At 44.1% G+C, this 141,978-nt stretch overlaps 2 protein-coding genes, 1 long non-coding RNA gene and 23 other non-coding genes across 27 annotated transcripts in view; 15 read left to right on the forward strand and 11 right to left on the reverse strand.

Annotated features, from left to right (window-relative positions):
* The window catches only part of LY6G6C (lymphocyte antigen 6 family member G6C), a 9,666-nt gene extending 6,069 nt beyond the window's left edge, over nt 1–3,597 (forward strand). The window contains exons 2-3 of the mRNA XM_087707776.1: nt 501–611; nt 3,034–3,597. Coding sequence (XP_087563902.1) covers nt 501–611; nt 3,034–3,239 — 317 coding nt within the window. The 3' untranslated portion in view covers nt 3,240–3,597. The remainder of the gene's footprint in view (nt 1–500; nt 612–3,033) is intronic.
* A 12,243-nt stretch (nt 3,598–15,840) lies between these two features.
* On the forward strand, nt 15,841–15,913 carry TRNAA-AGC (transfer RNA alanine (anticodon AGC)). The gene has a single exon. It is a non-coding gene; the product is annotated as a tRNA-Ala (tRNA).
* A 15,187-nt stretch (nt 15,914–31,100) lies between these two features.
* Nucleotides 31,101–31,173, reverse strand: TRNAA-UGC (transfer RNA alanine (anticodon UGC)). The gene has a single exon. It is a non-coding gene; the product is annotated as a tRNA-Ala (tRNA).
* Nucleotides 31,174–31,568: 395 nt separating this feature from the next.
* Nucleotides 31,569–31,641, reverse strand: TRNAA-AGC (transfer RNA alanine (anticodon AGC)). Its single transcript has one exon. It is a non-coding gene; the product is annotated as a tRNA-Ala (tRNA).
* Nucleotides 31,642–34,111: 2,470 nt separating this feature from the next.
* On the reverse strand, nt 34,112–34,184 carry TRNAA-UGC (transfer RNA alanine (anticodon UGC)). The gene has a single exon. It is a non-coding gene; the product is annotated as a tRNA-Ala (tRNA).
* Nucleotides 34,185–34,579: 395 nt separating this feature from the next.
* On the reverse strand, nt 34,580–34,652 carry TRNAA-AGC (transfer RNA alanine (anticodon AGC)). Its single transcript has one exon. It is a non-coding gene; the product is annotated as a tRNA-Ala (tRNA).
* Nucleotides 34,653–34,947: 295 nt separating this feature from the next.
* On the forward strand, nt 34,948–35,020 carry TRNAA-AGC (transfer RNA alanine (anticodon AGC)). The gene has a single exon. It is a non-coding gene; the product is annotated as a tRNA-Ala (tRNA).
* Nucleotides 35,021–46,321: 11,301 nt separating this feature from the next.
* Nucleotides 46,322–46,394, forward strand: TRNAA-UGC (transfer RNA alanine (anticodon UGC)). Its single transcript has one exon. It is a non-coding gene; the product is annotated as a tRNA-Ala (tRNA).
* A 725-nt stretch (nt 46,395–47,119) lies between these two features.
* On the forward strand, nt 47,120–47,192 carry TRNAA-AGC (transfer RNA alanine (anticodon AGC)). Its single transcript has one exon. It is a non-coding gene; the product is annotated as a tRNA-Ala (tRNA).
* Nucleotides 47,193–52,923: 5,731 nt separating this feature from the next.
* Nucleotides 52,924–58,876, forward strand: LOC148047798 (uncharacterized). Its single transcript, XM_087708492.1, has 4 exons — nt 52,924–53,092; nt 56,290–56,403; nt 57,602–57,773; nt 58,615–58,876. Exons 1-3 carry the CDS (start codon nt 53,041–53,043, stop codon nt 57,763–57,765), a joined length of 330 nt encoding a protein of 109 aa, XP_087564618.1. The 5' UTR covers nt 52,924–53,040; the 3' UTR covers nt 57,766–57,773; nt 58,615–58,876.
* Nucleotides 58,877–63,224: 4,348 nt separating this feature from the next.
* TRNAA-AGC (transfer RNA alanine (anticodon AGC)) lies at nt 63,225–63,297 on the reverse strand. The gene has a single exon. It is a non-coding gene; the product is annotated as a tRNA-Ala (tRNA).
* A 297-nt stretch (nt 63,298–63,594) lies between these two features.
* On the forward strand, nt 63,595–63,667 carry TRNAA-AGC (transfer RNA alanine (anticodon AGC)). The gene has a single exon. It is a non-coding gene; the product is annotated as a tRNA-Ala (tRNA).
* Nucleotides 63,668–77,200: 13,533 nt separating this feature from the next.
* On the forward strand, nt 77,201–84,910 carry LOC148047801 (uncharacterized). Of its 2 annotated transcripts, XR_015695857.1 has the most exons (5): nt 77,201–77,281; nt 79,315–79,380; nt 82,488–82,601; nt 83,636–83,807; nt 84,649–84,910. It is a non-coding gene; the product is annotated as an uncharacterized LOC148047801 (long non-coding RNA). The 2 variants fall into 2 exon arrangements; XR_015695856.1 differs by lacking the exon at nt 77,201–77,281 and having other exon boundaries at nt 79,215–79,380.
* A 9,110-nt stretch (nt 84,911–94,020) lies between these two features.
* TRNAA-UGC (transfer RNA alanine (anticodon UGC)) lies at nt 94,021–94,093 on the reverse strand. The gene has a single exon. It is a non-coding gene; the product is annotated as a tRNA-Ala (tRNA).
* Nucleotides 94,094–94,488: 395 nt separating this feature from the next.
* Nucleotides 94,489–94,561, reverse strand: TRNAA-AGC (transfer RNA alanine (anticodon AGC)). The gene has a single exon. It is a non-coding gene; the product is annotated as a tRNA-Ala (tRNA).
* Nucleotides 94,562–94,858: 297 nt separating this feature from the next.
* Nucleotides 94,859–94,931, forward strand: TRNAA-AGC (transfer RNA alanine (anticodon AGC)). The gene has a single exon. It is a non-coding gene; the product is annotated as a tRNA-Ala (tRNA).
* Nucleotides 94,932–95,751: 820 nt separating this feature from the next.
* On the reverse strand, nt 95,752–95,824 carry TRNAA-AGC (transfer RNA alanine (anticodon AGC)). The gene has a single exon. It is a non-coding gene; the product is annotated as a tRNA-Ala (tRNA).
* A 286-nt stretch (nt 95,825–96,110) lies between these two features.
* Nucleotides 96,111–96,183, forward strand: TRNAA-AGC (transfer RNA alanine (anticodon AGC)). The gene has a single exon. It is a non-coding gene; the product is annotated as a tRNA-Ala (tRNA).
* Nucleotides 96,184–97,913: 1,730 nt separating this feature from the next.
* TRNAA-AGC (transfer RNA alanine (anticodon AGC)) lies at nt 97,914–97,986 on the reverse strand. Its single transcript has one exon. It is a non-coding gene; the product is annotated as a tRNA-Ala (tRNA).
* A 202-nt stretch (nt 97,987–98,188) lies between these two features.
* TRNAA-UGC (transfer RNA alanine (anticodon UGC)) lies at nt 98,189–98,261 on the reverse strand. Its single transcript has one exon. It is a non-coding gene; the product is annotated as a tRNA-Ala (tRNA).
* Nucleotides 98,262–99,866: 1,605 nt separating this feature from the next.
* TRNAA-UGC (transfer RNA alanine (anticodon UGC)) lies at nt 99,867–99,939 on the forward strand. Its single transcript has one exon. It is a non-coding gene; the product is annotated as a tRNA-Ala (tRNA).
* Nucleotides 99,940–103,094: 3,155 nt separating this feature from the next.
* Nucleotides 103,095–103,167, forward strand: TRNAA-AGC (transfer RNA alanine (anticodon AGC)). Its single transcript has one exon. It is a non-coding gene; the product is annotated as a tRNA-Ala (tRNA).
* A 1,281-nt stretch (nt 103,168–104,448) lies between these two features.
* Nucleotides 104,449–104,521, forward strand: TRNAA-UGC (transfer RNA alanine (anticodon UGC)). The gene has a single exon. It is a non-coding gene; the product is annotated as a tRNA-Ala (tRNA).
* A 202-nt stretch (nt 104,522–104,723) lies between these two features.
* Nucleotides 104,724–104,796, forward strand: TRNAA-AGC (transfer RNA alanine (anticodon AGC)). The gene has a single exon. It is a non-coding gene; the product is annotated as a tRNA-Ala (tRNA).
* A 2,096-nt stretch (nt 104,797–106,892) lies between these two features.
* Nucleotides 106,893–106,965, forward strand: TRNAA-UGC (transfer RNA alanine (anticodon UGC)). Its single transcript has one exon. It is a non-coding gene; the product is annotated as a tRNA-Ala (tRNA).
* Nucleotides 106,966–141,692: 34,727 nt separating this feature from the next.
* TRNAA-AGC (transfer RNA alanine (anticodon AGC)) lies at nt 141,693–141,765 on the reverse strand. The gene has a single exon. It is a non-coding gene; the product is annotated as a tRNA-Ala (tRNA).
* Between the last annotated feature and the right edge of the window lie 213 nt (nt 141,766–141,978).

Below are 141,978 nucleotides of genomic sequence, written 5' to 3' on the forward strand. Positions count from 1 at the left end.
GCCTGCGCAATCCTCCAGGAGCAGCTGGAGCATCGCACAGGCGCTAGTACACATGCATGCACTACGCGCGTGCACGAGGACGCCACCGGCCCCGTTCCAACCGAACCGGTTGGAACGGGGCGAGAAACCCACCCCTTTCTATAAGCTTCCTAAGGCTATTCATGCCTTTTGGGGGGGGGGGACGGGCTGTTTTTGAGCGGTTTGCAGAGTGCAAAACCTTTTTTTAAATTTGCCTCTTCAAAACCTTGGCATATAAACCTGCGTCTTATACTCCCGTGCATCTTATACTCTGAAAAATATGATAGTTCCATATTATGCTGGATAGGTGTATCCCGATGCCCAGTAACTCTATTAAGCAGTACCACTATGGACCAGTAGGTGGCAGCCAGAGCACTCTTAGATACATGGCAACTATGACAAGCTGCCTACCCAGCTGTTCCCACTCCTCTGTTCAAACTGAACTAATCTCTCTCTTTTGGTTTCTCTCTTCGCAGGTCAAGGTCTTATATGCAATGTTTGCAAGTTTAAAGTTGGCAATGTTTGTATTAGTTCTGATGATCCCTGTCGAACGAAAGAAGGCGAGCAGTGTGAGACGACCAGAGTTTATAGAGGTACAATTTGAGACACAGAGAGAGAAGGGCGAGGGAGGGAGGGGGGGAGAGAGAGAGATAGATTTTGAGCATTGGGAGCCATCAAGAAACGTCAAGACCCATCTTTTATCAAGGGCTTCTGGGGGACATTTCCAACCTCTTTGTAGCAGTCAAAGGTCTTAGTGCAGGAGTGGCAAACTCAATTTCATTGAGGGCCGCATTAGGGTTTTGTTTGACCTCGGGGGGGGGGGCATGGCCAGAGTGGTCATGGCCAGATCAACGTGACTCATGTCAGGGGCACCTCTGGTGACCTGAGCACTCCGCCAGCTAAAACAGGCCCCTGCACTCCATTTTTGGCTGCAATGGCCTCTTGCAACCCTCTGCCAGCAAAAACGGAGCTCAGGAGGCGGGGGGGGGGTACATGGGGGCCTCCCAAGCTCCATTTTCATTGGCAGAAGCTCCATGGGCTGGTCTTTTGTCGTTTCCATGGCAGCCCCGCAGACCAGATCTAAGCTCCCCGGTGGCCGAATCTGTCCCCTGGGCCTTGAGTTTGACACCCCTGTCTTAGTGGATAGGATGATATTACAAATTAAGTGGCCATATCACCCATACATAGATAGGCAAGAGGAAAATTTGTTTGTTTGTTTGTTTAAATGATGAAATCTATTGTTGGATCCCACTACTTTTATCAAGGGTTCCTTGCCTAAAAAGGCAGGAAGTTGAACTGATCACATCAAAACTGTACTGACAAGCATATTCACTGTTGTCATCCTGGTTGGAGAAGATCTGAAGAAGACTGGAGGCTGCTAATGATTTCTCATCTTTTCATTAGAAATATGACCAAGGATCAAAGATTATTTTAGAGCAGAATTCTTATGCTTTGGGCAAAGTTCGAGGGAGAACATCAATAATGTTGGAAAGACAAATCTGGGTTGAACTGGGTCAGTTGGAAGTAAAGCAGGGAGTTAACCTAAATGCATATATTTACATCTCTAGTTTTATATAAAAGAAGAGTATATTTCGATTCATTTATATAAACAGCGTTCACAATTTTGGGGGTTAAATAGGAGCTACCCGATTCTCTTTAAAAACCTCCTTGTGCTAACACCATGGTTTGGGCTTATAGTAACCTATAAGTTGTTTATTGCCCATCCCTGTTTCAGGGGAATACTTGAAATCTCTCAGTAGCCCAGTTCCTCAACTACATTGAGACTGAAGTATGGAGTGGAAATAAAATGATAGACAGATGTATAAATAAAGTAAAGGAGATTCAGTTCCTGAGGACTACCTGGGCACAAGGATGCCGTCATCTTGGCAACAATAAGAAAATGATCAATGTTTTCTTTGAGGATGTCCCAAAGATGCTTTTTCAAAAGGCAAATGAATTTTGTTTTTTAATGAAAACCAACAAACTCCAACTGCCTTTTGTAAAAGCACCCTTGGAACAACCATGACCTGGATGACTAAGGATCTCCATAGACATTCTTTAAGGATGCTTGTCACCTTCCTGGGATTGCCTACAGCCTTGAGAATCCTTGATACTATAGCACAGGGGTGTCAAACTCAAGGCTCAGGGACTGGATAAGGCCTGCTGGATGCTTAGATCTGGCCTGCAAGGCTGACCTGGAAACAGCAAACTGGACCACACTGCCTCTGCCAGCAAAAACGCAGCCTAGGGAGGCCATGCAAAGCCCACCGAAACTCTGTTTTTGCCTGCAACAGCCTCCTGCATCCCTCTGCTAGCAAAAACGGAGGCCCAGGGAGGCCATGTGCTCCATTTTTACTGGCAGAGGGCTGCAAGAGACAATCGTGGTGGAAAACGATGTTGTGCTGGCCACACCCATCCTGGTCATGCCCTTGACTACTACCCCTGGCCCCATGAGATCAAACACAACCCTGATACAGCCCTCAATGAAATCGAGTTTGACACCCCTGCTGTAGCATCTAAACCAGAGGTGGTATTCACCCAGTTCTGACAGGTTCTGGAGAACCAGTTGTGGAAATTTTGAGTAGTTTAGAGAACCGGCAAATAGGCTGGCCCCGCCCCCACTGCCTCCCAACCTCCTAGCTGATCTTCTTTTATTGTCCTGAACAGGAGGAAGGAGCTGGAAAGCAGGTTAATGGGGTGAGGAGGGAATGGGTATTTTGCAGTAACCTTCCCCTGCCACTCCCACAAAGCCATGCCCACAAAGCCACGCCCACAGAACTGGCAGTAAAACCTTTGAATCCCACTACTGATTTAAACTCTAGCCAGACTCAATCCTGCTTAGCTTTTGAATCCAGTTAAACTCACGCAAGAGGTGCCATTTGGTAAAACCACCCATAAGTAAAGCAGATCTCAAAAGCTTCAGTTTTCAAAAGGTGTCTTCTCACATAGGTTCCTCAAGATGGCGCAAAGGTCCTAGCTTTTAACATTCGCTTTCCTCGCTTCTTCTCCCACCAGGCTCTCTAAAGCTTTTCACGAAGCACGACTGCAGCAAAATGATAGAGCTCTGCAACAAGACCGAACAGAGGGATGATGTTTTTGACCTGAATTACAATCGCACTTGCTGTACGTTTGACTTATGCAATGGGGGAGTGGTCGGCCAACCTAGCTTCACCCTCTTTACTGGCCTCAGCTTGGCACTTGGTTGGTGGCTCACACGTTAACTTATAAATCAATCAAAACGACAACAACAACAACAATAGCGGAAGGCTATGCTCTTCTCATCCTGTTGCAACCCTAGAACCCCAGTCTCTCACACACTCATGCCCAAAGAGATGAATTCAGAAACCCGGCAATGGCCTTCCCTCACCATCTTAATGTTGATTCTACTGTTGTCAGGAAAATTTTGTGTGGTGCATTTTCTTGTTCATTAACAATTTGATGAACGTGTAAAATTAGCCAAGTGAGATGTGTTAAGCAAACCCATGTTTACAACAGAGTTTCCCTCCCTCCAGTAATCTTTCAGCAAGGCATCTTGGACCTGGACCTGGATTTAACTGAGTAGCTCTGAATGACGGCTTATCAAGCAGACACTATCCTTGTTGGTTTGCTTTTGGTTTTTTCCTATCTATAATGAGAAAATTTCAGATAGACATGGAGTGTTTAATGTTTTTAATGAAAAAAAAAGTACCAATAAAACATATATTTGAAAGAGAAGACTTGGCCAACTCTCAGTAGACCATAAAACCACGGGCTATGTTTCTTGTTTGTTTGTTATTTAACAAATGTTTGGTTTGGTAAGTTGAAAGGACTGACAGCCTTGGCTAGTATCAATAAAAATGAGTGTTTCATATTTGTACATGTTGTTTTAATCCGGGCAAGTTTTCAAAATCCAACCATTGCCTGAAGATCACCCCCTCTACTCAACTAGATAGTGAAAGCAAACCCAAGGGGGTTAAACGTGAATAATTATGGATTCTGTGTATTCAGCTTTAGGGCACCAGAAACCAGCTTGGTGGACTAAGGGTTGGGGATCCATGCTCTACGTCAGGGGTTTCAAACTCAATTTCATTGAGGGTCGCATCAGGATTGTGTTTGACCTTGGGGAGCTGGGGTGGGCATGGCCAGCTCGATATCACTCGTGTTGGTGGCTTGAGTGCTCTGCCAGTGAAAATGGCTTCCCAGCTTCGATTTTGGCTGCGGCAGCCTCCTGCAACCCTCTGCCAGTGAAAACAGAGCTTGGGAGGGCCATTTTTGCTGGCAGAGGCACCGTGGTCTGGCTCTTCACTGTTCAGGGCGGCCCTGTGGGTCAGATCAAAGCACGCCGTGAGCTGGATCCGGCCCCTGGGCCTTGAGTTTGACACCCCTGGTCTATGTACTTACCCTGTGCATATGTGCCACAGAAATAAATATGGATCAGTTTTCATTTAATCCTTAACTTTTCTTCCATCTACAAAGTCTCTCGTTCCCTCCATAGCGAATTGTAAATCCCTCAGAACAGGGACCTGTCATCTTGACAGAATACAATGGATCCTCAAGAAGATAAGAGCAAGGTTAAAGGTAACTAATATACTGAATACTACCTGCATTTTTTCAGGTATATTCTGAACATTCATGTACAAGGGAGGCTGTAAAGAGCATAGAGATATCTGGTCCATTTGTAGGATCGTCTCACTGCCCAAAATTGTTACAATTAGCTATGAGGGAAGGGATTATTAATTGTATGAGGGGTCCTTGGTGCTCTCTGAGCTTGTTTGTTTTCTGGCAAATGTTTCATTACCCAAACATCAGAGCACTGATTATATTACCTAGTTTGTGGAAGAAAACGTCTACAAGAAAACAACCAAGCTCAGAGTGTACCAACGTCGACCCTTTGTTTCAGCCCTGATGAAAAGGAGAATACAAATATTCTCTTTTGTTAGTATTAAGTTTATTTATTACTTTATTTATTAATCAATTTTTTAATGGCCACCTATCTCACAGAAAAGTTATGAAGACCTTTGGGTTTTTGTTTTTTTTAAAAAATAACATGTAGTTTGTGATCCCATGCAGGTTTATCAGAGGTATGTATGTGTGAGTGTGCACAAGTCTGTGTCTTCAATGTTGATTCCAACAACTTCCTGATAAATCACCCATGTTTTTAAAGTGTTTGGAATTGCCTTCTTTTTACACACAGAGAGAAATTTATCCTTAAATTTACCATTCAATCTATATAGAAACAAACTGAGTCTCACTTAAAAACTAAAATTGTCAACAATTGAGAATGAGTACATATCTTGAATCTACCCCTTAACATCAGGAAGATAATTGCTTTTTGTTATCTTGTTTATTGATTATTCTCTTTGCAGAACTCTGTGTGGTGTAGTGGCCTAGTGGTGAAGACACTCACCTCACATTCAGAAGGTTGAGAGTTCAATCCTAGGCAGCTGTTTCTCTACCAGAGTGCAGAGAATCTGCTGTGAACTCCATGTGGCATCAGGAAGGGTGTCCAGTTAGTAAACTCACCGCTCTACTCAGTTGTCCTGAACCCACCATGAAGCAAGGAATTACAGAGTCATAAGAAGAAAAAAAGATTATTTGCTGAACTCCTAGTTTGATGAAGTCAATGCTCTTCATAACATGAGAAAAATATCTAATCATATTAATGCTATCCCCCCTCTCCCATTCAGAATTATATAACAGATGCTCTAATTTAAATCAAAATCAAGCTGTGGCTGGACAAGACTATATAAAAAGAGTCCTCATATCTCCTAGAATTTGAACATTAAAAAAAACCTCATATCCATCTTTTTAAACACATTCCTGGGAAAGTCCAATAAACATCAAATAATATTTTCTGATGAATGAATTTTGTACTTACATCATAAGAAGTATATTTTACATTTCTTAAGATTTGGATCCAGTGATTTCCCAGATGGGCTATTCTAGTTCCTCATTCCATATTTCATGTATAAGATAAAGGTAAAGATTCCCCTCGCACATATGTGCTAGTCATTCCCAACTCTAGGGGGCCGTGCTCATCTCCGTTTCAAAGCTGAAGAGCCAGCACTGTCCAAAGACGTCTCCGTGGTGATGTGGCCAGCATGACTAAATGGCGAAGGTGCACGGAACGCTGTTACCTTCCCACCAAAGGTGGTTCTTATTTCTTCTACTTGCATTTTTACATGCTTTCAAAACTGCTAGATTGGCAGAAGCTGAGACAAGTAACAGGAGCTCACTCTGTTATGCAGTGCTAGGGTTTCAAACTGCTGAACTGCCAACCTTCTGATTGACAAGCTCAGCATCTTAGCCACTGAGCCACTGCATCCCCGTTTCATGTGTATAACCTTCTAATTATTTTCTTGACAAGACATATAACTTTGGATTTCAGACATCTTTCCAAACTCCCAGTTAGATGGATGAATATTAGCAAGACTATACAGGTTTAGGACAAGGATATTTGCATTTGGGATATCCATCCTGTACTTTAAAGCCAGGCAATTCTCCTTGTTCATGTTCTGAGAAAAAGCTGTTAACTAAACTGTATGTCATGTTCTTCCCAAAAATTATATCCAAAGAATCAAGCTTCCAAAAAGATTTGGAAGTCAATTTCTTGGAACCATAAACTTTTTTATGCACCTTCTTTAGCTAAGCTCTCCTTTCCTGGTTTAATTTGGAAGAGGAGAGAGGAAAATGAGGGAGCTATCATTCATTAACTTTTCTCTACTTGGAGATTGCAGTTGCTTAAAGGTAAATAGTAAATTTTGGGAATGTGATGGGTGGGTCACGTATTTTCAGCCCATCACGTATTTTCGAGTCTCAAAAGAGGCAGCATGGATGTGTATTCTTCAAACATGTCCAGTTTGGCTAAAACAGGAGAAGTGATGCTATTGAAAATTGAAAGTTTTGCCCAAATGTGTGCTCTGTGCACAACAGGAGTAGAACTGGGGGTGACCTAATGCCTTAGAGGCCACAAATTTCTCAACCCAATCTTAACTAAAGCCATTTCTCACAACTCGTGGCTATCTGAAGCTGGGGTAAAAGTTTCTATTATAGGATTAAGTCATCTGATTCTTTGTGTAACACTTTATTAGGGATTTTGAAAGTATCTAGCAGCTGCCAAACAAGCCAATGCTGTCTTAGGCTGCATCAACAGAGGGAGAGTATCAAGGTCACATGAAGAGTTGGTACTGCTTTATACTGTGTTGGTAAGATGACACTTGAAATACTGCGTCCAGGTCTGGTCACCACAATACAAAAAAAGATACTGAGGCTCTAGAAAGAGGACAGAGGACAACAACACAAATAATGAGGTATGGTTGCAGAAACTGGGTATATCTAGTCAAACAAAGAGAAGGATTATGGGTGACATGATATCAGTTTTCCAGTACTTGAGGGACTGTCACAAAGAGGAGAGGATCAACCTGTTCTGCAAAGAACCTGAGGACAGGACAAGAAGTAACAGATGGAAAGTTAACAAAGAAAAGATCCAACCTAGAACTACGAATTTTCTTGACTGTGATGACAATTAATCAGTGGAAAAGTTTAAAGTTTACCTCCAAACGTTGTGGGTGCTCTACAGTGGTGCGTTTCAAAAATTTTTAGAACCTCTTCTGTAGGTGTGGCCTGCTTTGTGGAGTGACTTGCTCGCCATGTGACTAGGTGGGCGTGGCCAATTTGTAAAATGTGGTGAAACTCACTTAACAATGCTCTTGCTTAGCAACCAAAATGTTGGCTCAGAAACTCTGGCATTTGAAGCACGCAAGTCTTAAAGCTGTCAAGTTACAAGACCCTTGCACCCCAACCCTTAGAAAAAAAGAACCCCAGGGGTGTTCAAACTTGACAGCTTTAAGACTTGTGGACTTCAACTCCCAGAATTCCTCCTCTCGCTCTTCATCTTGATGATGTTCGGACAGGCAGGGGGAGGGAGCTGGAACCGGTTCTAAACGGCACTGTAAACTTGTGGAACCTCTTCGACAGAAGAGGTTAGAACTGGCAGGAACCCACCTCTGGTGCTCTATCACTGGAGGTTTTGAAACAGAGATTGCACCGCCATTTCTCCAGAATGATATAGTGTCTCCGCCTTGAGCAGGGGGTTGGAATGGAAGACTTCCAAGATCTTTTTCAATTCTATTATTCTATATACTGGGGCAATATGGAAGGAATTTTGCTTTAATGTCTTGGATGTTTCTTCAAATTTTTTCCTGATGTGCTCCACAGCTCTAGAATATTTACTGGCAGTTCCTTTTTTTTCCATGCCAAAAGCAATTAACTAAATTAGATGCACAGCCCTATTAAATATTCCCCTGAAAGTTATATTAATATGGGTCTCATGATTTAATGGCATTCTTGGGCTCTTTCTAAACTGACAAGGATGGGTGTCAGGGACATGGACAGTTCATGTAAGGAAACTCACACAAAGGATCCATCAAGACAATTTCATCTCCTTAACTGTTTTATTCCTGCCAGAAAGGAGAGCTTCAGAGAAGGGGAGGATAAATAATATCTGGATACAACATTTACAATTTTCTAATACCATTTCTAGAAGGAACACCAGAGTTTGAAACAACCAATAGATCAAATTTGTCCTGTCCCATATTTCTGGATTGATTCTTGATCATTGTCCTTGCTTTTGACAATCACTTAATATATGTCAATCACCAATCATAGATTTTTTGTTCTTTTCTGTTCCAATGGAATATATATTCTATTTTTTTCCTTTTAATAATTCTACAATGGTTTACAAAATGAATCACATATATAAACAAATCTTCTTCTTGTGCCATATCCATCATCGGATGTTGACAATCATGTTGGCGATCCTATTTTTATCAACAGCTGCACAAAAAAGTGCCGCTGAGTTTTGTCCAAACTAGTCCCAAGGGACGCAGCGGCTCAGTGGTCAAGACATTGAGCTTGTCAATCAGACAGGTCAGCAGTTCAGTGGTTCAAATCCCTACTGCCATATAATGGAGTGAGCTCCTGTTTCTTGTCCCATCTTCTGCCAACCTATCAGTTCGAAAGTATGTAAAAATGCAAGTAGAAAAAATAGGGACCACCTATGGTGGGAAGGTTTCCGTGCACCTTCAGCATTTAGTCATGCCAGCCATCCTCTCTCCCTCCCTTTCTCCACTGTTTTTCAGGCAAGTATCTCAATAGGAGCACTCCTACAATTCCTGTGCTCACTCATACTATATTGGCTTTGGATGCATTGTGCATCTGGCTTAGGGGGAAAACATTAACAAAATACATATTTATGTATTTTAGCACAAATCACCTTCTGTTTCTCATAATCCTAGCAAAGACCACATTATAGATTGTACCGTACTTTTGCTTGAAGAACATTGCTTGAGAAAGATCTCCATGGACACATGGACACGTCACCTCCAAAGAACTTGAAACTCCACCCAGGCCATCACTGAACACGTGTTCATTTTAGTGGATAAAATGCATCCACTGAATCGTACATTTGCCCGAGACAAATTTCCTTCTCTCCAGCAAAGAAGCCATTCATTTGAAAACCAAAATGAATAAGATTCTTCTTTTGGGGATTTTTGCCCTGCTCTTCAGCACTACAGGTAAGTCATTAAGTAATGGTCTTTGATATTTAGGGAAGTTGTATTTGGAAACTCTTTAGCTGAGATTTGATTCTTTCCCTTAAAATATAGAAGCTCATTTGCATGGCGTATGACATTTGCAAGGATTTTGGCTGATCCAGAAGTAGACATGAAGTAGACATGAAGACCAGCAGGGTTGGGAAGGAAGCTCTGCTCTAGAAGGGAACATGATCCTTTGATATATTGGGGTACAACTATCTGGAGAAGAAAGTTCTGTGAAGGTTGGTCTGGGTTCAACTAGATTAAGATCAGACCACGACTTTAGTTTGATATTGTTAAACCCCATTGCAAGTGATAAGGATTAGGGTTAGGGTTGTCGTGGGCCAAGAGCTGAACGTGAGGAAGGCAAGTTAGATCAGTCGAGGCTGCCTTGGGCTACTTGAGAAGGAAAGTTTGCCTTGCTTTTCCTGTCCTAAATGTCCACATTCATGGATGTCTTCAGTCCCACATCCCAGTTTAGCTCCCTTTACACCAATGCAGCCACTCCTTTGCCCCTCCATTGGACTCCATACCAAACAAGACCAGATAGTTCAGCTTCATGGAATCAAGCTAGCAACAATCTTGTACTACGACACTATTTTTCAAGCATCACAGCTTAAACCGCTAATGCTCGGGCTCCGTTATAGCTGTAGATCGAGGACTATCTATACTCCAAAAATGGCAACTTCCGACCTGTCACGTCCTTCTCGGAATGCTGTCATTCTGAAGGGGGGGAGTGTTAGGAAGCTTTGGGGGGGGGGAGGAACATCAGCCCATCTGAACCAGCTCTTTCTCAGCCGATTCCATCCTGGTATTCAAGGTTGCAGTGCCTCAAAGACAACCTCTTCCCACTATCTCACCGTAAAATTTCCTTTTGAAATGCAAACTGCTTCAAGAGTTTCACTTTCTCAAGAAGTTAGCTGAGACCGGTCCTTACATCATCTTCTTTTAGTGACCCTGTAATCCCTTGCGAGGTGGAATCTGGGCAACTGAATGGAGCTGAGTGTTTACTGGCTGGATGCCCTTCCTGTCACCAATGAGGAACTTTGTTCGGTAGATAGATTCTCATTGTGCCCAGAGAGAGACATATCTGCCTCTACGAAGGATCGAACTCACAGCCTCCTGACTGTGAGGTGAGAGCCCCACCTCTAGGCCGCCACACCACCCAAGACAGGTCCTTACATGACCAGTAGAAAACACAGGAGCCAGCAGCCCTGGATGGAATGGCAGCATAGGAAAGTGACCTAGAGAGGAGGGACTCACCAGGCTCTGAAGGAAATTGGAATGGATGATTGTGCTTAGGTTAAGGTGACCAGATTTTCAGATTGGTAAAGTGGGACACCTTTGACCGGGGGGGGGGGGGGGGCTTCATTAAAAATTTTATAAGCAGCAACAAAAATTTTCATATAACGCAAAAATAGTATTGTAATATTTTTTTTATTTCAACATAATTACAATTTACAAATATAAATTGTAACTGTTGCCAAACATCAAAATTTTGATCGCGTGACCATGAGGATGCTGCAATGGTCGCTAAGTGTGAAAATGGTCACTAAGTGTGAAAAATGGTCATCAGTCACTTTTTTCAATGCCATTGTAACTTTGGTCACTAAGCCCATTATACCACCTTTCTTGCCACAGTTCTTAAGTGAATAACTGCAGCTGATAAGTTAGTAACATAAGTGAATCTGGTTTCCCCATTTGACTTTGTCAAAAGGTGATTATATGACCCCAGGACACTGAAACCATCATAAATACGAATCTGTTGCCAAACATCAGAATTTTGATCGCGTGACCATGATGATGCTGCAACGGTCGCTGAAAATGGTCGCTAAGTGTGAAAAATGGTCGCTAAGTGTGAAAAATGGTCATCAGTAACTTTGGTCACTAAATGAACTGTTTGAAAGCTAAAGCTAGCTTGCATTATAATGCCTTATGCTAGCTTAAATTTTCAAGAGAAGCTAAACTCCTTATTAGAATTGAAATAGAAATGAATAGAGTAGAGTGGAATAGAAATGAATAGAATAGAATAGAATAGAATAGAATAGAATAGAATAGAATAGAATAGAATAGAATAGAATAGAATAGAATAGAATAGAATAGTTTATTAGCCAAGTGTGATTGGACACACAAGGAATTTGTCTTTGGTGAATATGCTCTCAGTGTACATAAAGAAAAATAAAATAGAATACATTCATCAAAAATCAGAAGCTACAACACTTAGTGATAGTCTCTCTCTCTCTCTCACACACACACACACACACACACACTCCTCCTCTGGATTCACTGGGCCTTTAAAAATTCCCCCTCCTGTGCAAACATTTACATTTACATTTATATTATTTACATTTACATTTACATTTACATTTACATTTACATTTACATTTACATTTACATTTACATTTACATTTACATTTACATTTATATTATTTATATTTATTTATATTATACTATAAGCCATCTTGCCGTGTGTGAACAGGCAGCAATAAAAATTCCCTAAATAAATAAAATAAATAAGAAAGACAAAAAAAAATCTGGATAGGGCAGGTTATCATCCGTGGGGACATCAGAATAGATGAGGAAGAAGTGGGAGAAAAGTTGCACAATACAAAGACCTGCAAATGGAAGAACTATGGAAAAAGAGAAACAAACCTAGTACCAATGGTAGTCGGTCTCTTGTGCGCAAAACCAAAATATTTGGAGGGTTGGGAACATCATAGGCACTGATAAAACTACTATGGTTCAATTGCAAAAGGCAGCTTGTATCTTGTGACGATGCCTTTATCACCATCAAACAACCTGATCCTTGGGAACGACTCAATAGGTGGATAAAAATGCTAAATCTCTCTGACTACGTGATAAAGCATAATAATAATCTTTTGATATAAAACGTGTGAAATCCATGTTGCAGTTGACAGCTCTCAGTCATACTAACCATTTGTGTTACAGTTCATGGTCTCTGGTGCTATGATAAGTATATGACTACTATTGGAGGATGGACCCTTTGTTATGCTTGCGAGACAGAACATTGTTTCAAGATAGGCTTTTACAGAGGTATGTTACTGGGCTGGATGTAGAGTGGAACTTCAAGGGGTTCTCTTTCCTTTGGTCTTTCTCTCCCCTTTCCCCCACATCCATTTTTAAAATGATCCTTCCTTTCCCAATACAGGTAACCTCTTGTTAGACTGGGGCGCTGGTTGCACCTCTGACTATGCAGACTTAAAATGCAATGAAACAAAGATTACAAAACAGAAAAGAGGTGCCACCTATAAACATGTTGTGCGGTGCTGCAATACTACAGAGTGCAATACTATGCCTCCAATTTAGCAAGCTCCAAGAGAGGGATTTATTTGGAAGAATCTTCCATCAACAAGACGGACATCTGCTTCTCTCTCCTGATTCTCCTACACAGATGTCCTTCCCTGATCATCCTCTGAGTTTCTGCCCTGCCCCCATTCTGACATGATTCTCATTCTAGCTGATCATTTGTCATGTAATAAAGAGCTTCTGACTATAATCACAGGGCTCCTTTGCTCCTCAGTTTCATAAAGACAATACTTCAAATATTATTTTAAGTAAGCGTTATGAAACATGGACTCCTGAATAGATTTCAGGGTTTTCGTCTGTTAAATCCCGAGTAAAATACAAAGATGAACCATAGTCCAAAACTTATGTCATCTCTCAAGTATTATCCAGTTAGGGTTCAGTGATGCAAGAGCAGAATGTGACTCCAAGAAGAAATTAGAAGGAGAATCAACATGGAAACCTTTAAATGCTTTGCTTTGAATCTGAGCCCTGGTCCGACTTACATTTTTTCTTCTACAAAATACCTGTATTGCCGCTTCTTGCAAAAAAAAATATTTATGCGCTCTGTTGTCCTGTTAAACATTGATTAAGACTTCATCTTCCATGTCTTTAAAGTCCCCCGTTCAGTAAACGTTTTCCATCAAGGGGGTGGGGATGGGATGGAAACAGAGGTAGGTTCCTACCAGTTCGGCCATGCCCCCAAACTGGTTCTATCAGTGCAGAGGTGGGTTCCTACCAGTTTGCACCTATTCGGTAGAACCGGTTCGTCAAATCTACCGAACCTTATCCCTCAAAAAAGTATGAAAACTCAAAGAAAGCTACCCAATACAGTCAAGTCCAAGGATGAAATGTTGAGGAGGGGCAGCAACACCTCTGACACTTTCAACAGCTGGCAGAATCCTCCCTCCCTCAAAGGTTCATGAACCACTATTTGGACAGAGGCTTTAATCAACCCAGAAGGGAAATGATTCAGAATTCAGGTGGCAAAGCTTACCAATGTGAGGACCTTGTCCAATTCCTCACGATGTCCCAGCTCAAACTTTTTCCAGATAGAGTTCAGAAGTCAGAGGTGGGTTCCTACCAGTTCACACCTATTCGGTAGAACCGGTTCGTCAAATCTACTGAACCAGTTAGAAGGGGTTCCATCAGTGGACCTGGAAAGCAGGCCACACCTACAGAAGAGGTTCCAAAAATTTTTGAAACCCACCACTGTCATTAGTGCCTTGGTCATTTCCAGAGGACCTGGCCAGAATTGGACTAGTTTCATCTCCCCAGTTTCTTGTCCTGAGATACTGTAATATGATAGAACAAGGTGGCCAGGCAGCTGGGGAATTAGCTCAAATGGTAGAGCGCTTGCTTCGCATGCGAGAGGTAGCGGGATCAATACCTGCATTCTCCAGTTAATCTCTATTTGCTTTTGGCTTCCCTACAGAAAATCCTCTTCCAGGCAAATTGTGCATATTACCCTAAATTTCTACACTGTTGCAAAGCAGTCCAGGCAGGCAGTTGGGCATTAGGGGCAATACCAAACTCTTGCTTTGCTTGCAGGAGATGGTGAGATCGATGCCCACCTTCATCAGAAAGTTTTTGGGTGGATTCACCCCAGTCCACCCTGTATGATTCTGGCTCTTTCTTGAGAAATGATGGAGCAGAACTATTAGGATGTAGTGTGATCAGCTCAAAGGATAGAGTACCTCAGTAGTGGGTTTCGGCTCCTGTTGCAACTGGTACGCTGCAACGGGAGCCAGGCGTGCACCACGGGCACGTGCGCTGCACACGCATGCGCACCCACTGCCTGTGATGCTCCAGCTGCTCAGCGGAGTGTCATGCAGATGGTGTACACTGCACGGGCATGCGCAGATGGCCCGTTTCCTTCAAATACAGGTAAGGAGCAAGGGCGGGCGGGCCCTTCAAAATACCCTTCCGGTATGGTGGCTGCTGCTTCCAGCAGGCACCGGTACACCCGTACTGGGGCATATGGCCTGCAACCCACCATTGACTTGCTTTACATGCAAGAGATAGGAGGAGCAATGGCTGCATTCTGCTAGTCAACCTTTTGCTCCATTTTGCCAGGTTATTTGGACATTTTTTAAAAAATCTCTTTAGATTCTGCATCCTGAGTTCTTGAGGTTTCGTGGGTCTAGGATAGCTGGAGCTGGGGAATTAGCTCATATGGTAGAGTGCTTGCTTTGCATGCAAGAGGTGGTGGGATCGATGCCCACATTCTCCAGTCATGTGTTTTGTTTATTTTGGCCATAATATTTGATCATTTTTATCTCCTCCATTGCCATCCATGATCATTCTCATCAAATCTTCTTTTTAGATATACCTAGCATAGGGGTGTCAAACTCAAGGCCCGGGGCCTGGACCTGGCCCGTGGGGTGCTTAGATATGGCCCACAGAGCTGCCCTGGAAACAGTGAAGGACTAGGCCACGGTGCCTCTGCAAGCGAAAACAGAACTTGGGGGGGCTGACCTCCCAAGCTCCATTTTTGCTGGAAGAGGGTTGAAGGAGGCCGTTCCAGCCAAAAACTGAGATTGGGAGCCTGTTTTCACTGGCAGAGCACTTAGGCCACTGTAGGTGCCCCTGACACCAGTGACGTGAAGCTGGCCAAGCCCATCCTGGACCCCCAAGGTCAAACACAACCCTGATGTGGCCCTCAATGAAATCAAATGTGACACCCCTGAGTTAACCTTCATTAAACCATGATTTAATGATTATCCCCAAGTGACTGGATCCCCACTTAACCATAGCCACCTGAGGTGGAGGGGTCTCTCTTACTGCTAATTCAGGCATCCCTCTGAAGAGGTCTAGATGTATTGATTGAAAGGGCTTCCTTTGATGTAGGTAGGTTGAATTGCACTCTCAATCTTCTCCTGCTAGTTTCTGTATGTTATCTTGGCTTCTTTCTTTGGAAATTTTTCAACAGGGCTATCCAGCAGCTGGGGAATTAGCTCAAATGGTAGAGCGCTTGCTTAGCATGCAAGAGGTAGCAGGATCGATGCCTGCATTCTCCAGCCATTCTCCTTTATTTTGCCCCATCCATAGAAAGCCCTTCCAACAGTTTCTTCCCTAATGTGGAGCTTCTATGTTTCTGAGAAATGTATCATAATGCTGGTGACTGCTGAGCCTGAAGAGACAATAGGATCTTTTTCAGCTTTAGCTTTTAATCAACGTAGCTGTGTTTGCAAAAGAGAGATACAGATAAAGAGATACAGCAGTAAAGAAATGTGTCTTGTTAATGCTTGCTGTGTGTGCTGGATACAAAATGTGTGGATGGTACTTAGCAGACACAGCAAACCCAGACTCCTTTCATTTCAGAGCAAGAGAGTCTGTAAGGCAGACTTCTGAATCCTGTAACCTGGAGTCACAGAGATGGATGATGGTTCTACCCATCCGGGAAAGGATACCCATTTGCTTCTTTTGGAAGAAACGTCCATCTGGGTTCAATTTCCTGTTGGAATCCATTACCAGGTCTGTGTATAGAGCAGCTTTAGCTGCCTGAAGATACAGACACGGGGATGGAGAAACACAGTATCAGGAGATGTGCATAACATTCCTTTTAGCAATATGTAAAGCATTCCTATTAATTAACGTGCTGATCTGTACCAGCCTCTAGCATCTGGCATGTATCAATTAGCAAGGAATGCGAGCTGCTTACCTCTTCCCCCCACCTTTTCCCCCACTTTCCCCCACCTCTCATTTACCCCTCTCTCCAAGTTTCTGGACACAGGAATGCGAGCTGCTTACCTCTTCCCCCCAGTGACGTGCGGTGAAGTTCATGGCCGGTGAGGCAAGCGGGCAGGACCTCTATATTCTCCTCCCCCCACCCTCCAATCTAGGCAGGACCAAGCCGTTCCGGAAAAAAAAAACCTGCCTGCCTCTTGCCTTTGAAGGAGAGGAGGAGGAGGAGGGCACCCGCTTGGGGAGGGGAGGTAGGACAAGCTGAAGGGTTCATCTCCCCACCGCATAAGGATCAGAGGGCTTGCCTCGGAGCCCGCCTCTCCAAGCGCATGCTCGCTCGCTATAGCTGGGTAAGGGGGGCGGCAGGGGCTTTAAGGCAAGCGTCTGAACGCAAGAAATGAATATAGCAATAGCAGTAGACTTATATACCGCTTCATAGGGCTTTCAGCCCTCTCTAAGCGGTTTACAGAGAGTCAGCATATTGCCCCCAACAATCCGGGTCCTCATTTTACCCACCTCGGAAGGGTCCTCCGGGTCCTCATTTTACCCACCTCAGAAGGATGGAAGGCTGAGTCAACCCTGAGCCGGTGAGATTTGAACCGATGATCTAGCAGTAGCCTGCAGTGCTGCATTTAACCACTGTGCCACCTCGGCTCTCCCCGAGCAGCCTCACACACCAGAAGCACCGAGGACGGGCAGCAGCGGTTGGCGTTGGCAGAGCCCCCTGCCTCCGCCCACCCTCACGCGCCAGGATTTTCCTTGTGACATTTTGCCTCCACCCCCCAGAGACCGGAATATTGCGTGTGCACGCGCCATCCACCCCCCTCACCCCAGCTACAGCTGAGGAGAGGGAGGAAAGCCAAGGAGAGCCCCCCCTTCCCATGCAAAGCCCCCTTAAAGTAGAGAACAAGCTCTCTCTATGGCGGACAGGCACGCTGGCACTTTAAAGTGCATGCCAGCACTTTAGCTTGTCCCTCGGCCGCCAGCCGGAAACCCCCGGCTAAGCGTTTTGTGGCTGGCTGAAATGTGCGGACATTTCCAGCCACCCACAGGGGGACTAGGAGGGAAGGAGTCGCTCCTCGGGAGTCTATCTAGCCAGCAGCCCCAGGAGACACCCCCCCCAGAGAAGAATTGGGCCCACCAAAGCTCCCACACCCACCCACCTTTGGGATGCAAGAGACAGCAAGGCTTGCAGCGAAGGGAATCTGGATCCTGGGAAGGTTGGGGAGGGGTGAAGAGCGAGCCTCCTCCTTCTCCCCCACTCCTCTCTCCTCTGAAGCGCGCCCTCCAAAATAACCCGCCCAATGTAAGCGTGCTCAAGAAGACATGATTGGCTGCTTCCAGATCAGGAGGCGGGAGAATTAGTGCCTCTTTTCCATCTGAACTTCTTTGCCTTTTAACTCTTTCTTAACTTTTAGAAGGTGAAAAATTCCTTATGGAAAAGAGGCCCCGAGTTCTCTCGCCTCCTGTTTTGGTTAACATTACGCAGACACCAAGCCACTGTGACCTGGAATCTGGTAGCAACTATCTTGGCTTTAATTATTTAAAAAAAAAAATTTAAATTTCTTTTCTTTTCCTGAGGAGAGTGGTGAGGCTCTGCCTCCCTTGCCTCTAGTGACTGCACGTCCCTGCTTCCCCCCCCATCTTTTCCCCCACTTCCCCCCACCTCTCATCTACCCCTCTCCCCATCTAGAGATGAAGTTTCTGCTACGCTGCAACATTATTATTGGACTTAGTTAATCATGTGCCTTTTGATGTAATCGTATACACCTTCTCTTTGTTTGTACCTAATAAAAGAGGACTCCGATTTTCCTTTGAGGCTCTCATCCCGAGAAAGATTTGTCCGGTGTCTTTCTTCTCATTCGGCTAAAAGCATGAGCGGCCCATCAGGAGCGTAAAAACCACAATTTCCAAGTGGGGAGAAAGACACTGGAAATGTGGAGGCTGCTTGGAAAGTTGGTTGAATGGAGCAGAACCATTAAGCACATGGTCCTGTTGCAACTGAAGACATGGAGTGGAGAGTGAGTGTTATTTATATACCCTCTCTTGGGCTTTGAACTTTAGCTTCCTGTTCCTGTGGTAAGGGCAGGGATTCTATTGGCTGTCAGGCTCTCAGGAGGCTATGCAGGGGTCACAGCAGGGATGAGTTTTAGCTGCTGCTACTGCTGGTTCACTCGAGGACACTTTGTGCATGCTCACAGGCACAGTGCTAAAAAAAACCAAGATGCCAGTGCCTATGGTGCCACTGAAAGAACCAGTTTGGGATGCATGGCAGACCGAGTTACTACCTACTTGGCCGAACCAGGCTGAACTGATAGGAACCGACCTCTGGGTCACAGCTAACCTTCTAGGCTATCTGTGTCCCAGATTTGGTTGACTCTTGCTGGGTGATGCAATGAAGGGGCTTTGGGCAATTCCTATTATGGCTTAATGGCTTTGTCCTGGTTTGGATCTTGAGTGAGGGCTAATCCTATCACCCTGGAGCGGAAGGTCTTTCGTGTTGTAGATAACACGAAGGTGGCCCAGTGTTTCTGGGGCTAATATCAAAGGCAGGGGCTGCTTTCCAAGAGCATTTCTCCTCCAAGGTGGCGCAGTGGTTAAATGCAGCACTGCAGGCTACTGCTAGATCAGCAGTTCAGCGGTTCAAATCTCACCGGCTCAGGGTTGACTCAGCCTTCCATCCTTCCGAGGTGGGTAAAATGAGGACCCGGATTGTTGGGGGCAATATGCTGACTCTCTGTAAACCGCTTAGAGAGGCCTGAAAGGCCTATGAAGCGGTATATAAGTCTAACTGCTATTGCTATTGCTTTTCTCATCCAGGGAGGTATAATATTCTGCCTTTTTAACATTTCCTGGAATATTTCATCCTCCTAAGAGGGGTGGGTGCAAAATTTCTTCACTTCAGCTCAGTGTTTGCCATTGGAAAGGGTGTCTGTGTGTATGGAAAGATAAGCAGAAACTAAATGATCAAACTAATGATTGCAACATTCTCTTTTACACCCCTATTAAAGGAGTTGTTGCTTGGCTTTCTGCTATAAAATCCACCTGTAGAAGTTTTCTGAACCAAGTCGGACTTCTAAGGTTATACTGGACTCTTCTACATGCACCCTTGTTTAACAAAGAGGTTAGTTACAAGTGGGAAGACCTATTTGGTGGTGGCCCTTAGCCCATAACTGTGTGCTCCCTAGACAGAATCACCTTTTGTTCTTTTGTGCAAGATGAAAGGTTTGTTTTTTTAAAGGAAAAAACAGATTTCTAAAAAAATGCTTTTCTCTGTTGGTATTGTTTGATACTGCTGCTAACTTGATGTTGCTTTTTGCTGCTGTGCTCTTCTTAATATCACGGCCTTATTTTTTTTTTCAATTTAATTTTTAAAATACTTGTCACTCCAGGCAACAAAAAAAGTGGAATCTTGCATGGTGAAATTTGCTTCAGGATGCTCTATTAGCTTACTAGAGACAATATTTACAGAAATCATTTTTGTCCTGGCATCCTCCTCTCTGTGTCGTGGCACTTTTTTGTATCTTGAATAAAAGCGCTCACACGTGTCCTGGGATAATGTTGCAGGAGCCAATCTGGGTCGATCACTGGGACCAGGGTTTAGTCTTCTGAGCTTTCAGACTCATGCTGGAGCCCATCCTCAGGGAACTTCTCTCTAGCAGAGTGTGCGTGCTGTTCTGTGTGAGGTATTTATAGTACCTGTTGTAAGTGGCTTTTTAGATGTTGATTGGGATGTGTTGATGGCTGACTCTTGAGTGGTTGGCTGTTGTTTGCTTGTCCTGCCCAACCCTCGCCTTCTAAGTACTGGATAGGCTGGTGGTAAAGCAACACTCCTGTTGACTGATGAGGGCCCTGTTTCCCAGCCTTCCCCACCCCCTTTGTCTTTCCATAAAGGCCTCTGGGATCTTCTTTGTCTCAAATAAGATAGCAAAGATGGTGGAACAGCTTAAGTGTGGAAGATTTTCACCCTTGTTATAATCTGAGGGGACTCCCAAAGCAGATCTTCTCCTTTCCCGATGGAACAATGGGAGAAAGCAAACTTTCTACCGTAGCAACTTCCCAATTCTACTTTACAGGATCATTGCTAGAGAAATGCAAGTTCAAAATACATTCCCAAACCTGGATGAGTAGCAGTTCTTGCAGTGGTGGGTTTCAAAAAAAATTTGGAACCTCTTCTGTAGGTGTGGCCTGCTTTCCGGGTCCACTGGTGGAACCTGTTCTAACTGGTTCGGTAGATTTGACGATTTGGTTCTACCAAACTGGTGCGAACTGGTAGGAACCCATCTCTGAGTTCTTGGGTAAAAATACCTTGAACAGTCAATGATTGCAAGCAGAGCAGGAGGCGTGGTTGTAAGAAAGGCACATGACATTTTAGGCAGTACTATGATCAGGGGTGGGATTCTACCAGTTCGGACCGGTTTGGGCAAACCAGTAACTGCGACAATCATCTCCGGTTCTTAGAATTGGGGTGTGTGTGTAAATTTTAATCCCATCGCTGCAGATGAAGGTGTTTTGTTTGCAAATAGGCTGGCCTGGATTTCTTAAAGGGCTCAAAATATCCATCTCTAAAAACTTCAGGCATCTGCTGGAGGCTGTTTTACCATGCAGGAAGACTGGGGTTCTCCATTTCTCCTTTAGCAAATATAATATTTTACCTCTTTTAATTTCCCCCCAAATATGTCATTCTCTGGAGGGGGGGAGGCTTCCTATAGTGGGCAGCCCAACCTTGGATATGCTTTCATTTGGATTTCTCTTCTGGGTGGGCAAGACTTCCTTTCCTGCTATTTAATTGGAAGGGTGAGCAATCCTGGGGCGGGGGGGGGGTGTTTCCCCCTTTGCACAATTGCAAGCAAATGTACCACCGACCCAAGGTTTTTAGGGTTGGATCGTGTGGAAGTGACACAAAGGGCACCGTGTACAGAGTTTATTGATTTGTTTGCCAGCTCATGGGATTTTGTTTGGCTTCCCGTATCTGCCTCTTTGAAACTCCCCAAAGACAACATACGCATGTATCTGTGTCCCAGGCCTTATTGGCTGATCTTGGACGTTTGGTGAACGCACGCCAGAAACCCAACCCCAAGTTGAATTTCTGCTTTTTATTGCATTCTTTTTCCCGCTTCTTCATATTGGCTCGGGACATTTCTACTTGAGAGACCTAAAACAGGATGAATGTGATTTTCTTACTCGGGTTCCCTGCTCTGCTCCTCTACAGCACTGGTAGGTATTTATTTAGTTTTATTTTATGTATTTGGTTTGTCAAACGTGTACAAGATAACAGGTATATGTATAAACATGGACATGAGCAAAATAAATGAGTACAAATAAATGGGGAGAGTAGGAGAGGGACAGTAGGCATGCCCCCTTTATGGACTTCTTAGGAACGGGGTGAGGTCCACGGTAGACAGTTTAAGATTGAAGCTGTAGGGTTTGAGGATGTAACAATGGAGTCGGTAGAGCATTCCAGGTGTTGACCACTCTGTTGCTGAAGTCGCATTTTCTGCAATCAAGTTTGGAGTGGTTTACTTTGAGTTTGTATCGATTGTTTGCCCGTGTTTTATTGAGATTAAGCTGAAGTAGTCGTTGACAAGTAGAACGTTATAGCAAACAATTTTGTGTACTATGCTTAGGTATTTGCATGACTTTAGAGACATGCAATTTGAATCTCAAGCTGGAAGATGGGAAAACTCTTTGTAAGAGTGTGTCCACTGAGCACCTAGTTTTGAGAAGCTCTCCCATCTTCTAATAGCATCAGGGAATGGATGGATGGAAGGATGAAAACAGAAGGGATTCCGTCAATAAAATGGCCGGTTGACAGGACTTAAAATGGTGCTGAGTGGCAGGAACCTGGAAAAACTCACCATGCAGAAATGGATGAGATTAACTGGTGTCAGTGGTGGGTTTCAGATCCCGTCGCAACCTGTATGCTGCGCACGGGGCCAGGCATCCTAGTCGGGCACGCACACTCTGTATGCTTACGCACGCCACCACCCTGCAACACCCAGCTGCTCGGCGGAGGTCAAACAGGCGCCGCACACTGTGCATGGGTGCGCAATTGGCCAGTCACGTTATAAACAGCTATGGAATGCAGGCAGGCGGGTGGGCCAAACGAGTTACCGTACCGGTACAGTGGCCGCTTCCCCCAGCTACTACCAGTGCAGCGGTACCGGCCATACCGCCCAGAACCCACCACTGGCTGGTGTGTACCTAGTTCTGCAGAGCATACACAGAGAGAGATTCCAGGAAAACTCATCCATATTCAGGTGTTTTTTCCCAAATTCATCTATACATGATAAGAGGAAGGTGACTTAGATAGTCTACTCTCCACCCACCTGATTCTTCTAGATAGATTCAAAACATCTCAGGACTTGCTGTTCTCCAATCCTGTTCACGATGTTCCTTCCCTGGGATACCCCATTCCATAGTCTGCATTTCCCATAGAATGAAGTACAGCCTGGTCCTTCAGCACTTGCCCCATGCAACGCCTGAATTGCTCCAAAGAGACTTATTCCTGCTAAGCAAGTTGGAAACCTCCACTTTTCTTGATCTGCTGCCCAGCCAAATCATTTGACTGGGGTTAAAGAGAATAGAATAGAATAGAATAGAATAGAATAGAATAGAATAGAATAGAATAGAATAGAATAGAATAGAATAGAATAGAATAGAATAGAATAGAATAGAATAGAATAGAATAGAATAGAATAGAATAGAATAGAATAGAGTTGGAAGAGACCTTGGAGGTCTTCTAGTCCAACCCCCTGCCTAGGCAGGAAACCCTATACCATTCCAGACAAATGGCTATCCAACATCTTCTTAAAGACTTCCAGTGTTGGGGCATTCACAACTTCAGGAGGCAAGCTGTTCCACTGATTAATTGTTCTAACTGTCAGGACATTTCTCCTCAGTTCTAAGTTGCTTCTCTCCTTAATTAGTTTCCACCCATTGCTTCTTGTTCTACCCTCAGGTGCCTTGGAGAATAGTTTGACTCCCTCCTCTTTGTGGCAACCCCTGAGATGTTGGAACCCTTAATTTTGAGTTGTCAAACTCAATGATGTTTGTCAAATTCAAATGATGATTTGAGTTGTCAAACTTCTTCAGTTTTTGAGGGTAAAGAATGAGATTAAATACAAAAATGGCAGCTCTCTTTCTGATTGTTGTTTTCTGCGGGGCAAGGCAGGATACAACAGAATAGCAATAGCAATAGCAATAGCAGTTAGACTTATATACCACTTCATAGGGCTTTCAGCCCTCTCTAAGCGGTTTACAGAGTCAGCATATTGCCCCCAACAACAATCCGGGTCCTCATTTTACCCACCTCGGAAGGATGGAAGGCTGAGTCAACAGAAGGCTTAAGGCTTCCTCCATTTTCCAGCTATTTGCTTACTAAAATTGATTTCTCATCCTGATGCCTTTTCAAAGCTTCCTTGACTGTTTTTAAAGGGGCTCTAAAGCAGAAATCCATTATCTTCATTGCAATTAAAAAATACTCTTCGCAAAGATGAAGCTGAATTTCTCACAGCAATCTGTCAAAAGTAGAGATTAACCCTCCCTAATGCACGGGGTTTAAACTGATTGGTTTCCAACTGCTTACAGTGCAGTTAAAAATATAAGAAAAAAAAACTGATATTTTTATTTACTATCCACAGTATTTTTTGTCTGAACCATTTGGATTTTCCAGTAATACTTTGCGCTTGTTCCTTTTTGAAAATATGAAAATTGTCATTGGATTTGCTGTTATATTTTATATAGATTTTCTAATTTAGGGTTTCTATTTCATTTAAAGGCACATAATTGTGTCTGGTTTTGCAGTAGGAAAATGTTGCTGTACAATTAAACCTTTCCCTTATTTATGGCAAATCTCTGTCTTCTTGAAAAACATCTAAATAACATCTAAAGAAACAAGAATCAATGAAGGAATATAACAAAACTCAAAAAAAAAATAGTTATGAGTAAAATAAGAGGGTTAAGAATGGTGAAATCCAAATGAAATAAAAATAGAAGGGGAAGTAATATAAGGTGAGTGGTATCGATTGATAACTGCTATTAGAAAGAACAGGAAGCTCCTGTTCATATTGTATTGTGTAAATGTGGTGTACGTCTAGGTTTTATGTGTGTGTATTTTACATGTTTGTTAGTAAAACAAAATTTAAAAGAAAAACATCTAAATAAGGTTGTATCCATCCACTAGATAGGAAGCATTGATGGAAAGCAGAAATGGTCTCAAATCTGCTTGGGCAGGGGGTGGACTAGATGACCTATAAGGTCCCTTCCAACTCTTTTAATCTGTAATCTAATCGGGAAGAGAAATAGATTTCTTGCAAAGTGCATCTGCTTAGGGAAAGCTCCTCTACCTGCAAGACAATTCTTGCTTCATATTCAAACTTGAGCAAAAGCACTTCAGCTGTTCCACGCCTTTGTCTGCTGATTTTGTGTCCAATTTAATGCTCTCTTCTTCTCTGTCAGCCCAAGGCATCGTCTGTAGAGTCTGTGATTCTGGAAATGGCAAAGGTTGCTATGAGAAAGAAGAGACCTGTAAGACTTACTCTGGACTATGCTACTCATATGCAAGTTATGTCGGTAAGTTGCAAGAATGAAAACCATGCAATATAGGAAAGAAAGCCAGCCAGATATGGGAGTGTGTGAATACAATTTAGCGCAGGCTAAAGAATCTTGGTTGGTGGTTTTGATATTTTAAGAATGGTTCTGTTTAGGTTCTCTTATGGAAGGGGGCAATCATCTCCAAGCCTTACTCCCGAGTTTCCCTTTTTGTCTTAATTGTTCATGCCTTCTGCTCTGTGCACATGCGCACAGTGGGAACAGGCCTACACTGTTCTTCTGCCTCACTGATGTCAGATTCTGGAGACAGCACATAACTACCAGATGGCCCTGGGCCCCTTTCTTCCTCCGACGCAGAGCCCTGATCCAAGCCTTCCCCAGATTCCATGGACTGGCCCATGTTCCTCCCTAACCTCCTCACTGTCCAACTCTACTGCCAGCTCCACAGGCCACTTGCAGACCACAACATCCACCACCTTCACCCAACAGTCTTCATCTGTCTGTCTTCTCTCATCCCCTCCTGCCACACGGAAAGGGCAGCCCCTCCCACAGAGAAAAGCACCGCCAACAAGCCTCAGTGTTTGTTCTAAAGCAGGTTCATTGGAGAGCTTGGAAACCTTTCAGGGCAGTGTCCTCACTTGGCAAGAGTTACTCAGCCAACGAGATTGCAGGGACACTAATAAGTAACAGAGAGGCACGAGGGGATTTCATTGTGTGCGAGTCTTCAAAACACTCTCCTGTGGTGTTCTGTATATTTAAATTGTAATGGTTATTGAAGGTGTGTTTTTACTGTTTTGTTTTATGGCAATGCCTCCCAGAGTCATACTCATGAGATGGGCAGCTATATAAATTTGATCAATCCATAAATAAAGCAACTGATGTTCCCGGAGTAAGGTTCTGGGTTCACCCCCAGGCAGGATGGTATGGGCGGGGCCAGCCAGGGATGGGATTTGGAGGTTCTCCGAACCAGCCATAACGTTAGCTACGGGTTCTCCTGAACCCAGGCGAATCCGTAGCAGCCCACCTCTGCATATATATTGTTTTTTTTAAGGTACCCATTTCACATATTTTTATCTTTCCCCTTATAGATGGTGAACTCTACTTCCTAAGGTATACCTGTATCTATAGCAGCTTTGGAAGTTGGTTTTGCAACAGAACAACGAAGGCGGATCCATATGTCCGTGTTTCAAGTTGTTGCTCCACTGACAAATGTAATGGAGAAATGCCATCTTTGCCTCAGAACTGGAATTAAAGAACCTGGTAAATATTGTGGCTTATGTTCTCTGTGACTCCCCAGAGAATCTCTCTCTTTTTTTTTCATCTGAAAAACTTGCCAATTTATGATTCTCTAGAGAAAGCAATTTAAAAAAGGAAATAAGGGGAAAATACAGAACCCAGACGATACACTATTAAATGGAAAAGGGAGGGGAAGATGGGGTGAAATAGAAAAGAAAGTATTAATATACAAGTATATATTCAAGAGCAAGATATAAAGGGGAAAACATAGCTAGGATAGATTAGCAAAGGAAAGGGAATACGAAATGTTTTTAAATTATGTTTGGGTTTGCAGAAATGCCATCCCAAGAAAATAAATGAGAACTGAAAGAGATACCAACAACAACAGAAAAAGAAAAGAAGAGGGGAGGAGATGAGAGGAAGAGGAGGAAAGGAAGAAAGAGGCAAGGAGTTGAGGGTGGAAGGGGGAGAAAGAGAAGGAGAGACGGTAGGAAGGAGAAGAAGAAAGGAGTAGGGGAGAGAAGGGAAGAATTAAGGGAAAGGAGAGGAGGAAGGAAGAAAGTAGAGTAGGGAGGGAGGGCGGGAGAAAAGAAACGGAGAAATAAGGCAGTGTTAAAATAGGTGGTGGGGTGGTACGCAAAGCAACTCAAACTGTATATTGTAATATTTTAAATGGAATGACAAATGTACAAGAATGACAAATGTAAAGAAGAAGGATAACTGTGAATGTATACCTATAACTGTATGTAAGAGAATAAAAAAGTTAAAAAAACTTTTTAAAAAAAGTACTTGCCAAGAACATCTAATTTCTACAGCGTTCGTCTCTAACCTGCATCTTGTTTCTTTTTTAATCCAGGGATTAGCAATGGGGCCATTTCCAGATTTTATTGAATGTCACTTTGAAACATCCGAAGCAAGGGATGTGGGGATTTACCATCCAACAACATTTGGAGGACCACACGCTGCTCATCCTTGACTTAATGAAACTGAAGAAACCTGCGGGGGATTGCAACCTACATGGTGTAAAATACATATTTAAAATAAATTCCATTGTACATAATTTCTCTGCTTAGCTCATGTTGGTGATTTGGTGCAGTGATAAAAATTTGGAAATGGAACCCTCTCTGCGTTGTTTATATTCTTCTCGTAACTTGCATACTCAGGACACATCTAAAAAAAATCAATTTGATGTGTATTTCAGTTACCTTTTTGTCTTGTTGTCTGTTATTCCAGATGTGATTAGAACAACATACCTGAATCAACCTGAGCAACTATTCTAGAGAAGATTGATTGTTCTTGTAGCCCATCAAATAATATCTCTTTCATGCCTCTTTAAGCAGATATTTGGGGGTGGGGGAATCAATGAAGTCCTAATGTTTTAGTTTCTAAGCTAAATTTTTCATTGTAATTCCAAAGGTTATGCATGACATGGAGCTGGGGTAATATTACCATCAGCCAATGCTACCGGTTTAGACCGATTCTCCTGAACCGGCAGTAAAAAAATGCTATCGGGAGAACCGGTATTTCCGACTATCAGCTGTGACGCGTGATTTCTATTAGCTAGAAAGCCGGATTTCCTGGTTTTATGCTAATCTAAATCGCGTGGCCCGGGGATTCCCTCCCCCCACACACACACACTGTTCTACTTACCTTTGCAAGGAGCTTGATGGACATGACTAAGTTTCAAAGGGAACTTGGGGTTGTCCCTGAGACTCTGATGGTTCAACTGAAGCCTATGTCAAGGCGGCCTCCCGCAGTAACCAAGAAAGAAACCACTCAACTCCATTTTGCAGAACTAAGAGTACTTTTACTGGTCATGAGTAGATAGCAGCTAAGCAAAGCAAGATCTGAGGCAAAAGCACGCGTAATCATAGATATCAATATGTGACCGAACTCCCTCCCCCTGGTAACCCCATCCCATAGTCCAATCCGCACATCCCTCAGGTGTCATGTGGGAGACATCTTCAAAAAGCATCATCAGGTTGGTATGCCGGACAGTTGGCCTTGGCAGCAAATCCACTATCTGCAGCATGCGCAGTAGATGGTGAGAACAACTCCCTTTTTACAATCACTCCTATACTGAATACTTCCCCACCCAAATACCATGCCCCCCCCCTCCCCGTTTCAATGGCAGCCGAAAGCAAGTAGTGAAGCAGAGGTATTGGAGTAACTCATTCTTGTATTGGAGTAACTCATTCCTGACACCAAATATTTCGCCCAAAATATTTCCAGAGAGATTTTCTGAATGTTATTGATTACGTGCCATCAGGTCAGTAATGACTCTTATTAACCACATAGGCAGGATTGAGATGCTACCTGTTCAGGCCGGTTCACCCAACCGGTAGTAAAAAAAATGATACTGGTTCACAGAACCGGTAGTAAAAAATACTTTAAAAACTAAAAAAAAAAAAACAAAGTTCCAACGATCGCATGTGACACAACTGATCTTCGGAACTTTTTTAAAAAAACTTTTAAGCATTTTTTTAACTACATGTTCTCCAGAAACATGGGGGTGGAGGCCAAAAATGGGGGTGGGGCAAAAACAGGGGTTGGGGGCCAAAAATAAGCGGTGGGGGCTTCTGAGAAAGAAAGAAAGAAAGAGGGAGGGAGGGAGAGGGAGAAAGAAAGAAAAAGAAAGGGAGGGAGGGATAGAAAAAGGAGAGGAAGGAAGGACTACAAACCTGTCACTAGATGCAGCTTCAAAGGATAATCCAGGACTGGAAGGGACCTGGAGGTCATCTAGTCCAACCCTGCTCCAGCAGGACATTATTAAAATGAGTTTCTGCCTTTTGATCCCCCAGTTACATGACTACATAGTAACATGACTCCAACAAGCCATGCCCACAGAACCAGTAGTAAAAAAAAATAGATTTCACATAGGTAGACATTCTCCATGCTCATCTGCCCCTCACTTGGTCCTTCAGCTCTCCCAAGGCTTCCTCCATCACCACTGTAACAGGTCCACCCATTTGCTGCTGGAAATCCTTTTCTTTTCTTCCTTTCCACCATTTCCAGCTTTAGAGCCTTCACCAAATAGCCAGGTCGTCACATAATGTGTCCAAAGTCAGATTGAGCCTGGCCATTGTGCTGATATTTGCATGATTATATTATGATGGTGTGCTTGCTTTATGACACATAAATGTGATGTATTTCTTTAGTTTGATGACTGCATGATTATTGATGTATTTGTATGTTGCTGTTGATGAGTGTTAGAGAGCATCAACACAGCTTTCCCTCCAAAATAATATATCTAAGGAAGAAGGAGCAAGAAGCTGGCTGTTCCACCAGGAAGGAAATTGTCCAGTGATTTAGATGGACAAGGAATGACGGTTGAAGAACTAAGAGGAAAAAGCATAAGGTTCAATTTGGTTAGGTAGAGTTAACAATGTCTGGGAAGAGGGACTGAGAAGTTAAGAAGATAGTGAGAGGAACTGTAACTTAAGATACATCTATGGCTGAGGGAATTTTGGGAAAGTGGAGAGGGGTTGAGAGAAATTGAATTGTTCAAATACATTCTATGCCTTTGAAGTGTAGCACACTCTTGAGACTTCCAAGTCTGTTCTGTTCAAAATACAACCACAAAACCAGCCTTTCTATAGAACAAATGAACTTTCATCTTAAAGTGATTTTGTTTTTTTGAATCTTGCTCAGAAAGCAAACAGTGTTTGGACAATGTTGGTCTCCAGAGGGAGCTATTCCATTAATCAGATATTTACAGGAAAAAAAGATCCATTGTCTCTTCAGGCTAAACTTTGCTGCCTTGGGCTGAAGCTTTTCAATAGCTAAGGACCATCACACTGAAAGAACCTTGGAGGAGATGCAGCAATTAGATGAAGGACTCCCTATGGACGGAGCAAATAAAAGATCTGGAGAATGCAGGCATCGATCTTTCTACCTCTTGCATGCTAAGCAAGCGCTCTACCATTTGAGCTAATTCCCCAGCTGTCTGATAGCATTCTTGCACAATTTACCAAGAAAGAAACCAAGGTAACATTGAGAAACTGGAGAAGGTTGGTGCTCCATGGTGAGAATGCAGTCCAACCTACCTACATCAAATCTGGAACTTCAGAGGGATGCCTGGATTAGCACTAACCCTCACCCTCTGGCAAAGTGGGATGTGGGGATCCAGTCACTAGGGTATAATCATTACATTATGGTTAAGGAAGAGTTAGATGACACATTTCCAGGGTGTGCAACCTAAGTGCATTAATTTGTGAGTGCCTAGCTTGGAATTGTTGCACTAATTGTTACAATTAGCATAAGCTTGACTTGCTCCCAAATCCATCCATGAAGCCTTATCTGGTTGTAACCAAGGCAAGGGAAGCACTCTGGTGAGGTTCTTATAACTGGTAGACCATAAAATTTCAGATTTCATGAATGGCTCTGATTGCTTGCTTTCACAGGGTGAACGATTTCCCAATTGCTTCTCATAGATACTTCTCACAGCATGCAAAAGAAAAGGCAGATACAAAATAATGTGTACAGAGGGATTCAATGAGGTTGAATTAGTGTATGGATCAGGAAAAAAACAAACAAACAAGAGAGTTGGCTGGAGAATGCGGGCATCGATCCACAACCTCTTGCATCCAAAGCAAGCACTCTGCCACCTGAGCTAACACCCCAACTACCAAGCAACCTTGATTCACCACGTTACAAGAATTCAGGGCAAGTGACAGCAACTGAGGAGCTGAAAACAATCTCACAACGTAGCAAAATTATGGAAACATTTACTGGAGAATGTGGGCATCGATCCCACCACCTCTTGCATGCAAAGCAAGCGCTCTACCATATGAGCTAATTCCCCAGCTACAGGTAGATTTTAAGGAACCAAAATGCAAAACCTCAGGACAAGAGGCAGAAACTTAAATATATTAAAGTGATCCGATAAACTGGCAAAACGAGGTATATGTTTCTCTAGGAGAATGCTGGCACTGATCCCATTACCTCTTACACTTAAAGCAAGTGCTCTATCATTTCAGCTGATTGCACCACATCCCAGCAATGCCTGTAAATTTTATCTGGAGAAGATGGGCATCAGTTCCACCATCTCCTGCAAGCAAAACAAAAGTTTATATATTGCCACTAATGCCCAACTGACTGCCTGGATGCTTTGCAACAGTGTAGAAATTTAGGATAATATGCACAATTTGCCTGGAAGAGGATTTTCTGTATGGAAGCCAAAAGAGAATAGAGATTGACTGGAGAATGCAGGCATCGATCCTGCTACCTCTTGCATGCTAAGCAAGCGCTCTACCATTTGAGCTAATTCCCCAGACATAAGGTAAACTTCACCCACTCAACTGCAAGGATTTAGGATAAGATTCAGGAGCTGAGGACATGAAATTATAATATTATTATCTATCAGAGAAAAATCCAAATTCAAAAATGCTAGAGAATTCCTGGAAGCCTGGAACTCTGACAAATCAGCCATCCACAGGCACACACATATAAATAACATCTACATATATACCATCAAGGACCTTTCATCTTACAGTGTCTGGATAAATCCTTCCAGTTCACACAAAGAAAGGGACGAGGGCGTAAAGATCCTTCCAAGTTAAAGCCAAGTGGGGAATTAGCTCAAATGTTAGAGCGCTCGCTTAGCATGCGAGAGGTAGCAGGATCGATGCCTGCATTCTCCAGTCAGTCTCTTTACTTCTTGCTTCCATTTGGAAAATCCTCATGCACTCAAATTCTGCATATTTTCCTAAACTAGGAATTACTGGCAATGCTAAAGTAAGGACAGGCCCCGCCTGTCCACACATCATCAAGATGAAGAGCGAGAAGAGGAATTCTGGGAGTTGTAGTCCACAAGGCTTAAAGCTGTCAAGTCTGAACACCCCTGGGTTATTTTTTTCTAAAGGGTTAAGAGTGCAAGGGTCTTTTAACTTGACAGCTTTAAGACTTGCGTGCTTCAATGCCAGAGTTTCTGAGCCAACATTTTGGTTGCTGAGCAAGAGCGTTTTTAAGTGAGTTTCACCACATTTTACAAGTTGGCCATGCCCACCAAGTCACATAGCTGGCAAGCAACTCCCACCTAGTCACATGGTTGGCAAGCCACTCCCACAAAGCAGGCCACACCTACAGAAGAAGTTCTAAAAAAATTTGAAACCCACCACTGCATCACGGGTATAAATCAATGTGACATTCCTGTTTTTCTTCATTTTTTGTTACATTGCTTTTAGTGTTTCTGCTTTTGGTTATTGTTGTTAGCCACTCAGAGTCATGTGGCAAAGAATGGATGGCACCCACAAAGAAAATCGTATACAGAATCACAGGGGTGGACTCGTGGATCTTGGGGAAAGATGATAAAATCAACCAAAATCCTGCCTAGAAAAGGTGGGCATTGATCTCATTGTTTCTCACAAGACTTTAGCATTGCAAGTAATTCCTAGTTTAGGAAAATATGCAGAATTTGAGTCTATGAGGATTTTCTGAATGGAAGCAAAAAGAGACTGACTGGAGAATGCAGTTTAAGATTAATCTCAAATTAATCTTAGCTTTTCATTGTTAATCATATTTTATACATATTTAATAATACCCTTATAGAAATTCTATTTATCTGATTTACACACTATTTTTCAACCTATATAACTTTAATAATAATATACATTACATTACTACCTTACTAATATATATTCAAAAATAATTGTAATCTCTTACACCACATACAAAGCAGTTGTCCAACTTATATAGTTCTAAGATTCATAGACATTGTTAAAATACTTACATAAAATGTTTTGCTTTACATTCTTTTTCTTTCCCTTGGGCTGAAGCTTTTCAATAGCTAAGGAGCATCACGCTGAAAGAACCTCGGAGGAGATGCAGCAATTAGATGAAGGACTCCCTATGGACGGAGCAAATAAAAGAAAATATCTGGAGAATGCAGGCATCGATCTTGCTACCTCTTGCATGCTAAGCAAGCGCTCTACCATTTGAGCTAATTCCCCAGCTGTCTGATAGCATTCTTGCACAATTTACCAAGAAAGAAACCAAGGTAACATTGAGAAACTGGAAAAGGTTGGTGCTCCATGGTGAGAGTGCAGTCCAACCTACCTACATCAAATCTGGAACTTCAGAGGGATGCCTGGATTAGCACTAACCCTCACCCTCTGGCAAAGTGGATGTGGGGATCCAGTCACTGGGGTATAATCATTACATTATGGTTAAGGAAGAGTTAGATGACACATTTCCAGGGTGTGCAACCTAAGTGCATTAATTTGTGAGTGCCTAGCTTGGAATTGTTGCACTAATTGTTACAATTAGCATAAGCTTGACTTGCCCCCAAATCCATCCATGAAGCCTTATCTGGTTGTAACCAAGGCAAGGGAAGCACTCTGGTGAGGTTCTTATGACTGGTAGACCATAAAATTTCAGATTTCATGAATGGCTCTGATTGCTTGCTTTCACAGGGTGAAACGATTTCCCAATTGCTTCTCATAGATACTTCTCACGGCATACAAAAGAAAAGGCAGATACAAAATAATGTGTACAGAGGGATTCAATGAGGTTGAATTAGTGTATGGATCAGGAAAAAAAACAAACCAACAAGAGAGTTGGCTGGAGAATGTGGGCATCGATCCACAACTTCGTGCATCCAAAGCAAGCACTCTACCATCTGAGCTAACACCCCAACTACCAAGCAACCTTGATTCACCACGTTACAAGAATTCAGGGCAAGAGACACCAACTGAGGAGCTGAAAACAATCTCACAACGTAGCAAAATTATGTAAACATTTACTGGAGAATGTGGGCATCGATCCCACCACCTCTTGCATGCAAAGCAAGCGCTCTACCATATGAGCTAATTCCCCAGCTACAGGTAGATTTTAAGGAACCAAAATGCAAAACCTCAGGACAAGAGGCAGAAACTTAAATATATTAAAGTGATCCGATAAACTGGCAAAATGAGGTATATGTTCCTCTAGGAGAATGCTGGCACTGATCCCATTACCTCCTACACTTAAAGCAAGTGCTCTATCATTTCAGCTGATTGCACCACATCCCAGCAATGCCTGTAAATTTTATCTGGAGAAGATGGGCATCAGTTCCACCATCTCCTGCAAGCAAAACAAAAGTTTATATATTGCCACTAATGCCCAACTGACTGCCTGGATGCTTTGCAACAGTGTAGAAATTTAGGATAATATGCACAATTTGCCTGGAAGAGGATTTTCTGTATGGAAGCCAAAAGAGAATAGAGATTGACTGGAGAATGCAGGCATCGATCCTGCTACCTCTTGCATGCTAAGCAAGCGCTCTACCATTTGAGCTAATTCCCCAGACATAAGGTAAACTTCACCCACTCAACTGCAAGGATTTAGGATAAGATTCAGGAGCTGAGGACATGAAATTATAACATTATTATCTATCGGAGAAAAAGCCAAATCCAAAAACCCTAGAACATTCCTGGAAGCCTGGCACTCTGACAAATCAGCCATCCACAGGCACACACATATAAACAACATCTACATATATACCATCGGCACCTTTCATCTTACAGTGTCTGGATAAATCCTTCCAGTTCACAGAAAAAAGGGAGGAGGGCATAAAGATCCTTCCAAGTTATAGCCAAGTGGGGAATTAGCTCAAATGGTAGAGCGCTCGCTTAGCATGCGAGAGGTAGCAGGATCAATGCCTGCATTCTCCAGTCAGTCTCTTTACTTTTTGCTTCCATTCGGAAAATCCTCATGCACACAAATTCTGCATATTTTCCTAAACTAGCAATTACTGGCAATGCTAAAGTGAGGACAGGCCCCCGCCTGTCCGCACATCATCAAGATGAAGAGCGAGAAGAGGAATTCTGGGAGTTGTAGTCCACAAGTCTTAAAGCTGTCAAGTTTGAACACCCCTGGGTTATTTTTTTCTAAAGGGTTAAGAGTGCAAGGGTCTTTTAACTTGACAGCTTTAAGACTTGCACACTTCAATGCCAGAGTTCCTGAGCCAACATTTTGGTTGCTGAGCAAGAGCGTTGTTAAGTGAGTTTCACCACATTTTACAAGTTGGCCATGCCCACCCAGTCACATGGCTGGCAAGCCACTCCCACCTAGTCACATGGTTGGCAAGCCACTCCTACAAAGCAGGCCACACCTACAGAAGAGGTTCTAAAAAAATTTGAAACCCACCACTGCATCACGGATATAGATCAATAAGTGACATTCCTGTTTTTTCTTCATTTTTTGTTACATTGCTTTTAGTGTTTCTGCTTTTGGTTATTGTTATTAGCCACTCAGAGTCATGTGGCAAAGAATGGATGGCACCCACACAGAAAATCGTATACAGAATCACAGGAGTGGAGTCGTGGATCTTGGGAAAGATGATAAAATCAACCAAAATCCTGCCTAGAAAAGGTGGGCATTGATCTCATCGTCTCTCACAAGACTTTAGCATTGCCAGTAATTCCTAGTTAAAATAAAATATTAAAATATTTTTAGCTCAGGATTGAAGTGTGGGGTCCTTGGTGGTTTCTGAACTTGCCATTTGTTTTCTTGCAGACATTTTATTACCCAAACTAGGTAACATCATGAGCGCTATTATAACTACAGACATTATAATACACCTTGTGTTCTTTTATAGTGTACAAGCTGAGCCTTCACACTGAACAACTTCTGTTCCCCTCGTCCCCACCAACCTCGTCAGCTTAATTTTATTTACGATCAGTCTTCCCTAACTCCAATATCAGAAGAACAGGCCCTGCCCAAGCCTAGCTAGAGCCACTTATCCCTCTTTGACTGGCCTTCCTAAGAGGTTCATCCACAATAAAAGGGGAGATGAACAGGTCTGTGTGGAAAGATCCAAACTGGATCCTAGGGAGTTTCCCTCTTGTTGAGTCTCATCCTGTCTGTCAAGCAGAGAATCTGAGCAAGAATGAAAAGGGTACTTCTCTGTGGGATCATCTTACTGCTTTATTTCACTTTGGGTAAGTGGTGGGATTCAAACATTTTTACCACCAGTTCTGAGAGTGTGGCTTTGTGGGCATGGCAGGGGAAAGATACTGTAAAATCGCCATTCCCTCCCCACTCTTGGGAGAAGATTACTGCAAAATCCCCATTCTTCCCCACCCCACTTATCAGCTTTCCAACTCCGTTCTCCAGTTCAGGGCATCAAAAGAAGATCAGCTGTGAGGCAGTAGGGGCAGAGCCAGCCTCTTTGCCGGTTCTCCAAACTAATCAAAATTTCTGCTACCGGTTCTCCAGAACTTATCAGAACTAGCTGAATACCACCTCTGTAATGGATCTTACCAGCCCTTAGAAAGTACACACACAAACACATACACACACACATGGCATTATAGTAAATGCTTCCCTGTACACTTTGGAAAAGCTTTCAATTCAACCTCTTCTAGAAGGTCACTAAAAATGGAGTCAACTGGACCACTGTCAGGAGGCCATTCTAGAAAGACTGACCAATGATGGAGAAGCAGCACCTGTAGACTTTGTTCCTCCTGATCTTCTAATAACATGGGACAACCAGCTGCTTCTCCTGGTCAGGGTTTTCTTTAGTGGAGGGATGTAGTCCTACTGGTGCACATGAAAAGCTTTATAGACCAAAGCCAGCTCTTTTAATTGCACCATATAACTAACAGAAAGCTACATCAAGACACACAAAGTGGGTAGAACAATGCAAAACCCATGAGCCCTGAGGCCAGAGACTTTTAGACTTGTTGAGGTATCCAGGGGTCTTTCAAGGGAGTGCTATATGTCAGGACAAGACATTGAGAACAAGCTTACTGATGTTTCTTCAATAACATCCCACGAGGAACATTTTATCTGTTCGTAATCTCAGTTAATAATGTCTATTCCAAACAGATGTTATGGGCACTTTCTCTTGGTTCAGCGTTCCCTGCATTTTCCATTATTCTCCACCTAGTAGTAGAGCTCCAGCAAGAGGTGAAGGCCAACCTATTCTTCATTTTATTTAGTGTACGGCATTGGGCCAGTGTAAGCTCTTGATGGGCATTCGGATACAATGTGATGGATATTTTGTCAAGGAGTGGTAGAGACAAGACCCCATTTCCTGGCCTGACATCAAAGGGTTAAGGAAAACAGTCAAACACAGAGACAGTTTGATCTCAAAGCCGGAGCTGACACACCATGTTGTGTATGGATCAGGGGTGAAATCCAGCAGGATCTGACAAGTTCTGGAGAAACGGTAGCAGAAATTTTGAGTAGTTCGGAGAACCGGCAAATGTCACCTCTGGTTGGCCCAGAGTAGGGTGGGAATGGAGATTTTGCAGTATCCTTCCCCTGCCACTCCACCAAGCCACACCATGCCCACCAAGTCACCCCCACAGAACCGGTAGTAAAAAAAAATTACAACTGGTATGGACCCTGTTCTGAGTTGGCCAATGCTGGAAAGCAGACTCTTCTTCCACACAATATTGTATGCTATGGTTTTTAAGCTTCATTAGAAACTGGCCTCAATATGTCCTGTTAGAATCAGCACCTGATATCCGTTGCCATGTATTTAGAGAGCCAGGAGTTCTACAAAGATGTCTGGCTGCCAACTGTCATTAAGTGCCAATTGTTCAATGCAGTTGGGCTGCCATTTGTTGCTAGTCTTTTGGTTCACACTATCATGCTATCCAGGGTGCACCACGAGGAGGCGAACTAGTATCACACCCCATTCTCCATTGACAAGCTGTTATGGTGGTGATACACATAGTTTCTGAGAGCCAGGACACTTTGAATTCAATCTTCTAAATGCAGGTCTAAATTAACCTTGCAAACAACAGTTATTTTATCTGGCTCCCAGGGTCCTTGGCTGGGAACAGCTGGCTGGGCTCATTCAACAGGTCTTCAGTTCCCTTCCCTGAATCTTTGTGTTTCTCCTGAGATCCTCTTGGCAAAGAAAGAATTCCCTGACTCACACTTTTCTTTTTCCCTTTAAGGTGGTGTTTTTCTGGGAGTCAATGCTCGATATGCTGGAGGTTTAGACATTTGGAGATGTAACACAACTCTATTGTTGGCCACTGAAATTCAAGTTCTAAATTGTTGTGACAGTGATAGGTGTAATGGGAAGCGTGCATCTTTTCTGAGTGTGACAAGCCTGCTTTGGGGTGATGAGGAAAGTCAGCCTGCTGTTCCTTCAACTCTGCAGCTTTCTCCTACCTTGATCTTGAAGAAATCACTACTATCTTACTACCCATTTGGGGCATATTAAGATTTACCTTTCCTGTCTTATTTTGTTCCTTATACTCATGTAATCCAGGTCACTTGGAAGTAAACCCATCAGGTGCACAGTGACTGTGTGTGATGAGCTATGGTTCAACACAACTTGGAAATACCGACAGGGAAAACCTATGGTTGTCCACCTGAGAAACATTGCAAATACAACAATAAATGTGTATTTTGACCAATATTGTTCTACTACTTCTCTTCCATACTTTACTCAGTGTATCAGCAGCTTCCTTCCTTCATTCATTTGTAATCTTCAGATCTTGCTTACACTTGTAAAATACTATAGTGGAAATAGATTTTTGTGTTCAGTGCAATAAAGTTATACATTTTTGACATCCCTGACCTGTTGTGACTGAAATTCGTAGGGTTTCTCAACTCTCTTGAACCCACATCATTTGTTGCCAACATTGCCAAAGTTGTAAGTGATCTTTGGAATTCAGAGATTATCCCTACTGATCTCTCTTCCTTTTCACAGAGACAGATCAGTGGGTTGTTTCCTGGGTCAAGCCCCTCAAAGAATCAGATTGATCAAGTGAATTCTATGATTGCTTCAAACCAGAGGTGTCAAACTCAAGGCCTGGGGGCCAAATCCAGCCTGAAGGGTGCTTAGATCTGGCCCACAGAGATGCTCTGGAAACAGTGAAGGACTGGACCACAGTGCCTCTGGCAGAGAAAACAGAGCTCTGGGGGGCTGCACGCCACCCTCCAAAGCTTCATTTTTGCTGGCAGAGGATTGCAGGAGGCCATCACAGCCAAAAATGGAGCTCAGGAGCCCGTTTTGTTGGCAGAGGATTGCAGGAGGCCATGGCAGCTGAAAATGGAGCCCGGGAGACATTTTTGCTGGCAGAGGATTGTAGGAGGCCATCATAGCCAAAAATGGAATTTGGGAGTCCATTTTTGGTAGCAGAGCGCTTGGGCCCCCACAGGCACCCCAATATGAGTGATGTCGAGCTGGCCACATCCACCCTGGCCACACCCAGCCTGGCCACACCCACCCTGGCCCCCTGAGGTCAAACCCAACCCTGATGCAGCCCTCAATGAAATCGAGTTTGACACCCCTGCTCCAAACCATCAGATGCCTTGGTGATTTGAAGGGTCAAACATATCAAATATGCATAAATAAAATTCCTGCTACTTTAGCTATTTTAGCTATGATACATATTGAAATTGCAGCGAAAAGCTTGAAATCAAAGATAGAAGTAGTCCTACACATACCGGTATTGGTAGAATTTTCCTCTGAAAACATGATCATACTGTCTCTAAAATATAAGAATGCTGTGTTTTCTGTCATCCAATGTTCTCTAAAGTTGCACCAGATATTTTAAAAATGATGATGAAAAAATAAGACTCTGACATTACAAATTCAGAGTAAAACAAGCTACAAAGGAAGGAATAGGACAACACAAAAAGTATCATCAAATTAGCAGCAATACTGCTACCAAATAATGCTACTTTCATCTGGCACCAAAGACCCCTGTCTAAGGAGCATGCATTAAGGGATGGTGCCACCATCAAATATACCTCCCTACTTGTAAATAGTCTCTTTGTTAAGGAAGGGTGCATACAGGACATGCCAGAATAACCTCAGGGTCTGATTTACGGCAGAAAACTTCTATAGGCAACGATGGATATTCTCAGTCACCCAGATGATGGTCTCCCAAACTTGTCACCTAAGTTGCTATCTTGTAGCAGTCATTTTTTTCCAGTATCCTGACAGCTTCAGTAGTTGGAATGCAGGTGAAGAGGGAAGTCACATCATAGGAAACCATGGTCTCATTCAGGTCCAGTTTTCGTTTCCAAACCTTGCTGGTGAAGTCCTGTGAATTGTTGATGTCATGGGTGGTGTTGCCAACTAGAGGAGCTAAATGTCAGAGTCCCAAACAGCATCCAAAAGTAAATCAGAGTCCAAGGCAAAGTATTCCTCAAAGTTCCAATTTATTAAGAGAACCATGTTGGCACATCTGGGAAAACCCAAATCTGAAAGCTTTTCCCCACTCAGTTGAAAGTTCAAGATCTTGCCCCCACACCCACAAGTCCATCACATGGTCCAATCTCCCACTACCATGCTGGCAGTTTCACCCACCCAGTTCTGGTCATGTGCAGAGACAAAGGATGACCTTGGCTTTCTAGAAAGAATTTTGTTTTGGCTACATAGTATGTGACTCCTTACAATCCCCCCTCCCATTTTCCCACAATAGAAAAGGCATAGTAAAATAATAGAAAGTGTGGCAGGCCAAAGATCTGGCTGCAGGCCTGACACTAATAAGTTGTTTAGAGTAAAGTTAGTAAAATCTTTATTATGGTCAAAGACCAGCAATACACATTAGTTTTTACACTATAATAAAAAATACTAACATTAAAATATAATTAAAAAGTATTGACATTAAAAGTGGATAACAACATAATGGTCCAAAAATTGTTAGAGGTATGTCCAGATAATTGGTACAAAATGGTACTATACTTCTGTAGCCAATTTTTTTCTTATGGACATTGCAACAGCACAGAACTTTGCCACTGCATACGTGGTAACCGGGTTAGTGTCCTGGAGGACAAAGCCTAGATAAAAATTGTCTGCCCTCCCTGGCAATCTCTCTAATAAGGGGAGAATATGTGCAGACCTACAAGCTCTGTATAGCTCGCAGTGTAATAGAACATGTGAATTATCTTCCACTTCTCCTTTACCACATATACAAACCCGTTCTGCTATAGGTGTTCTCTTATACCTGCCCTGGAGGAGTGCTGAAGGAAGAATGTTAAATCTGGCTATGAAGAAAGCTATTCTTTGTTTTGTGGAGATCAGGTCATTTAGATATCTTGCTGATTCCCACACACCTTGTTTGATTCTGTCCCTACTGTGGAGAGGCAACCTATTTAGTTCTTCTTGGAACTCCATGTCCCTCATTCTATTAATTACTACTTGCTTTGCTTGCTCAAAGCCTGGGACATTAAGAATAATGGTGAGAGCCCATAAGAGCCCAGCTTGTGACCAATTGCTTGTTTCCAGGGGGAAGGGAAATTGTCAGTCAACACTAGTGGGGACAGTCTCTCTGGAAAGAAATGCATTTTAAGCCAATAAATGATCATCATCTTCCAGGCTCTTACTCAAATTTGAGGCATGCCTGTCTCAATTCTTAACTGGGCATTTGGAGTTCCATTGGGTGCAGCTAAGATGGCTCGCAGGAATTTTGTTTGTATGGTTTCTAACAAGTCTCTCTTTGCAAGGAATAAGGTGTTTAGATGTTTTGCAATGTTGTAGGTGGCAGAGTTGATGCTGTTGACAGTTGGTCTGAGTGGATTTTGGCGAGTCCATATATGCATGGGGTGGCTTCCCCAGGATAAAGACGGTAATATTGTGGCTTATCAATGGCATTGCCCTCCAGTAGATGTTGCAAGAAATCAGTGAACTTTTTCTTTTCTTTTTTTAAAATTATTTTATTGAATGTTTAAATCTTTACAAATAGTAAAGAAGACACAAGGAAAAAACAAAATAAAACAAAACAAAACAGAGAACATACATAACAATATACAGTAATTTTACAGCTTTCTATATCGGCTTTCCTGATTAGCTTTTATAATTCTCCCTTCTGCATTGCCTTCTTATCACTATAACCTTGTCCTATAATGTAGCAAACATAATATTGACACATAATAATATTCATTAGTTGTATTTCCATATATTTGTATTCTCTATTTTCTGTTTTGGCTTTTGATTTCTAGACACTTGTAAATTTTATTCCATAGTTTATAGAAGTCCGATTCTTCTCTTTTTTTTTTTAGTTATATTGATATTTCATCCATTTCTGCGCATTCGAGTATTTTTCTGATTGTAGTGACCCTTTTCTTGCAACTGCTGGCAGGGTCTCTCTTCAGAGTCTCATATGTAGCAGTGTCCTTCAGAAGATTGTTCACCTTGGCCTTGTGCCAGTGGTGGTTTCAATTTCTTTTAGAACCTATTCTGTAGGTGTGGCCTGTTTTATGGGAGTGGTTTGGCAGTCATGTGACTGGGTGGGAGTGGCCAACTTGATGTCACTCACCAGGAGATGTCATGGATTGAGTAAAATGTGGTGAAGCTCACTTAACAATGCTCTTTCTTAGCAACCAAAAAATTGGGCTCAATTGTAGTCATAAGTCAAGAACTATCTCTGCCTTCCTCTGCATGGCAGCCTTGTCCTAGTAAACTATTTCTCCTTTTTGGCAATTTTCCTCTCTGTTAGAGGCACCAAAATAATCCATACAATGTAAGGTTTGATGCTGCAGCAGGCAGTTGGACTAGATGACCTCCTAGTAGCCTTCTAGCCCTAAATTGCTGTGCTGTTTTTCTTTCTTTCTGCTAACAAAGAAACCTGTCTCAGGCTCATTCCACATGTCTTTCAGATAGAGATAATGAGATAATGACCCTAGAGAAAGTTTGGCTCCATTCACAAGCCTTTTAGAAACACAATGTTCATATTGCACAAACCCCAAAACTTCAAAAACATAAAACCATATAACATATAATCATATAACCAATTTGTTCTTTCCTGCACCTTTTCAATTTAAAATTATTAAGACTTGTGGATTTCAACTCCCAGAATTCCACAGCCAGGCATGCTCAGTTCCAATTTAAAGAGACAGCATTTGTTTTTCTCCTTTGCGAAAGTTTCCTTCTTTCTTTTTCTTTTTCTTCTCCTTTCCCCTCCTTCCTCCCTCTCTCCCTGTCAGGGTTCCAAGTAACACCCCCAACAGAATCAAAACTCCAAGGCAGGTATCTCCCTCAACGCATGAATTCATTATAGATGTCATATTGGCACATCTGGGAAAACCCAAATCTGAAAGTGACGGGTTTTCCCCATGCAAAGTAAAGTCAAAGTTCCTTCCCCTCCATCCACATGTGCATCACATGGTCCAATCAGGTCACTGTCCCAACTTTGGTTGACCTCCAATCATGCCTCCCCGGGTGCAGGCTGAACGTCCTTGACTCCCAAAGGAAAAGACACCCCATATTATCTTCTCCTCTCCCCGCTCTTGTTCCCACAGCTTGCCCATCCACTGCTGTGGCATCTCTGAAGACTTCCCTTAAAGATGGCTGAAGGGCTGACAGGCTTTCCTCCTCCTCAGCTGATAAGAACATCCTGAATTGAGATAGGTGATGGGGGTTAGTGTTGCTGTTCCTAAACCCCCCCCCCCGGGCACCCCTTAGGCTTGCTATGGAATTTCTCATGGAAGTGTCTTACTAATCTATCTGCTTTCACTTCCCAGCTCTTGATCCATGTAGCTTCAGACAAAGGATATTCCTTCCAGTGGACTAACTATTACAAGCGACCCCTGTGTAACCTGGGAGTCAATATCTTTTTAACCTCATAGTGGGTCTCACCCTGTACTACCATTGGCTGGCCAGTCCTGCAGTCTTATCTGTGAGCAAATTGCGGGCTTTAATAAACTGCTATGGAAAACCAGATGTAGTTTCCCTAACAGGTGTGGGAAACAAACTGTACAGCGATTGAGTTAATTATTTTCACTATTGAGATTGGCCCTAAAAACATAGGTTCTAGTTTCATGCTAGGCAATTTTAGCTTAAGGTATTTGGTTGATAGGTGTATGCCATCTCCCACCTGGAAGGGGGGCTGGAGAGATCAACTCCTATCCGCCTGCTTTTTGTATGCTTTTGCCACCTCAGCTAGTGCTTGTTTCATATTCTCCCAAACCAGCTTTAGCAATTCCATCCATTTGGCCAGGGTCATGGAGAATGGCGGCTCTCAAGGTAGCTCAGCCATGTGGACAAATACCATGCTGCTAGTAACCTGGAAAGGAGTCAGTCCAGTGCTACTGTGTACTACATTATTGTAAGCCACCTCCACAAAAGTCAGCAAATCCACCCAGTTATGTTGCTGGTAGTCCACATAGCATCTCAGGTACTGTTCCACCATGGTGTTCATGCATTCCACAGCTCCATTAGTACTCAGATGGAAAGCCAAGCTAGGTCCCTGGATCAATCCTATGGACTTTAGGAACTCCCTTCAGAATGTAGCTGTGAATTGAACCTCTCAGAGAGGTTCAATGACCCTGCAGGGCACTCCTTGCAGCCGGTATATCAGCTTTATAAATAGCCTGGCCAATTTTCTGGCAGAGGGCAACCCCAAGCAGGCTATGAAGTGGGCTTGCTTTGAGAATAAGTCAATCATGGTCCAAATGATCATATTCCCTCCACTTTGTGGGAGTTCATCTATAAAGTCCATGGCAATTTCCTCCCAGAGCCAGCAGGGGTCGGCCACTTATTAGAGAAGCCCAGGGAGTGTTCCCTGGTCTCATCTTCATGGTTGCACATGTAGCACAGCTCTTAACATAATCTTCTACATTTGCCTTCATCTTCATCTCCAAACCACCTGATGCATCGATGTCTACGATGGCTTCTATGTCCCCCTGGGCCCCACGCACACTCACAAAGAATCGCACATGAATCTCCATACTATACCTTGGCCTGAACCCAGACTGAAAAGAGTCCAGATAACCTGTATCCAGATTGCATCCAGGGACCTCTGCATCTGAAAGCCAACCACTCTCTCAACAACCTTATCCCTCAAAAAAGGATGAAAACTCAAAGAAAGCTACCCAATACAGTCAAGTCCAAGGATGAAATGATGAGGAGGGGCAGCAACACCCCTGCCACTTTCAACAGCTGGCAGAATCCTCCCTCCCTCAAAGATTCATGAACCACCATTTGGACAGAGGCTTTAATCAACCCAGAAGGGAAATGATTCAGAATTCAGGTGGCGAAGCTTACCAATGTGAGGACCTTGTCCAATTCCTCATGATGTCCCAGCTCAAACTTTTTCCAGATAGAGTTCAGAAGTGCCTTGGTCATTTCCAGAGGACCTGGCCAGAATGGGACTAGTTTCACTTCCCCAGTTTCTTGTCCTGAGATACTGTAATATGATAGAACAAGGTGGCCAGGCAGCTGGGGAATTAGCTCAAATGGTAGAGCGCTTGCTTCGCATGCGAGAGGTAGCAGGATCAATACCTGCATTCTCCAGTTAATCTCTATTTGCTTTTGGCTTCCCTACAGAAAATCCTCTTCCAGGCAAATTGTGCATATTACCCTAAATTTCTACACTGTTGCAAAGCAGTCCAGGCAGGCAGTTGGGCATTAGTGGCAATACCAAACTCTTGCTTTGCTTGCAGGAGATGGTGAGATCGATGCCCACTTTCATCAGAAAGTTTTTGGGTGGATCCATCCCAGTCCACCCTGTGTGATTCTGGCTCTTTCTTGAGAAATGATGGAGCAGAACTATTAGGATGTAGTGTGATCAGCTCAAAGGATAGAGTACCTCAGTAGTGGGTTTCAGCTCCTGTTGCAACTGATACGCTGCAACGGGAGCCAGATGTGTACCACAGGCACATGTGCTATGCATGCATGCACACCCACTGCCTGCGATGCTCCAGCTGCTCGGCGGAGTGTCACGCAGGTGCTGTACACTGTGCGGGCTTGCACAGATGGCCTGTTTCCTTCAAATACAGGTAAGGAGCAAGGGCAGGCGGGCCCTTCAAAATACCCTTCCGGTATGGTGGCTGCTGTTTCCAGCAGGCACCGGTACACCCGTACTGGGGCATATGGCCTGCAACCCACACCATTGGAGTACTTGTTTTACATGCAAGAGATAGGAGGAGCAATGGCTGCATTCTGCTAGTCAACCTTTTGCTCCATTTTGCCAGGTTATTTGGACATTTTTAAAAAATCTCTTTAGATTCTGCATCCTGAGTTCTTGAGGTTTGGTGGGTCTAGGCTAGCTGGAGCTGGAGAATTAGCTCATATGGTAGAGTGCTTGCTTTGCATGCAAGAGGTGGTGGGATCGATGCCCACATTCTCCAATCATATTTTTACTTATTTTGGCCATAATATTTGATCATTTTTATCTCCTCCATTGCCATCATGATCATTCTCATCAAATCTTCTTTTTAGATATACCTAGCATAGGGGTGTCAAACTCAAGGCCCGGGGCCTGGACCTGGCCCGTGGGGTGCTTAGATATGGCCCACAGAGCTGCCCTAGAAACAGTGAAGGACTAGGCCACGGTGCCTCTGCAAGCGAAAACAGAACTTGGGAGGGCTGACCTCCCAAGCTCCATTTTTGCTGGGAGAGGGTTGAAGGAGGCCATTCCAGCCAAAAACTGAGATTGGGAGCCTGTTTTCACTGGCAGAGCACTCAGGCCACCGTAGGTGCCCCTGACACCAGTGAGGTCAAGCTGGCCAAGCCCATCCCGGACCCCCAAGGTCAAACACAACCCTGATGTGGCCCTCAATGAAATTGAGTGTGACACCCCTGTGGAACCCTTCATTAAACCATGATTTAATGATTATCCCCAAGTGACTGGATCCCCACTTAACCATAGCCACCTGAGGTGGAGGGGTCTCTCTTACTGCTAATTCAGGCATCCCTCTGAAACGGTCTAGATGTATTGATTCAAAGGGCTTCCTTTGATGTAGGGAGGTTGAATTGCACTCTCAGTAGGGAACACCAATCTTCTCCTGCTAGTTTCTGTATGTTATCTTGGCTTCTTTCTTTGGAAATTTTTCAACAGGGCTATCCAGCAGCTGGGGAATTAGCTCAAATGGTAGAGCGCTTGCTTAGCATGCAAGAGGTAGCAGGATCGATGCCTGCATTCTCCAGCCATTCTCCTTTATTTTGCCCCATCCATAGAAAGCCCTTCCAACAGTTTCTTCCCTAATGTGGAGCTTCTATGTTTCTGAGAAATGTATCATAATGCTGGTGACTGCTGAGCCTGAAGAGACAATAGGATCTTTTTCAGCTTTAGCTTTTAATCAACGTAGCTGTGTTTGCAAAAGAGAGATACAGATAAAGAGATACAGCAGTAAAGAAATGTGTCTTGTTAATGCTTGCTGTGTGTGCTGGATCCAACATGTGTGGATGGTACTTAGCAGACACAGCAAACCCAGACTCCTTTCATTTCAGAGCAAGAGAGTCTGTAAGGCAGACTTCTGAATCCTGTAACCTGGAGTCACAGAGATGGATGATGGTTCTACCCATCCGGGAAAGGATACCCATTTGCTTCTTTTGGAAGAAACGTCCATCTGGGTTCAATTTCCTGTTGGAATCCATTACCAGGTCTGTGTATAGGGCAGCTTTAGCTGCCTGAAGACACAGACACGGGGATGGAGAAACACAGTATCAGGAGATGTGCATAACATTCCTTTTAGCAATATGTAAAGCATTCCTATTAATTAACGTGCTGATCTGTACGAGCCTCTAGCATCTGGCATGTATCAATTAGCAAGGAATGCGAGCTGCTTACCTCTTCCCCCCACCTTTTCCCCCACTTTCCCCCACCTCTCATTTACCCCTCTCTCCACCCAGAGATGAAGTTTCTGGACACAGGAATGCGAGCTGCTTACCTTTTTCCCCCCAGTGACGTGCGGTGAAGTTCACGGCCGGTGAGGCAAGCGGGCAGGACCTCTATATTCTCCTCCCCCCACCCTCCAATCTAGGCAGGACCAAGCCGTTCCGGAAAAAAAAAACCTGCCTGCCTCTTGCCTTTGAAGGAGAGGAGGAGGAGGAGGGCACCCGCTTGGGGAGGGGAGGTAGGACAAGCCGAAGGGTTCATCTCCCCACCGCATAAGGATCAGAGGGCTTGCCTCGGAGCCCGCCTCTCCAAGCGCATGCTCGCTCGCTATAGCTGGGTAAGGGGGGCAGCAGGGGCTTTAAGGCAAGCGTCTGAACGCAAGAAATGAATATAGCAATAGCAGTAGACTTATATACCGCTTCATAGGGCTTTCAGCCCTCTCTAAGCGGTTTACAGAGAGTCAGCATATTGCCCCCAACAATCCGGGTCCTCATTTTACCCACCTCGGAAGGGTCCTCCGGGTCCTCATTTTACCCACCTCAGAAGGATGGAAGGCTGAGTCAACCCTGAGCCGGTGAGATTTGAACCGATGATCTAGCAGTAGCCTGCAGTGCTGCATTTAACCACTGCGCCACCTCGGCTCTCCCCGAGCAGCCTCACACACCAGAAGCACCGAGGACGGGCAGCAGCGGCTGGCGTTGGCAGAGCCCCCTGCCTCCGCCCACCCTCACGCGCCAGGATTTTCCTTGTGACATTTCGCCTCCACCCCCCAGAGACCGGAATATTGCGTGTGCACGCACCATCCACCCCCCTCACCCCAGCTACAGCTGAGGAGAGGGAGGAACGCCAAGGAGAGCCCCCCCTTCCCATGCAAAGCCCCCTTAAAGTAGAGAACAAGCTCTCTCTATGGCGGACAGGCACGCTGGCACTTTAAAGTGCATGCCAGCACTTTAGCTTGTCCCTCGGCCGCCAGCCGGAAACCCCCGGCTAAGCGTTTTGTGGCTGGCTGAAATGTGCGGACATTTCCAGCCACCCACAGGGGGACTAGGAGGGAAGGAGTCGCTCCTTGGGAGTCTATCTAGCCAGCAGCCCCAGGAGACACCCCCCCCCAGAGAAGAATTGGGGCCACCAAAGCTCCCACACCCACCCACCTTTGGGATGCAAGAGACAGCAAGGCTTGCAGCGAAGGGAATCTGGATCCTGGGAAGGTTGGGGAGGGGTGAAGAGCGAGCCTCCTCCTTCTCCCCCACTCCTCTCTCCTCTGAAGCGCGCCCTCCGAAATAACCCGCCCAATGTAAGTGTGCTCAAGAAGACATGATTGGCTGCTTCCAGATCAGGAGGCGGGAGAATTAGTGCCTCTTTTCCATCTGAACTTCTTTGCCTTTTAACTCTTTCTTAACTTTTAGAAGGCGAAAAATTCCTTATGGAAAAGAGGCCCCGAGTTCTCTCGCCTCCTGTTTTGGTTAACATTATGCAGACACCAAGCCACTGTGACCTGGAATCTGGTAGCAACTATCTTGGCTTTAATTATTTTAAAAAAAATATTTAAATTTCTTTTCTTTTCCTGAGGAGAGTGGTGAGGCTCTGCCTCCCTTGCCTCTAGTGACTGCACGTCCCTGCTTCCCCCCCACCTTTTCCCCCACTTCCCCCCACCTCTCATCTACCCCTCTCCCCACCCAGAGATGAAGTTTCTGCTACGCTGCAACATTATTATTGGACTTAGTTAATCATGTGCCTTTTGATGTAATCGTATACACCTTCTCTTTGTTTGTACCTAATAAAAGAGGACTCCGATTTTCCTTTGAGGCTCTCATCCCGAGAAAGATTTGTCCGGTGTCTTTCTTCTCATTCGGCTAAAAGCATGAGCGGCCCATCAGGAGCGTAAAAACCACAATTTCGAAGTGGGGAGAAAGACACTGGAAATGTGGAGGCTGCTTGGAAAGTTGGTTGAATGGAGCAGAACCATTAAGCACATGGTCCTGTTGCAACTGAAGATATGGAGTGGAGAATGAGTGTTATTTATATACCCTCTCTTGGGCTTTGAACTTTAGCTTCCTGTTCCTGTGGTAAGGGCAGGGATTCTATTGGCTGTCAGGCTCTCAGGGGGCTATGCAGGGGTCACAGCAGGGATGAGTTTTAGCTGCTGCTACTGCTGGTTCACTCGAGGACACTTTGTGCATGCTCACAGGCACAGTGCTAAAAAAAACCAAGATGCCGGTGCCTATGGTGCCACTGAAAGAACCAGTTTGGGATGCATGGCAGACCGAGTTACTACCTACTTGGCCGAACCAGGCTGAACTGATAGGAACCGACCTCTGGGTCACAGCTAACCTTCTAGGCTATCTGTGTCCCAGATTTGGTTGACTCTTGCTGGGTGATGCAATGAAGGGGCTTTGGGCAATTCCTATTATGGCTTAATGGCTTTGTCCTGGTTTGGATCTTGAGTGAGGGCTAATCCTATCACCCTGGAGCGGAAGGTCTTTCGTGTTGTAGATAACACGAAGGTGGCCCAGTGTTTCTGGGGCTAATATCAAAGGCAGGGGCTGCTTTCCAAGAGCATTTCTCCTCCAAGGTGGCGCAGTGGTTAAATGCAGCACTGCAGGCTACTGCTAGATCAGCAGTTCAGCGGTTCAAATCTCACCGGCTCAGGGTTGACTCAGCCTTCCATCCTTCCGAGGTGGGTAAAATGAGGACCCGGATTGTTGGGGGCAATATGCTGACTCTCTGTAAACCGCTTAGAGAGGCCTGAAAGGCCTATGAAGCGGTATATAAGTCTAACTGCTATTGCTATTGCTTTTCTCATCCAGGGAGGTATAATATTCTGCCTTTTTAACATTTCCTGGAATATTTCATCCTCCTAAGAGGGGTGGGTGCAAAATTTCTTCACTTCAGCTCAGTGTTTGCCATTGGAAAGGGTGTCTGTGTGTATGGAAAGATAAGCAGAAAGTAAATGATCAAACTAATGATTGCAACATTCTCTTTTACACCCCTATTAAAGGAGTTGTTGCTTGGCTTTCTGCTATAAAATCCACCTGTAGAAGTTTTCTGAACCAAGTCGGACTTCTAAGGTTATACTGGACTCTTCTACATGCACCCTTGTTTAACAAAGAGGTTAGTTACAAGTGGGAAGACCTATTTGGTGGTGGCCCTTAGCCCATAACTGTGTGCTCCCTAGACAGAATCACCTTTTGTTCTTTTGTGCAAGATGAAAGGTTTGTTTTTTTAAAGGAAAAAACAGATTTCTAAAAAAATGCTTTTCTCTGTTGGTATTGTTTGATACTGCTGCTAACTTGATGTTGCTTTTTGCTGCTGTGCTCTTCTTAATATCACGGCCTTATTTTTTTTTTCAATTTAATTTTTAAAATACTTGTCACTCCAGGCAACAAAAAAAGTGGAATCTTGCATGGTGAAATTTGCTTCAGGATGCTCTATTAGCTTACTAGAGACAATATTTACAGAAATCATTTTTGTCCTGGCATCCTCCTCTCTGTGTCGTGGCACTTTTTTGTATCTTGAATAAAAGCACTCACACGTGTCCTGGGATAATGTTGCAGGAGCCAATCTGGGTCGATCACTGGGACCAGAGGTTTAGTCTTCTGAGCTTTCAGACTCATGCTGGAGCCCATCCTCAGGGAACTTCTCTCTAGCAGAGTGTGCGTGCTGTTCTGTGTGAGGTATTTATAGTACCTGTTGTAAGTGGCTTTTTAGATGTTGATTGGGATGTGTTGATGGCTGACTCTTGAGTGGTTGGCTGTTGTTTGCTTGTCCTGCCCAACCCTCGCCTTCTAAGTACTGGATAGGCTGGTGGTAAATCAACACTCCTGTTGACTGATGAGGGCCCTGTTTCCCAGCCTTCCCCACCCCCTTTGTCTTTCCATAAAGGCCTCTGGGATCTTCTTTGTCTCAAATAAGATAGCAAAGATGGTGGAACAGCTTAAGTGTGGAAGATTTTCACCCTTGTTATAATCTGAGGGGACTCCCAAAGCAGATCTTCTCCTTTCCCGATGGAACAATGGGAGAAAGCAAACTTTCTACCGTAGCAACTTCCCAATTCTACTTTACAGGATCATTGCTAGAGAAATGCAAGTTCAAAATACATTCCCAAACCTGGATGAGTAGCAGTTCTTGCAGTGGTGGGTTTCAAAAAAAATTTGGAACCTCTTCTGTAGGTGTGGCCTGCTTTCCGGGTCCACTGGTGGAACCTGTTCTAACTGGTTCGGTAGATTTGACGATTTGGTTCTACCAAACTGGTGCGAACTGGTAGGAACCCATCTCTGAGTTCTTGGGTAAAAATACCTTGAACAGTCACTGATTGCAAGCAGAGCAGGAGGCGTGGTTGTAAGAAAGGCACATGACATTTTAGGCAGTACTATGATCAGGGGTGGGATTCTACCAGTTCGGACCAGTTTGGGCAAACCAGTAACTGCGACAATCATCTCCGGTTCTTAGAATTGGGGGGGGGAGATGTAAATTTTAATCCCATCGCTGCAGATGAAGGTGTTTTGTTTGCAAATAGGCTGGCCTGGATTTCTTAAAGGGCTCAAAATATCCATCTCTAAAAACTTCAGGCATCTGCTGGAGGCTGTTTTACCATGCAGGAAGACTGGGGTTCTCCATTTCTCCTTTAGCAAATATAATATTTTACCTCTTTTAATTTCCCCCCAAATATGTCATTCTCTGGAGGGGGGGAGGCTTCCTATAGTGGGCAGCCCAACCTTGGATATGCTTTCATTTGGATTTCTCTTCTGGGTGGGCAAGACTTCCTTTCCTGCTATTTAATTGGAAGGGTGAGCAATCCTGGGGCGGGGGGGGGGGTGTTTCCCCCTTTGCACAATTGCAAGCAAATGTACCACCGACCCAAGGTTTTTAGGGTTGGATCGTGTGGAAGTGACACAAAGGGCACCGTGTACAGAGTTTATTGATTTGTTTGCCAGCTCATGGGATTTTGTTTGGCTTCCCGTATCTGCCTCTTTGAAACTCCCCAAAGACAACATACGCATGTATCTGTGTCCCAGGCCTTATTGGCTGATCTTGGACATTTGGTGAACGCACGCCAGAAACCCAACCCCAAGTTGAATTTCTGCTTTTTATTGCATTCTTTTTCCCGCTTCTTCATATTGGCTCGGGACATTTCTACTTGAGAGACCTAAAACAGGATGAATGTGATTTTCTTACTCGGGTTCCCTGCTCTGCTCCTCTACAGCACTGGTAGGTATTTATTTAGTTTTATTTTATGTATTTGGTTTGTCAAACGTGTACAAGATAACAGGTATATGTATAAACATGGACATGAGCAAAATAAATGAGTACAAATAAATGGGGAGAGTAGGAGAGGGACAGTAGGCATGCCCCCTTTATGGACTTCTTAGGAACGGGGTGAGGTCCACGGTAGACAGTTTAAGATTGAAGCTGTAGGGTTTGAGGATGTAACAATGGAGTCGGTAGAGCATTCCAGGTGTTGACCACTCTGTTGCTGAAGTCGCATTTTCTGCAATCAAGTTTGGAGTGGTTTACTTTGAGTTTGTATCGATTGTTTGCCCGTGTTTTATTGAGATTAAGCTGAAGTAGTCGTTGACAAGTAGAACGTTATAGCAAACAATTTTGTGTACTATGCTTAGGTATTTGCATGACTTTAGAGACATGCAATTTGAATCTCAAGCTGGAAGATGGGAAAACTCTTTGTAAGAGTGTGTCCACTGAGCACCTAGTTTTGAGAAGCTCTCCCATCTTCTAATAGCATCAGGGAATGGATGGATGGAAGGATGAAAACAGAAGGGATTCCGTCAATAAAATGGCCGGTTGACAGGACTTAAAATGGTGCTGAGTGGCAGGAACCTGGAAAAACTCACCATGCAGAAATGGATGAGATTAACTGGTGTCAGTGGTGGGTTTCAGATCCCGTCGCAACCTGTATGCTGCGCACGGGGCCAGGCATCCTAGTCGGGCACGCACACTCTGTATGCTTACGCACGCCACCACCCTGCAACACCCAGCTGCTCGGCGGAGGTCAAACAGGCGCCGCACACTGTGTATGTGTGCGCAATTGGCCAGTCACGTTATAAACAGCTATGGAATGCAGGCAGGCGGGTGGGCCAAACGAGTTACCGTACCGGTACAGTGGCCGCTTCCCCCGGCTACTACCAGTGCAGCGGTACCGGCCATACCGCCCAGAACCCACCACTGGCTGGTGTGTACCTAGTTCTGCAGAGCATACACAGAGAGAGATTCCAGGAAAACTCATCCATATTCAGGTGTTTTTTCCCAAATTCATCTATACATGATAAGAGGAAGGTGACTTAGATAGTCTACTCTCCACCCACCTGATTCTTCTAGATAGATTCAAAACATCTCAGGACTTGCTGTTCTCCAATCCTGTTCACGATGTTCCTTCCCTGGGATACCCCATTCCATAGTCTGCATTTCCCATAGAATGAAGTACAGCCTGGTCCTTCAGCACTTGCCCCATGCAACGCCTGAATTGCTCCAAAGAGACTTATTCCTGCTAAGCAAGTTGGAAACCTCCACTTTTCTTGACCTGCTGCCCAGCCAAATCATTTGACTGGGGTTAAAGAGAATAGAATAGAATAGAATAGAATAGAATAGAATAGAATAGAATAGAATAGAATAGAATAGAATAGAATAGAATAGAATAGAATAGAATAGAGTTGGAAGAGACCTTGGAGGTCTTCTAGTCCAACCCCCTGCCTAGGCAGGAAACCCTATACCGTTTCAGACAAATGGCTATCCAACATCTTCTTAAAGACTTCCAGTGTTGGGGCATTCACAACTTCAGGAGGCAAGCTGTTCCACTGATTAATTGTTCTAACTGTCAGGACATTTCTCCTCAGTTCTAAGTTGCTTCTCTCCTTAATTAGTTTCCACCCATTGCTTCTTGTTCTACCCTCAGGTGCCTTGGAGAATAGTTTGACTCCCTCCTCTTTGTGGCAACCCCTGAGATGTTGGAACCCTTAATTTTGAGTTGTCAAACTCAATGATGTTTGTCAAACTCAAATGATGATTTGAGTTGTCAAACTTCTTCAGTTTTTGAGGGTAAAGAATGAGATTAAATACAAAAATGGCAGCTCTCTTTCTGATTGTTGTTTTCTGCGGGGCAAGGCAGGATACAACAGAATAGCAATAGCAATAGCAATAGCAGTTAGACTTATATACCGCTTCATAGGGCTTTCAGCCCTCTCTAAGCGGTTTACAGAGTCAGCATATTGCCCCCAACAACAATCCGGGTCCTCATTTTACCCACCTCGGAAGGATGGAAGGCTGAGTCAACAGAAGGCTTAAGGCTTCCTCCATTTTCCAGCTATTTGCTTACTAAAATTGATTTCTCATCCTGATGCCTTTTCAAAGCTTCCTTGACTGTTTTTAAAGGGGCTCTAAAGCAGAAATCCATTATCTTCATTGCAATTAAAAAATACTCTTCGCAAAGATGAAGCTGAATTTCTCACAGCAATCTGTCAAAAGTAGAGATTAACCCTCCCTAATGCATGGGGTTTAAACTGATTGGTTTCCAACTGCTTACAGTGCAGTTAAAAATATAAGAAAAAAAAACTGATATTTTTATTTACTATCCACAGTATTTTTTGTCTGAACCATTTGGATTTTCCAGTAATACTTTGCGCTTGTTCCTTTTTGAAAATATGAAAATTGTCATTGGATTTGCTGTTATATTTTATATAGATTTTCTAATTTAGGGTTTCTATTTCATTTAGAGGCACATAATTGTGTCTGGTTTTGCAGTAGGAAAATGTTGCTGTACAATTAAACCTTTCCCTTATTTATGGCAAATCTCTGTCTTCTTGAAAAACATCTAAATAACATCTAAAGAAACAAGAATCAATGAAGGAATATAACAAAACTAAAAAAAAAATAGTTATGAGTAAAATAAGAGGGTTAAGAATGGTGAAATCCAAATGAAATAAAAATAGAAGGGGAAGTAATATAAGGTGAGTGGTATCGATTGATAATTGCTATTAGAAAGAACAGGAAGCTCCTGTTCATATTGTATTGTGTAAATGTGGTGTACGTCTAGGTTTTATGTGTGTGTATTTTACATGTTTGTTAGTAAAACAAAATTTAAAAGAAAAACATCTAAATAAGGTTGTATCCATCCACTAGATAGGAAGCATTGATGGAAAGCAGAAATGGTCTCAAATCTGCTTGGGCAGGGGGTGGACTAGATGACCTATAAGGTCCCTTCCAACTCTTTTAATCTGTAATCTAATCGGGAAGAGAAATAGATTTCTTGCAAAGTGCATCTGCTTAGGGAAAGCTCCTCTACCTGCAAGACAATTCTTGCTTCATATTCAAACTTGAGCAAAAGCACTTCAGCTGTTCCACGCCTTTGTCTGCTGATTTTGTGTCCAATTTAATGCTCTCTTCTTCTCTGTCAGCCCAAGGTATCATCTGTAGAGTCTGTGGTTCTGGAAATGGCAAAGGTTGCTATGAGAAAGAAGAGACCTGTAAGACTTACTCTGGACAATGCTTCTCATATGCAAGTTATGTCAGTAAGTTGCAAGAATGAAAACCATGCAATATAGGAAAGAAAGCCAGCCAGATATGGGAGTGTGTGATTACAATTTAGCGCAGGCTAAAGAATCTTGGTTGGTGGTTTTGATATTTTAAGAATGGTTCTGTTTAGGTTCTCTTATGGAAGGGGGCAATCATCTCCAAGCCTTACTCCCGTGTTGCCCTTTTTGTCTTAATTGTTCGTGCCTTCTGCTCTGCGCATGCACACAGTGGGAACAGGCCTACACTGTTCTTCTGCCTCACTGATGCCAGTGAGACAGCACATAACTACCAGATGGCCCTGGGCCCCTTTCTTCCTTCGACGCAGAGCCCTGATCCAAGCCTTCCCCAGATTCCATGGACTGGCCCATGTTCCTCCCCAACCTCCTCACTGTCCAACTCTACTGCCAACTCCACAGGCCACTTGCAGACCACAACATCCACCACCTTCACCCAACAGTCTTCATCTGTCTGTCTTCTCTCGTCCCCTCCTGTCACACAGAAAGGGCAGCCCCTCCCACAGAGAAAAGCACCGCCAACAAGCCTCAGTGTTTGTTCTAAAGCAGGTTCATTGGAGAGCTTGGAAACCTTTCAGGGCAGTGTCCTCACTTGGCAAGAGTTACTCAGCCAACGAGATTGCAGGGACACTAATAAGTAACAGAGAGGCACGAGGGGATTTCATTGTGTGCGAGTCTTCAAAACACTCTCCTGTGGTGTTCTGTATATTTAAATTGTAATGGTTATTGAAGGTGTGTTTTTACTGTTTTGTTTTATGGCAATGCCTCCCAGAGTCACACTCATGAGATGGGCAGCTATATAAATTTGATCGATCCATAAATAAAGCAACTGATGTTCCCCGAGTAAGGTTCTGGGATCACCCCCAGGCAGGATGGTATGGGCGGGGCCAGCCAGGGATGGGATTTGGAGGTTCTCCAAACCAGCCATAACGTTAGCTACGGGTTCTCCTGAACCCAGGCGAATCCGTAGCAGCCCACCTCTGCATATATATATATATATATATATATATATATATATATATATATATATATATATATATATATATATATATATATATATATATATATATATATATATATATATATATATATATATATATATATATATATATATATATATATATATATATATATATTTTTAAGGTACCCATTTCACATATTTTTATCTTTCCCCTTATAGATGGTGAACTCTACTTCCTAAGGTATACCTGTATCTATAGCAGCTTGGGAAGTTGGCTTTGCAACAGAACAACGAAGGCGGATCCATATGTCCGTGTTTCAAGTTGTTGCTCCACTGACAAATGTAATGGAGAAATACCATCTTTGCCTCAGAACTGGAATTAAAGAACCTGGTAAATATTGTGGCTTATGTTCTCTGTGACTCCCCAGAGAATCTCTCTTTTTTTTTTTCATCTGAAAAACTTGCCAATTTATGATTCGCTAGAGAAAGAAATTTAAAAAAGGAAATAAGGGGAAAATACAGAACCCAGACGATAAACTATTAAATGGAAAAGGGAGGGGAAGATGGGGTGAAATAGAAAAGAAAGTATTAATATACAAGTATATATTCAAGAGCAAGATATAAAGGGGAAAACATAGCTAGGATAGATTAGCAAAGGAAAGGGAATACGAAATGTTTTTAAATTATGTTTGGGTTTGCAGAAATGCCATCCCAAGAAAATAAATGAGAACTGAAAGAGATACCCACAACAACAGAAAAAGAAAAGAAGAGGGGAGGAGAGGAGAGGAAGAGGAGGAAAGGAAGAAAGAGGCAAGGAGTTGAGGGTGGAAGGGGGAGAAAGAGAAGGAGAGACGGTAGGAAGGAGAAGAAGAAAGGAGTAGAGGAGAGAAGGGAAGAAGGAAGGGAAAGGAGAGGAGGAAAGAAGAAAGTAGAGTAGGGAGGGAGGGCGGGCGGGAGAAAAGAAACAGAGAAATAAGGCAGTGTTAAAAATAGGTGGTGGGATGGTATGCAAAGCAACTCAAACTGTATATTGTAATATTTTAAGTGGAATGACAAATGTACAAGAATGACAGATGTAAAGAAGAAGGATAACTATGTGAATGTATACCTATAACTCTATGTAAGAGAATAAAAAAGTTAAAAAAAAACTTTTTTAAAAAAGTACTTGCCAAGAACATCTAATTTCTACAGCGTTCGTCTCTAACCCGCATCTTGTTTCTCTTTTAATCCAGGGATTAGCAATGGGGCCCTTTCCAGATTTTATTGAATGTCACTTTGAAACATCCTGAGCAAGGGATGTGGGGATTTACCATCCAACAACATTTGGAGGACCACACGCTGCTCATCCTTGACTTAATGAAACTGAAGAAACCTGCGGGGGATTGCAACCTACATGGTGTAAAATACATATTTAAAATAAATTCCATTGTACATAATTTCTCTGCTTAGCTCATGTTGGTGATTTGGTGCAGTGATAAAAATTTGGAAATGGAACCCTCTCTGCGTTGTTTATATTCTTCTCGTAACTTGCATTCTCAGGACACATCTAAAAAAAATCAATTTGATGTGTATTTCAGTTACCTTTTTGTCTTGTTGTCTGTTATTCCAGATGTGATTAGAACAACATACCTGAATCAACCTGAGCAACTATTCTAGAGAAGATTGATTGTTCTTGTAGCCCATCAAATAACATCTCTTTCATGCCTCTTTAAGCAGATATTTGGGGGTGGGGGAATCAATGAAGTCCTAATGTTTTAGTTTCTAAGCTAAATTTTTCATTGTAATTCCAAAGGTTATGCATTACATGGAGCTGGGGTAATATTACCATCAGCCTATGCTACCGTTTTAGACTGATTCGCTTGAACCGGCAGTAAAAAAATGCTATCGGGAGAACCGGTATTTCCGACTATCAGCTGTGACACGTGATTTCTATTAGCTAGAAAGCCGGATTTCCTGGTTTTATGCTAATCTAAATCGCGTGGCCCGGGGATTCCCTCCCCCCCCCCCACACACACACACTGTACTACTTACCTTTGCAAGGAGCTTGATGGGCATGACTAAGTTTCAAAGGGAACTTGGGGTTGTCCCTGAGACTCTGATGGTTCAACTGAAGCCTATGTCAAGGCGGCCTCCCTCAGTAACCAAGAAAGAAACCACTCAACTCCATTTTGCAGAATTAAGAGTACTTTTACTGGTCATGAGTAGATAGCAGCTAAGCAAAGCAAGATCTGAGGCAAAAGCGCGTGTAATCATAGATATCAATATGTGACCGAACTCCCTCCCCCTGGTAACCCCATCCCATAGTCGAATCCGCACATCCCACAGGTGTCATGTGGGAGACATCTTCAAAAAGCATCATCAGGTTGGTATGCCGGACAGTTGGCCTTGGCAGCAAATCCACTATCTGCAGCATGCGCAGTAGATGGTGAGAACAACTCCCTTTTTACAATCACTCCTATACTGAATACTTCCCCACCCAAATACCATGCCCCCCCCTCCCCGTTTCAATCGAGCCGAGGTGGCGCAGTGGTTAGGGTGCAGTACTGCAGGCCACTTCAGCTGACTGTTATCTGCAGTTCAGCGGTTCTAATCTCACCGGCTCAAGGTTGACTCAGCCTTCCATCCTTCCGAGGTGGGTGAAATGAGGACCCAGACTGTGGGGGCGATATGCTGACTCTGTAAACCGCTTAGAGAGGGCTGAAAGCCCTATGAAGCGGTATATAAGTCTAACTGCTATTGCTATTGCTATTGCTATTGCTATCAATGCCAGCCGAAAGCAAGTAGCAAAGCAGAGGTATTGGAGTAACTCATTCTTGTATTGGAGTAACTCATTCCTGACACCAAATATTTCGCCCAAAATATTTCCAGAGAGATTTTCTGAATGTTATTGATTACGTGCCATCAGGTCAGTAATGACTCTTATTAACCACATAGGCAGGATTGAGATGCTACCTGTTCAGGCCGGTTCACCCAACTGGTAGTAAAAAAAATGATACTGGTTCACAGAACCGGTAGTAAAAAATACTTTAAAAACTAAAAAAAAAAAAAAAAAAAAGTTCCAACGATCGCACGTGACACAACTGATCTTCGGAACTTTTTTAAAAAAACTTTTAAGCATTTTTTTAACTACATGTTCTCCAGAAACATGGGGGTGGAGGCCAAAAATGGGGGTGGGGCAAAAACAGGGGTTGGGGGCCAAAAATAAGCGGTGGGGGCTTCTGAGAAAGAAAGAAAGAAAGAGGGAGGGAGGGAGAGGGAGAAAGAAAGAAAAAGAAAGAGAGGGAGGGATAGAAAAAGGAGAGGAAGGAAGGACTACAAACCTGTCACTAGATGCAGCTTCAAAGGATAATCCAGGACTGGAAGGGACCTGGAGGTCATCTAGTCCAACCCTGCTCCAGCAGGACATTATTAAAATGAGTTTTTGCCTTTTGATCCCCCAGTTACATGACTACATAGTAACATGACTCCAACAAGCCATGCCCACAGAACCAGTAGTAAAAAAAGATAGATTTCACATAGGTAGACATTCTCCATGCTCATCTGCCCCTCACTTGGTCCTTCAGCTCTCCCAAGGCTTCCTCCATCACCACTGTAACAGGTCCACCCATTTGCTGCTGGAAATCCTTTTCTTTTCTTCCTTTCCACCATTTCCAGCTTTAGAGCCTTCACCAAATAGCCAGGTCGTCACATAATGTGTCCAAAGTCAGATTGAGCCTGGCCATTGTGCTGATATTTGCATGATTATATTATGATGGTGTGCTTGCTTTATGACACATAAATGTGATGTATTTCTTTAGTTTGATGACTGCATGATTATTGATGTATTTGTATGTTGCTGTTGATGAGTGTTAAGAGAGCATCAACACAGCTTTCTCTCCAAAATAATATATCTAAGGAAGAAGGAGCAAGAAGCTGGCTGTTTCACCAGGAAGGAAATTGTCCACTGATTTAGATGGACAAGGAATGATGGTTGAAGAACTAAGAGGAAAAAGCATAAGGTTCAATTTGGTTAGGTGTAGTTAACAATGTCTGGGAAGAGGGACTGAGAAGTTAAGAAGACAGTGAGAGGAACTGTAACTTAAGATACATCTACGGCTGAGGGAATTTTGGGAAAGTGGAGAGGGGTTGAGAGAAATTGAATTGTTCAAAAACATTCTATGCCTTTGAAGTGTAGCACACTCCTGAGACTTCCAAGTCTGTTCTGTTCAAAATACAACCACAAATCCAGCCTTTCTATAGAACAAATGAACTTTCATCTTAAAGTGATTTTGTTTTTTTGAATCTTGCTCAGAAAGCAAACAGTGTTTGGACAATGTTGGTCTCCAGAGGGAGCTATTCCATTAATCAGATATTTACAGGAAAAAAAGATCCATTGTCTCTTCAGGCTAAACTTTTCTGCCTTGGGCTGAAGCTTTTCAATAGCTAAGGAGCATCACGCTGAAAGAACCTCGGAGGAGATGCAGCAGTTAGATGAAGGACTCCCTATGGATGGAGCAAATAAAAGAAAATATCTGGAGAATGCAGGCATCGATCTTGCTACCTCTTGCATGCTAAGCAAGCGCTCTACCATTTGAGCTAATTCCCCAGCTGTCTGATAGCATTCTTGCACAATTTACCAAGAAAGAAACCAAGGTAACATTGAGAAACTGGAGAAGGTTGGTGCTCCATGGTGAGAATGCAGTCCAACCTACCTACATCAAATCTGGAACTTCAGAGGGATGCCTGGATTAGCACTAACCCTCACCCTCTGGCAAAGTGGGATGTGGGGATCCAGTCACTAGGGTATAATCATTACATTATGGTTAAGGAAGAGTTAGATGACACATTTCCAGGGTGTGCAACCTAAGTGCATTAATTTGTGAGTGCCTACCTTGGAATTGTTGCACTAATTGTTACAATTAGCATAAGCTTGACTTGCCCCCAAATCCATCCATGAAGCCTTATCTGGTTGTAACCAAGGCAAGGGAAGCACTCTGGTGAGGTTCTTATAACTGGTAGACAATAAAATTTCAGATTTCATGAATGGCTCTGATTGCTTGCTTTCACAGGGTGAACGATTTCCCAATTGCTTCTCATAGATACTTCTCACAGCATACAAAAGAAAAGGCAGATACAAAATAATGTGTACAGAGGGATTCAATGAGGTTGAATTAGTGTATGGATCAGGAAAAAAACAAACAAACAAGAGAGTTGGCTGGAGAATGCGGGCATCGATCCACAACCTCTTGCATCCAAAGCAAGCACTCTGCCATCTGAGCTAACACCAACTACCAAGCAACCTTGATTCACCACGTTACAAGAATTCAGGGCAAGAGACACCAACTGAGGAGCTGAAAACAATCTCACAACATAGCAAAATTATGGAAACATTTACTGGAGAATGTGGGCATCGATCCCACCACCTCTTGCATGCAAAGCAAGCACTCTACCATATGAGCTAATTCCCCAGCTACATGTAGATATTAAGGAACCAAAATGCAAAACCTCAGGACAAGAGGCAGAAACTTAAATATATTAAAGTGATCCGATAAACTGGCAAAATGAGGTATATGTTCCTCTAGGAGAATGCTGGCACTGATCCCATTACTTCTTACACTTAAAGCAAGTGCTCTATCATTTCAGCTGATTGCACCACATCCCAGCAATGCCTGTAAATTTTATCTGGAGAAGATGGGCATCAGATCCACCATCTTCTGCAAGCAAAACAAGAGTTTATATATTGCCACTAGTGCCCAAGTGACTGCCTGGATGCTTTGCAACAGTGTAGAAATTTAGGATAATATGCACAATTTGCCTGGAAGAGGATTTTCTGTATGGAAGCCAAAAGAGAATAGAGATTGACTGGAGAATGCAGGCATCGATCCTGCTACCTCTTGCATGCTAAGCAAGTGCTCTACCATTTGAGCTAATTCCCCAGACATAAGGTAACTTTCACCCACTCAACTGCAAGGATTTAGGATAAGATTCAGGAGCTGAGGACATGAAATTATAATATTATTATCTATCGGAGAAAAATCCAAATCCAAAAACACTAGAGAATTCCTGGAAGCCTGGCACTCTGACAAATCAGCCATCCACAGGCACATACACATAAACAACATCTACATATATACCATCAAGGACCTTTCATCTTCCAGTGTCTGGATAAATCCTTCCAGTTCACACAAAAAAAGGGAGGAAGGCATAAAGATCCTTCCACGTTAAAGCCAAGTGGGGAATTAGCTCAAATGGTAGAGCGCTCGCTTAGCATGCGAGAGGTAGCAGGATCAATGCCTGCATTCTCCAGTCAGTCTCTTTACTTTTGGCTTCCATTCCGAAAATCCTCAAGCACACAAATTCTGCATATTTTCCTAAACTAGGAATTATTGGCAATGCTAAAGTAAGGACAGGCCCCGTCTGTCTGCACATCATCAAGATGAAGAGCGAGAAGAGGAATTCTGGGAGTTGTAGTCCACAAGTCTTAAAGCTGTCAAGTTTGAACACCCCTGGGTTATTTTTTTCTAAAGGGTTAAGAGTGCAAGGGTCTTTTAACTTGACAGCTTTAAGACTTGCACACTTCAATGCCAGAGTTCCTGAGCCAACATTTTGGTTGCTGAGCAAGAGCGTTGTTAAGTGAGTTTTACATTTTACAAGTTGGCCATGCCCACCCAGTCACATGGCTGGCAAGCCACTCCCACCTAGTCACATGGTTGGCAAGCCACTCCTACAAAGCAGGCCACACCTACAGAAGAGGTTCTAAAAAAATTTGAAACCCACCACTGCATCACGGATATAGATCAATAAGTGACATTCCTGTTTTTTCTTCATTTTTTGTTACATTGCTTTTAGTGTTTCTGCTTTTGGTTATTGTTATTAGCCACTCAGAGTCATGTGGCAAAGAATGGATGGCACCCACACAGAAAATCGTATACAGAATCACAGGAGTGGAGTCGTGGATCTTGGGAAAGATGATAAAATCAACCAAAATCCTGCCTAGAAAAGGTGGGCATTGATCTCATCGTCTCTCACAAGACTTTAGCATTGCCAGTAATTCCTAGTTAAAATAAAATATTAAAATATTTTTAGCTCAGGATTGAAGTGTGGGGTCCTTGGTGGTTTCTGAACTTGCCATTTGTTTTCTTGCAGACATTTTATTACCCAAACTAGGTAACATCATGAGCGCTATTATAACTACAGACATTATAATACACCTTGTGTTCTTTTATAGTGTACAAGCTGAGCCTTCACACTGAACAACTTCTGTTCCCCTCGTCCCCACCAACCTCGTCAGCTTAATTTTATTTACGATCAGTCTTCCCTAACTCCAATATCAGAAGAACAGGCCCTGCCCAAGCCTAGCTAGAGCCACTTATCCCTCTTTGACTGGCCTTCCTAAGAGGTTCATCCACAATAAAAGGGGAGATGAACAGGTCTGTGTGGAAAGATCCAAACTGGATCCTAGGGAGTTTCCCTCTTGTTGAGTCTCATCCTGTCTGTCAAGCAGAGAATCTGAGCAAGAATGAAAAGGGTACTTCTCTGTGGGATCATCTTACTGCTTTATTTCACTTTGGGTAAGTGGTGGGATTCAAACATTTTTACCACCAGTTCTGAGAGTGTGGCTTTGTGGGCATGGCAGGGGAAAGATACTGTAAAATCGCCATTCCCTCCCCACTCTTGGGAGAAGATTACTGCAAAATCCTCATTCTTCCCCACCCCACTTATCAGCTTTCCAACTCCGTTCTCCAGTTCAGGGCATCAAAAGAAGATCAGCTGTGAGGCAGTAGGGGCAGAGCCAGCCTCTTTGCCGGTTCTCCAAACTAATCAAAATTTCTGCTACCGGTTCTCCAGAACTTATCAGAACTAGCTGAATACCACCTCTGTAATGGATCTTACCAGCCCTTAGAAAGTACACACACAAACACATATACACACACATGGCATTATAGTAAATGCTTCCCTGTACACTTTGGAAAAGCTTTCAATTCAACCTCTTCTAGAAGGTCACTAAAAATGGAGTCAACTGGACCTCTGTCAGGAGGCCATTCTAGAAAGACTGACCAATGATGGAGAAGCAGCACCTGTAGACTTTGTTCCTCCTGATCTTCTAATAACATGGGACAACCAGCTGCTTCTCCTGGTCAGGGTTTTCTTTAGTGGAGGGATGTAGTCCTACTGGTGCACATGAAAAGCTTTATAGACCAAAGCCAGCTCTTTTAATTGCACCATATAACTAACAGAAAGCTACATCAAGACACACAAAGTGGGTAGAACAATGCAAAACCCATGAGCCCTGGGGCCAGAGACTTTTAGACTTGTTGAGGTATCCAGGGGTCTTTCAAGGGAGTGCTATATCTCAGGACAAGACGTTGAGAACAAGCTCACTGATGTTTCTTCAATAACATCCCACGAGGAACATTTTATCTGTTCGTAATCTCAGTTAATAATGTCTATTCCAAACAGATGTTATGGGCACTTTCTCTTGGTTCAGCGTTCCCTGCATTTTCCATTATTCTCCACCTAGTAGTAGAGCTCCAGCAAGAAGTGAAGGCCAACCTATTCTTCATTTTATTTAGTGTACGGCATTGGGCCAGTGTAAGCTCTTGATGGGCATTCGGATACAATGTGATGGATATTTTGTCAAGGAGTGGTAGAGACAAGACCCCATTTCCTGGCCCGACACCAAAGGATTAAGGAAAACAGTCAAACACAGAGACAGTTTGATCTCAAAGCCGGAGCTGACACACCATGTTGAGTATGGATCAGGGGTGAAATCCAGCAGGATCTGACAAGTTCTGGAGAAATGGTAGCAGAAATTTTGAGTAGTTTGGAGAACCGGCAAATGTCACCTCTGGTTGGCCCAGAGTAGGGTGGGAATGGAGATTTTGCAGTATCCTTCCCCTGCCACTCCACCAAGCCACACCATGCCCGCCAAGTCACCCCCACAGAACCGGTAGTAAAAAAAAAAAAACAACTGGTATGGACCCTGTTCTGAGTTGGCCAATGCTGGAAAGCAGACTCTTCTTCCACACAATATTGTATGCTATGGTTTTTAAGCTTCATTAGAAACTGGCCTCAATATGTCCTGTTAGAATCAGCACCTGATATCCGTTGCCATGTATTTAGAGAGCCAGGAGTTCTACAAAGATGTCTGGCTGCCAACTGTCATTAACTGCCAATTGTTCAATGCAGTTGGGCTGCCATTTGTTGCTAGTCTTTTGGTTCACACTATCATGCTATCCAGGGTGCACCACGAGGAGGCGAACTAGTATCACACCCCATTCTCCATTGACAAGCTGTTATGGTGGTGATACACATAGTTTCTGAGAGCCAGGACACTTTGAATTCAATCTTCTAAATGCAGGTCTAAATTAACCTTGCAAACAACAGTTATTTTATCTGGCTCCCAGGGTCCTTGGCTGGGAACAGCTGGCTGGGCTCATTCAACAGGTCTTCAGTTCCCTTCCCTGAATCTTTGTGTTTCTCCTGAGATCCTCTTGGCAAAGAAAGAATTCCCTGACTCACACTTTTCTTTTTCCCTTTAAGGTGGTGTTTTTCTGGGAGTCAATGCTTGATGTGCTGGAGGTTTAGACATTTGGAAATGTAACACAACTCTATTGTTGGCCACTGAAATTCAAGTTCTAAATTGTTGTGACAGTGACAGGTGTAATGGGAAGCGTGCATCTTTTCTGAGTGTGACAAGCCTGCTTTGGGGTGATGAGGAAAGTCAGCCTGCTGTTCCTTCAACTCTGCAGCTTTCTCCTACCTTGATCTTGAAGAAATCACTACTATCTTACTACCCATTTGGGGCATATTAAGATTTACCTTTCCTGTCTTATTTTGTTCCTTATACTCATGTAATCCAGGTCACTTGGAAGTAAACCCATCAAGTGCACAGTGACTGTGTGTGATGAGCTATGGTTCAACACAACTTGGAAATACCGACAGGGAAAACCTATGGTTGTCCACCTGAGAAACATTGCAAATACAACAATAAATGTGTATTTTGACCAATATTGTTCTACTACTTCTCTTCCATACTTTACTCAGTGTATCAGCAGCTTCCTTCCTTCATTCATTTGTAATCTTCAGATCGTGCTTACACTTGTAAAATACTATAGTGGAAATAGATTTTTGTGTTCAGTGCAATAAAGTTATACATTTTTGACATCCCTGACCTGTTGTGACTGAAATTCGTAGGGTTTCTCAACTCTCTTGAACCCACATCATTTGTTGCCAACATTGCCAAAGTTGTAAGTGATCTTTGGAATTCAGAGATTATCCCTACTGATCTCTCTTCCTTTTCACAGAGACAGATCAGTGGGTTGTTTCCTGGGTCAAGCCCCTCAAAGAATCAGATTGATCAAGTGAATTCTATGATTGCTTCAAACCAGAGGTGTCAAACTCAAGGCCTGGGGGCCAAATCCAGCCTGAAGGGTGCTTAGATCTGGCCCACAGAGATGCTCTGGAAACAGTGAAGGACTGGACCACAGTGCCTCTGGCAGAGAAAACAGAGCTCTGGGGGGCTGCACGCCACCCTCCAAAGCTTCATTTTTGCTGGCAGAGGATTGCAGGAGGCCATCACAGCCAGAAATGGAGCTCAGGAGCCCGTTTTGTTGGCAGAGGATTGCAGGAGGCCATGGCAGCTGAAAATGGAGCCCGGGAGACATTTTTGCTGGCAGAGGATTGTAGGAGGCCATCATAGCCAAAAATGGAATTTGGGAGTCCATTTTTGGTAGCAGAGCGCTTGGGCCCCCACAGGCACCCCAATATGAGTGATGTCGAGCTGGCCACATCCACCCTGGCCACACCCAGCCTGGCCACACCCACCCTGGCCCCCTGAGGTCAAACCCAACCCTGATGCAGCCCTCAATGAAATCGAGTTTGACACCCCTGCTCCAAACCATCAGATGCCTTGGTGATTTGAAGGGTCAAACATATCAAATATGCATAAATAAAATTCCTGCTACTTTAGCTATTTTAGCTATGATACATATTGAAATTGCAGCGAAAAGCTTGAAATCAAAGATAGAAGTAGTCCTACACATACCGGTATTGGTAGAATTTTCCTCTGAAAACATGATCATACTGTCTCTAAAATATAAGAATGCTGTGTTTTCTGTCATCCAATGTTCTCTAAAGTTGCACCAGATATTTTAAAAATGATGATGAAAAAATAAGACTCTGACATTATAAATTCAGTGTAAAACAAGCTACAAAAGAAGGAATAGGACAACACGAAAAGTATCATCAAATTAGCAGCAATACTGCTACCAAATAATGCTACTTTCATCTGGCACCAAAGACCCCTGTCTAAGGAGCATGCATTAAGGGATGGTGCCACCATCAAATATACCTCCCCACTTGTAAATAGTCTCTTTGTTAAGGAAGGGTGCATACAGGACATGCCAGAATAACCTCAGGGTCTGATTTACGGCAGAAAACTTCTATAGGCAACGATGGATATTCTCAGTCACCCAGATGATGGTTTCCCAAACTTGTCACCTAAGTTGCTATCTTGTAGCAGTCATTTTTTTCCAGTATCCTGACAGCTTCAGTAGTTGGAATGCAGGTGAAGAGGGAAGTCACATCATAGGAAACCATGGTCTCATTCAGGTCCAGTTTTCGTTTCCAAACCTTGCTGGTGAAGTCCTGTGAATTGTTGATGTCATGGGTGGTGTTGCCAACTAGAGGAGCTAAATGTCAGAGTCCCAAACAGCATCCAAAAGTAAATCAGAGTCCAAGGCAAAGTATTCCTCAAAGTTCCAATTTATTAAGAGAACCATGTTGGCACATCTGGGAAAACCCGAATCTGAAAGCTTTTACCCACTCAGTTGAAAGTTCAAGATCTTGCCCACACACCCACAAGTCCATCACATGGTCCAATCTCCCACTACCATGCTGGCAGTTTTACCCACCCAGTTCTGGTCATGTGCAGAGACAAAGGATGACCTTGGCTTTCTAGAAAGAATTTTGTTTTGGCTACATAGTATGTGACTCCTTACAATCCCCCCTCCCATTTTCCCACAATAGAAAAGGCATAGTAAAATAATAGAAAGTGTGGCAGGCCAAAGATCTGGCTGCAGGCCTGACACTAATAAGTTGTTTAGAGTAAAGTTAGTAAAATCTTTATTATGGTCAAAGACCAGCAATACACATTAGTTTTTACACTATATTAAAAAATACTAACATTAAAATATAATTAAAAAGTATTGACATTAAAAGTGGATAACAACATAATGGTCCAAAAATTGTTAGAGGTATGTCCAGATAATTGGTACAAAATGGTACTATACTTCTGTAGCCAATTTTTTTCTTATGGACATTGCAACAGCACAGAACTTTGCCACTGCATACGTGGTAACTGGGTTAGTGTCCTGGAGGACAAAGCCTGGATAAAAATTGTCTGCCCTCCCTGGCAATCTCTCTAATAAGGGGAGAATATGTGCAGACCTACAAGCTCTGTATAGCTCGCAGTGTAATAGAACATGTGGATTATCTTCCACTTCTCCTTTACCACATATACAAACCCGTTCTGCTATAGGTGTTCTCTTATACCTGCCCTGGAGGAGTGCTGAAGGAAGAATGTTAAATCTGGCTATGAAGAAAGCTATTCTTTGTTTTGTGGAGATCAGGTCATTTAGATATCTTGCTGATTCCCACACACCTTGTTTGATTCTGTCCCTACTGTGGAGAGGCAACCTATTTAGTTCTTCTTGGAACTCCATGTCCCTCATTCTATTAATTACTACTTGCTTTGCTTGCTCAAAGCCTGGGACATTAAGAATAATGGTGAGAGCCCATAAGAGCCCAGCTTGTGATCAATTGCTTGTTTCCAGGGGGAAGGGAAATTGTCAGTCAACACTAGTGGGGACAGTCTCTCTGGAAAGAAATGCATTTTAAGCCAATAAATGATCATCATCTTCCAGGCTCTTACTCAAATTTGAGGCATGCCTGTCTCAATTCTTAACTGGGCATTTGGAGTTCCATTGGGTGCAGCTAAGATGGCTCGCAGGAATTTTGTTTGTATGGTTTCTAACAAGTCTCTCTTTGCAAGGAATAAGGTGTTTAGATGTTTTGCAATGTTGTAGGTGGCAGAGTTGATGCTGTTGACAGTTGGTCTGAGTGGATTTTGGCGAGTCCATATATGCATGGGGTGGCTTCCCCAGGATAAAGACAGTAATATTGTGGCTTATCAATGGCATTGCCCTCCAGTAGATGTTGCAAGAAATCAGTGACCTTTTTCTTTTCTTTTTTTAAAATAATTTTATTGAATGTTTAAATCTTTACAAATAGTAAAGAAGACACAAGGAAAAAACAAAATAAAACAAAACAAAACAGAGAACATACATAACAATATACAGTAATTTTACAGCTTTCTATATCGGCTTTCCTGATTAGCTTTTATAATTCTCCCTTCTGCATTGCCTTCTTATCACTGTAACCTTGTCCTATAATGTAGCAAACATAATATTGACACATAATAATATTCATTAGTTGTATTTCCATATATTTGTATTCTCTATTTTCTGTTTTGGCTTCTGATTTCTAGACACTTGTAAATTTTATTCCATACTTTATAGAAGTCCCATTCTTCTCTTTTTTTTTAGTTATATTGATATTTCATCCATTTCTGCGCATTCAAGTATTTTTCTGATTGTAGTGACCCTTTTCTTGCAACTGCTGGCAGGGTCTCTCTTCAGAGTCTCATATGTAGCAGTGTCCTTCAGAAGATTGTTCACCTTGGCCTTGTGCCAGTGGTGGTTTCAATTTCTTTTAGAACCTATTCTGTAGGTGTGGCCTGTTTTATGGGAGTGGTTTGGCAGTCATGTGACTGGGTGGGAGTGGCCAACTTGATGTCACTCACCAGGAGATGTCATGGATTGAGTAAAATGTGGTGAAGCTCACTTAACAATGCTCTTTCTTAGCAACCAAAAAATTGGGCTCAATTGTAGTCATAAGTCAAGAACTATCTCTGCCTTCCTCTGCATGGCAGCCTTGTCCTAGTAAACTATTTCTCCTTTTTGGCAATTTTCCTCTCTGTTAGAGGCACCAAAATAATCCATACAATGTAAGGTTTGATGCTGCAGCAGGCAGTTGGACTAGATGACCTCCGAGTAGCCTTCTAGCCCTAAATTGCTGTGCTGTTTTTCTTTCTTTCTGCTAACAAAGAAACCTGTCTGAGGCTCATTCCACATGTCTTTCAGATAGAGATAATGAGATAATGACCCTAGAGAAAGTTTGGCTCCATTCACAAGCCTTTTAGAAACACAATGTTCATATTGCACAAACCCCAAAACTTCAAAAACATAAAAACATATAACATATAATCATATAACCAATTTGTTCTTTCCTGCATCTTTTCAATTTAAAATTATTAAGACTTGTGGATTTCAACTCCCAGAATTCCACAGCCAGGCATGCTCAGTTCCAATTTAAAGAGACAGCATTTGTTTTTCTCCTTTGCGAAAGTTTCCTTCTTTCTTTTTCTTTTTCTTCTCCTTTCCCCTCCTTCCTCCCTCTCTCCCTGTCAGGGTTCCAAGTAACACCCCCAACAGAATCAAAACTCCAAGGCAGGTATCTCCCTCAACGCATGAATTCATTATAGATGTCATATTGGCACATCTGGGAAAACCCAAATCTGAAAGTGACGGGTTTTCCCCATGCAAAGTAAAGTCAAAGTTCCTTCCCCTCCATCCACATGTACATCACATGGTCCAATCAGGTCACTGTCCCAACTTTGGTTGACCTCCAATCATGCCTCCCCGGGTACAGGCTGAACGTCCTTGACTCCCAAAGGAAAAGACACCCCATATTATCTTCTCCTCTCCCCGCTCTTGTTCCCACAGCTTGCCCATCCACTGCTGTGGCATCCCTGAAGACTTCCCTTAAAGATGGCTGAAGGGCTGACAGGCTTTCCTCCTCCTCAGCTGATAAGAACATCCTGAAATGAGATAGGTGATGGGGGTTAGTGTTGCTGTTCCTAACCCCCCCCCCCGGGCACCCCTTAGGCTTGCTATGGAATTTCTCATGGAAGTGTCTTACTAATCTATCTGCTTTCACTTCCCAGCTCTTGATCCATGTAGCTTCAGACAAAGGATATTCCTTCCAGTGGACTAACTATTACAAGCGACCCCTGTGTAACCTGGGAGTCAATATCTTTTTAACCTCATTGTGGGTCTCACCCTGTACTACCATTGGCTGGCCAGTCCTGCAGTCTTATCTGTGAGCAAATTGCGGGCTTTAATAAACTGCTATGGAAAACCAGATGTAGTTTCCCTAACAGGTGTGGGAAACAAACTGTACAGCGATTGAGTTAATTATTTTCACTATTGAGATTGGCCCTAAAAACATAGGTTCTAGTTTCATGCTAGGCAATTTTAGCTTAAGGTATTTGGTTGATAGGTGTATGCCATCTCCCACCTGGAAGGGGGGCTGGAGAGATCAACTCCTATCCGCCTGCTTTTTGTATGCTTTTGCCACCTCAGCTAGTGCTTGTTTCATATTCTCCCAAACCAGCTTTAGCAATTCCATCCATTTGGCCAGGGTCATGGAGAATGGCGGCTCTCAAGGTAGCTCAGCCATGTGGACAAATACCATGCTGCTAGTAACCTGGAAAGGAGTCAGTCCAGTGCTACTGTGTACTACATTATTGTAAGCCACCTCCACAAAAGTCAGCAAATCCACCCAGTTATGTTGCTGGTAGTCCCCATAGCATCTCAGGTACTGTTCCACCATGGTGTTCATGCATTCCACAGCTCCATTAGTACTCAGATGGAAAGCCAAGCTAGGTCCCTGGATCAATCCTATGGACTTTAGGAACTCCCTTCAGAATGTAGCTGTGAATTGAACCTCTCGGAGAGGTTCAATGACCCTGCAGGGCACTCCTTGCAGCCAGTATATCAGCTTTATAGATAGCCTGGCCAATTTTCTGGCAGAGGGCAACCCCAAGCAGGCTATGAAGTGGGCTTGCTTTGAGAATAAGTCAATCATGGTCCAAATGATCGTATTCCCTCCACTTTGTGGGAGTTCAACTATAAAGTCCATGGCAATTTCCTCCCAGAGCCAGCAGGGGTCGGCCACTTGTTAGAGAAGCCCAGGGGGTGTTCCCTGGTCTCATCTTCATGGTTGCACATGTAGCACAGCTCTTAACATAATCTTCTACATTTGCCTTCATCTTCATCTCCAAACCACCTGATGCATCGATGTCTATGATGGCTTCTATGTCCCCCTGGGCCCCACGCACACTCACAAAGAATCGCACATGAATCTCCATACTATACCTTGGCCTGAACCCAGACTGAAAAGAGTCCAGATAACCTGTATCCAGATTGCATCCAGGGACCTCTGCATCTGAAAGCCAACCACCCTCTCAACAACCTTATCCCTCAAAAAAGGATGAAAACTCAAAGAAAGCTACCCAATACAGTCAAGTCCAAGGATGAAATGATGAGGAGGGGCAGCAACACCCCTGCCACTTTCAACAGCTGGCAGAATCCTCCCTCCCTCAAAGATTCATGAACCACCATTTGGACAGAGGCTTTAATCAACCCAGAAGGGAAATGATTCAGAATTCAGGTGGCGAAGCTTACCAATGTGAGGACCTTGTCCAATTCCTCATGATGTCCCAGCTCAAACTTTTTCCAGATAGAGTTCAGAAGTGCCTTGGTCATTTCCAGAGGACCTGGCCAGAATGGGACTAGTTTCACTTCCCCAGTTTCTTGTCCTGAGATACTGTAATATGATAGAACAAGGTGGCCAGACAGCTGGGGAATTAGCTCAAATGGTAGAGCGCTTGCTTCGCATGCGAGAGGTAGCAGGATCAATACCTGCATTCTCCAGTTAATCTCTATTTGCTTTTGGCTTCCCTACAGAAAATCCTCTTCCAGGCAAATTGTGCATATTACCCTAAATTTCTACACTGTTGCAAAGCAGTCCAGGCAGGCAGTTGGGCATTAGGGGCAATACCAAACTCTTGCTTTGCTTGCAGGAGATGGTGAGATCGATGCCCACTTTCATCAGAAAGTTTTTGGGTGGATCCATCCCAGTCCACCCTGTGTGATTCTGGCTCTTTCTTGAGAAATGATGGAGCAGAACTATTAGGATGTAGTGTGATCAGCTCAAAGGATAGAGTACCTCAGTAGTGGGTTTCAGCTCCTGTTGCAACCGGTACGCTGCAACGGGAGCCAGGCGTGCACCACGGGCACGTGCGCTATACACGCATGCGCACCCACTGCCTGTGATGCTCCAGCTGCTCAGCGGAGTGTCATGCAGATGGTGTACACTGCACGGGCATGCGCAGATGGCCCGTTTCCTTCAAATACAGGTAAGGAGTAAGGGCGGGCGGGCCCTTCAAAATACCCTTCCGGTATGGTGGCTGCTGCTTCCAGCAGGCACCGGTACACACATAGTGGGCATACGACCTGCAACCCACCATTGACTTGCTTTACATGCAAGAGATAGGAGGAGCAATGGCTGCATTCTGCTAGTCAACCTTTTGCTCCATTTTGCCTGGTTATTTGGACATTTTTAAAAAATCTCTTTAGATTCTGCATCCTGAGTTCTTGAGGTTTGGTGGGTCTAGGATAGCTGGAGCTGGGGAATTAGCTCATATGGTAGAGTGCTTGCTTTGCATGCAAGAGGTGGTGGGATCGATGCCCACATTCTCCAGTCAAATGTTTTGCTTATTTTGGCCATAATATTTGATCATTTTAATCTCCTACATTGCCATCCACGATCATTCTCATCAAATCTTCTTTTTAGATATACAGTAACCTAGCACAGGGGTGTCAAACTCAAAACCCGGGGCCTGGACCTGGCCCATGGGGTGCTTAGATATGGCCCACAGAGCTGCCCTGGAAACAGTGAAGGACTAGGCCACGGTGCCTCTGCAAGCGAAAACGGAACTCGGGAGGGCTGACCTCCCAAGCTCCATTTTTGCTGGGAGAGGGTTGAAGGAGGCCGTTCCAGCCAAAAACTGAGATTGGGAGCCTGTTTTCACTGGCAGAGCACTCAGGCCACCGTAGGTGCCCCTGACACCAGTGAGGTCAAGCTGGCCAAGCCCATCCCGGACCCCCAAGGTCAAACACAACCCTGATGTGGCCCTCAATGAAATTGAGTGTGACATCCCTGTGGTAACCCTTCATTAAACCATGGTTTAATGATTATCCCCAAGTGACTGGATCCCCACTTAACCATAGCCACCTGAGGTGGAGGGGTCTCTCTCACTGCTAATTCAGGCATCCCTCTGAAACGGTCTAGATGTATTGATTCAAAGGGCTTCCTTTGATGTAGGTAGGTTGAATTGCACTCTCAATAGGGAACACCAACCTTCTCCTGCTAGTTTCTGTATGTTATCTTGGCTTCTTTCTTTGGAAATTTTTCAACAGGGCTATCCAGCAGCTGGGGAATTAGCTCAAATGGTAGAGCGCTTGCTTAGCATGCAAGATTTAGCAGGATCGATGCCTGCATTCTCCAGCCATTCTCCTTTATTTTGCCCCATCCATAGAAAGCCCTTCCAACAGTTTCTTCCCTAATGTGGGGTTTCTATGTTTCTGAGAAATGTATCTTAATGCTGGTGACTGCTGAGCCTGAAGAGACAATAGGATCTTTTTCAGCTTTAGCTTTTAATCAACGTAGCTGTGTTTGCAGAAGAGAGATACTGATAAAGGGACAGCAGTAAAGAAATGCGTCTTGTTAATGCTTTCTGTGTGTGCTGGATCCAACATGTGTGGATGGTACTTAGCAGACACAGCAAACCCAGACTCCTTTCATTTCAGAGCAAGAGAATCTGTAAGGCAGACTTCTGAATCCTGGAGTCACAGAGATGGATGATGGTTCTACCCATCCCGGAAAGGATACCCATTTGCTTCTTTTGGAAGAAACGTCCATCTGGGTTCAATTTCCAAATGGGGAGAAAGACACTGGAAACATGGAGGCTGCTTGGAAAGTTGGTTGAATGGAGCAGAACCATTAAGCACATGGTCCTGTTGCAACTGAAGACATGGAGTGGAGAGTGAGTGTTATTTATACCCTCTCTTGGGCTTTGAACTTTAGCTTCCTGTTCCTGTGGTAAGGGCAGGGATTCTATTGGCTGTCAGGCTCTCAGGGGGCTATGCAGGGGTCACAGCAGGGATGAGTTTTAGCTGCTGCTACTGCTGGTTCACTCGAGGACACTTTGTGCACACTCACAGGCACAGTGCTAAAAAAAACCCAAGATGCCGGTGCCTATGGTGCCACTGAGAGAACCAGTTTGGGCTGCATGGCAGGCCGAGTTACTATCTACTTGGCCGAACCAGGCCGAACTGGTAGGAACCCACCTCTGGGTCACAGCTAACTTCTAGCCTGTCTGTGTCCCAGACTTGGTTGACTCTTGCTGGGTGATGTAATGAAGTGGCTTTGGGCAATTCCTATTATGGCTTAATGGCTTTGTCCTGGTTTGGATCTTGAGTGAGGTCTAATCCTATCACCCTGGAGCGGAAGGTCTTTCGTGCTGTAGATAAGGTGGCCCAGTGTTTCTGGGGCTAATATCAAAGGCGGGGGCTGCTTTCCAAGAGCATTTCTCCTTTTCTCATCCAGGGAGGTATAATATTCTGCCTTTTTAATATTTCCTGGAATATTTCATCCTCCTACGAGGGGTGGGTGCAAACTTTCTTCACTTCAGCTCAGTGTTTGCCATTGGAAAGGGTGTCTGTGTGTGTGTGTGTGTGTGTGTGTGTGTGTGTGTGTGTGTGTGTGTATGGAAAGATAAGCAGAAAGTAAATGATCAAACTAATGATTGCAACATTCTCTTTTACACCCCCTGTTAAAGGAGTTGCTGCTTGGCTTCCTGCTTTAAAACCCACCTGTAGAAGTTTTCTGAACCAAGTAGGACTTCTAAGATTATACTGGACTCTTCTACATGCACCCTTGTTTAACAAAGAGGTTAGTTACAAGTGGGAAGACCTATTTGGTGGTGGCCCTTAGCCCATAACTGTGTGTTCCCTAGACAGAATCATCTTTTGTTCTTTTGTGCAAGATGAAGGGTTTGTTTTTTTAAAGGAAAAAACAGATTTCTAAAAAAAATGCTTTTCTCTGTTGGTATTGTTTGATACTGCTGCTAACTTGATGTTGCTTTTTGCTGCTGTGCTCTTCTTAATATCACGGCCTTATTTTTTTTTTCAATTTAATTTTTAAAATACTTGTCACCCCAGGCAACAAAAAAAGTGGAATCTTGCATGGTGAAATTTGCTTCAGGATGCTCTATTAGCTTACTAGAGACAATATTTACAGAAATCATTTTTGTCCTGGCATCCTCCTCTCTGTGTCGTGGCACTTTTTTGTATCTTGAATGAAAGCGCTCACACGTGTCCTGGGATAATGTTGCAGGAGCCAATCTGGGTCGATCACTGGGACCAGAGGTTTAGTCTTCTGAGCTTTCAGACTCATGCTGGAGCCCATCCTCAGGGAACTTCTCTCTAGCAGAGTGTGCGTGCTGTTCTGTGTGAGGTATTTATAGTACCTGTTGTAAGTGGCTTTTTAGATGTTGATTGGGATGTGTTGATGGCTGACTCTTGAGTGGTTGGCTGTTGTTTGCTTGTCCTGCCCAACCCTCGCCTTCTAAGTACTGGATAGGCTGGTGGTAAATCAACACTCCTGTTGACTGATGAGGGCCCTGTTTCCCAGCCTTCCCCACCCCCTTTGTCTTTCCATAAAGGCCTCTGGGATCTTCTTTGTCTCAAATAAGATAGCAAAGATGGTGGAACAGCTTAAGTGTGGAAGATTTTCACCCTTGTTATAATCTGAGGGGACTCCCAAAGCAGATCTTCTCCTTTCCCGATGGAACAATGGGAGAAAGCAAACTTTCTACCGTAGCAACTTCCCAATTCTACTTTACAGGATCATTGCTAGAGAAATGCAAGTTCAAAATACATTCCCAAACCTGGATGAGTAGCAGTTCTTGCAGTGGTGGGTTTCAAAAAAAATTTGGAACCTCTTCTGTAGGTGTGGCCTGCTTTCCGGGTCCACTGGTGGAACCTGTTCTAACTGGTTCGGTAGATTTGACGATTTGGTTCTACCAAACTGGTGCGAACTGGTAGGAACCCATCTCTGAGTTCTTGGGTAAAAATACCTTGAACAGTCAATGATTGCAAGCAGAGCAGGAGGTGTGGTTGTAAGAAAGGCACATGACATTTTAGGCAGTACTATGATCAGGGGTGGGATTCTACCAGTTCGGACCAGTTTGGGCAAACCAGTAACTGAGACAATCATCTCCGGTTCTTAGAATTGGGGGGGGGGAGATGTAAATTTTAATCCCATCGCTGCAGATGAAGGTGTTTTGTTTGCAAATAGGCTGGCCTGGATTTCTTAAAGGGCTCAAAATATCCATCTCTAAAAACTTCAGGCATCTGCTGGAGGCTGTTTTACCATGCAGGAAGACTGGAGTTCTCCATTTCTCCTTTAGCAAATATAATATTTTACCTCTTTTAATTTCCCCCCAAATATGTCATTCTCTGGAGGGGGGGAGGCTTCCTATAGTGGGCAGCCCAACCTTGGATATGCTTTCATTTGGATTTCTCTTCTGGGTGGGCAAGACTTCCTTTCCTGCTATTTAATTGGAAGGGTGAGCAATCCTGGGGCGGGGGGGGGGGTGTTTCCCCCTTTGCACAATTGCAAGCAAATGTACCACCGACCCAAGGTTTTTAGGGTTGGATCGTGTGGAAGTGACACAAAGGGCACCGTGTACAGAGTTTATTGATTTGTTTGCCAGCTCATGGGATTTTGTTTGGCTTCCCGTATCTGCCTCTTTGAAACTCCCCAAAGACAACATACGCATGTATCTGTGTCCCAGGCCTTATTGGCTGATCTTGGACATTTGGTGAACGCACGCCAGAAACCCAACCCCAAGTTGAATTTCTGCTTTTTATTGCATTCTTTTTCCCGCTTCTTCATATTGGCTCGGGACATTTCTACTTGAGAGACCTAAAACAGGATGAATGTGATTTTCTTACTCGGGTTCCCTGCTCTGCTCCTCTACAGCACTGGTAGGTATTTATTTAGTTTTATTTTATGTATTTGGTTTGTCAAACGTGTACAAGATAACAGGTATATGTATAAACATGGACATGAGCAAAATAAATGAGTACAAATAAATGGGGAGAGTAGGAGAGGGACAGTAGGCATGCCCCCTTTATGGACTTCTTAGGAACGGGGTGAGGTCCACGGTAGACAGTTTAAGATTGAAGCTGTAGGGTTTGAGAATGTAACAATGGAGTCGGTAGAGCATTCCAGGTGTTGACCACTCTGTTGCTGAAGTCGCATTTTCTGCAATCAAGTTTGGAGTGGTTTACTTTGAGTTTGTATCGATTGTTTGCCCGTGTTTTATTGAGATTAAGCTGAAGTAGTCGTTGACAAGTAGAACGTTATAGCAAACAATTTTGTGTACTATGCTTAGGTATTTGCATGACTTTAGAGACATGCAATTTGAATCTCAAGCTGGAAGATGGGAAAACTCTTTGTAAGAGTGTGTCCACTGAGCACCTAGTTTTGAGAAGCTCTCCCATCTTCTAATAGCATCAGGGAATGGATGGATGGAAGGATGAAAACAGAAGGGATTCCGTCAATAAAATGGCCGGTTGACAGGACTTAAAATGGTGCTGAGTGGCAGGAACCTGGAAAAACTCACCATGCAGAAATGGATGAGATTAACTGGTGTCAGTGGTGGGTTTCAGATCCCGTCGCAACCTGTATGCTGCGCACGGGGCCAGGCATCCTAGTCGGGCACGCACACTCTGTATGCTTACGCACGCCACCACCCTGCAACACCCAACTGCTCGGCGGAGGTCAAACAGGCGCCGCACACTGTGCATGGGTGCGCAATTGGCCAGTCACGTTATAAACAGCTATGGAATGCAGGCAGGCGGGTGGGCCAAACGAGTTACCGTACCGGTACAGTGGCCGCTTCCCCCAGCTACTACCAGTGCAGCAGTACCGGCCATACCGCCCAGAACCCACCACTGGCTGGTGTGTACCTAGTTCTGCAGAGCATACACAGAGAGAGATTCCAGGAAAACTCATCCATATTCAGGTGTTTTTTCCCAAATTCATCTATACATGATAAGAGGAAGGTGACTTAGATAGTCTACTCTCCACCCACCTGATTCTTCTAGATAGATTCAAAACATCTCAGGACTTGCTGTTCTCCAATCCTGTTCACGATGTTCCTTCCCTGGGATACCCCATTCCATAGTCTGCATTTCCCATAGAATGAAGTACAGCCTGGTCCTTCAGCACTTGCCCCATGCAACGCCTGAATTGCTCCAAAGAGACTTATTCCTGCTAAGCAAGTTGGAAACCTCCACTTTTCTTGATCTGCTGCCCAGCCAAATCATTTGACTGGGGTTAAAGAGAATAGAATAGAATAGAATAGAATAGAATAGAATAGAATAGAATAGAATAGAATAGAATAGAGTTGGAAGAGACCTTGGAGGTCTTCTAGTCCAACCCCCTGCCTAGGCAGGAAACCCTATACCATTCCAGACAAATGGCTATCCAACATCTTCTTAAAGACTTCCAGTGTTGGGGCATTCACAACTTCAGGAGGCAAGCTGTTCCACTGATTAATTGTTCTAACTGTCAGGACATTTCTCCTCAGTTCTAAGTTGCTTCTCTCCTTAATTAGTTTCCACCCATTGCTTCTTGTTCTACCCTCAGGTGCCTTGGAGAATAGTTTGACTCCCTCCTCTTTGTGGCAACCCCTGAGATGTTGGAACCCTTAATTTTGAGTTGTCAAACTCAATGATGTTTGTCAAACTCAAATGATGATTTGAGTTGTCAAACTTCTTCAGTTTTTGAGGGTAAAGAATGAGATTAAATACAAAAATGGCAGCTCTCTTTCTGATTGTTGTTTTCTGCGGGGCAAGGCAGGATACAACAGAATAGCAATAGCAATAGCAATAGCAGTTAGACTTATATACCGCTTCATAGGGCTTTCAGCCCTCTCTAAGCGGTTTACAGAGTCAGCATATTGCCCCCAACAACAATCCGGGTCCTCATTTTACCCACCTCGGAAGGATGGAAGGCTGAGTCAACAGAAGGCTTAAGGCTTCCTCCATTTTCCAGCTATTTGCTTACTAAAATTGATTTCTCATCCTGATGCCTTTTCAAAGCTTCCTTGACTGTTTTTAAAGGGGCTCTAAAGCAGAAATCCATTATCTTCATTGCAATTAAAAAATACTCTTCGCAAAGATGAAGCTGAATTTCTCACAGCAATCTGCTTACAGTGCAGTTAAAAATATAAGAAAAAAACCTGATATTTTTATTTACTATCCACAGTATTTTTTGTCTGAACCATTTGGATTTTCCAGTAATACTTTGCACTTGTTCCTTTTTGAAAATATGAAAATTGTCATTGGATTTGCTGTTATATTTTATATAGATTTTCTAATTTAGGGTTTCTATTTCATTTAGAGGCACATAATTGTGTCTGGTTTTGCAGTAGGAAAATGTTGCTGTACAATTAAACCTTTCCCTTATTTATGGCAAATCTCTGTCTTCTTGAAAAACATCTAAATAACATCTAAAGAAACAAGAATCAATGAAGGAATATAACAAAACTCAAAAAAAAAATAGTTATGAGTAAAATAAGAGGGTTAAGAATGGTGAAATCCAAATGAAATAAAAATAGAAGGGGAAGTAATATAAGGTGAGTGGTATCGATTGATAATTGCTATTAGAAAGAACAGGAAGCTCCTGTTCATATTGTATTGTGTAAATGTGGTGTACGTCTAGGTTTTATGTGTGTGTATTTTACATGTTTGTTAGTAAAACAAAATTTAAAAGAAAAACATCTAAATAAGGTTGTATCCATCCACTAGATAGGAAGCATTGATGGAAAGCAGAAATGGTCTCAAATCTGCTTGGGCAGGGGGTGGACTAGATGACCTATAAGGTCCCTTCCAACTCTTTTAATCTGTAATCTAATCGGGAAGAGAAATAGATTTCTTGCAAAGTGCATCTGCTTAGGGAAAGCTCCTCTACCTGCAAGACAATTCTTGCTTCATATTCAAACTTGAGCAAAAGCACTTCAGCTGTTCCACGCCTTTGTCTGCTGATTTTGTGTCCAATTTAATGCTCTCTTCTTCTCTGTCAGCCCAAGGTATCATCTGTAGAGTCTGTGGTTCTGGAAATGGCAAAGGTTGCTATGAGAAAGAAGAGACCTGTAAGACTTACTCTGGACAATGCTTCTCATATGCAAGTTATGTCAGTAAGTTGCAAGAATGAAAACCATGCAATATAGGAAAGAAAGCCAGCCAGATATGGGAGTGTGTGATTACAATTTAGCGCAGGCTAAAGAATCTTGGTTGGTGGTTTTGATATTTTAAGAATGGTTCTGTTTAGGTTCTCTTATGGAAGGGGGCAATCATCTCCAAGCCTTACTCCCGTGTTGCCCTTTTTGTCTTAATTGTTCGTGCCTTCTGCTCTGCGCATGCACACAGTGGGAACAGGCCTACACTGTTCTTCTGCCTCACTGATGCCAGTGAGACAGCACATAACTACCAGATGGCCCTGGGCCCCTTTCTTCCTTCGACGCAGAGCCCTGATCCAAGCCTTCCCCAGATTCCATGGACTGGCCCATGTTCCTCCCCAACCTCCTCACTGTCCAACTCTACTGCCAACTCCACAGGCCACTTGCAGACCACAACATCCACCACCTTCACCCAACAGTCTTCATCTGTCTGTCTTCTCTCGTCCCCTCCTGTCACACAGAAAGGGCAGCCCCTCCCACAGAGAAAAGCACCGCCAACAAGCCTCAGTGTTTGTTCTAAAGCAGGTTCATTGGAGAGCTTGGAAACCTTTCAGGGCAGTGTCCTCACTTGGCAAGAGTTACTCAGCCAACGAGATTGCAGGGACACTAATAAGTAACAGAGAGGCACGAGGGGATTTCATTGTGTGCGAGTCTTCAAAACACTCTCCTGTGGTGTTCTGTATATTTAAATTGTAATGGTTATTGAAGGTGTGTTTTTACTGTTTTGTTTTATGGCAATGCCTCCCAGAGTCACACTCATGAGATGGGCAGCTATATAAATTTGATCGATCCATAAATAAAGCAACTGATGTTCCCCGAGTAAGGTTCTGGGATCACCCCCAGGCAGGATGGTATGGGCGGGGCCAGCCAGGGATGGGATTTGGAGGTTCTCCAAACCAGCCATAACGTTAGCTACGGGTTCTCCTGAACCCAGGCGAATATATATATTTTTAAGGTACCCATTTCACATATTTTTATCTTTCCCCTTATAGATGGTGAACTCTACTTCCTAAGGTATACCTGTATCTATAGCAGCTTGGGAAGTTGGCTTTGCAACAGAACAACGAAGGCGGATCCATATGTCCGTGTTTCAAGTTGTTGCTCCACTGACAAATGTAATGGAGAAATACCATCTTTGCCTCAGAACTGGAATTAAAGAACCTGGTAAATATTGTGGCTTATGTTCTCTGTGACTCCCCAGAGAATCTCTCTTTTTTTTTTTCATCTGAAAAACTTGCCAATTTATGATTCGCTAGAGAAAGAAATTTAAAAAAGGAAATAAGGGGAAAATACAGAACCCAGACGATAAACTATTAAATGGAAAAGGGAGGGGAAGATGGGGTGAAATAGAAAAGAAAGTATTAATATACAAGTATATATTCAAGAGCAAGATATAAAGGGGAAAACATAGCTAGGATAGATTAGCAAAGGAAAGGGAATACGAAATGTTTTTAAATTATGTTTGGGTTTGCAGAAATGCCATCCCAAGAAAATAAATGAGAACTGAAAGAGATACCCACAACAACAGAAAAAGAAAAGAAGAGGGGAGGAGAGGAGAGGAAGAGGAGGAAAGGAAGAAAGAGGCAAGGAGTTGAGGGTGGAAGGGGGAGAAAGAGAAGGAGAGACGGTAGGAAGGAGAAGAAGAAAGGAGTAGAGGAGAGAAGGGAAGAAGGAAGGGAAAGGAGAGGAGGAAAGAAGAAAGTAGAGTAGGGAGGGAGGGCGGGCGGGAGAAAAGAAACAGAGAAATAAGGCAGTGTTAAAAATAGGTGGTGGGATGGTATGCAAAGCAACTCAAACTGTATATTGTAATATTTTAAGTGGAATGACAAATGTACAAGAATGACAGATGTAAAGAAGAAGGATAACTATGTGAATGTATACCTATAACTCTATGTAAGAGAAAAAAAAAGTAAAAAAAAAACTTTTTTAAAAAAGTACTTGCCAAGAACATCTAATTTCTACAGCGTTCGTCTCTAACCCGCATCTTGTTTCTCTTTTAATCCAGGGATTAGCAATGGGGCCCTTTCCAGATTTTATTGAATGTCACTTTGAAACATCCTGAGCAAGGGATGTGGGGATTTACCATCCAACAACATTTGGAGGACCACACGCTGCTCATCCTTGACTTAATGAAACTGAAGAAACCTGCGGGGGATTGCAACCTACATGGTGTAAAATACATATTTAAAATAAATTCCATTGTACATAATTTCTCTGCTTAGCTCATGTTGGTGATTTGGTGCAGTGATAAAAATTTGGAAATGGAACCCTCTCTGCGTTGTTTATATTCTTCTCGTAACTTGCATGCTCAGGACACATCTAAAAAAAATCAATTTGATGTGTATTTCAGTTACCTTTTTGTCTTGTTGTCTGTTATTCCAGATGTGATTAGAACAACATACCTGAATCAACCTGAGCAACTATTCTAGAGAAGATTGATTGTTCTTGTAGCCCATCAAATAACATCTCTTTCATGCCTCTTTAAGCAGATATTTGGGGGTGGGGGAATCAATGAAGTCCTAATGTTTTAGTTTCTAAGCTAAATTTTTCATTGTAATTCCAAAGGTTATGCATTACATGGAGCTGGGGTAATATTACCATCAGCCTATGCTACCGTTTTAGACTGATTCGCTTGAACCGGCAGTAAAAAAATGCTATCGGGAGAACCGGTATTTCCGACTATCAGCTGTGACACGTGATTTCTATTAGCTAGAAAGCCGGATTTCCTGGTTTTATGCTAATCTAAATCGCGTGGCCCGGGGATTCCCTCCCCCCCACACACACACTGTACTACTTACCTTTGCAAGGAGCTTGATGGGCATGACTAAGTTTCAAAGGGAACTTGGGGTTGTCCCTGAGACTCTGATGGTTCAACTGAAGCCTATGTCAAGGCGGCCTCCCTCAGTAACCAAGAAAGAAACCACTCAACTCCATTTTGCAGAATTAAGAGTACTTTTACTGGTCATGAGTAGATAGCAGCTAAGCAAAGCAAGATCTGAGGCAAAAGCGCGTGTAATCATAGATATCAATATGTGACCGAACTCCCTCCCCCTGGTAACCCCATCCCATAGTCGAATCCGCACATCCCACAGGTGTCATGTGGGAGACATCTTCAAAAAGCATCATCAGGTTGGTATGCCGGACAGTTGGCCTTGGCAGCAAATCCACTATCTGCAGCATGCGCAGTAGATGGTGAGAACAACTCCCTTTTTACAATCACTCCTATACTGAATACTTCCCCACCCAAATACCATGCCCCCCCCTCCCCGTTTCAATCGAGCCGAGGTGGCGCAGTGGTTAGGGTGCAGTACTGCAGGCCACTTCAGCTGACTGTTATCTGCAGTTCAGCGGTTCTAATCTCACCGGCTCAAGGTTGACTCAGCCTTCCATCCTTCCGAGGTGGGTGAAATGAGGACCCAGACTGTGGGGGCGATATGCTGACTCTGTAAACCGCTTAGAGAGGGCTGAAAGCCCTATGAAGCGGTATATAAGTCTAACTGCTATTGCTATTGCTATTGCTATTGCTATCAATGCCAGCCGAAAGCAAGTAGCAAAGCAGAGGTATTGGAGTAACTCATTCTTGTATTGGAGTAACTCATTCCTGACACCAAATATTTCGCCCAAAATATTTCCAGAGAGATTTTCTGAATGTTATTGATTACGTGCCATCAGGTCAGTAATGACTCTTATTAACCACATAGGCAGGATTGAGATGCTACCTGTTCAGGCCGGTTCACCCAACTGGTAGTAAAAAAAATGATACTGGTTCACAGAACCGGTAGTAAAAAATACTTTAAAAACTAAAAAAAAAAAAAAAAAAAAGTTCCAACGATCGCACGTGACACAACTGATCTTCGGAACTTTTTTAAAAAAACTTTTAAGCATTTTTTTAACTACATGTTCTCCAGAAACATGGGGGTGGAGGCCAAAAATGGGGGTGGGGCAAAAACAGGGGTTGGGGGCCAAAAATAAGCGGTGGGGGCTTCTGAGAAAGAAAGAAAGAAAGAAAGAAAGAGGGAGGGAGGGAGAGGGAGAAAGAAAGAAAAAGAAAGAGAGGGAGGGATAGAAAAAGGAGAGGAAGGAAGGACTACAAACCTGTCACTAGATGCAGCTTCAAAGGATAATCCAGGACTGGAAGGGACCTGGAGGTCATCTAGTCCAACCCTGCTCCAGCAGGACATTATTAAAATGAGTTTTTGCCTTTTGATCCCCCAGTTACATGACTACATAGTAACATGACTCCAACAAGCCATGCCCACAGAACCAGTAGTAAAAAAAGATAGATTTCACATAGGTAGACATTCTCCATGCTCATCTGCCCCTCACTTGGTCCTTCAGCTCTCCCAAGGCTTCCTCCATCACCACTGTAACAGGTCCACCCATTTGCTGCTGGAAATCCTTTTCTTTTCTTCCTTTCCACCATTTCCAGCTTTAGAGCCTTCACCAAATAGCCAGGTCGTCACATAATGTGTCCAAAGTCAGATTGAGCCTGGCCATTGTGCTGATATTTGCATGCTTATATTATGATGGTGTGCTTGCTTTATGACACATAAATGTGATGTATTTCTTTAGTTTGATGACTGCATGATTATTGATGTATTTGTATGTTGCTGTTGATGAGTGTTAAGAGAGCATCAACACAGCTTTCTCTCCAAAATAATATATCTAAGGAAGAAGGAGCAAGAAGCTGGCTGTTTCACCAGGAAGGAAATTGTCCACTGATTTAGATGGACAAGGAATGATGGTTGAAGAACTAAGAGGAAAAAGCATAAGGTTCAATTTGGTTAGGTGTAGTTAACAATGTCTGGGAAGAGGGACTGAGAAGTTAAGAAGACAGTGAGAGGAACTGTAACTTAAGATACATCTACGGCTGAGGGAATTTTGGGAAAGTGGAGAGGGGTTGAGAGAAATTGAATTGTTCAAATACATTCTATGCCTTTGAAGTGTAGCACACTCTTGAGACTTCCAAGTCTGTTCTGTTCAAAATACAACCACAAATCCAGCCTTTCTATAGAACAAATGAACTTTCATCTTAAAGTGATTTTGTTTTTTTGAATCTTGCTCAGAAAGCAAACAGTGTTTGGACAATGTTGGTCTCCAGAGGGAGCTATTCCATTAATCAGATATTTACAGGAAAAAAAGATCCATTGTCTCTTCAGGCTAAACTTTTCTGCCTTGGGCTGAAGCTTTTCAATAGCTAAGGAGCATCACGCTGAAAGAACCTCGGAGGAGATGCAGCAGTTAGATGAAGGACTCCCTATGGATGGAGCAAATAAAAGAAAATATCTGGAGAATGCAGGCATCGATCTTGCTACCTCTTGCATGCTAAGCAAGCGCTCTACCATTTGAGCTAATTCCCCAGCTGTCTGATAGCATTCTTGCACAATTTACCAAGAAAGAAACCAAGGTAACATTGAGAAACTGGAGAAGGTTGGTGCTCCATGGTGAGAATGCAGTCCAACCTACCTACATCAAATCTGGAACTTCAGAGGGATGCCTGGATTAGCACTAACCCTCACCCTCTGGCAAAGTGGGATGTGGGGATCCAGTCACTAGGGTATAATCATTACATTATGGTTAAGGAAGAGTTAGATGACACATTTCCAGGGTGTGCAACCTAAGTGCATTAATTTGTGAGTGCCTACCTTGGAATTGTTGCACTAATTGTTACAATTAGCTTAAGCTTGACTTGCCCCCAAATCCATCCATGAAGCCTTATCTGGTTGTAACCAAGGCAAGGGAAGCACTCTGGTGAGGTTCTTATAACTGGTAGACCATAAAATTTCAGATTTCATGAATGGCTCTGATTGCTTGCTTTCACAGGGTGAACGATTTCCCAATTGCTTCTCATAGATACTTCTCACAGCATACAAAAGAAAAGGCAGATACTTGGAGCGAAGGGAAGGACGCGACAAGAGGTATGAGGAAGTGACTTTATTCAGCTCATAGTAAACTGTGATTCAACGTGGCGTGGTTCGCGCCAAACATTTATACCCCCGGGTTTGAATGAGGAGCCAATGGGGCGTCGAGTAGCTCGACCAATCAGGGCGAAGATTGACCCGGCTCCGCCCGGGAACCAATCAGGAAAGGAGTCCTTTATTCGCGCGCTTGTATTTCCCGCGCTAGTATTCAACACCCCTCCCCCCTCAGTCAAAGAGTTCCTTTAGGAAGGGCAAACATAGTCTTGTAGGTAGGCGGGACGGTGGCGTTCTCGTCCCGATCTTCGTGGCTCCCCGGCGGTCGTCGACGGGGGGGGAACCGCCGGCGGAGGCGTGTCCGTGGTGGGGCGGTGAACCTGCGGCGCGGCCCCGTGAGAGAGTGCTGGCCCCGGGTCCCGTGTCCGATGTCCATCTGTCCGGGGCGGTGTTTCCGTGGCAGCCGGAGTGTCCGGTAGCGGCCCCGTGCAGTCCGGTAGGGGTGTAGGTTCAGAGTCTCGATAAGAGCTTCGAGGAAGGGAGTAGCCGGGTGAGGCGCGCCTGTCCGGAAAGTTCGCATCGGCTTGTCTCCCGTTCCCCGGGTGGAAACGGTCCGTAGGGAAAAGGGTCAACGAGGGTGGCTCCTGCTGAGAGCGGGTGTCTGAGGGGCTTGGGCCGTCTGTTTCCGCGGGAAGGCGACGCCTTAATTGGTCCACGTGGCGCCTCCATTGTGTTCCGTCGGCCAGGCCGACCCTGAAGGAACAGGGGCCGGTCAGAGCTGTGATGGTTGCGGGAGCCCACCGTGGATCCCCAGAAAAGGAGCGGGCCCATACAGGATCCCCTAGCTTAAACGCGTGGGAAGGAAGGGCCCCCAGGTTGCTTGGCGGATCTCCTGCGTAAAGTGGATGGAGCCTGTCTAGGGGGGTTCGCAATCTCCTACCCATCAAGAGCTCCGCGGGACTTTTATTTGTCGTTGGGCAGGGTATGGAGTGCTGGCTCAAGAGGTAGGCCGCTACTCTTTCTTGCCAGTCGCCCTGGCCCATGCGGCCCAAGGCTTCTTTCGCTGAGCGAACTGCGCGCTCCGCCCGGCCATTACTAGCTGGGTGATAGGGGGCTGTGGCCGCGTGTCTGATTCCTTGCTCGGCCAGGAATTCTTGGAACGTGGTGGAGGTAAACTGGGGCCCATTATCGGAAACTATCACATCCGGTAACCCATGGGTAGCGAACATCTTACGGAGGGCCCTCACTGTACTCTCCGCTGTGGTGGAGGTCATGATTACCAGCTCCACCCACTTGGAGTAAGCATCGACTACTATCATGAAGTTCCGGCCGTGGAAGGGGCCGGCAAAGTCGATGTGTAAACGGGACCATGGGCCTCTAGGGATCTCCCACTCACGAGGGGTGGCTGTGGGGGGATTCGGCCTAGAGTTTTGGCAGATCCTGCATCGGCCTACGTAGTCTGCAATTTCCGAGTCTAACAAGGGCCACCACACGTAGCTACGGGCTAAGGCTTTCATTCGCGCTATGCCTGGGTGGTTTTTGTGGAGTGCGGGCAGGATTCGTGCCCGCAAGGCCGTGGGGATCACTACCCTATCCCCCCAGACAAGACACCCCCCGTGAAGGGCGAGTTCGGCTTGTCGCACTTTAAATGGACGGAATTCTTCCGCTACCTTTTCCGTGGGCCACCCCCTCAAAACCCATGAAGCAACCTGAGATAGGACGGGGTCAGCCTTTGTGCAGGCTGCAACGTCCGCGGCCGAGACGGGGAGGTCGGATTCGGCGATGGACAGAACAGAGAGCGCGGGCACGTGGGCTGTGTCCGTCTCTGGCAGAGGGCAACGGCTCAGAGCGTCTGCGTGCCCTAGCTGTTTGCCCGGACGGTATAACAGCGTATACGAATACGCCGTTAGGAACTCCGTCCACCGAGTCATGCGGGGGGACAAAATGGGGGGAGTTGGCTTGTCGCCCGCCAGTAGCCCCAGGAGGGGCTTGTGATCCGTGACCAGGGTGAAATTCCTACCGTAGAGGTAGTCATGGAACCGCTTAATGCCGGACACTGCAGCCAGGGCCTCTTTATCGATTTGGCTGTAGTTCCGCTCCGTGGAGGAGAGTGTCCGGGAATAGAAAGCTATGGGGGCTTCTGAGCCGTTCGGGAGGACGTGGCTCAGGACCGCCCCTACGCCATAGGGGGAGGCGTCGCAAGTCAGAATTAGAGGCATCCTATCGCTGTACTGGATTAGGACTGCCGATGAAGTTAAAATATCCTTTATAGCCGCGAACGCGTGTGCTTCACGGCTACCCCATTTCCAGGCCGCTGACCGGTCAAGTAGTCGGTGTAGCGGCTCAGCTAGTGACGCCTTGTGGGGGATAAAAGGGGCGTAGAAGTTTAAAAGCCCCAGGAACGCCTGTAATTCCGCCCTAGAGGTGGGTGCGGGTGCGTTTTTGATGGCGGCAACTTTGGAAGGAGTGGGGTGGATGCCTTGGGCATCAATGAGGAACCCCAAGAATTCAACTTTGGGAACAGCGATTTCGCATTTGCTGCGCTTTAATTTCAGTCCTGCCTCCCTAAAACGTGTGAGGACCTCCCGCAGTGTTTTCAGGAGTTCCGAGTGACTGGGGGCTGCGACCAGGACGTCGTCGAAGTAGGGAACGACGCCTGGGAGCCCATGGAGCAACCGCTCCATGAGGCTCTGGAAAATCCCAGGGGCAACCGAGACGCCGAATTGTAGGCGGCGGCAACGGAAGGCCCCGCGGTGGGTGACGATGGTCTGGGCTGTAGCCGCATCGTCGTCTACGGGAAGCTGCTGGTAGGCCTGTGCCATGTCTAGCTTGGCGAAAATGCGACCCTGTCCTAAAGAGTGGAGTAGGTGCTGCACTACGGGAACCGGATACGGGTTTGCCTGCAGGGCCAAATTGATGGTCGACTTGTAGTCGGCACATATCCTCACCGATCCGTCGGGTTTGACCGGGAGGACTATGGGGGTTTCCCAACGGGCGTGATCTACGGGCTCGAGTACCCCCTGCTCGATAAGTTTATCCAGTTCAGCGTCTACCTTTGCTCTCAATGCGAAGGGGACCCTGCGTGCCTTCAGCCTAACAGGAGCGACCTGGGGATCAAGGCAGAGGGAAATGGGGGTGCCCTTGTAACAACCCAATTTCCCATCGAACACGTCCGCGAACTCATCTAGGACGCTATCTGCGGAGAGGGGAACTACCCTGTGCACCCCTTCTATGGTGAGGCCCAAGGCAGGAAACCATTCCAACCCCAGGAGAGCGGGCAGGTCGTTCCTGACGATTAGGACTGGGAGTTTCCCCTTAAAATTCCCGTATTCCACCCGGATGTGGAATATCCCAGCTGTGGGAATCCCATTTCCCTGGTAGTCTAGGAGGGAGACCCCGACGGGGCGCAATCTGCTCTGGGGAACCCCGGGACAAAGGCGGGAAAACAAAGCCCAAGATAGGAGAGAACGGGAAGACCCGGAGTCCACCTCCATTTGACAAAGCTGACCTTCGAGTCGGACGGCGGTGCTTATCTTGCGGCTACCAGCGGGAACGTGGGATGCCTGGTAGATCACGCAGTCGGCGCTGTAGGGCTGGTAGGTTGAATGGCAGTCCTCAGCTCGCCTCGCGGAACGTGGCTGTTGGCGGCGTTGCGGTTGCGGTGCCTGGCGCTGGTCGCTGGGCTGCATAAACGATGGGGCTGGCAGGAGAGCCCGGCAGACCCTGGCGAGGTGTCCTTCTCCTCGGCAGCGGCGGCAGACGGCAGAACGGAACGGGCAGGCTGCGCGGCTGTGGCGGCTGCCGCATCCGCGGCAAGGTGCGCTTGCGGCTGGCTGAGCGGGCGTCGGTGGTTGCTGGAGTGGCCTCCGCTTCGGCTGCGTCCTCATTTGCCCGACGGTTTCCTCCTCCTCCTCCTCCTCGTCTTCGGCAGGGGAGAGGTCGTCGACGAGGTTCGTCTGGGTGGACGGCCCCGCGGCGGCTTGCGCGGGGGGGTTCAGCTGGAGGCGTTCCATGTCGGCCGTGGATTGTTCGGATAGTTCGGCTGCTCGTGCTGTCTCCACGGCTTGCAACAGGGTGATTTTGTGATTCCGGAGCATGCGGCTGCGCAATTGCACGTCGCGGACCCCGCACACAAACTGCTCCGCGAGGTTCTCCTCCAGGTCTGCAAAATCACACTGGGCGGCCACTGTGCGCAAAGCCTCCAGGAACTGGCTGATGGATTCGTTGGGCTTTTGCACTCGGCGGCGGAAAGCGAAACGGCGTGCAAATAGAGAGGGTGAGGGAGCGTAGTGGTTCCTCAGCCTGGACATCAGCTCGTCCCACCCAAGTTTGTAGGCTGGCCTCGGGGCGGCCAGGGCTCTCGCAGAGGCGAACATGGAAGGCTCACAGCAGGACAGGAAGAAGCTGCATTTCTCCTCGTCGGTCTGAGCCTGGTTCTTCGAGGCGATCAGGTAGCACTCGAAACGCTCCATGAACCCGTCCCATGATTCCCCGGTGGCTCCGCCGAATGGCGCGAAAGGAGGAAGCGACGATGCCATCGTGGTGTGGAGCCGGAGAGAGAGAGAGAAAAGGCGGAGAAAATTTCGCGTTCGCTGCCGGAGTTCTCAGTCTGAAGATAGCGTTCGAGCTGGTTCAGACGCGGTGGCAGCTGGCTGTTCTTCTCCGTGGTCGCGGGAATCGGTATCCCACCCTCGTCGCCAGTTTTGTATCTTGGAGCGAAGGGAAGGACGCGACAAGAGGTATGAGGAAGTGACTTTATTCAGCTCATAGTAAACTGCGATTCAACGTGGCGTGGTTCGCGCCAAACATTTATACCCCCGGGTTTGAACGAGGAGCCAATGGGGCGTCGAGTAGCTCGACCAATCAGGGCGAAGATTGACCCGGCTCCTCCCGGGAACCAATCAGGAAAGGAGTCCTTTATTCGCGCGCTTGTATTTCCCGCGCTAGTATTCAACACAAAATAATGTGTACAGAGGGATTCAATGAGGTTGAATTAGTGTATGGATCAGGAAAAAAACAAACAAACAAGAGAGTTGGCTGGAGAATGCGGGCATCGATCCACAACCTCTTGCATCCAAAGCAAGCACTCTGCCATCTGAGCTAACACCAACTACCAAGCAACCTTGATTCACCACGTTACAAGAATTCAGGGCAAGAGACACCAACTGAGGAGCTGAAAACAATCTCACAACATAGCAAAATTAGCAATAGCAATAGCAATAGCAGTGGACTTATATACCGCTTCATAGGCCTTTCAGGCCTCTCTAAGCGGTTTACAGAGAGTCAGCATATTGCCCCCAACAATCTGGGTCCTCATTTTACCCACCTCAGAAGGATGGAAGGCTGAGTCAACCCTGAGCCGGTGAGATTTGAACCGCTGACCTGCTGATCTAGCAGTAGCCTGCAGTGCTGCATTTAACCACTGCGCCACCTTGGCTCTTCAAAATTATGGAAACATTTACTGGAGAATGTGGGCATCGATCCCACCACCTCTTGCATGCAAAGCAAGCGCTCTACCATATGAGCTAATTCCCCAGCTACATGTAGATATTAAGGAACCAAAATGCAAAACCTCAGGACAAGAGGCAGAAACTTAAATATATTAAAGTGATCCGATAAACTGGCAAAATGAGGTATATGTTCCTCTAGGAGAATGCTGGCACTGATCCCATTACTTCTTACACTTAAAGCAAGTGCTCTATCATTTCAGCTGATTGCACCACATCCCAGCAATGCCTGTAAATTTTATCTGGAGAAGATGGGCATCAGATCCACCATCTTCTGCAAGCAAAACAAGAGTTTATATATTGCCACTAGTGCCCAAGTGACTGCCTGGATGCTTTGCAACAGTGTAGAAATTTAGGATAATATGCACAATTTGCCTGGAAGAGGATTTTCTGTATGGAAGCCAAAAGAGAATAGAGATTGACTGGAGAATGCAGGCATCGATCCTGCTACCTCTTGCATGCTAAGCAAGTGCTCTACCATTTGAGCTAATTCCCCAGACATAAGGTAACTTTCACCCACTCAACTGCAAGGATTTAGGATAAGATTCAGGAGCTGAGGACATGAAATTATAATATTATTATCTATCGGAGAAAAATCCAAATCCAAAAACACTAGAGAATTCCTGGAAGCCTGGCACTCTGACAAATCAGCCATCCACAGGCACATACACATAAACAACATCTACATATATACCATCAAGGACCTTTCATCTTCCAGTGTCTGGATAAATCCTTCCAGTTCACACAAAAAAAGGGAGGAAGGCATAAAGATCCTTCCACGTTAAAGCCAAGTGGGGAATTAGCTCAAATGGTAGAGCGCTCGCTTAGCATGCGAGAGGTAGCAGGATCAATGCCTGCATTCTCCAGTCAGTCTCTTTACTTTTGGCTTCCATTCCGAAAATCCTCAAGCACACAAATTCTGCATATTTTCCTAAACTAGGAATTATTGGCAATGCTAAAGTAAGGACAGGCCCCGTCTGTCTGCACATCATCAAGATGAAGAGCGAGAAGAGGAATTCTGGGAGTTGTAGTCCACAAGTCTTAAAGCTGTCAAGTTTGAACACCCCTGGGTTATTTTTTTCTAAAGGGTTATGAGTGCAAGGGTCTTTTAACTTGACAGCTTTAAGACTTGCACACTTCAATGCCAGAGTTTCTGAGCCAACATTTTGGTTGCTGAGCAAGAGCGTTTTTAAGTGAGTTTCACCACATTTTACAAGTTGGCCATCCCCACCCAGTCACATGGCTGGCAAGCCACTCCCACCTAGTCACATGGTTGGCAAGCCACTCTCACAAAGCAGGCCACACCTACAGAAGAAGTTCTAAAAAAAATTGAAACCCACCACTGCATCACGGGTATAAATCAATAAGTGACATTCCTGTTTTTCTTCATTTTTTGTTACATTGCTTTTAGTGTTTCTGCTTTTGGTTATTGTTGTTAGCCACTCAGAGTCATGTGGCAAAGAATGGATGGCACCCACAAAGAAAATCGTGTACAGAATCACAGGGGTGGAGTCGTGGAAAGATGATAAAATCAACCAAAATCCTGCCTAGAAAAGGTGGGCATTGATCTCATCGTCTCTCACAAGACTTTAGCAGTAATTGCCAGTAATTCCTAGTTTAGGAAAATATGCAGAATTTGAGTGCATGAGGATTTTCCGAATGGAAGCAAAAAGTAAAGAGACTGACTGGAGAATGCAGGCATTGATCCTGCTACCTCTCGCATGCTAAGCGAGCGCTCTACCATTTGAGCTAATTCCCCACTTGGAAGGATCTTTATGCCCTCCTCCCTTTCTTTGTGTGAACTGGAAGGATTTATCCAGACACTGGAAGTTGAAAGGTCCTTGATGGTATATATGTAGATGTTGTTTATGCATATGTGCCTGTGGATGGCTGATTTGTCAGAGTGCCAGGCTTCCAGGAATTCTCTAGCGTTTGGGGATTTGGCTTTTTCTCCGATAGATAATAATATTATAATTTCATGTCCTCAGCTCCTGAATCTTATCCTAAATCCTTGCAGTTGGGTGGGTGAAAGTTACTTTATGTCTGGGGAATTAGCTCAAATGGTAGAGCGCTTGCTTAGCATGCAAGAGGTAGCAGGATCGATGCCTGCATTCTCCAGTCAATCTCTATTCTCTTTTGGCTTCCATACAGAAAATCCTCTTCCAGGCGGGGTTTCAAATTTTTTTTACTAGTAGTTCCGTGGGCATGGCTATAGAGGGGGGAATGTGACTGAGTTGGTGTGGCCAACTTGACGTTGCTTATGCCCATGCCCACTCAGTCACATGCTCCCCCCCACAACTTAGTCACACCCACCAGACCGGTGAAAAATTTTGTTTTGCCAGGTAGGAAGCTGGCACACAAGCCTTGTTTTGCTTGCCGCTGCCGAACGGTCCGTGCCCTCCCCCTACGGACTGATGCTGCATGAGGGCAGGAAAGAAGCTGGTCTTGGGAGAGACCTTCCCTCTCCCTCCAGAGAGCCCGTACGAGGAGAGAGGAGGCGGGCTGGTTTGTAAGTGGGTGGGCGGTTTGTGGTCGGCACCTCCTTCACTTGTTGGGGCGAGCACAGCAAGATGCATGTCATAGCAGCCCCCCCTCCCCTGCTTGTGTGAAGACAGTGTGCGGGTGGGTGAGTTTTTCTCTCCCCCCTCTCTCTTCACCCCTCTGCTTCCTGCTGCTTTTCCTTTCGCTCCTCCTCTGTGTTGCCTGATCACAAGAGATGAAGAAATGATGGTGGAGGGTTGAGCAGAGACAAGAGGATGCCCAGAGGGGCGCTAACCTTTGCCCTTGACGGCAGGGGCTGCTTTATCGCATGCCTCCCTCCTTTATTTCTCTGGCCCCTCTCCTTCCCATCAAAATCAAATCAAATCAAATCAAATGCTCACCCTGGCGGCACCCCGGTAGTAGCAGTCAAGTGAGGCAAGGAGGCATAGGTGGGCGAGCAAGTGCTTGGTAGTTGGGGAGTTAGCTCAAATGGTACAGTGATTGCTTTGCATACAAGAGGTGGTGGGGTCGGTGCCCACATTCTCCAGCCAATTCTCTGTTATTTTTTCCCAATCCATACACTAATTCAACCTCATTGAATCCATCTGTACACATTATTTTGTATCTGCCTTTTCTTTTGTATGCTGTGGGGGTATGTCATCGACTGGCAGGGTTCAGACATCAGGCAAATACCTGTGTTGTTAAGTACTCACTCCCACTCCCGTGCAGGAGAGAATGGACAGGACTAAAAGGAAAGTTTTAAGCCATGGACCAAGAGCCCAGGGTTGGGTTACCCAGCTATTGTCTCTGATTGATTACCTGAATGTATACGATGTTTATCACACTCTCCCTATGTGTTGTTTCGCCTTACCTGCTTATTTGCCTGTATGTTGTGGAATAAAACCATCCAGCTCTTTTTTGGTGCAAATAAAAGCGGTTATTTCCCAAGTCTCTTTTTGGCATTTTGATGACTTAACTGCAGTTTTGAACCTTACAGTATCTATACAAACTGGGCCCTCTCGCTCATGACTACCTGCATTATTAAGCATGGGCATATTTGAGCAAATATATTTCTAAGCAGTTTACAAAATCAGCACATTTTCCCCAACAATCTGGGTCCTCATTTTCTCAAGATAAATCATATGTATATCATATGTAGAATCACAGGAGCAAAATGAGATGCATCTAGGGGAAGGATGATAAAATCAATCAAAAGACTGTCTAGAAAAAGTGGGCATTGATTTCACCATATGTTGCAAGCAAAGCAAGAGTTCTGCATTGCCACTAATTCCAAGTTCCGGAAAATATGCCAAATTTGCCTGCATGAGGATCTTCTGTATGGAAATCAAAACTGAAAAGAGACTGACTGGAGAATGCAGGCATCGATCCTGCTACCTCTCGCATGCTAAGCGAGCGCTCTACCATTTGAGCTAATTCCCCTGTCAATCTTGTTCAGCCATGTTACAAGAATTCAGGACAAGATGTAGAAAATGAAGAGATGAAAATGATCTAATACTTTGGAAAGTAAACTGCCTGTCACCCTTGTTCTATCACGTTAGAAGAATTCGGGATAAGATGTTGAAACTGGGTAGATCGAAAGGGTCTAAAGGTTTTGGCAAAGGAACGTTAAAAGAAAATGGACTGGAGAATGTGGGCATCGATCCCACCACCTCTTGCATGCAAAGCAAGCGCTCTACCATATGAGCTAATTCCCCAGCTGTGAGAAGCCTTGACCCACAAAACTGCAAGAATTCAGGAGGAGGAGAAACTGAGGAGGTGAAATAAGATGCCAACTAGTAAGTCTGCTAGAAATGACCGAGACATACTTGAGCTCCATTTACCTGGGAAGAGCTTGAGCAGGTGGATTCAGAAGAAGTGAACATGTTCCTCACAGCTGTGAGTTCTGGAGCTGTGCCAGACTGCAGATATGCCAGCATGTGGGCCTGTGAACCAGAGGTTTCTCTCACCAAACTAGCAGCGGGTGCAGAGGTGAGGGTAAATAAATTGGCCCATCTCCTTTTAGGTTTCTGAGGCTGTGCAAACTTTTATGGCCCTTTGGGGAAAGGGATGAGCCTCGCCTCACCTTGGGAAATTGAGTGGGTTCCTGCCAGTTCTAACCTCTTCTATAGAAGAGGTTCCACAAGTCTACCATGCCATTTAGAACCGGTTCCAGTTCCCTCCCCCCGCCCGTCCACACATCATCAAGATGAAGAGCCAGAGGAGAAATTCTGGAAGTTGAAGTCCACAAGTCTTAAAGTTGTTAAGTTTGAACACCCCTGGGGTATTTTTTTCTAAAGGGTTAGTGGTGCAAGGGTCTTGTAACTTGACAGTTTTAAGACATGCACACTACAATGCCAGAGTTCCTGAGCCAACATTTTGGTTGCTGAGCAAGAGCGTTGTTAGGTGAGTTTCACCACATTTTACAAGTTGGCCATGCCCACCCAGTCACATGGCTGGCAAGCCACTCCCACCCAGTCACATGGTTGGCAAGCCACTCCCACAAAGCAGGCCACACCTAGAGAAGAGGTTCTAAAAAATTTTGAAACCCACCACTGGAGGGGAGGTAACACTTAAACGAAGAGAGAGGAGGTTCTGGAAACAACCTAGCCCTGTGCTAGATAGGACTTTAAATGTGAGAAGGAGCACCTTGAATTGCAGTGGAGAGAACCTGGAAGCCAATGCACCTGGCATAATAATAGCACAACAGGAGCAAGCTGGTGGGCACTAAAGACTGCAGAACCTGCCTCATGTGGAACCATTTGTAACTTCTATATGGTCTTCAGGGGCAGCCCCATGTGGAGCATGTTACAGTAGTCCAACTACAGAACCACAGGGTATGAATGGGGGTGAGTGTGAGGAAGACAGGAAGGAAGATGAGGCTGCTGTCTGAACTTTAGAAAAGCAGCTGCGGCCAAGTAGAAAATCTTCCCACCTCCCACCCACTTTCCCAAGGCTAGGCTCAGCTCATCCCTTTCCCCAAAGAGCCATGAAAGTTTGCATAGCCTCAGAAACCTAAAAGGAGATGGGCCAATTTATTTGCCCCCACCTCTGCACCTGCTGCCAGTTTGGTGAGAGAAACCTCCGGCTCACAGGCCCCCATGCAGGCATCTCTGCGGTCTGGCACAGTTCCAGAACTTACAGCTGTGAGGAACATGTTCACTTCCTCTGATTCCACCTGCTCAAGCTCTTCCCAGGTAAATGGAGCTCAGGTGTGTCTTGGTTATTTCTAGCAGACTTACTAGTTGGCATCTTATTTCATCTCTTCAGTTTCTCCTCCTCCTGAATTCTTGCAGTTTTGTGGGTCAAGGATACTCACAGCTGGGGAGTTAGCTCATATGGTAGAGCGCTTGCTTTGCATGCAAGAGGTGGTGGGATCGATGCCCACATTCTCCAGTCCATTTTTTAAAACTTTCCTTTGCCAAAATCTTTAGACCCTTTCGATCTAATTAGTTTCAACATCTTATCCCGAATTCTTCTAACATGGTAGAACAAGGGTGACAGGCATTTTACTTTCCAAAGTATTGGATCATTTTTATCTCTTCATTTTCTACATCTTGTCCTAAATTCTTGTAAGATGGCAGAACAAGGTTGACAGGGGAATTAGCTCAAATGGTAGAGCACTCGCTTAGCATGCGAGAGGTAGCAGGATCGATGCCTGCATTCTCCAGTCAGTCTCTTTTCAGTTTTGACTTCCCTGCTTTGCTTGCAACAGATGGTAGAATCAGTGCCCACTTTTTCTAGACAATCTTTTGATTGATTTTATCATCCTTCCCCTAGATGCATCTCATTTTGCTCCTGTGATTCTACATATGATATACATATGATTTATCTTGAGAAAATGAGGACCCAGATTGTTGGGAAAAATGTGCTGATTTTGTAAACTGCTCAGAAATATATTTGCTCAGATATGCCCATGCTTAATAATGCAGGTAGTCATGAGCGAGAGGGCCCAGTTTGTATAGATACTGTAAGGTTCAAAACTGCACTTAAGTCATCAAAATGCCAAAAAGAGACTTGGGAAATAACCACTTTTATTTGCACCAAAAAAAGAGCTGGATGGTTTTATTCCACAACATACAGGCAAATAAGCAGGTAAGGCGAAACAACACATAGGGAGAGTGTGATAAACATTGTATAGGTTCAGGTAATCAATCAGAGACAATAGCTGGGCAACCCAACCCTGGCCTCCTGGTCCATGCCTTAAAACTTTCCTTTTAGTCCTGCATGTCTGTTCTCTCCTGCACCAGTGAAGCAAGGGAGTGGGAGTGAGTACTTAACAACACAGGTATTTGCCTGATGTCTGAACCCTGCCAGTCAATGACATACCCCCACAGCATACAAAAGAAAAGGCAGATACAAAATAATGTGTACAGATGGATTCAATGAGGTTGAATTAGTGTATGGATTGGGAAAAAATAACACAGAATTGGCTGGAGAATGTGGGCACCGACCCAACCACCTCTTGTATGCAAAGCAATCACTGTACCATTTGAGCTAACTCCCCAACTACCAAGCACTTGCTCGCCCACCTATGCCTCCTTGCCTCACTTGACTGCTACTACCGGGGTGCCGCCAGGGTGAGCAAGGGAAGGAGAGGGGACAGAGAAATAAAGGAAGGAGGCATGCGATAAAGCAGCCCCTGCCGTCAAGGGCAAAGGTTAGAGCCCTCTGGGCATCCTCTTGTCTCTGCTTAACCCTCCACCATCATTTCTTCATCCTTTGTGATCAGGCAACACAGAGGAGGAGTGAAAGGAAAAGCAGCAGGAAGCAGGTGGGTGAAGAGAGGGGGGGGAGAGAAAAACTCACCCACCCGCACACTGTCTTCACACAAGCAGGGGAGGGGGGGCTGCTATGACATGCATCTTGCTGTGCTCGCCCCAACAAGTGAAGGAGGCGCCGACCACAAACCGCCCACCCACTTACAAACCAGCCCTCCTCCTCTCTCCTCGCACGGGCTCTCTGGAGGGGGAGGGAAGGTCTCTCCCAAGGCCAGCTTCTTTCCTGCCCTCATGCAGCCTCAGTCCGTAAGGGTAGGGCACGGACCATTCGGCAGTGGCAAGCAAAACAAGGCTTGTGTGCCAGCTTCCTAGCTGGCAAAACAGAAATTTTCACCAGTCTGGTGGGTGTGACTAAGTGGGGGGGGAGCATGTGACTGAGTGGGCATGGGCGTAAGCCACGTCAAGTTGGCCACACCAACTCAGTTACATCCCCCCTCCATAGCCATGCCCACCGAACTACTAGTAAAAAAAAATTGGAAACCCTGCCTGGAAGGGGATTTTCTGTATGGAAGCCAAAGGAGAATAGAGATTAACTGGAGAATGCAGGCATCGATCCTGCTACCTCTTGCATGCTAAGAAAGCGCTCTACCATTTGAGCTAATTCCCCAGACATAAGGTAAACTTCACCCACTCAACTGCAAGGATTTAGGATAAGATTCAGGAGCTGAGGACATGAAATTATAATATTATTATCTATCGGAGAAAAAGCCAAATCCAAAAACACTAGAGAATTCCTGGAAGCCTGGCACTCTGACAAATCAGCCATCCACAGGCACGTACGCATAAACAACATTTTAGAATTTAGAATTTAGAATTTTATTAACATTTATAGGCCGCCCTTTTCCCTGAGGGGACTCAGGGCGGCTCACATAAAATCAGGAGGGGGGATACAAACAAAACATAGACACATATAAGTAAAAATAATGGGCAACATTCATTCATCATTCGGGAGGGGCGGCTATCTTTGTCCCCAGGCCTGTCGGGTTAGCCAGGTCTTAAGGGCTATGCGGAAGGCCTGGACGGTGGTGAGAGTACGAATCTCCATGGGGAGCTCGTTCCAAAGGGTCGGAGCAACCACTGAAAAGGCCCTCCTCCTTGTAGTTGCCAGCCGGCACTGGCTGGCGGATGGGATTCGGAGGAGGCCCAATCTATGAGATCTAATTGGTCGCAGGGAGGAAATTGGCAGAAGGCGGTCTCTCAAGTACGCAGATCCACTACCATGCAGGGCTTTATGGGTGACTAGTAGCACATCTTCATATATACCATCAAGGACCTTTCATCTTACAGTGTCTGGATAAATCCTTCCAGTTCACACAAAGAAAGGGAGGAGGGCATAAAGGAGAGTACTTGAGAGACCGCCTACTGCCAATTACCTCCACCAGACCGATTCAATCGCATCGATTAGGCCTCCTCCGAATCCCATCTTCTAGCCAGTGCAAACTGGCAACTACCCAGAGGAGGGCCTTCTCGGTGGCTGCTCCGTCCCTTTGGAACGAACTCCCCGTGGAGATTCGGACCCTCACCACCCTCCAATCCTTCCGCGCTGCTGTAAAGATCTGGCTGTCCCGGCTGGCCTGGGGCTAAGATTATAGCCCCACTCGAATTGTGTGATTGTTGCGTTTTTTTCTTTTAATATGCTGTATTGTTTATTGTTTGTTGTTTCCCCCTCCCTTTTGAATTGTGAGCCGCCCTGAGTCCCCTTAGGGAAAAGGGCGGCATACAAATAAAGGCAAAAGTAAAAAGTAAAAAAAAGTAAAGATCCTTCCAAGTGGGGAATTAGCTCAAATGGTAGAGCGCTCGCTTAGCATGCGAGAGGTAGCAGGATCAATGCCTGCATTCTCCAGTCAGTCTCTTTACTTTTTGCTTCCATTCGGAAAATCCTCATGCACTCAAATTCTGCATATTTTCCTAAACTAGGAATTACTGGCAATACTAAAGTCTTGTGAGAGACGATGAGATCAATGCCCACCTTTTCTAGGCAGGATTTTGGTTGATTTTATCATCTTTCCCCAAGATCCACCCCAGTCCACCCCTGTGATTCTGTATACGATTTTCTGTGTGGGTGCCATCCATTCTTTGCCACATTAGCTGAGTGGCTAACAACAATAACCAAAAGCAGAAACACTAAAAGCAATGTAACAAAAAATGAAGAAAAACCAGGAATCTCACTTATTGATCTATACCTGTGATGGCGAATCTATGGCATTGGAGGCACGTGATCTCTGTGAGCATGTGAGCTGCTGCCCTATGTAAGCTCCAGTACACATTCGTACTCTGGCCAGCTGATTTTTGACCTCTCCGGAGGGCCGGGGGAGACCATTTCCACCCTCCTCATGATCCAGGAAAGCCTATGGAGCCTGGAGAAGGTGAAAAACGGAACCTAAGGGCCAACTGGAAATTCAGAAATGGACTGTTTCCAGCTTCTGGAGGACCTCCGGGGGCCAGGGAGGCCATTTTATTCCAGAAGTTCCAGAAGTCCTGTTTTTCACCCTCCCCAGACTCCTCGAACTGAAGACCCCTTGAAGCTTTGCTCCAATCTCTGGGAGGGCGAAAATGGCCGCTCTGGAGGTTCCTCCTGAAGACTCTTGGTGCCAAAAAAAGAGCATTTTCCAGCCTCCAAAGAGCCCAGGGAAGCCCATTTTCACCCTCCCAGAGGTTCTCCCTCCTGAGCCTGGGGTGGGCGAAAATTCTCCTCAGACAGCTGAGGTAGCTGTCTGAGCTTGGGAAAAGCAGCTGCAGCCAAGTAGAAAAGCTTCCCACCCCCCACTCACTTTCTGAAGGTGAGGCTCAGCTCATCCCTTTCCCCAAAGGGCCGTAGATGTTTGCACAGCCTCAGAAACCTTTTCCCCCATCTCTGCACCCACTGTCAGTTTGGAGGGAAACCTCTGGCTCACAGGCCCCCATGCTGGCATCTCTGCAGTCTGGCACAGCTCCAGAACTCACAGCTGTGAGGAACATGTTCACTTCCTCTGAATCCACCTGCTCAAGCTCTTCCCAGGTAAATGGAGCTCAGGTATGTCTCGGTCATTTCTAGCAGACTTACTAGTTGGCATCTTATTTCACCTCCTCAGTTTCTCCTCCTCCTGAATTCTTGCAGTTTTGTGGGTCAAGGCTGCTCACAGCTGGGGAATTAGCTCATATGGTAGAGCGCTTGCTTTGCATGCAAGAGGTGGTGGGATCGATGCCCACATTCTCCAGTCCATTTTCTTTTAACGTTCCTTTGCCAAAACCTTTAGACCCTTTCGATCTACCCAGTTTCAACATCTTATCCCGAATTCTTCTAACGTGATAGAACAAGGGTGACAGGCAGTTTACTTTCCAAAGTATTAGATCATTTTCATCTCTTCATTTTCTACATCTTGTCCTGAATTCTTGTAAGATGGCTAAACAAGATTGACAGGGGAATTAGCTCAAATGGTAGAGCGCTCGCTTAGCATGCGAGAGGTAGCAGGATCGATGCCTGCATTCTCCAGTCAGTCTCTCTTCAGTTTTGACTTCCATGCAGAAGATCCTCATGCAGGCAAATGTGGCATATTTTCCTGAACTTGGAATTAGTGGCAATGCAGAACTCTTGCTTTGCTTGCATGAGACGGTGGAATCAATGTCCACTTTTTCTAGACAGTCTTTTGATTTATTTTATATCATCCTTCCCCTAGATGCACCTCACTCTGCCCCTGTGATTCTGCATATGATATTCTGTGTAGGTTTATCTTGAGAAAATGAGGACCCAGATTGTTGCGGAAAATGTGCTGATTTTGTAAACTGCTCAGAAATATATTTGCTCAAATATGCCCACGCTTAATAATGCAGGTAGTCATAAGAGGGAGGGCCCAGTTTGTATAGATACTGTAAGGTCCAAAACTGCACTTAAGTCATCAAAATGCCAAAAAGAGACTTGGGAAATAACCGCTTTTATTTGCACCAAAAAAGAGCTTGATGGTTTTATTCCACAACATACAGGCAAGTAAGCATGTAAGGTGAAACAACACCTAGGGAGAGTGTGATAAACATCTTATATGTGGGCACTGACCCCACCACCACTTGTATGCAAAGCAATCACTGTACGATTTGAGCTAACTCCTCAACTACCAAGCACTTGCTCGCCCACCTATGCCTCCTTGCCTCACTTGACTGCTACTACCGGGGTGCCGCCAGGGTGAGCAAGGGAAGGAGAGGGAACAGAGAAAGAAAGGAAGGAGGCATGCGATAAAGCAGCCCCTGCCGTCAAGGGCAAAGGTTAGCGCCCCTCTGGGCATCCTCTTGTCTCTGCTTAACCCTCCACCATCATTTCTTCACCCTTTGTGATCAGGCAACACAGAGGAGGAGCGAAAGGAAAAGCAGCAGGAAGCAGAGGGGTGAAGAGAGATGCGGGGGTAGAAAAACTCTCCCACCCGCACACTATCTTCACACAAGCAGGGGAGGGGGGGCTGCTATGACATGCATCTTGCTGTGCTCGCCCCAACAAGTAAAGGAGGCGCCGACCACAAACTGCCCACCCACTTACAAACCAGCCCTCCTCCTCTCTCCTCGCACGGGCTCTCTGGAGGGGGAGGGAAGGTCTCTCCCAAGACCAGCTTCTTTCCTGCCCTCATGCAGCATCAGTCCGTAAGGGTAGGGCACGGACCATTCGGCAGTGGCAAGCAAAGCAAGGCTTGTGTGCCAGCTTCCTAGCTGGCAAAACAGAAATTTTCACCAGTCTGGTGGGTGTGACTAAGTGGGGGGGGGAGCATGTGACTGAGTGGGCATGGGCGTAAGCGACGTCAAGTTGGCCACACCAACTCAGTTACATCCCCCCTCCATAGCCATGCCCACCGAACTACTAGTAAAAAAAAATTGGAAACCCTGCCTGGAAGGGATTTTCTGTATGGAAGCCAAAAGAGAATAGAGATTAACTGGAGAATGCAGGCATCAATCCTGCTACCTCTTGCATGCTAAGCAAGCGCTCTACCATTTGAGCTAATTCCCCAGACATAAGGTAACTTTCACCCACTCAACTGCAAGGATTTAGGATAAGATTCAGGAGCTGAGGACATGAAATTATAATATTATTATCTATCGGAGAAAAAGCCAAATCCAAAAACACTAGAGAATTCCTGGAAGCCTGGCACTCTGATAAATCAGCCATCCACAGGCACGTACGCATAAACAACATCTACATATATACCATCAAGGACCTTTCATCTTACAGTGTCTGGATAAATCCTTCCAGTTCACACAAAGAAAGGGAGGAGGGCATAAAGGAGGGTACTTGAGAGACCGCCTACTGCCAATTACCTCCACCAGACCAATTCGATCGCATCGATTAGGCCTCCTCCGAATTCCATCTTCTAGCCAGTGCAAACTTGCAACTACCCATCTCTGCAGTCTGGCACAGCTCCAGAACTCACAGCTGTGAGGAACATGTTCACTTCCTCTGAATCCACCTGCTCAAGCTCTTCCCAGGTAAATGGAGCTCAGGTATGTCTCGGTCATTTCTAGCAGACTTACTAGTTGGCATCTTATTTCACCTCCTCAGTTTCTCCTCCTCCTGAATTCTTGCAGTTTTGTGGGTCAAGGCTGCTCACAGCTGGGGAATTAGCTCATATGGTAGAGCGCTTGCTTTGCATGCAAGAGGTGGTGGGATCGATGCCCACATTCTCCAGTCCATTTTCTTTTAACGTTCCTTTGCCAAAACCTTTAGACCCTTTCGATCTACCCAGTTTCAACATCTTATCCCGAATTCTTCTAACGTGATAGAACAAGGGTGACAGGCAGTTTACTTTCCAAAGTATTAGATCATTTTCATCTCTTCATTTTCTACATCTTGTCCTGAATTCTTGTAAGATGGCTAAACAAGATTGACAGGGGAATTAGCTCAAATGGTAGAGCGCTCGCTTAGCATGCGAGAGGTAGCAAGATCGATGCCTGCATTCTCCAGTCAGTCTCTTTTCAGTTTTGATTCCCAGACAGAAGATCCCCATGCAGGCAAATTTGGCATATTTTCCTGAACTTGGAATTAGTGGCAATGCAGAACTCTTGCTTTGCTTGCATGATACGATGGAATCAATGCCCATTTTTTTCTTGATGGTCTTTTGATTGATTTTATCATCTTTCCCCTAGATGCACCTCACTCTGCCTCTGTGATTCTGCATATGATATTCTGTGTAGGTTTATCTTGAGAAAATGAGGACCCAGATTGTTGGGGGCAATATGCTGATGTTGCAAACTGCTCAGAGAATACTGTAAAGCAGGCAGGGGTCCCTAATCTTTCTGGGCTAGCAGGCTGGGGGTGAGGCACTTTTACATGCACGTGTGCATCAATTGTTGGTTTCTAATTTTTTTACTACCTGTTCGCTTGTGCATGCACTTGCGCTCATGTCCGGGTGGGTGGGCGGAGCCTCCCGCTGCCACTAATATCTGTTCGCACAATCCAGGCCGAACCAGGAACAACCCACCTCTGATGTGCATGTGCAAACAGGACAAAGTTACATTACTATGTAGTTTTAATATTTTAATTATTTTAAGCCTTTTAAACTAATTTTTAATAGGATATAATCACTCTTGCCTCTTTTTTAAAAAAATTATTTTTTATATGGTGTTTTTAGAGGTTAACAAGGAGGAGCAGAGGCTTACTTAAAATAATATTTGGAGTATTGTTTTTATCAAACTGAAGAGCAAAGGAACCAGAGGTTGTATTTGGCAGGTTCTGACCAGTTCTAGAGAACCGGTAGCGGAAATTTTGAGTAGTTCGGAGAACCGGTAAATACCACCTCTGACTGGCCCCATCCCCATCTATTCTCTGCCTCCCAAGCCCCAGCTGATCGGGAGGGAATGGGGATTTTATAGTATCCTTCCCCTGCCACGCCCACAAAGCCATGCCCACAAAACTACTTTATTGCCGCCTCTTCACACACAGCAATTCAAGACGGCTTATAGAATAATATAAATATAAATAATAATATAAGTATAAATATAAATAATAATATAAATATAAATAATAATATAAATAACAATAATAATATAAATAATAATATAATAATATAAATAACAATAATAATATAAATATAAATAACAATAATAATATAAATATAAATATAAATAATAATATAAATGTAAATATAAATAATAATATAAATATAAATATAAATGATAATATAAATATAAATAATATAAATACAAATATAAATATAAATATAGTTTTTGCCTAACTCTACTGTGGCACCAGGAGCTCAAAGCCGCAGTGTCCAAGCAATCTTTTGGGGAAAATAATAATAATTTTGTGAATAATTATTAAGTCTGGGGTGTTATGTTTAGTTGAAAGTGACTGCCTGTGAATGCTCCTGGATTGGGGGCTGATAGGCGAAAGTGGAAGCAGTATGCTCCTTCCCATAATTGGGTAGTCCAGGGTTCCCTGATAGGCCAGGAAAACACTTATGGGGTGTTATGTGACAAGTGTTATTATTATTTTATCGAATACTTTTATGAAGGGTATTTTTTAATACCGTGAACTTGGCTGCTGATGAATACAAACTCTTTCTACTGCTCCCTGAAGGAAGGAAGGAAGGAAGGAAGGAAGGAAGGAAGGAAGGAAGGAAGGAAGGAAGGAAGGAAGGAAGGAAGGAAGGATAGGATCCAACTCTCACTCCCGTCCTACTGCCATTACATTCCATGCCCATGTTTTCCACCTTTCATTCAAATCTGCTGATTCCTAACCAGAGACATCTTAAACCTTCCGGAGTTGAGGGACTCCAGAACTTCCTTTCACCTAAGCACAATCATCCATTCCAATTTCCTTCAGAGTCTGGTGAGTCCCTCCTCTCTAAGTCACTTTCCTATGCTGCCATTCCATCCAGGGCTGCTGGCTCCTGTGTTTTCTACTGGTCATTTAAGGACCTGTCTCGAGTGGTGCGGTGGCCTGGAGGTGGGGCTCTCACCTCACAGTCAGGAGGCTGTGAGTTCGATCCTCGGTAGAGGCAGATATGTCTCTCTCTGGGCACAATGAGAATCTATCTACCGAACAAAGTTCCTCATTGGCGACAGGAAGGGCATCCAGCCAGTAAACACTCAGCTCCATTCACTTGCCCAGACTCCACCCTGCAAGGTATTATGGGATCATTAAAAGAAGATGATGTAAGGACCGGTCTCAGCTAACCTCGAGAAAGTGAAACTCTTGAAGCAGTTTTGCATTTCAAAAGGAAATTTTACTGTGAGATAGTGAGAAGAGGTTGTCTTTGGGGCACTGCGACCTTGAATACCAGGCTGGAATCAGCTGAGAAAGAGCTGGTGCAGATGGGCTGATGTTCCTCCCCCCAAAGCTTCCTAACACACACACACCCTTCAGAATGGCAGCATTCCAAGAAGGACGTGACACGTCCCATTTTTGGAATATAGATAGTCCTCAATCTACAGCTATAACGGAGCCCGAGCATTAGCGGTTTAAGCTGTGATGGTTGAAAAATAGTGTCATAGAACAAGATTGTTGCTAGTTTGATTCCATGAAGCTGAACTATCTGGTCTTGTTTGGTACGGAGTCCAATGAGGGGCAAAGAGAACAACCTGTTCCTATTGCTTTGATCGATGTAACATCCGAGCTAGAAGGGTATTATAAGAAGATAAATGGTGGAGGGGCAAAAGGGTGGCTGCATTGATGTAAACGGAGATACACTGGGATGTGACATCCAGGAATGTGGACATTTAGGACAGGAAAAGCAACGCAAACTTTCCTTCTCAAGTAGCCCAAGGCAGCCTCGACTGATCTAATTTGCCTTCCTCACATTCGGCTCTTGGCTCACGACAACGCCTTAATCCTTATCACTTGCAATGGGGCTTAACAATATCAAACTAAAGTCGTGGTCTGATCTTAATCCAGCTGGATCCTGACCAACCTTCACAGAACTTTCTTCTCCACATAGTTGTATCCTAATATATCAAAGGATCATGTTCTCTTCTAGAGCAGAGCTTCTTTCCCAACCTTGCTGGTCTTCATGTCTACTTCTGGATCAGCCAAAATCCTTGCAAATGTCATACACCATGCAAATGAGTTTCTACATTTTAAGGGAAAGAATCGAATCTCAGCTAAATAGTTTCCAAATCCAACTATATCAAATCTTCCCTATATATCAAAAACAGTTACTTAATGACTTACCTGTAGTGCTGAAGAGCAGGGCAAAAATACCCAAACGAAGAATTTTATTCATTTTGGTTTTCGCTGGATAGAAGGAAATTTGTCTGGGGAAAATGTATGATTCGGTGGATGCATTTTATCCATTAAAATGAACACGTGTTCAGTGATGGCAGTGGTGGGTTTCAAAAAAATTTAGAACATCTTCTGTAGGTGTGACCTGCTTTGTGGGAGTGGCTTGCTGACCATGTGACTGGGTGGGAGTGGCTTGCCAGCCATGTGACTGGGTGAGAGTGGCTTGCCAGCCATGTGACCGGGTGAGAGTGGCTTGCCAGCCATGTGACCAGGTGGGAGTGGCTTGCCAGCCATGCGACTGGATGGGCATGGCCAACTTGTAAAATGTGGTGAAACTCACTTAACAATGCTCTTGCTTAGTGACCAAAATGTTGGCTCAGAAACTCTGGCATTGAAGCACGCAAGTCTTAAAGCTGTCAAGTTACAAGACCCTTGCACCCCTAACCCTTTAGAAAAAAACCCACGGGTGTTCAAACTTGACAGCTTTAAGACTTGTGGACTTCAACACCCAGAATTCCTCCTCTCACTCTTCATCTTGATGATATGTGGATTGGCAGGGGGAGGGAACTGGAACCGGTTCTAAACAGCACTGTAGATTTGTGGAATCTCTTCTATAGAAGAGGTTAGAACTGGCAGGAACCCACCCCTGAGTGACGGGATTGGTGGAGTTGCAAGTTCTTCTCAGGTGACGTATCCATGACGTGTCCATATGTCCAGATAAGATTTTCCTCAAGCAATGTTCTGCAAGGAAGAGTACGGTACAATCTATGATGCTGGATGATGAGAAACAGAAGGCGATTTGTGCTAAAATACATAAATATATATTTTATTAATGTTTTCCTCCTAAACCAGATGCGCAATGCATCCAAAGCCAATATACTGTTCTCACACACACACACACACACACACACACACACACGCACACACACACACACACACACACACACACACACACAGTATACTCTTACTAAGAATATACTAGAGAGGAAGTGATTGAGGGAGTTGAAATTACAGGAACATTAGGTAAAAGTGACCACGGCATATTTGAAAATTTTAACTCTCACTTATGGTAAATATGAGCCAGCAGTGTGTGGCAAGAGCCAAAAAGCTGGTACAATCCTTGATTATATAAACAGAGGCAAAGAATCAAAATCACTTGAAGTATCAGTAATGCTTCATAAATCCTTACTAAAACGACACCAGGAAACACTGCATCCAGTTTTGGTCACCACATTACAAAAAAGTTGTTGAGACTTTATAAAAATTGCAGTGAAGAACCAACTAAGATGATTAAGAGCCTGGAGACAAAAACATAAGAAGAACGGTTGCAGGAATTGGGTATGGCTACTCTAGAGGAAAAAAAGGACTAAGGGGGCGGGGACATAATAGCAGCATTCCACTATTTGAGGAGTTGCCACAAAGAAGTGGGGGCAACAGAAGGCAATGGATGGAGACTAATCAAGGAAAGAAGCAACCTGGAATTAAGGAGAAATTTTCTAACAGCGAGGACAATTAACCAGTAGAACAGCTTTGCCTTCAGAGGTTGTAGGTGCTTCATCACTGGAGGTTTTAAAGAAAAGCTTGGACAGCCAGTTGTCTGAAATGGTATAGGGTCTCCTGCTTGACCAGGGGGTTAGACTAGAAGATCTCCAAGGTCCCCCCAGCTCTATTCTATCCATAGAAATGACCATATCAAGGTACTGCCCACAGATCACCTATCAATGTTTTTCTCACAGGGAAGCTCATAAACCACACTTATATTTCACAATATAACAATTAGATATTTTCAAAATGATACACCTCAGCGGATGCAGTCCCTGAAAGAACCTTGATATCTCTGGGACTTCTTGGATGAGCATGTTAGTGTCCTTCAGCCAAGTTCCACTTTAATATATGGCTAGTTATGAGTCAGGCCTGCAATTATATTCCTTTTAGAATTTTGGCCTGCCACACTTTCTCTTATTTCATTATGCTGTTTCATTAGTATAGTTGATGGGAGGGGGGAATAGAAAGGAGTAGGATTGTGGAATGCATTGTTGTCATTCTCTTCTAGAAGACCAAGGTCATCTTTTGTCTCCGCACTTTTACACCTGACCGAAAGCAGCTGGGTGGAGATGCCAGCGTGGAAGAAGAAGATTGGACCATGTGATGGATTTGTGGGTGTGGGGACAAGATCATGAAGTTTTAACTGGGTGGAATCCCAGGAAGTGCTTCAGAATTGGGATTCCACAGCAATGTGCTAAGATGTCTGATTTATTAAATTGGATCATTTTGATTGATTGATTGGTTGGTTGATTGATTACATTTATATGCCTCCCTTTTCCCCGAAGGGGGCTCAGGGCGGCTCACAATTCAATCAGGGAAGGAGGTACAGACAGGGGGATAAAAAGACAAGGCATAACAATACAAAATTTAAAAACGCACAACAACCATACCATTCGAGAAGGGGGGCAAAAACTCTTTAGCCCAGGCCTGTCGGAACAGCCAGGTTTTAAGGGCTCTGAGGAAGGCCTGGAGGGTGGTGAGGGTTCGGATCTCCATGGGGAGCTCGTTCCAAAGGGTCGGAACAGCCACAGAGAAGGCTCTCCTCCGGGTAGTCGCCAATCGGCATTGGCCGGCGGATGGAATTCGGAGGAGGCCTAATCTGTGGGATCTGATCGGTCTATTGGAGGTAATTGGCAGCAGGCGGTCTCTCAAGTACCCAGGTCCAATACCATTTTGCCTTGGACTCTGATTTAATTCTACATGATATTTGGAACGCTGACATTATGTTCCATTCCATGGTCTTTTGTCTGGCCTCCTCAATATTGTGGTGAGCATCTCTCTTCTCTCTCGTTGCTTTCTTTTACTTCCTGGCCCTCCAAGAGGAGGTGCACAATCCTTCTAAACCAATATGGTGCCGAAGAACAAAGGAATGCAGCACCACTCTAAATGAAGTTACTTCCTGGAAAGCAGAGGAGAAAGGGAAGGAGAGAGGATTCTTTAGCATCATGATTGGCATGCTGTCAGTGATGGACCCAAAGCAAGGACAGTGATCAAGAAGGGATCGAGAAATATGGGGCATGACTTCCTAATCACGAACATTTGTTTCTTTAATATAGTTTTTTTTTAATTAATTTTTTTTATTTTTTTGTTACATAAACAACACATGCCCACACCAGTGGGAAAGGAAAAAATCAAAACACAAAAAAGACAAAAAACAGAAAACAAGGCAGGGGAAAAAAATAAAAAAAGAAAAAAAAAAGAAAAAAAGAAAAAACACAAGTATATATTATAAAAAAGTATATCAGTATATCAGATAATATATATTATCACTATTAAAAAAATAAAATAAAACTATATACAGTTAAATCTTAACTAATATGGGGAAAATGCTATGATATACGATATAATTACATAAAGAAAGGAGAATGATAGTAAACTATATACATGGAGGATGGAATTTTTGGTATTAAATATTATGGATGTTTAGCTAAAACAGGATATGAGGATTTGATGTTAATGGAGGATTTTATAAGCAAGTAAATGAAATGTCAGCATGTGGTTATGGATTAAATCTTTGGCATAGTTAAGGATGAAGGATGTTTAAACAACTGTAGTCAGTCAACTAAAAGTGGAGGTATGATAATGTCAATATGGTAAACATTTGAGTTAAGATATTTGAATTAATATGAATTAATGGAAGAGATGCACAAAAACATGTTGTAACCAGCTGATATACTTTTTTATAATATATACTTGTGTTTAATATAGTATATTTATTAAATAAGGATGGGAAACCTTATAATTTTTTGTAAACCCATGCTATAAGGAGAGGAGAACCTATCAGGTTTTTTTTTTATTTACAGCATTCAGCTGGGGTGGATATTTTATGTTCAATTTGACATTTAGATTTTTTTTCCCCTTTTTGTACATATTTTTTTCCTTGTTGTTAGTATTGGATTTTAATTTTTCTGTTTTCTCTTTTGTGTTTTATTCTTCTTGGTAAAAGAAATAAATTAATAAAAAAATAAACAAGTGACATGACAAATATCACCATTGAAATGATTCGTTTTTATTTTAGAATCTGTTGTTCCTTCAAAAACGATGCTAGAAAATTCAAAGCGTTGCATCAGAACATAATTTATCTATCCCTTCGGTCTATTTGTCCTGTTAAAGTGGGGATGAGAACTTTGAGGACATGAAGTTTCTCTTGAAGTCCCTGTTTTCAGTTCACTGTGTGCCTGACATCATTCCTTTCCTGTTGGAAAGAAGAATACAAGCAAATAAATGTTCATCTTTCTTTCAACACAAGGAAACCCACCCACCCACCCACCCATAGATATCATGCTATGTCCTATTATACTATACAAGGAGACCTTTCAGATTGGACAGTTGGTAATTTCTGTCTCCATCATCCCCATCATTCTGAACAACTTCTTCTCTTAATTATACTTGCTGATGATACTCTGATATCAGAAGAACATACCCTGCCCAAGTCAAGGCACAGCCACTTCCTCTATTGGCCCTTCCAGGGGCCTCACCCAAAATAAATAGGATGAGCAAGTCTTCAGCGCAGAATCCTCTGCAGATCCCAGGGACTTTTCCTCTGATTCAGCCTCATCCCTTTTGCCCAATTGAGAACCTGAGCAAGAATGAAGAAGGCTCTTCTCTGTGGGTTCTTTGCTCTACTTTCCTTCTCCGTGGGTAAGTTTAAGTTTAGCTAACTTCGTGGGTTGTCTGAGTCAAGCTTAGTTGAAGCTTGCTGAGTGATACAATGAAGGGGCTTGTTGGGCAATTCCTATTGTGGTTGAATGAGTTTGTCCTGCCTTTGTTCAGAGCCAGACCTTGCTACTGGCAGTAATGGATTACCAAATCTGCATTTCTAAAGTTGCCCCAGCTCAGTCTCTGCTGGGGTGGGTGGGGGGGAGCTGAGGCTCTGAGTTTCTGTTTCCAAGAGCATGTTTCTCAATTTCTTATCCAAGGAAATATAGTATTCTGCCTTTTTAAATATTTCCTAAAATACTTCACTCTTCTAGGAAAGGGATGGATGCAAAAAAGATGATTAGGGGATTGGAGGTTAAAACATATGAAGAAGGGTTGCAGGAACTGGGTGTCAGCCCTCAGGCTGCCATCCAGGGGGATCCTGTCCATCACGGGACGCCTCTATGTCAGACACAGCACCGGGGTTTTCGGAAGGGCTCTACCACACGAAGGAAGAACCCATCTTTCTCCCCTCTCCTACAAAACAGCATCAGAAGGAGAAAGGGGCAGATTATATTAATGAAGACACCCCACACTTAAAGTGGTTCCCCTTAGACAGGAAACAGAAAATGATTATAAACACGCCTGCTGAATGGTCAGCCTCCTCGCTTTAAAAGTTTTGGGTTGCCAAATTCAACTCAGACACTTCCCAGCTGAGGGATTTGCTACTGCCCAATAAATGCATTTATTTATGGGAATGGTTCCGAAACATTAAACAAAGTGCCAGCCTGCGCACCAGCAGAGGCGGGTAAAACACACACACGCACACACAAATTACTTACAATAATACAATTACTTACAAATTACATTAATTTTGAATTCCTCCCCCTCCCTCTGACCCACATACCTTTTCCAGCTGTTTCACAGAGGATTTCAACTCTGCTCTTGTCTGCCATGATGAAAATGTAAAAATGTAAAGGCAAGAGCTGCTGAGGTCAGGCTGAGTTAGCTGCTGCCAGAGTCTCCAATGGATGACTCTGCTTAACTGTTTAAAAAAGCCTCTAAAAAAGTGCCCTCTACAGGAGGAGGCAGGAGAACCACGTGCCTCATTTACATAAGGAATTTTTTGGCTTTTAACCCTTGCTTAATTCTGCTCGAGTGATCATAAAGTCAGACTAAATGAGGCACGTGGTTCTCCCGCCTCCTCCTGTAGAGGGCACTTTTTAAGAGGCTTTTTTAAACAGTTAAGCACTAAGCAGAGTCATCCACTGTGAATCTGGCAGCAACTACCTCAGCCTTTTTTCTTTTACATTTTTTTTCTTTTCATGATGACAGTGGTGAGGCCCTGCCTCCCCTGACTGCACGTCCCTGCTTACACGCCACTAACACTGCCACATTGATGTTGCCTCTCTGATGTCGATTGAGCCTGTAGCTGCATGTGGCTCTTCTACTCAGGTGCAACTGCCTACTCTGATGTAACTCTTTTGCTCAGATGCGGCTAACCAGGAAAGAGGCTATGATGACACTGAGTGGGGGTGTGGCTGAGGGTGTGGGTCATGGTGATTGGTGATGGTGGGTGGGTGTCATCTGGGTGGAGTTGTGGGTGGAGCTGGGTGGGGCAATGGTATATATATCAGTGACGTGCAGTCAGGGGAGGCAGGGGAGACAGACCCTCACCACTGTCATCATGAAAAAGAAAAACAAATTTAAAAGGAAAAAGACTGAGATAGTTGCTACCAGAGTCACAGTGGATGACTCTGCTTAGTGCTTAACTGCAGGAGGAGGCGAGCGAACCACGTGCTTCCTTTACTCTATCTTTTTTATCACTTGAGCAGAGTTAAGCAAGGGTTAAAAGCCGAAAAATTCCTTATGCAAAGGAGGCACGTGATTCTGTTGCCTCCTCCTGCAGAGGGTACTTTTTAGAGGCTTTTTTTAAACAGTTAAGCAGAGTCATCCATTGGGGACTCTGGCAGCAGCTAACCCAGCCTGACCAGCAGCTCTTGTCTTTTTCTTTTTACATTTTCATCATGGCAGAGGAGAGTTGAAATCCTCTGTGACACAGCTGGAAAAGGTATGTAGGTCCTTGGTTGGAGGGAGGGGGGAGGAATTCAAAATTATTGTAATTTGTAAGTAATTGTAATTTGTATTATTATAAGTAATTTGTGAGTGTGTTTGTGTGTTTTACCCGCCTCTGGTGGGTTGGCACTTTATTTTTTATTTTTTAAAGCCATGCCGCCACACCTCGTCATAGAGCGGAACACATCCCGCTTTATGGCCGGAAGGCGCATTGACACTTTAAAGTGCCAAGGTGGCGCAGTGGTTAAATGCAGCACTGCAGGCTACTGCTAGATCAGCAGTTCAGCGGTTCAAATCTCACCGGCTCAGGGTTGACTCAGCCTTCCATCCTTCCGAGGTGGGTAAAATGAGGACTCAGATTGTTGGGGGCAATATGCTGACTCTCTGTAAACCGCTTAGAGAGGGCTGAAAGCCCTATGAAGCGGTATATAAGTCTACTGCTATTCCGGCCATACAGTGGATCCCGCTGTATGGCCGGCGCAGCGGCATGCACTTTAAAGTGCCTGCGCACCTTCCAGCCATAAAGCGGGATGTGTCAGGGCTTCGGGGGCGGACAGGCGCGCCAGCACTTTAAAGTGCATGCTGCCGTGCTGGCCATACAGCGGGTCATGTCAGGGCTTCGCGGGCGGCTGGTGCTGGCAGACATAGGGCCGCTTTTGCCCGCTTGCCTCACCAGCCGTGAACCTCACCGTACATCACTGATACATTATATATATGGGTGATGGTGTTATCTTGGTTAGAACTGGCTTGGATTTGATTACCTTTGTATCATTATCGTTTAGTGCTGGTTATCACGTAGTTTCTTAGATAGAGATAAAAGTTTTTCACCAAACAAACTGAATCTCTGTTTGTATGCAACGTGAACGCCGGAACGAGACACTGGGTATGTCTAGTTTAATGAAAAGAAGGACTAGGGGAGACATGATGGCAGTGTTACAATATCTCAGGGGTTGCCGCAAAGAAGAGGGAGTTAAGCTATTCTCCAAAGCATCTGAAGGCAGGACAAGAAGCAACGAATGGAAACTAATGAAGGAGAGAAGCAATTTAGAACTAAAGAGAAATTTCCTGACAGAACAATTAATCAGTGGAACAACTTGCCTCCAGAAGTTGTGAATGCTCCAGCACTGAAAGTTTTTAAGATGTTGGATAAAGATTTGTCTTAAGTGCTGTAGGGTTTCCTGCCTAAGCAGGGGGTTGGACTAGAAGACCTCTAAGGTCCCTTCCAACTCTGCTATTTTATTCTATTCTAACTTTCTACACATTGAAATGCAGTTTATCAAATATATTTTATCTTGCTATAAATATATTTATTTAGCAAGAACTAAAAGAGTAAGGGATAGAATTGGAATGGTGGGCCTATCTTCAAATTCAATCACGTTACTCGAAAGATATGAAAGAGTGGGCATTAATAGGGAGCTGATGGCAATAGATAAGATCCTTTTGGGGACAAATGATAAATTAATAAAGAAGGTTTAGACATTTTTAATGGAATCCAAGATGGAAGAAGAGCAGGTTAAGGAGACAATGGTAGCATGGGTGATAAACCTTGGCTATAATATACATCTGGATAAATGGCAAGAACTGTGGGAAAGGGATAGGAAAATAACATTGCCAAAACCGTATAAAGAAAACTTATCTGAAATGTTTTATATGTGACATCTCCCGCTTGCGAGAATAGCCAAAATGTTTAGAAATTTAGCATCAAATTGTTGGAAATGTGATCATGAATCGGGCACATACTACCATATGTGGTGGTCGTGCCAAAAAACAAAAGAATATTGGTGGAAAATTTAAAGGTGGCTGATGGAAATAACTGAAATGGAAACAGAATTTACACAAGAACTATTTCTTTTGGAAATCATAAACAATAAATATAATAAGGGGGTATTTTACCTAACAATACATATTATCACGGCAGCAAGAATGGTCTTTGCCCAAAACTGGAAAAACAGGGAAATTCCACAAGAGGAGGAAGTAATTAGGAAAATTCTGACTTGTGCTGAAATGGATAAATTGATGTGGGAATTGAAGAATAAAGACGAATCAGAATATTGTAAGATTTGGGACAAAAAAGGAAAGACCCAAAATAAGCAACGACTAAGATTTATAGAATGGAGATTAGAATTATGTCTGAAACTGTAACAGTGAAAATGTATAAGATAAAAACAAAGCAACATGGTTGGGATTACAATATTTTTAGAGCCGAGGTGGCGCAGTGGTTAGAGTGCAGTACTGCAGGCCACTTCAGCTAACTGCTAACTGCAGTTTGGCGGTTCAAATCACACCGGCTCAGGGTTGACTCAGCCTTCCATCCTTCCGAGGTGGGTAAAATGAGGACCCGGATTGTTGGGGGCAATATGCTGACTCTGTAAACCGCTTAGAGAGGGCTGAAAGCCCTATGAAGCGGTATATAAGACGAACTGCTGCTATAATATTTTTATATTTGTAAATACTGAATAGACCAAATGTAAATAAGCATGGTGGTTATAATGTATAACTTTATATTTTAGTTTTCCTGGCAAAGACTTTGCCAGGATGGTTACACTGTGTCCCATGTTTTAATTTGTGTTCAATAAAAAAAACTTTAATTAAAAAAAAGAAAAGAAAGGCAGTTTAACAGATAGAGTAACATGCAAGTATATCCCATTAAGGACAATTATTCCCAAGTATTTTTTAATCCCAAAACGAGTTTTTCATCTTAATTTAAAATTTACTCTTTAAAAAAAATGAACCCAGTTTGGTAAATTGCTATAAAACTGAAAGTGCTCTGGAAAGTGATCACTCAGCCATCTCCCAGAAAATGAAATGTCCTAGGACATATTGAAAAGGCAGAATATTATATTTCCCTGGATGTGAAAAAGAAGAAAGATGTTTTAAAGAGAGAATAGCTCCCTGCAGCTTCCTGCCCCCAACCACTTTGTCAATGGGCCATTAAGAAGGCGAAGCCAGTCCCTTTACATAATAAAGAGTTCTCCCATACAACTCCAGGGGGATGGGATTAAGGCATGATAATATTGGCCTTTACCCAACTCACCACATGGCATCTGAGAATTCAACCAATTGGATTCAAAATGCAGCCTAGAGAGTTGCCCCTGCATGGGCCCATGGGAGTCTGACAACCAATCAGAATACAAGCTCAACAAGATCAAAGGCCAGAGAGGGCATAAAACCAGGGACTCAGCATCTTATCCTTCCTTCTCTTCTTCTCCACCAACATTGAAGCATGTGATCACCTTTTCTGTTCAGGACTCAAGCCATGTGGTCCTGTCCACCATTAAAACTATCTTTCCAAGCAGCCTCCATGTCTCCAGTGTCTTTTTCCCCACTTCGAGCCGAACCCAGAAGGACATTTCTTTCAACAGAAAGAAACAATAAGGATGAATTTGTAATTTTGGAAAGAAGATAGTTTAACCCTTGTATTATTTGGGACTGGTGTGCGGCAATCATCTTGCAAATCAGCAATTCCTCCTCATGGCATAAATTGACTTTCTTTAAAAGGGCAAATGTACTAATCATCCCAGAAAGATCCAAGGTGAATGACCCTGAATCGTTAGGATATTGAATTTAGTAGCTGGACGAGTAAAGTGTAAGGTTGTAAGAGTAAAAAAATAAGGTAAAGAATAAAATTGATTAGTTAGAAAGTGCTGACTCATGCATGAGGCAATCTGCACTCTGATTGGTTGCTCTAAGTATAAAGGGGGAGTCTCCCTTTTTTCCCTCCTTTTTTTTCTGTGTCTTCTGTATACTGATTGATTTACCTCATAATGTCCCTGTATTCCCAACTATCTTGCGTTCCTCCTTTCTGTGTGATGACAAAGACTGTACTCACATTTATGACAATTGCACCACTCTCATATCAAATAATCACAATTCAGGCACTTGGCAACTGTTTGACATTTACAATCAGTTGCAGCATCTTGCGGGCAACTTTGATCATGATTTGTTACCCTTTTTTGCTGGGTTTTCAGCAAATAAGATCCATTGTGGGGTGCTGAACACCATTAACCAACTATATGATTCAATTAATGATCCTGGTGATTGACTTAGTGACCGACACAAAAAATCATCATAAAATAGTTCTGGTCATGTGATGATTTGCTTTACCAACACACCAATGTACAAACAAAACTCTGGTTCCCCCCAAAATGATGATAAATTGAGAACTATCTGTATTCAGTTTCACACCAGGGGTTGAAAATAGCAATAGCAGTTAGCAATAGCAGTTAGACTTATATACTGCTTCATAGGGCTTTCAGCCCTCTCTAAGCAGTTTACAGAGTCAGCATATTGCCCCCAACAACAATCCGGGTCCTCATTTTACCCACCTCGGAAGGATGGAAGGCTGAGTCAACCTTGAGCCGGTGAGATTTGAACCACCGAACTGCAGCTAACAGTCAGCTGAAGTAGCCTGCAGTGCTGCACTCTAACCACTGCCCCACCAATCACTTCAGCTCAAATGATGCAATTGCAGTGGGTAACCCATTTGTGATTACTTACACACATTTCTAAGGAAATGGACAATGCCTCCAAACTTTACCTTTGCAGATCCTCATAATAGTAGCATCTCTATATTCTCTTGTCAGTTATGGTAGCAGATGGCAGCAAGGTGTACAGTTCTACCCAGGGGGGGACCCTACTGGTTTAAAAATCAGTTCGCTAAGTGTGTGTTTCGCTCACGCACCCACCTGGACTACAGTTATAGTGTGGTGCACCATAATAATATTCGATAATGTTAAAGATATTGAAAGCTTGCATCATGGGGTGATACATTTAACCTTATCAGCGTCTGCCTATCCCAGGTCCTTGGGAAAGATTCCTTGGGGTCAAAAATGCAAAATCCAATCCAAAACTTGCAATTGATTGTGCAAACACTCATAATAATAGTATATTGAATGTCTATGGAGCCCAACTCCCTGACAAATGAACTATTTGGCTAAAGCTAAACCTCGTTATTAACATTAAAAGCCTCAAGAGTTCCACACATTTTTTCTGGTTCATCCGGAAGGAAGGAAGGAAGGAAGGAAGGAAGGAAGGAAGGAAGGAAGGAAGGAAGGAAGGAAGGAAGGAAGGATTGTAAAATTTCAGAATCTCTGAGTAATGTCTCTCACGGGTTCTCGCTTGCATGTTAATTGATGAAGTAAAGCTAACTAGAGGCAGTAAATCAAAAGATTTTTAAACATTTGTTAAATAATTAAAAAAAACACTCTGGATTTTATATGAATATGACAAAAATATTTTTTTCCCAAACTGCTTTTCCTGTCTTTCATTCTTGCAGCCAAAAGATTCGTCTGCAATTCCTGCGTTACAAAAAAAAACCAATGCCAAGATAAGCCAAGACAATGCCTTCCAGGATTTAATCAATGTACAACAACTTCAAAATACGATCCAAGTAAGATTCCAGCCCTCAAAGCTTGGTACATTTTTAAGTGAGCTTCAGTCACAATCCAAAGGGATCTTGATTTGTAGTCAGGAAGAGCAAACAGGGAAGGAAGCAGCCAGAGAAACACGGGGACCTATATTTCTATGGGATCACCTTCCCAGGTGAAGAGCTGGACCAGATTGTGGAGGCTGGAAGAGAAGATAGTCCTTTGGGTCTATGAGTGTTTCTCTCCTTCCAAAATTCTTTCTTGGTTGTGACAGTGTATCTAAGGTGACCAGACATCACGCTTTCAGCGTGACATGCACGCTTTTCTACAATTTGTCACGCGTCCCATCATGTTCTTAAAAAGTCCTGATTTTTTTTAAAAATTTTATTTTTTCCAATGTAAAGAGGCTGCAAGGCCGTGGCAGATAGGGGCCACCAGTGGGTCTTACTGATTTTCTAGGATACATACAAGTTGCCCACTATGTCCTCCATATTTGGGGAGAGACACTCGCTCCCGCACAGCACGATCACGCCGCAGGTTTTCAAAGCCACACTCTTGATTGGCTCACAAATGTCACGAGAGATGGCTTCCGAAGGAGGACAAAAAGCGCTGTAGCTTTGCCTAAAGAATAGCCATCTCTGTAGGAACGAGAATGTCACTCATCCCAATCCGTTGAGACAAATATTTAATCTCTCAGTTCAATGCTTTCGGAAAGCAGAAAGCCTAGATATGCAAGGGAAGACTTATCCTACTCGTGATAGCATCGGGATTCTGCACTATAACTCACAACGTTGCTATGCAGTAGTAAATTGAAAAGATATAATATGGAAAAACCGAAGTCATTAAGCTGTAAGTCCTGAACTAATATATTAAGGAGTAAGCCTTACTGAATTGCACATGGTTTTCTTGCTGCCTCGCTTAGAACTACCTGCCAGAAATGAAGCAGTCTTGCAGGGGGCCCAGCAGCCCCTTTGCTCGCGGGGTGCAACAGCCCACTCTTTGACTCGCTGTTTCCTTCCAGGTGGCTGGAGAGCTGCTTGTGACAAGGCGCGCCTCCTCGAGCTACCTGCAGTAGCCCTTCCCTCCCTCTGTGCCCCGCCTGCCTGCCTGCCTGCCTGCCTGCCTGCTGGCACCGACACTCCAGGCATCTTCTTCACCAGGCAAGCCCTCCGCAGGGCAAGGGGGTGTGACCGGGCAAGGTGGAATCGGGGGGGCAGACAAACTCCATGGCCACCTCTTTCTTCCAGCAGCTCCGAGAGTCGCTGGTGGCAAAGAGCTCGGCGGCGTCACCCGGCTGGAGGGAAGGGTGTGGGGTGCGGGACACCAGCCTCCAGGAAGCTCGCCTCTCCTGATGGCTCTGTAAGCCCCCCCCCTCCAGCTCGCTCCGTCCCATGTGCCAGAACTTCTCCCATGTGCAGCCTTCCTTCCTTCCTTCCTTTCTCTGTCTCCTCCTCCTTCTCATCTTGTTCCTTCCTTTCCTTCCCTCTTTCCTTCTTATTCCTATCACCTTCCTTCTTTCCTTTATTTCTTGCCTCCTTTCCTATCTCCATCCCTCTTTCGATCTCCTTCTCTTCCCTCCCTCCTTCCTTCCTTTCTCAGGAGGGGATGAGCCTTCAGAAAGCTCGCCTCTCCAGACAGCCCTGTAAGCCCCACACACCCCTCTGGCTCGCTCCGTCCCATCTGCCAGAACTTCTCCCATGTGCAGTAGATCTCTGAAGATCTGCCTCTAAGGAGCCTTCCTTTCTTCCTTCCTTCCTTTCTGTCTCCTCCTTCTCATCTTGTTCCTTCCTTTCCTTCCCTCTTTCCTTCTTATTCCTATGACCTTCCTTCTTTCCTTCATTTCTTGTCTCCTTTCCTATCTCTATCTCTAAGAGGGAGTGTGTGTACAGGAGTGGGGATTTTCTAAAAGTCCCATTGATTCCAGAGGGAGGGAGAGAGAGAGAGAGAGAGAGAGAGAGAGGGAGGGAGGGAGAGAGAGAGAGAGAGAGAGAGAGAGAGAGAGAGAGAGAGAGAGGGAGAGAGAGAGAGGGAGTGCATGCACAGGAGTGGGGATTTTCTAAAAGTCCCATTGAATCCAGAGAAGGGGAGAGAGAGAGAAAGAGAAAGAGGGAATGTGTGCACAGGAGTGGGGACTTTCTAAAAGTCCCATTGAATCCAGAGGAGGGGAGAGGGGGGCAGTGTATGCACAGGAGTGGGGATTTTCTAAAAGTTCCATTGAATCCAGAGGAGCAGTGTGTGTGTGTGTGTTTCTGTGTGTGTGAGAGAGAGAGACTATCACTAAGTGTTGTAGCTTATGATTCTTGATGAATGTATTCTATTTTATTTATTTTTATGTACACCGAAGACAAATTCCTTGTGTGTCCAATCACACTTGGCTAATAAACTATTCTACTCTACTCTACTCTACTCTACTCTACTCTACTCATTTCTATTTCTATTCTAATAAGGAATTTAGCTTCTCTCTCTTGAAAATGTAAGCTAGCATAATGCAAGCTAGCTTTAGCTTTCAAACAGTTCATTTAGTGACCAAAGTTACAATGGCATTGAAAAAAGTGACTGATGACCATTTTTCACACTTAGCGACCATTTAAGCAGCCTCATGGTCACGTGATCAAAATTTTGATGTTTGGCAACATTCATACTTATGATGCTTTCAGTGTCCTGGGGTCATGTAATCCGCCTTGTGTGACCTTTTGACAAAATATAAAAAATTTAATCAAGCCACCCCCACCCCACCCCGGTCAATGGTGTCCCTCTTTACCAATCTGAAAATCTGGTCACCTTAAGTGTATCATCTGTATTTGTCTATCTGTTTCTATGTCTCTTTTATTGTGTTATATCTAACATATAGTCAGAGTGTAGAAACTATCATTGAAGACATGTTTGCCTTTATACATCATTGATCAATTTGGCCATTGCGTGTGTGATAGGCCCATGTTATTGTGTTAGAAAATATATATTCCCCATTATATTGTTCACTCAGTATAGACAAGCTTTCGGGGACTGAATCATGCATACTTCTTTAAGATCACATTGTAAGGAAGCTGCAAGGGACAGAGCAAGCTGCCAAAACCCAGAAAACCCACCCCATAACTCCATCAGAGAGAAACATGATCCCCAAGAAGCAATTGACCAACTGGGATCATGAAAAGGCTTCCTGGTGCATTGTGATTTTCTCGGCAGTGCAAACAGGCTGTACTAGTGTAAACAAGTGGGTATGGAGGCATGCGTCACCAGAGTGCATTCCTCCTTATCCAAGTAAGGCCACAATTGTTGCACCTAGCCAAAACCTGGTCAAAACAACCATAGCTAAAGTCTTCACATGCTGATCTAGCCTCAAACCATACAATTGCTCCTCAAGGGCAACCCCATACAGGGACAATACAGAAAGATGCAGACACTTACTGTATTTTTCAGAATATAAGACGCACGTTTTTCCCTCAAAAAAGAGGGTGAAAATCTAAGTGCATCTTATACACTGAATACAGCAATTTTTGCCTCCCCAAACCCCACCCCCTTCACCAAAATGGCTGTGCAGAGCCTTTAGAAGGTGCTCCTGGGGGCTGGGGAAGACAGAAATGAATGAAAAACGGGCCAGTTTTTGCTCATCCCCCCCCCCCCCCAGCCTCCAGGAGTACTCTATAATCCACCTAAAGGCTATGCATGCAATTTTTTTACAAAAAAAATTGGGCCATTTTTGGGAGGTTTGCAGAGTGTAAAAACTTTTTTTTTTAATTTGCCTCTTCGAAACCTTGGTGCGTCTTATACTCCGGTGTGTCTTATACTCCAAAAAATATGTTACCTCAAATGTATACATGGGAGCCATGGTATTGCGGGCTAAATCTGCCCACAGTCTGGTGTTTGATCCCAATGAGGCTCAAAATTGACTCATCCATCATTCCAAGGGCAGTAAAATGAGGAGCCAGATTGTTGGGGGCAATATGCTGATCCTGTGAATTGCTTAGAGAGTGCTGTAAAGCACTATGAAGCAGTATAAGTCTAAGCGTTATTGCAGGTTCCAATCTTGGTCAGTCATTGGGACCAAAGGTTTAGTCTTCTGAGCCTTCAGACTCATGCTGTAGCTCATCCTCAGAGAATTTCTCTCTACCAGAAAGTGTGCTTTGGGCTATTCTATGAATAGTATTTATGTAGTAACTGCTTGTATGTGGCTGTTTAGTTGTTGATGGGGGGGTGGTGGTTGATGGCTGGCTATTAAATCGTTGCCTGTTATTTCCTTGTTCTGTTAAGTAACCAAATAGGCTGTTGCTAAACCAGCACTCCAATAGACTAATAAGGGGCCCACTTCCCAGGCCTCAATCATTTCCCTGGCTATTTTTGTACTTATTTGGCCAACAATCTTGAAAGTATGTCCTTGTTCATTGCAATGTGAGGCTTGGTAGCCTCAGACAAGTGGTCTCTTTCTCTGACCACTCACTTGTGTTCTTGAAAATCAGGTGGTTAGTTTCCTCACCATCTGTCATACATAATCAAGAGCAATCCATACAGGGGATTTTGTAGATTACATTAGATGTGTCTCCCACCTCCAGGCAATCTTTGCAATTCATAACTTATAATGCATGATTTGCATGATGCTAGGAATGTCCCCTGATGTCCCAACCAGATATTATAGGCTCTTTCTCTTGGTTCAGCCTGCTCGAGCTTCACTGTGTTTCTATTATTTCATTAGGATTCCATTCTAATATTCCCTTAGTGTTCCAGAATGAAGTGAAGGCAAACCACTTCTCTATTGGCCAGGGTCATAAGGGGAACATCAAGTGAGAATACAGATAGTTTCTTGGGGTATAGGACACTTTAAAACTCAGCCTTGTGAATTAGATCCGCATCACTGAATCTGTGTGTTTTCCAGAGCAGGAAATTCCTGGACTCACGGTTTTCTCTTTTCTTTTAAAGGTGGTAAATTTTTGGAAGTTTCTGCTGATTGTGTGTCAGCGTTAGACGCTTTGAGATGTGGCAGAACTCTAAGGAATCGCCAAGAAGTTCTAGTCAAAGAGTGTTGTAACACTCCGAGGTGCAATGGGAAGCGTACACCCTTCCCTCCAGCTCGGTGTGCAAAACTCGCTAAGGCAGCGTGAGAGAAATCAGCCTGCTCGTCCTTCATCTCTGCAGATTCTTCTTCACTTACCTTCAAGAAATTACTGTTATGCCACTACCTATTTGGGCCATGTTATGATTAAGCTACCTCTTCCTTATTTTTTTTTCTCTCTCATTCTCATGTAACCAGATCTCTTGGTCTTCTTCCCCATCAAGGGCACAGTGCATGATGGGAGCTGTTGTCCAACACAACTGGAAAGCAAAGGCTGTGGAAGCCTATTGTTATCAAAATGACAAATGTTCCAAATATAATAATAAATAAGATTTCCAGTCAGACTAATTCCCTTATTTCAAATCAGCAGCCATGCTACACAATGCAAACATAGAAAAGCCATTTTAAAAATCGCAATCTTAAAGATTGCTATTGAAGAAAGTTAGCACCCACCCATTTCTTGGAAAAATGATATATGCTAGGAAATATTAAAAAGGTAGAATATTATATTTCCCTGGATGAAAAAAAGGAGAAATATGTTTTTAAAGACAAAGCTCTCTGTAGCTCCCTGCCTCCAGCAGATATTTTGCTGCCTCCTTATCTACAAAACAAAAGACTGGGCCAGCCTATCTACAAGACAAAAAACCTTTCCGCTTCAGGATGATGGGATTATCCTTCAGGGCAGAGCCATTCAGCCACAATAGGAATTGCCCTTCATTGCATCACCCAGCAAGATTCAACCAAGCCTGGGATTCAGACAGCCTACAAAGTTAGCTAAGACCCCTGCCCCTTGGGAGTTTGACAGCCAATAGAATACTTGCCCTTGCCACAGGAACAGGAAGATCAAGATCAATGCCCAAGAGCCTCTCCCCCTTATTCAAGAAAGTGAATACTCTTGAAATTTGGTATTTCAAAAGGAACCTTTTATTGAAAAGACATGATAGCAGGGCAGATGCAAAGCAGGCTCTGAGGTCCCTCAGCGCATACACTTAGAATAAAATAAATTAGAGACCCCTCCCAACAATCCAATGTGGATTTAGCCAATCTGCAGGTATGAGGATGTTATTTATTGTACCAGATGCTCTGAGAAAGAGATAAGAGAACTTTCTCAGGGCCATCTTCCGGCTTGGCTGTCCACATGGCCCACCCTCCCCTTACATTCATTAAGAGGTGGGAAATAGCCGGGTGGTTGAAGGTCAGGCAATTGTTATAAATCAGTTGAAAGGTTACACAAGAATGCAATGTGGGGCATGAGATACATAGAAAGGAAAATAGCCAGTATGTCAGGCAGCGTTCCCTGTAAGCTGCATGCCTGCGCGGCCGGGCAGGTAACAAAAAACACCGCACAAAAGTTTCAAACTGCAGCGCAGTGTTTTTTAATGTCTTTAAATGTGACTAAAAATATCCCCCCTCCCTCCCTTCTCTCTCTCTGCACTGAACTCTCTCCTCCCTCTTGTGATTGGTGAAATCAAGGAAGGCTCTGCCCGGAGATTGATGATGCTGCAGAAGGGAAAATTCCTATTGGTCCTCTGGGGCTTTGTCAGTTCCTGGGAAAACGGGATCCCCTGGTTGTAGCCTGTATTTCTCTGCACATCTGGGGTTTCTCAGGCATTGCCTCATATGAAGCCCCGTTCTGGGCTCAGCATTTTTTCTGTGATCCCTTCACTTTGGGGAGAGAGGGAAGCAGCGTGGAATTGGAATGCCTGAGCCAAGGGGTCCACGGGATCTTCAGACTTGATTTTTGAGCAGTACCAATCCTTTCCACTCTTTCCTTTTCCTTTCTGTCCTTCTAACTTCCTTTCTTTTTCCTTTCCTTTCTCTTTGTCTTTCCTTCTTTTCCATTTCCTTTTCTTTCTCCTTTCCTTTCCTTTTTCCTTTCCTTTCTCTTTTCCTTTCCTTCTTTTCCTTTCCTTCTTTTCCATTTCCTTTCTCTTTCTTTCCTTTCTCCTTTCCTTTCCCTTTTCCTTTCCTTTCCTTTCCTTCTTTTTCCTTTCCTTTCCTTTTTCCTTTCCTTTCTCTTTTCCTTTCCTTTCTCTTTTCCTTTCCTTTCTTCTTTCCCATTTCCTTTTCTTTTTCCTTTCCTTCTTTTCTATTTCCTTTCCTTTTCTTGTTTCCCATTTTCTTTCCTTCCCCCCTCCCTTCCCTCCTTTCCTTCCTGGGGGTCTGAGGAAGAGGGAGGGGACCCTTTTCCTCTTTGCCCCCCTCCCAACATCTGCTCTGATGGCAATTATGGCTAAAAAAAAATTCAGGTGCTAAGGCATGAAAATGTGCCGCTCAAACACTATACTTTCAACTGGGTGGGAAAACCGGGGAGCCTTCAGATTTGTGTTTTCCCAGATGTGCCAACATGGCTCTCTTAATATATTGGAACTTTGAGAGTCCATACTTCGCCTTGGACTCTGATTTACTTTTGGATGCTATTTGGAACTCTGACAGTAAATGTAGCAAGTTGCAATTCCCCTCATCTCCACCTTCCTCTGAAGAATGGCAGATACACGGATCTGACATAACACTCATTCTCACACACTTATAAATAACACTCACTCTCTACTCAGCCACCCAGGACTTCAAACCCATGTAGTCCTGTTCACCATTAAACCATCCTTCCAAGCACCTCCATGTTTCCAGTGTCTTTCTCCCCAATTGGAACTGAAACCAGATGGGCATTTCTTCCAACATTAGTAACATGAAAAACTTCATCATCTGACAAAAATGAGCACAAAGTGGTTCTCTCTAGAGAGCATGGCCTATACCTGGTGCCACCATCAAATGGGCCCTCCCATTCATGACAACCTTAATTAATAAGCATGAGCACATTTGAACAAATTCCCAAACTGTCTGGGACTTTGAACCATCATCCTGCAAGAATTCAGGAAAAGCTTCAGGTGGAGGTAAAAAAAATGTCTAATAACTTGGCAAAATAAAGTCAAGGTTTGACAGGAATGTAGGTATTGATCTCACTACTCTTACATAATGCTGGAAAAAATAGCCAATTTCCTAATCTAATTAGATCAGATTACCTTTATTGTTTAGCCTGTAGTCCATATCAAATCACAAGATTCAAACACATACAAACAATTTAAAATAAGAGTAGGGTAAAATTCAATAGTTATAGGATAAGATACAATATAATTTAATACATATGTAAAGTAGAATAAAATGAGATAAAATTACATTTCAGTGGCATCCTAACAATCTACCCCAATCAGTCCCAAGTATGCAGATCTCAACCGAACCATTTCGTTTAAATACTGTGCAGTGTTAAATGTTATTTTCAGATTCTGGCCGCACATAAAGTAAATTGTTTTGATATAGGGATCCCAATGGGTCCTTCGTTTGGTATATAGACCAAGGAACCTGTCTCTCACCCCCTTATACAAGCAACAATCAAATAGGATGTGAGCCAGATCTTCTACCTCTGCCACTCCACAAATGCAGAGACGCTCATTGTAGGGTATAGAATAGAATCTCCCATATCTGACCATTGTGTCAAGCTGCTCAAATCTCACTCGACCTATCATCCTGCAAGAATTCAGGAAAAGCTTCAGGTGGAGGCAAAGAAAATGTCTAGTAACTTGGCAAAATAAAGTCAAGGTTTGACTGGAGAATGTGGGTATTGTTCTCACTGACTCTTACATACAAAGCAAGCATTCTACCATATGGGCTAATTCCCCAGGTCCAAGTAGCTTTGAAGTACCAAGGACTCAGGATGAGATGCAGAAACTAAAGTGATAAAAATTGTCTAATAACCTGCTAAAAGATAAGCATTTCTTTAGGAGAATGCAGTCACTCGCCCTGCTACCTCTTGTACGTAAAGCAAGTGCTCTATCTTTGAGCTGATTGTGCAATATCACAGGGGAGCTGCTGCATCATTTCTCTAAAAAGAACCATATAGAAACTGACATGCAGAATCACAGGGGATTGGCTGGGGTGGACCTTCTGTATGGAAGATAACATCAAGCAACATGCTGTCTGGAGAAGGTGGGCATTGATCCCACTATCTATTGAAGCAAATCACTGCCTCTAATTCCCAATTAGACCACTGGACTCCCTGGACGGCTTTCCAATTCTATTGAAGTCCAGAAAAATATGCAAAATTTGTCTGGGACAGGAAGTTTTTGTGTGGAAACCAAAAGTGAATAGACACAAACTGGAGAATGCAGGTGTTGATCCTGCTACCTCTCGCATGCTAAGCGAGCACTCTACCGTTTGAGCTAATTCCCCAACAGTTCTACCATGTTACAAAACTTCAGTATACGATAAAGAAACGGTTAAGATGCAAATGGTCTAATTCTTCAGCTGCCAGGCAATCATGAGTTTACGAAATTTAGGAGAATATTCAGGAAATTAGGGACCAACTGGCCAGATTCCTTGGAAGTGGCCAAGACACATCTGAGCTCAGTTATCTGGAAAGAGTTTGAGTTGGTTGATCCTGAGGAAGCAGGCAAGGTCCTTTCAGCTGTCAGCTCAGCTGCCTGAGTTCTGGACTCATGTCTTTCTGGGCTATTACTGTAGTTCATCAACCACCTCCAGTGTGATACTTCCTCTTTGGGGTCCCAGGTCAAATGGCAGAGCCACATTGTTCTGACCCAGCCTTAGCAAAGATTGATAAGCCGCTTACTCGTGAGTAAAAACAAATCCCTTTCCAAACAGGATAGGAACAGTCTTTAGAATAGAATAGAATAGAATAGAATAGAATAGAATAGAATAGAATAGAATAGAATAGAATAACAGAGTTGGAAGGAACCTTGAAGGTCTTCTACTCCAACCCCCTCCTTAGGCAGGAAACTCTATACTATTTCAGACAAATGGATATCCAACATCTTCTTAAAAACATCCAGTGTTGGAAGCATTCACAACTTCTGGAGCCAAGCTGTTTCACTGATTAATTGTTCTAACTGTCAGGAAATTTCTCCTCACTTCTAAGTTGCTTCTCTCCTTGATCAGTTTCCACCCATTGCTTTTTGTCCTTCCTTCAGGTGCTTTGGAGAATAGCTTGACTCCCTCTTCTTTGTGGCAGCCCCTAAAATATTGGAACACTGCTATCATGTTTCCCCTACTCCTTTTTTTCATTAAACTAGACATACCCAGTTCCTGTAACTGTTCTTCATATATTCTAGCCACCAGTCCCCTAATCCTCTTTGTTGCTCTTCTCTGCACTCTTTCTAGAGTCTCAACCTCTTTTTTACATTGAGGTGTCCAAAACTGGATGCAGTCTTTTATTCATGTGGATAAACAAAAACCAAACGTAATTATCCCAACAGACCTGATTCTGCCCAAATTGCTTGCTGTATCCTAAAAATGAATGGTTGTCTGTAACAACTAGCCACTCCCAAGCCCCTATTATTTATTTCCAAGTCAGGGAGGGGCTGGCTAGTGTCGATGTCTACCTTTCCTTGAGAGCTAGCTTATTGTTTTCCTTTGCCCTCCTCTCCTTTCCTCTCTATGCATATGCACATCTGGAATGGGCCCCATCTGTTCCTCCCTCTCATTCAGCTCCCGCCCCAATGACAGCTGCCTCTCCCCCTAGGGGAGGATGGAGGGCCCCGGCTCTGCCTCTGATGCTGTTTCCTTATCAGAGCCTTCCAAAGGCTCTGAAGCTGGCCCAGGCCCCCCTCAACCTCCTCCTCATCTGACTCTGCCGCTAGCTCTGCTGGCATTTGGAGGGCCATAACACAGGTCTTCGGGCTCTGGCAGACAATCAGGAAGATGGGAGTCGATCTCACCTCAAAGGGCAAGATGTCCAAAGGGTAGGTGGCACAGCAGAAAATACTCTTCTCCTGGACTCTGCCAGTCAAAATTCCTTGACCGATGGGGCCTACAGCATGTCCCTTCTGCCAGCATAGGTGGGATGGCCTGTCTCATAGGAGTTAGACAGTTTCTCAAGTAACATGGACCCAGAGGTGGGTTCCTACCAGTTTGCACCTATTTGGTAGAACCGGTTTGTCAAATCTACCGAACCGGTTAGAAGAGGTTCCACCAGTGGACCCAGAAAGCAGGCCATACCTACAGAAGAGGTTCCAAAAAATTTTGAAACCCACCACTGCATGGACCCCTCCCATTTTATACATAATAACGAACACCTTACACTGCACCCAGAGGCAAAATGCCCTCCAATGAATCTTGAGGAAAAGTCAATGGTAGGATTCAAAAGTTTTTACTACCGGTTCTGTGGGCATGGCTTAGTGAGTGTGGCTTGGTGGTCATTGTAGGTGAAGAATATAATCTCCATTCCTTCCCGATCAGCTGGGACTTGGTAGGCAGAGAATAGATGGGGGTGGGTACAGTCAGAAGTGGTATTTACTGGTTCTCCGAACTATTGAAAATTTCCGCTACCGGTTCTCCAGAACTGGTCAGAACCTGCTTAATACCACCTCTGAGAAAAGTGGTGTAACATGAGCCACTCTAGGGCTCCAATGTTTTCTGGTATTGTTGCACTCTGCCCAAGTTGAAGCCTCCTTTTTCTTAACTAATAGGAGAGTATTGTATAGTGGGCTTCAGTAGGCAAGAGCAGGCTAGCATAGATACAACAGCATTTATTGACTCAAACTTAAGATGACCAGATTTTCAGATTGGTAAGGGGGGGGGGGCTTGACTAAAAATTTTATATTTTGTCAAAAGGTCATCCCAGGACACTGAAACCAGCATAAATACGAATCTGTTGCCAAACAAAATTTTGATCACGAGACCATGAGGATGCTGCAACAGTTGCTAAGTGTGAAAAATGGTCGCAACAGTCACTAAGTGTGAAAAATGGTCATCAGTCACTTTTTTCAATGCCATTGTAACTTTGGTCACTAAATGTTTTCCCCCTCCTCTAGACACCTCACTTCTTCCTTCATTCCTCTTGCTTATCTACCTTCATCTTATAGGTCTTCTGCTCTTTCCCTCTCTTCCTTCCTTTCTCCTTCCATCCTCTCTTCTTTCCTCACTCACTCCCTTCCTCCTTTTCTCTTCCTTCCTCCTTCCATTCTTTCAGCTTCCTTTCTTTTGCCTATCTACCTTCTCTGTCTTTCTGCTCTTTCCATTTCTCTCTTCCTCTTCGCTTCTGTTCCTTCCTCCTTCCATCCACCTTCCCTCCTTCCTATTTTTTCCTTCTTCCTTCCTTCTGCCTATCTACCTTCACCTTCTCTGTCTTTCTGCTCTTTCCCTGTCTTCCCCTTTCCTCCCTCCCTTCTTTCCTTTCTAGTTCCATCTTTTCTTCTTTCCTCTCTCCCTCCCTTTTTCTTTCTTCCTTCCTTTCTCCTTCCTCTTGCCTATCAACTTCATCCTCTTTGTCTTTCTGCTCTTTCCCTCTCTTTCCCTCTCTTCCTCTTTTCTTCCTACCTCCTTCCCTCTTTTCTCCCTCCCTTCTTCTTTTTCTTCCTTTCTTCTTCCATCTTCCTCCTTCTCCTTCCTACTTCTATTCTTTCTCCTTCCTTCCATCTTTTCTCCTTCCATCTTCTCCCCCCTCCCTTCTTATTTTCCTTCCCCCCTCCCTCCTTCCTTCCTCTCCTTCCCACTCTCTCTTTGGGAGGGGTTTGGGGGGCAGCAGAGACCAAATAAAGTCAGAAAATCTTATTAAAACTTTCCTATTTGTTGGATCGCATTGCTGCGAACTTATAAACCAAATCAGGGGAACATTTTGCAACCGAAGGCACTGCAAGGAGAGGCAGCCCTGCCCTTTGCAAGGAATGAGAAACGGTGCTTTAATCCGAAGCAACTGCAATCGGAACCGCAGACAGGGAAAGAAAGAAAGAAAGAAAGAAAGAAAGAAAGAAAGAAAGAAAGAAAGAAAGAAAGAAAGAAAGAAAGAAAGAAAGATCCTTGTAGCACAAAACCCACCTTTGCATGGTTGTGAGAACATAGGTAAAACAAAACAAAAAAAAGCACAGCGTCCCTCTGTTCTCTGAATGGGACTCAGTGTGATTCCGATTTGAATACAAGGACAGCCGGGCGGGGAGATAAGCACCTTCATTTGCATTCTCTGTGACCATGATGCTTTGCAAGGAACATTCCCCGGGCTTTTTGCAGATTTTTCCTTTCGTGCCTAAAAAAAAGAACGGGACTTCTTTAAAACGCCACAGAATGAGCTTTCTTTCAGCCTGTCAAAAATGCAACCCCTTCCTTCGTCCTCCTTCTCCTCTGACACTAACAGCTGGGGGCTCAGAAATCGGAGTGAAAAGCCAGTCCTCCATCTCTTCCCTCTTCCTGGATTCACTCCGAAGTTTTAAATCCCCCTTCTGTGCATAAACACTCCCTCCCTCTCCCTCTCCTTCTCTCTCTCTGTATCTGTTTGTCTCTGTGTGTGTTTGTGTGTGTGTGGCTCTTTGCCTCTATCTCCCTCCCTCCTTCTGTCTCTCTCTCTCTCTGTCATTCTCTGTGTGTCTCTGTCTCTCTCTCTGTCTCTCCTCCCTCCCTGTGTGTTTGTGTGTGGATCCCTGCCTCCGCGGATGGGCTCTGGACTAGTGGAGCCTCCTCTTCCTCCTTTTTAACCAGGCGATCTTTGGCTGCTGCACAATCCCAAGGGCACGCGCTGCCCAGTTTGCTAAATCCAGCGCGGCTTCAGAGAAAGAAGGGGTACGAGAAAGACCCCACCCCACCCCATCCCTGCTGCCTGAACGTTTGAATGAAGGAGGCTGCAGGCTCCTTTGTCCTCGGCTATGTGATTTTCTTTCGTTCTCTGCTGCCCAAACGAGTGAATGAGGCAGAGGGAGAATGAAAGGAAATTGCGTCCCTTCTGTCTACCCGTTGCTTAGAAAAGCAACTCCAGGAAGGTCCTTTGGTGGCGGCAGGCGTCCTAGAACCTGCCTGCTAGCAAAGGACCTTCCCAGAGTTGCTTTTCTGAGCAATGGGGAGACAGAAGGGACAAAATACCAGCCGGTTGGGACGGGTATACAGGGCTGGGGGCGGGGCAGGCTTACTTCCGGGTCCGGTCACAAAAATCGGGACTTTTTAAGAACGCTCCGGGACACGGGACAAATTGTGTGAAAGCGTGACCATCCCGTGAAAATCGGGACGTCTGGTCACCTTACTCAAACTGGAACTGGGGAACAGCAGGTAATTGCCTGTAATTTATTCTCTGGGCCCACAAGGCCTTAACCAATCACTAAACTTGAAAAAAACCAACCCAAATATGAATGTTCAAAGTTTCCCTCCAAAACAGTTGAAGTGAACAGTTAGGGCCATCTAAAGGTTAGTTTCACTTTATCAGGGCTTGACACAACTATATAAATTCAATACAAAACAGTGTGTTTACATCTGACCTGCAGGGCCGCATTGGAGATGGCGAGGGGCCAGCCCCCACAGCCTCGACCCCAGCCCACCCCAACCCAGTTGGGCACTCCCCCTGGGCCTCTACACCCCTCCTCTTCCTCAACATTCTCCCTCCTCCAAGTAAGAGATCAGGCCAAGTTTGGAACCCTACTTTCTTTCCAACTGACAGCTGCTATGGCGCCTCTCCTGCTGTCGCCTCCATTGGGCCAACAGATGCATTGAAAGCTGCCTTTGGCCCAACCATCGCTGGCCAGCTTGCCTGCCTGTCTGCTTCTTTGCTGTCTCCTTCAGGCTGGGCCAAGGCCACTGGGGATGGTGTGAAAAGGAGGAAAAAGAGGAGCAGTGGCTGGCTGAGGCGTCTGAGCCCATGTTTATATTGCAAAATAAAATGGCCTCTCCAGGCAGCTGGCTGGGATCCTTCCTTGTTTCCCTCCCTCCTTTCTTCTTTTCCTTCTTTTCTTTTTATTTCCTTCTTTTCCTCCTTCAACCCTTCCTTCTTTTCTTCCTTTCTTCTTTCCTTCCTCCTTGCCTTCCCTCAATGCAGTGTGTGAGTGTACGCATGCACACACACTTGGCTACCAGCAGTTTGGTGAGATGAGGAGTTTGTGGGGCACTGAATTGTCAATAGTCGAGTTACAGTTAGCCGGTGAGATTTGTTCCAGCCTGACCATGCAGTCCCAAGTCAGCTGCACCCAATGAGCAGCCACGCACACCCAGCTACGCCCACCTAGTCACAGCCATGCCTATCCAGCCATGCCCACCTGGCCTCTGTGAGTCATCATAGTCCTACATGCAACTGGCCCTTTGAGGGCAACCAAAATGCTGATGTGACCCTCAATGAAATTGAGTTTGACACCCCTGAATTTGACTATTTACATCTCCCCAGTTTCTGCCTCTTGTCCTGAGGTTTTGTAACCTGGGAGAACAGCTTGGGAATTAGCTCAAATGGTAGAGCACTCGCTTAGCATGCGAGAGGTAGCAGGATCAATGCCTGCATTCTCCAGTTTGTGTCTATTCACTTTTGATTCCCATAGAAAATGTCTTGTTCCAGGCAAATTTTGCATATAATTTTGGATTTCTACACAGCTGAAAAGCAGCCCAGGAAGGCAATTGCGAATTAGAGGCAGTCGTTTACTTCAATAGATAGTGTAATCCATGCCCAGCTTCTTCAGAAGAGTCTAGGACGGTTAACCACAGAAACGCATCTGCACTCACTCCACAATGGGCCCATCACCACAGCTAACCCATCTCAGGCACTAATCGTCAGCTGGCCTTCTGCCAGAGCTCCTCCCCAGCAAATGGTCTGCTGGCACTTTTCCAACACACTCTCCTCCTGGACAATTTGGTGAAAGACACTTGTCCCTGGCCAATCCATAATGCAGGACAAGTGACTGAAATGTAAATTTTTTTGCAAAAAGTGCCATGATTGCAATTTTAGGAGCAATGCTCTTGATTGAAAGCAAGGTATTTAGAGGTGTCCATGTTGCTTCTCCTTTTGATTGTGGCTCCTGGATCCACTTAATTTTGCATTCTTGTATCACTGAGCCCTAAACAAATAATAATTGAGAGATGAAATACCTATTGGACTATATGGTTCATTGTTGTATTCTACTTAGGATGTTACAGACGATAACCCTGGAATCTATTAAAGACCTCATCTCTCATAAGACTTACTTATAATAATATTTGGATTATTACCTTTATCAAAACGAAGAGCAAAGGAACACTGTAATTATACTTAGAAGCTGTTTATTACATGACAAATCACCCATTTAACTGAGAGTCGTGTCAGAATGGGATCATACAGAAGGAAACACCATGACGGATGGAGGCCTTCTGTGTAGAAACAGAGAAGCAGATGTCTGTGATCATGGGAGATTCTTCTAAATCTTTCTGTCTCATGGAAGGTACTTGGATGGAGGATGAGCATTGCAGTGAGACGTTTGCCAGCACCATGTGATTATTGTATAGGTGTTTGATTGCATTTAATGTCACTGAGGCCATTGGTGCAACCAGCATCCCAACTGATCAATAGGCCATCTGTATTGGGAGGTTCAAAGGAAGAATATTTTTTTAAGGTGGTGAGGGAGAAAAAAGAACAAAAGGTGTGGGAACCTCTTGAAATTCCAACCCACCTCAAACACCCCCTTCCCCCTTGCCTTGGAGCTCCATTTCTTACCTATATATGTAGATTTCTTGAAACAATGATCTTCCTTGCAAGTATAACAATGAGCAACAGATGAACCAGGAAAACTCCTGTATTTATCATGGCACCCGATGCAATGAGCTGAAACACAGAAGTTTGAAAAGGTCAAGAGCTCTAAACTACAATAGGGATTTTGCAGGATTTGACCCTTGACACTCTTATTGTGTTTTGTCACACCATCAGACAGATATTTAGAGTGGATTTTGTTAAAATATTCATGCCTGGGAGAGACGTGGGAACAAGGTCAGCCAATGAATATGCATAACAACTAAGTCAGCCAATGGGAGCTTAAATAGATCTGAGTCTGTGCATAGAATTGAAACAGAAACGTAAGCAGTCTGCTGCTCTGAAAAGTAAACCAGCAGTCTCTCTGGGCTTGTCTGCTAAAATGAAACTAACTCATTGTGTTTGAACTCTCCTGCCTTGTGCTTACTTGGAAGAACCACCTGTAGGTATTGTAAATGTATTCATCTATTCTTATGTATATAAAGAAGTTAATGAATCCTGCTGCATTAGTTATCTGTGTGGATTTGAATTTATGCAACAAACTCTGATTTGGCATTTTACACTCCTGTTGAATCCTTCCCAAGGACCTGGACAGGCAGATGTTTTGGATTGTTATTAATATTTCATCACATAAGGGGAGATTTGAATGTTGTATGTTCAACTATGCACTGATACAGATTGCTGCTCGTTGTTCACTACAACCCTTTAATCCTTACTGTTTGCAATGTGGCTTATCAACATCACACACAAGGTCATGGTCTGAGTGTTGATCTAATAGAACAAATTTCACTTAACTTTCTTGTCCAGATAGTGTAGCTCCTGCTGTGGCCAAATATATCAGATGTTGATGCTTCCCTAAAGAATGAACTTTCTTCTATAATTTTGCTGGTCCTCAAGTCAACCTCAGGATCATCCAGAATGCTTGAATCCGGAGTATTTACCCCTGCAAATGAATTTTTATATTTAAGGGAAGGAATTGAATCTCTGCTCAAGATTTCCCAAGTCCAACCATGACAAATTTCCCTAAATATCAAAGACAGTTATTTACTTACTGGAAGTGCTGAAGAGCAGGACAAAGAACCCAAAATAAAAGAATTCTTTCCATCTTCAATTTCAAAGGTATGGCTTCCTACCTGGTGAAATGGTGATTTGTTTGGAGCAGGTGCGCAATTCCAACTGATCCATGGCAATGAACACATCTTAAGTAATGGATCAGGGTGGAGTTTCAGTCTCTTCTGAAATGATGCATGAATTTGTCCTGAGACAATGCGTCCTCCAGCAATGTTCTTCCAGGAAGAACATTGTAAAACACACGACTCCTGAGAAACAGAAGATTGTTTCTGCCAAAGAAAATGAGACATTCTTTTCTTCCCAAGGCAGGTGCACACTCTGGGCTTGAAGTTTATCTCAAGACAATATGGTGCATTGAGCGTAGGAATGACCACATCAATGTACTGCCCACAGGTCACCTATCAATGTTTTTCTCACAGGGAAGCTCATAAACCACACTCGTATTTCACAATATAACTACCAGATAGTTTTCAAAATGATACACCTGGGCGGCTGCAGTCCCCGAAAGAACCTTTATATCTCTGGGACTTCTTGGATGAGCATGTTAGTGTCCTTCAGCCAAGATTAACTTTAATATATGGCTAGTTGTGTTCCATTTCATGGTCTTTTGTCTGGACTCCTCAGTACTGTTGGCACATCTGGGGAAAACCCAAATCTGAAGGCTTCCCAGTTTTCCCACCCAGTTGAAAGCTGAAGATCTTGCCCCCACACCCACCAGTCCATCACATGGTCCAACCTTCCACTGCCATGCTGGTATCTTCCACCCATCTAGTTCTGGTCAGGTGCAGAGGCGCAGAAACAAAGGATGGCCTTGGCTTTCTAGAAAGAATTTTGTTATGGCTACATATCATCTAACTCTATACAATCCCCCCTTTCATTTTCCCACAATAGAAAATGCATAGTAGAATAATAGAAAGTGTGGCAGGCCTGAGATCCACAAGCAAATATGCCTGCAAGCCTGACACCTTGCCGATGATTGTCCAACCTCAATATCAGAAGAACATAGCTTGCCAAAGCCAAGATACAGCTTCATATCCCTCCTCCATTGTTTGTTCCAGGATCTTCACCCCGAATCGACAGGATGACTGCAGATTCAAGAGATTTTCCCTCTTATTCATCCTCATCCCTTCTGCCAAGTAGGGAATCTGAGAAGGAATAAAGGAGGCACTTCTCTGTGGGTTCTTTGTTCTTCTTTCCTTGTCCTTTGATAAGTTTCAATAATTACTTATGATAATGGCTCTTACCAGCCCTCAGAAAGAGTTAGGAGAGGCAGAAGAGTTTGAAAACAGGGTTCCTGAAAAAAAAAAGACATGAGGTTGTGGGTAGGTGAGAATAATCATAATTTCTTATTTTTCATCTCATATATGACTGCTATCCAAATCTATTCAAAATTTGAACATTTCCAAATGTCGAAATGCAGTTATAGATGCAGATATAGAGTGGGAAAAGGTTTTTCCATGGATGGTACAAAACAAAGGAGTGTAACTGGAGAATGCAGGCATCGATCCTGCTACCTCTCGCATGCTAAGCGAGCGCTCTACCATTTGAGCTAATTCCCCAACAACCTGTCAACCTTGTTTTACTGTTGTCCCCAAATTCGGGTCTTAGCCTGGTGTCAAAGCCAATGAAGATTTCCCAGACATGAGGTGCAGGATTGATTTTCTTTTAGTGAAATGCTTCAGCAAAAGGGGCTCCAGCCAGCGAAATGCCAGGACCCAGAGCAAAAGATTCAACCAGCTTTTATACATTTTTTTTTCAAGGTGGGATAAAGA

The sequence above is a fragment of the Thamnophis sirtalis genome, unplaced genomic scaffold (genome assembly GCF_051295495.1).
Source record: "Thamnophis sirtalis isolate CommonGarterSnake01/CBP01778 unplaced genomic scaffold, rThaSir2_p1.2 scaffold_3, whole genome shotgun sequence".
Classification (NCBI taxonomy): Eukaryota; Metazoa; Chordata; class Lepidosauria; order Squamata; family Natricidae; genus Thamnophis; species Thamnophis sirtalis.

What these genes read in the sequence shown, in the direction of transcription:
- LOC148047798 (XM_087708492.1), top strand. Translation starts at nt 53,041, where the DNA reads ATGAATGTGATTTTCTTACTCGGGTTCCCTGCTCTGCTCCTCTACAGC. An exon ending in TCTGCTCCTCTACAGCACTG is followed by an intron (nt 53,093 to 56,289) that starts GTAGGTATTTAT and finishes CTTCTCTGTCAG; the next exon opens with CCCAAGGTATCATCTGTAGA. An exon ending in CTCATATGCAAGTTATGTCA is followed by an intron (nt 56,404 to 57,601) that starts GTAAGTTGCAAG and finishes TTCCCCTTATAG; the next exon opens with ATGGTGAACTCTACTTCCTA.